Below are 144,179 nucleotides of genomic sequence, written 5' to 3' on the forward strand. Positions count from 1 at the left end.
AAGAAACCAGATTGGCTAGGAGTCAAATGTTGGACATCACCGAGACCAGTATTTAAACTTCATTTCGAAAACGATATTGAATGATTACCTAAAGAACTGCAAGAGAAGATTTACAAGGAAGTTTGGCAGGGGTTTGCCAGAGTGAAATCTCAATGGGTCACTGTAGAACTTTTGTGTCGAGAAATTCATAAGAGGAAAGTGAAAAAAGTCAACCAGTGTGTTAGATTTCTTTGGGTCAAGGGTGCATTCATCCTATTATATCGCTTTAGACCGTTTACATCAAAAGAGTTCAGTGACATTCTTGGACGTTACCCTGAATGGCACTGGTCAGAAATTACTCACTATGTGGATAACTTTTGTGAATTGTACAGACTAACCTATTCATGAGTACTTTACAAGAGAACATTCGTGCTTTGCCTGTGGAATTGAGAGAAAGGATTTACCGAGAGCTGGTGAAAATACAAGTGAAACGTAAAGAACAATTGCATCCGTTACGTCACCAGATCTTTAACCACTGGTACCTGAATGGTATAAGAGAACTGATTCGTCAGAAATTGTTTCAATGGTCAGACCTTGTTCAATACTTTCAGGCCCCGGATGATTCACGTGTTGATCATTTTGGTTACTTCGAGATTCACCTAGAGCAACCCCTTGAGGAAGACGAGGTAAAGGATTACCAATATTTGTTACGTGGAATCTACTTAGCGGAAGAGGAAACTTCTAATCGAGCTCTGACGTTTCGGTTACAGTATGCAAGATTTACATTCCCAACTGGAGAACGAAGATCACTGGCTAGAAAGTACGTGTATTCTTTTCGAAACAAAGAGACTATAAAAAACAGGCTGCTATGCCACGACTTATGTCGTATGTAATCCAACAGATTCCGTGGAAGGAACTCAATGACCATATTCAAACTGTGGATCATTACCATCGATTATTACAAGAACTGTATCCATTCAATTTGGGACGACAAGTGGTGTGTCTTAGTGACTTCTTTTCTGGAATTTCGTTTACCAGCCGATTCTTTGTGGACTCTTTACGATCAGTACTTACCACCTCAATGGCCTTAAATGGTCACGAAAAACTCCTTTTGCTCAAAGCCTTGCGGTTTCATCTGGATACTTCTCGACCTCAACAGGAAAAAAAGATTCGTCAACTTTTAGCTACCCAAGACGTGTATGACGATGTGTGTGTAGCTTGTGACTTACATCCCCATTGGACAGATGTCCGTGCCTGGAAAGAATGGGGTTTTGAGGCTTGGACCCAAGAAGTGGCCCAGTATGCACGAGAGTTGTTCAAGGAAAAAAGTTACTTTTCAACCCGTGTTAGTGACGGTGCCAGAAGAACTCATCACCCAGGACAGGACTGTCGTGGACAGGCCTGAAAGACCCTTTCGGGAGGACACTTGTGTGACCTTACCCCCTACTATAGAACTGGTTAGAACATTACCCAAAACATGTTGTTGTACAGACACTTGTGTTTATTCCACGTTCATAGTTATCATGTGCCTTTTATCCTTGTACTTAAGCCTTTGGCTTTTATGTATTTTTGTCTTTCGTATTCATGTTTGAAACATTCAATAAACGTGTTCTGAAAAAGTATATAAACTCTTGTCTTGTTTGTTTTTCGTGTCACAAGTGACATTTCTCACACCATGACTACCTCTGCTGTCTCTGCTCCCTCTTCCTGTACTGTCAAAGTCATCGACGAACACTTAGATCGTGCCAGTTGGGAGGCTTTGTATCTTCGCCATCCCTTTAACATGCTCATTGCTGGACCTAGCGGTTCAGGCAAAACCGAATTTGTCAAACGTTTGATAGAACATAAACATCATTTGATCGATCGGCCCCCTCAACGAATCGTGTGGTGTTACAAAGAGTGGCAATCGGCGTACAGCCTCTTGCGAGAAAGTCAAGGCGATTCCATCCTGTTTGTGGAAGGCATTCCTAAAGAAGACGACGGCATCGTCTCTGACTCCCGTCAAACCCATTTGGTCATTTTCGACGACATGTTAGGAGAAGACGAAGAAGAAATTAAACTGTGGTTCACGCGCAAAGGGCATCACCGTAATGCCAGTGTCGTTTACATCACCCAAAATTTGTTTCAACAAAGTAAAGCCCATCGCACCATCAGTCTCAATGCGCATTACGTAGTCTTGTTTAAAAGCCCTCGAGATAAATCGCAAGTGCAAGTCTTAGCCAAACAGTTAGGAACGCCTTGGCTGACTCAGGCGTACGACGATGCCACTCAAACGCCGCACGCCTATTTACTCGTCGATTTGAAACCTACGACTCCTGAGGATTTGCGATTTCGTACCCACTTGTTTCACCACTGGTGCCAAGACGGAGGGCCTGTCCTGTACACGTCTCCGTCCTCGACTTCATTTCACTCCCCATCAAAAAATCTATAAAAACCTCAGACCCTTTCTCGTCTGTCTCACTCTCAGTGCGAACATGACGTCCCTTCAGTCGCATCTTCCCGTCAAATTGATTCGTGCCTTGTATGGCATCAGTCGAGAAAAAAATCCACAAACACGAGCTCGTGTCTTAGAAGCTAGTCTCAAAGAAGTCTTACGATGGTTCACGGTGACGGCACGTCAAATACTCCAAGGAATCATTCAGATTCCTCGTCAAACCCAACGCTTTTTCGATCGAAACAAAGTCGCTTTGGTCCAACTGGCCGATCCCCGCATCGACACTCAAACCAAAAAACAAATCATTTTGAAACCTGGAGGGAGCGGTACTCTAGGAGGGGTCATCATTCGTTCACTCTTAAGATGGGATCCTAATGCCCCCAAAGTTATCCCCAAGACAAAAGTCCAACGAAGCCCCAAGAAGAAAAAGACCAGGTCCCCAAGAAGAATAACTTCTCCAGTGGCAGGACCCTCCTCTTACCAGACACCACCCCGGAAAAAGAAAAGAAGCCCGCAGAAAAAGAAACAGAGAAAAAGTCCTCAGAAAAAGAAAAGTCCACAGAAGAAAACTAGTCGCAAGAGAGGCACTTCGGCCAGGACGCAACCTTACACTCGCAAACCACGACCTGCCACAGCGGTAACTGCATCTCCGGCAGCCTCACGTTTATCCACTTCTCCGTTGATGTCACCAGGAACTGAAGAGTACTTGGAGACGTTGATCACACCAAGAACTTCTCCGTTGATGACCCCCAAAAGAACTTCCCCAGTGGCAGGACCTTCCAATTTAGCGGCAGTGGCTGCTGCTCACAAAGTACCTTCTCCCAAAATCAAAGTCCATGAAAGATCGGGCATGTTACAAAGTTTACTGGATTTGTCCAAGCAAGAACTGGCTCGATTTAGTCCGTTGCGTACCCCTCCACGACGTGTCATGCCTGTCCTCAAACTGATACGACGTAAAGACAATCAGTGGCGACGCGTTCCAGTATAAAAAAGGCTTGTGACCGAGTAGGGTATCAGTGTTTTTTTGGTGCTCCTGAAGACTCAAAGATGTCACCCTCCAGAAAACCTCAAGGAAAGAAAAGGAAAGGACTGCCACCACGTTTAGCCAAACATGGGGACCTGTTATCTGTCCTGTCCAAAGCTTCTCCACCCCTACGAAAAAAAACTCATTCAAACGGCCTCCAAAGAGGTCATCGATACCGTGTGCGAACGTTGTTTGAACGTTTTGAAAGGCACGATCGCTTTGTCCAAACACCAGAAACAATGCTTAAGCAAGCATCGTCACGTTCTTCGCAAAATGGTTCGAAAAAAAATTCCCATTCGTCAAAAAAAGAAGATGTTGGTCCAACGTGGAGGCATTTTACCTCTCTTGTTAGGTCCCATACTGAAAGGAGTCTTGGGAACCATGTTGGGAGGACTGGTGGGAGCAAAATAAAAAGGCCCTCGGAAGTCCTAAGATCTCAGATTCGACCCCTGACAACCCATGGAAGGACGAAAACTATCTTTAGTGCCTTACAAACGATGGCTGGAATACCATCGGTGGCAAGAACACACCCCGCATTTACCTCCCAATCCCAATTTGAGCGAGATGTCCCAGTTACAACACGAATTACAGTCCTTGATGGATCGCCAAGATTTGTCCAAAACAGAAAAATCACAAAAGTACAGTCAACTCTTGCAACGACTGCAACTCTTTCACCAGAAAGCTTTAGACGAAACAGCTCTACCCACTCTGAAAGATTTTAAGGCCTTGATGAAAAGTCCAGCACCATCACCAGTACCAGTACCAGTACCACCAGTACCCGTGACCAAGACAGAAAAAGGAGAAGAAGAGGAAGGGTTTCAAACTCCACCAGAAAAAGTACGCAAGTTAACAACACCACCTACCTCCAGAATTGGATGGATTAAAAAGATGATGGCCACCCCTTCTTCCTCACAAGAGAAAAAGAAAGTGAAGACAGAAGTGAAGACAGAAGTGAAACAAGAACCGATATCCCCCGCTCAGACATCCTTCTCCTCTTCGACACCTATTGCTGGCCGCACACGCAAAGCATTGCAATCCAAGAAAATACCCCAAGAGAAAAAGAGTAGCATCCTCCAAGAGTGGGTGTCTTATTAACACACCAACCAACACAAAAAAATGGAAAAAGTCTTAGCCAGCATTTACTACGATCCCTCACATCCTGCAGGTTACGCAGGAGTTCAAAAATTGTATCGTGCTGCCAAAACGCGACTGAAAAGTCTCCGTTTACCTCAAGTGCAACGATGGTTAAAAGAACAAGCTACCTACACTTTGCACAAACCCATTCGACGCAAGTTTGCCAGAAGTCGCACCCGAGTGGAAGGCATCGATAATCAATGGCAAGCCGATTTAGCCGATGTCTCTCATTTGGCCAGCTACAATCGTGGCTACAAATATTTGTTTTGTGTCATCGACGTCTTTTCCAAATTTGCTTGGGTCGTACCCTTGACTTCCAAATCGAGCAGCGAGTTAGTGCGAGCCCTGCAACGGGTGTTGAAACAAAGCGGTCGTCACCCTCTTCGATGGCAAACGGACAAAGGCACCGAATTTCTGAACCAAGCTTTCCAAAAAGAATTAAAGAAACGTGACATTCATTTTTTTACCACCGAGAATCCCGAAACCAAAGCCAGCATCGTGGAACGTTTTCAACGCACTTTGAAAGAACGCATGTGGAAATATTTTACGCATCACCACACTCTGAAGTACATCGACATCTTACCGCACCTGGTGCAAGCGTACAACCAATCTTACCATCGAAGCATCGGACGTGCCCCGCAAGACGTGACTCCCGACAACGAAGTGATGGTGTTCGAGCGTCTGTTCGGTACGTCCCCGACGAGGGCTGTCCCCAAGAAAAGTGGAGAGTTGACCGTAGGAGATTGGGTGCGCATTGGCAAAACCAAACGCACTTTCGACAAAGGTTACTTACCTAACTGGACGACCGAATTGTTTCGCGTCACTGGACGAGTGCATGGCCGTCATCCTACCGTCTATAAATTGGAAGACATGAACGGAGAAGTGCTCAAAGGAACGTTTTATTTGCCCGAGTTACAACGTGTCACCAAAAAAGAAGACGACGTATACGACATCGAAAGCATTCTCGAACGCAGAACCCGTAAAGTGGGCAAACGACGTGTCAAAGAAGTCAAAGTACGTTGGAAAGGATATCCACCCAGTTTCGATTCTTGGTTCGACGCATCGCAAGTCATCGACTATAAAAAGAAGAAGTGACCATCATGCCCTTTCACACAGCAGACGCAGCTACGTCGACCACTCCTTCTTCACCTAGTTCTTCTGTGCAAGATTTACAAAAACAACCCTTGTGGGTGTGGTGCGGAGAACGTGTGCCTAAAACGCAAATCGTCTTTTTCTGCCAAATCTTCGTGGTGTATTGTGTCATCGGGGCAGCCATTGCCAATTTGAGTTTGCAACAAGGAGACAAACAATTGTGGACCATTTTATTGAGCAGTTGCATCGGTTACCTGCTTCCTAATCCCTCCCTGAAATTCTCCTCGAACGGGAACGTTGTGTCCAGTGCCAGTGTCAGTCACCACTCCAACAACAACAACCACAACCAGAACCCCATTTTGGGCGGAGACACGCCTCTGACGTCCAGTAATATCCCCTCGGACAGCCACAGAACTCTGGAATTATGAGTCACCAAAACCAATTTTACTTGACCTTACCCAGTGACAGTTCCATGGAGGTGTTCCCCAACAACACGTTGTGCTGTTACACGGCTAAATTACCTCAAGCCATCCCGTTAGATCACGAAGCCCATTGGGAAGTGGCTTTAGTAGAAATGATTCACCCGACCCAAGTCCTCAATGTCCTTCCCAATCAAAATTATTTTAAGGTGGAAATTCATGACCAACCATTGCAACTTGAGTTGGATAGGATTGGCACATATACCAATAAAACCTATGATGACAAAACTAAAACGTGGACCTACAACTTGATGATTCCCGCAGGCTATTATTTCAGCGGTCAACATTTGGTCAGCACCATAGCCACCAGGTTTAATGGCGTGTTCCATAAAGCTATGGACATTGTCAATAAAAGATCACCCTGGAGTACCACAAAACAGCTCGTCGCTTTCTGATGAAATTTCCTGAGGGGTCCAAAATCATGTCTTTCTATTTTTGTGATGGATTGTTTGACATGTTGGGCGGTGACATCGAGATGAGGAAGAGAGTAGAACAAAAAAAGAAAACCCCGAATTATCACTCATTTTCGACAACGAGTCTTTTGGCACGTTCTTTCGTACCCCAGTAGAACTGAATCAAGGACTGAATTTGATGTTCGTGTATTCCGATGTGGTGGAGTACAACGTGGTGGGACACACCTCCGTGCCGTTACTGCGTGTCATTCCTTTCAAAGTGGATTCTGCCACGAACGCTGACGAGGAAGGTGGAAACACTTATCACGTCCACCGCGAATTTGTCCATCCTCACTATTTGCCGGTCAGCAAGTCGTATTTGGACAAGGTCAACATTACTATAAAAGGAGATTTGGGACAAAATATTCCATTCACCAAAGGAAAAGTCACGGTGAAACTCCATTTTCGAAAACGGTTCTCTCACGACTCGTAAGTAAGTCATGTATCCAGTGTACCGAGGGGTTGCTCGACAGCGAGGACACGGTTTAGGAGACATGTTAAAATCGGCCTTTCGTTCGGTGGCCCCGGTGTTGAAACCGATGGTGACACGCCGATTGCACGCGTTGAAAGATGCCGCACTGACGCAAGGCAAAGAATTTCTCCAAAATGTCATCATCGACAAACAAAACCCTAAAGAAGCCTTCATGAGGGCTGGCAAAAATGTCTTGCTGCAAACGGGCAAAGACATTTTGGGCCGACGAGACACACCTATAAATGCCCTGCATTCAGCAAGGACAAGGCAGAAGGAGACGACGAAGAAAACACCCTTTCACTAGACTTCAAGCGAGAAAGGCCAAGAAAAGAAGAACCGTTCGAGACTTAGACGTTTTCGATTATTGAGACACAGAAAAAAATGATGCACCGAGAGTCTTGCGCTTGTTCCAAGACGGAACTGGATCTGTTTGCCATGCCCCCCACGATGATGACGATGCAAGAATCCCAGTGGGTGGAATTTCTTCCTATCTCCTCTTTGACGGATTCCGCTCCCATCGAGTTTGAAATCAAAGGACAGCCCGAAGATTACATCGATTTGAATAGCAGTTACCTGTACTTGAAAGTCCAAGTGATTGAACCACCCAACGCTAGCCTAGAAGATGATGATGCAGTAGCTCCCGTCAATAATTTCATGCATTCCTTGTTTAGCGAGGTGGACTTGTACTTGAATAACAAACTAGTCAGCAGCAGCATGGATACTTACCCTTACCGAGCCTACCTGGAAAATCTCTTGACGTACGGAAAAGAAGCCAAGAACACTCATCTGGATGCTTGCGTGGTATGGAAACCTGACCAAGCGACTAGGTTCAACAGCGTTACAGTTGCTGGGGATGCTCAAAATTTATCGGGATTTGTAGAACGACGAAAGAAAATTGCTGGAAGTCGTAGTTTAGAACTGATGGATCGCTTGCATTTGGACATGTGGTTACAAGAAAAGTATTTGTTGAACGGGGTGGATGTCCGCCTGAGACTGAATCTCAGCAGTGCCGCTTTCCATTTGATGGCTTCTATTGTTCCTGATCCCCCTTCTTACAAAACTGTCATTTAAGACGCCAGACTCTACGTGCGTCGTGTGGAAGTGTTACCTAAAGTGGCAAACGACATCAGTCAGACGTTGAGCAGAACGACCGCCAAGTATCCGATACGACGCGTAGAAGTGAAAACCTTCACCATTCCTGCTCTACAGCGATCCATGATCCAAGATCATTTGTTCCAAGGACAGTTACCCAAACGTTTGATCGTTGGTATCGTCAAGAATACAGCCTTCAATGGAGTCTACAACGAAAATCCTTTTGAGTTTAAGCATTACAATGTGTCCAAGATCGAAGTCAGTCGCGATGGCAAGACCTTGTGTACCCGACCTTTCGAGCCTAACTTTGGTGCAGCGAAGAATTATTTGAGATCGTACTTGTCCCTGTACGAAGCCACCGGCCAGTTAGGAACCAACACCAGTCACGGCATTACGTACGACGATTATGCAGGAGGCTATGCTTTGTGGGCTTTCGATTTCACTCCAGACCAAGGCAGCGACGAAGGACATTTCTACCCTATAAAATCCGGCCAGATTCGTGTGGAAATTCAGTTTGCGAGTCCACTACCCGCAGATAACACAGTGAACGTCATCCTGTATGCCGAATTTGATAATACGATAGAAATCAATAGTTTAAGAGAAGTCATTCTAGATTATTAGAAGCTATGGAAGACTGTTATCCCTCTTTACCTAGTGGAGAAACTTCGGACATGGAATGTGAGGAGACCCTGGAAAAAGAAGAAGTGATCATGATGAAGTCGAGATGGCCAGAACAAGAAGCCCATTTAGTCTGCTGTTTTGCCAAACACTTGGTCGACAAAATGACGGAATTGATCAAGAAAAATTGCTATGGATGTCAAAACGATCATCCTAGTCAAATTCAACACGATAAATGCCTAATGTTAAGTCAAGAAGAAAAATTGGACGAGTATCTGGACGAAGCTTGGAGTCTCATCTCGGACAAAGACGTGTTGCACCAGTGGTATAAAGACTTGCGTGAACATTCTTGTCCACCGTTAACCACTCAAGAGATCCATCGTATCGAAGCTCTCCTGAATCAGAGTGAGGAAACAGAACGAATAACCGTTTATTCGTCAGACATTTTCAAGCAAAAAGTCAGGATCGAATTGACGACTTATTATTACCTGTGAAGAAGAAAAAAAACCCACACAAATGGATACCTGGGAACTTTATTACCTTTTGAACCACAGTTCGTATACGTCTTCTTGGAATCCTGTCGACTGTGCTAAAGATGAACTCCCTCATCGCAAACCTAAAGACCATCAAGCTTACGTGATCAACACGGACGACAGTCATCTCCCAGGAACCCACTGGGTAGTCGTCTACTTTCCTCAAGAAGGATGTGTGGAATATTTCGATTCGTACGGATTGCCCCCTTTGGAAGACGATATCATTGATTTTATGAGAAGAAATGCTCAAACCACCCGATTCAATAACGTGAAATTACAAGGCACAGATTCCTTGGTGTGCGGACAATATTGTGTGTATTTTCTGCATCATCGCAGCCTGGGCTATTCCTTAGAACATTTAGTGACTCATTTCGATCCTCGTTCTTCTGCTAGAAACGATGTGAAAGTAGATCGATGGTTTTGTGACCATTATGCTTATCTTTTGTCTCAAGCTAGGAAACGTAGTGTCCATCAATGGCCTAATGATTTCCAACAGTGGAAATCACAATTTCATTCACAACGTTGTCAGCCCTGTTCAAAGTAGATTGTCAATTGAGAAAAAATTGTTTGATGTTATAGTGATGGATTATTGTTTAAAAATGTTTGAGTTGTTGTTTAGTGTTAAGTGATTTTTGAATAAAAAATGTTGTGTTTTGAAAAAAAATGCCTTTGTGGTTTGTTTAGCTATAAGAATGTTGGATTGATGCTCTTTCATTTCTTACTATCCCTCTCATGACACTCACTGAACATTGCGACTCAAAAACCGTGTGGGGGATGTTTTCCTTCACGTCCGCGCTTTGACTTTAAGAACCGGGGTTGTTTCAAGTCTAACTATCCATTGTCGACTCATCCTTCTACGAAGATGTGCTCCAAACTAGCTAAACTCAACGAAGCCTACGTGAATTTGCATAGGGTCAGACACAGTCTGATACCGAAGCCAGAAGAAATAGAGAATGTGAGAATGCTAAAAATCACTGAAGACCTGATAGAAGAGCTCTTCAGAGAAGAAATGAACAGGGAGAAAGAAGAATGGACAGAGAAGTACAGACTTCAGAGACAGCAGCAACAGCAGCAACAGCAGCAACAACAGCAGCAGCAGCAACCTGAAGCTGACAGAGGCTTTGTCGATTGTCGTATCGACACCAAAGAGTTCTTCTTCTCTTTCCGAAGAAGCAGACCTATCGCCAGAAAGTCTATCCTCAGAGGACATCGCATTCTTAGAAACTAAAAAGGAATGCCATAGCAAACAAAAAAACAGCCCTTTTCAGGGCTACCCCAATACTCTAGAAAAGAAATAACGATCGATTTGCCAATGTGTATGTAGAGTAGTGTGAATATAAACACTAACTCTTTCTTAAAAAATGTGAGGGTATGTGTTTGTGAGTTTGTATTTGTAAGTGATCAAGTACGTTGGTATGGATAGTAGATTAATATGATGTCATTTTTGGTGTTCGAGGTGTATATTTGGAGTTAGATTGGATTGCTTTGCGTATGTAAATAGTCTATTGAAGTGATTTATAAAAAATTTTAAAATAGTGATGGGTAGCATAAAAAGTGAGTGAGTGTTTCTTTTAGGTCCGCGCGTTGTTGTTGTTTTTTGGTCATGATCTAGGTAAGAGACAGAGTGGAAAAAAGGAAGGCTCTGTCTACCGGAATATCGGACTGGGAAAGGCAATTGATGATATCAAAAAGGCGGGCCACTTCGTCAATGCCACAAGACCGGGTGTCCTAATGTGACGTCATCGCTGCCGACCAATCGTGGCGGGAGTCACATACTGCTTGGTTTGACACCTGGGGCATTTCAATCCAACTAAGAAACACGAGTGTGTGGTGTGACTATTCCCACTCGTGTCTATTAGCCTTTCAGTCAGGTTGTTAAGAACTAGTTAGTCCTACACCTGAGTGGCTAAATTAAAAAGTACTCTTTGAGTACATAAAAGCCTGGGGGATGAGGCTCCTTTTCCTTTCCCCAGGAGTAATTAAAAATCACGCAGTGCGTGAATAAAAAAGTGGTACATGTTCAAAAGAACGAAAACCACTATAATCCAACTAACTAACTAAAGGTAAGATCAATTTTATGTTTTTTAGGGGATGTTTTCCATCACGTCCGCGCTTTCACTATAAATTGAAACTCGCTGGGCAGTCTAGCTACCCTTGTTGATTGATCAACACAAGAATGAATAGCAGAATAGTGAAACTGTTAGAACTCCAGATGCACCTGGAATATGCCAGGCGCATAGTACACCAACTATCAGCGGAGGCTATCGTAGAAGAAGCAAGAATAAAGAAGGAAGAGGAGGAGAGAAGAGAGAGGGAAGAAGAGGAAAAGAAAAGAGAAGAGAGGATGTCGTTCAATATTTCCGAGACAGAGGATTGGGGTGCTGAAGCGAATCATCCCGCCTCTGCACTCTCAAGACAAAAAGTAAAACGAGACTGGAGTCAAAGATGCGTGTGCGGCGCCAGGCCTGGAAGGTGCAACCATTAGATAGGTGCATCTGGAGTTATAAAAAAAAACAGCCCTTTTCAGGGCTACTCAATACTCTAGAAAAGAAATAACTATTAATTTGCCAATGTGTAAGTAGAGTAGTGTGAATATAAACACTAACTCTTTTTTAAGATAGTGTGAGGGTATGTGTTGGTGTGTTTGTGTTAGTAAAAACTCAGGTATGTTTGTGTGAATAGTTGATTATGGGTTTCTTAGCGTATGTGAAGAGTATAGTTAGAGTTGTATTATATGAAATGAAAAAGTAGGGGGATGTTTTCCTTCACGTCCGTGCGTTGTTGTTTTTTGGTTATGATCTAGGTAAGATCAATTTTATGTTTTTTAGGGGGATGTTTTCCATCACGTCCGCGCTTTCACTATAAGAACCCACAGTGTTCGTCGTTCGCACCATTCTACGGAATAACGGAAAGAAAATGGTAGCTGTATCTGACCTGTTCAACAACTTGAGACACAGTTAATTTTGGATAGTTGATGGAGTATATGTTGTGGAAAGAGTAGAAAAGGAATGGAAATATCAAGTTACAAGGGATTTTGTGACCAGACAAGTGAGGAGTCTGAAACTAGCTATGGATCTCCTTGACGGTATGTTGGAAGAAGAAGTGAAGAAAATAAGAGGATTGATTAACCCTCCCTATGTAAGAGTAGGTAGCTTAAAGGAAGCTCTGGATAATACAACATTAGTAAGATGCTTCCTACAAGATATATTAGTATGGAGTGAGTGGTCTTTTGTGAAATGGGGTGTTAACCAACTTATAAAAGCCGAGGAACTTATGAAACGAGTGCTGACCCAAGAAGTAGAGAAGATAAAGAAAAGGTGGACTAAAGAAAGAAAGGAAGAACAGAATAAGAAGAAGAAATTAGAATTCGACCAACTGAATAACAACTGGATGAAAATACAGGCCAAGTTCCGAGCCATGGGTCACCCGGACTGGCTGCCGGAAACAGAAAAGAAAAAGAAGAAAGGAATGATGAACAAAATAAGAGGATGGTGGAAAAAGTTAAGAAGTTAAAAGAAGAAGAAAAAAACCCAAAGGCCCTTTTCAGGGCCAGCCATATATCTCGAAAAGAGATAGCCTTTCAATTGCCTACCCCTTTTTTAAAAAAAATTCCCATGTTCAATTCCCCTTGTACGTATATTAACCCACAATTTATTCCCATGTTAAATTCCCCTTGTACGTAGAGTGACCCACGATTTATCGCCATGTTAATTCCCCTTGTACGTAGAGTGACCCACGATTTATCGCCATGTTAATTCCCCTTGTACGTAATCTGACCCACGATTTTTCGCCATGTTAAATTTCCATTGTACGTAATCTAACCCAGGGGGGGTCTGTAATGCTAATTCCCATTGTACGTAAAGTGCCCCCCTTAACTACTCTCGGTAAACACCGATATCCATGATGCCGCCGCGAAATAATCGCTGACAAATATCAGCTGTTTCATTAATTATTTCTGGTGAATTATTTCCGGAACGTTTTCCTCCTATACGAACTTCTGACCGTGACACGTCAATGAGAATATTATCGGGACAAATAATATTACCTCCGAAACCACTACCAGTAGTAGGTGCATCATGAAATTCTTCTTCTGGAGATTGTGGTCGAGGAGGTTATTGTTTTTTCTGTCGTTGAGGAATTTGTGATTTTTTCTGTTGCTGTGGAGTGTGTGGTTTTTGCTGTGGTGGGGAAAGTTGTATTTGTGGTTGTTGTGTTCGTGCATAATATCTTTCTATTGCGTCTGATAAGTCAATAAATCTAGGGTCGAAGTTTTTAGTTTGATCAAGATCATAGTCTATACGAAATATCCATCTTCGCCAGTTATCACGACTTTTAGCATCATCAGCATACTCGGATTTTAAAAATTTTCCTCGCTGATCATAAGATCTTACGATAAACTCAGCTAATTTATTTACGTCTCCAAGTCCCTTTATAGCATTATAACTTTTTTCGGTAAATTTATCTTTTGCATCAACCCTATCCCTTGCTTGCTCTGTTTCTGTTTCTGATACACGATCTTTTATATCACCTATTTCAGCACGAATTTTACCAATACCTTCAAGTATTTCTTCATCGACGGGTGGAGGTTGAGCCGCAGCTATATCAGTTGGAAGATCTCGTAAAATCTTCTTTGTCTGTTTAGTTCTTCTTGCTATTTTTTTCAGTTTGTTCTGCGGATTGTTTTAATACTGGAAAAATACCCTTTTTCCTCTCCTTCTCGTCCTCCTTAATATCTCCCCATATAGTTTTTTTCAGCAGCCTCTGAAGCTTTTTCAGTAGCTGCAGTGACGGGTTTAAATAACTTTTTAGTGTCTTCTTCGTACTCAACTTGTGCTTCCTGCTGTGCTCGTAAGTTTTCTCTAAATGAGTCTCTAACAGGAAGAAATTTCTTAATTGCTTCTAATCGTTCTCGTGCTATTCTTGTAGTATGAGATTCAGAGTGAACCATTATTTTGATATAACAATTTTTTAATTAATAGCAGCAGAGAAGGCGCGACCTCAAGTTGACGTAATTGCGTAAAGCGCGTGTTTAATAAACTAGAAAAAGTCACCAACGACAATAAAGTAATATTAATTAGAAAAATTCCGGAGAGATTTTCTCAGTAAAGTGTCGATGCTTTTCTAAAATTTTGTCGACGCTTTTCTTTTTTTCGATCATTTGTAGGAAGGCTTATTTTCGACATTTGGACGCTCCTACAAAAAGGTGGGTTCGCCCCCCCCCCCCCCCCCCGCCCCTCCCGCTGCTCTATCTTTTTGTGTCTTTTCACATTACACCATTGTATGTATCTTACTAAAGGGTGCTTTTATACACAATGGACATTTAGGCGATACTCTGATCATATGCCGTCACACTGCCACCTCTCCTGTCAACCATGCATTATGCATGTATTTGAAACAGAGGCTTTGAATTTGTAAGGAGCCTAGTTTGGTCCAGTGCCCCCATGCTATGTCTATATTTTCTTGTTCCACCTTGCATCTGATTCTTTTTGTAATTTGTTCCTTGTATTGTTGCCGAAGCTTAGTTTTATTTTTTTGATGTTATTGTAGATATTGTTATTGTATATATATATATATATATATATATATATATATATATATATATATATATATATATATATATATATATATATATATATATTGATTCCAGTATACATATATATATTTTTTAATTCTAAATATTTGTCCATTTCACGAAAATATGTTCCCATCTCCTCTTCGTCCGCTAGTCCTTTGCGTCTTTTAATTTCTTTCCTAGTAAGTTTTTCTTTTCTCTCTTATTCTGTTCTCTTAAGTCTGGTTTTTTCTATTTCTCTCCTTTCTATTTGTGTTGATCTTATCACATGGTTGTTTTCTTCTGGTGGTTTCACTTCTTCATTGTTGATGTTTCTCTTGGTTTTTCTTGGTTGTGCCGTTGGTTTCTCGATCATCTGCAATACCGTTTTTGAATAGGATTCTCTTCTTGTTTGCGGTGTTGTCATTGTTGTTGATGTTGATAGTAGTGGTGTTTCCTACAAATCTATAATCATTTCTACTCTCGTTTTTTGGTGTTATCAGTTTTGTTATTGGTGGTGGTGAGGAGCATTTGTGAGGTGTATGACCTGTTTTCTCACATCGATTGCATTTCTCTGAAGTAAATACAGCCCTTGTTCCATGATTTGATGAGAAATCCGTGCAGGAAAAAGGCTGGTTTAATCTTCGTGATGTCGTTTTCTTTCCCATCTCTATTATCCTTATTCCGTTTTTGATGGGCGTTAGTGGGATGATATCCATTTTTGAGTTCACACCCTTTATTTTTAGCTCCTCGTCGAAGCGTTTGACAGTAGCTTCTGAGGGGATCTCCACGGGGATATCCGACATATGTACTTCTATTGTCCTTTTTTGACATTTCGTAGAATTGGTTCAGGATTTTTTTACAATCACTTTCTCTTCTCCTATATTCATTTCCCCAAACGGTAATTGTTACGTGTTTAGGCTCGAATAAACAGTAACACAGAATGAGTGAAAACAACAAGCTTTCTAAAATTTAACAAATAATTTATTTTCCTGGAAAATTCTGTAAAAATGAAAAAAGCAGAAGAACTTACGGTTTCAAGAATAAAAAAAAATAATCTAAGAATAATCCACGAATTAAATTGCAGAAGTCCTAGTAATAAATGTTCTAATAATTTCAGGTTCGAATCCTGATGGAAAATCCAAGATGGATGACGATGATGTATGCTGTAGTCAGTACTGTGCTTATCTACAGTTCCTTGTAGGAATACAAATAATGGCACTCCGGTATTGGAAATCCAAATTAAACTTGTAAACAATGTCTTTCCAAAATCTGTGTGAGCATTTTTCAAATATTTCCAGAGAATAAAGAATTAATCCTTTTGAAATCCAACTGATCTGAAGAATTATAATAGCTCAAATCTGGCTACAAGAAATTAACCTGACATCAGTATGAAAAGCCCAAAAACTGAGAAATCTCTCTCAGAACAAAGATTATATTGTATCATAAGACGCACAGTTTCGAAATTTCCCCTAGTTGCCAAATCCGGGGGGGGGGGGTCACATGATCATGTTTATATCATATACACAGAATATGGCCTTGATTAGACCAATGATTTTATTCCCAGAATACAAATTTTAAAAAAGTGTTTACTTCTTAACCCACGTAGTCCCATCATGACCTTGACAACTACCAATCATTCTAAAATAAAATAGAACTTTGTTTACTAATTCTGAATCCAGTTCAGAATTTAGATCAACACCTGTTATTTATAAACTAACAGTCAAGGGCAAACAATTTTCTGAAAAAGTATCATCTCTAGTGAATAAATTTACATTAAAATAGCATGTAAGAAAAATAAAAATTTAAAACTGACAAACAAACAATTAAATTAAAAAATATATATATTAAATCAGATATACGTAACAGTAATATAGGCTTATTCCCTTTGGGTCTTAAAGTCCATCTGTCGAAGCCTTCCCTATTCAAGGAGTCTGTTAACTGAACAAAGTCTTTGTTAAAAAGCTGAAGTGCTACCATAATGCGTGACATACTGAGACTATTTTCCATAGCAATTTGGGACACGTCTATCTCCTGTGTGCCTTTCTTATAACTATACTCTAAAAAGTGTCCTTCCTCTGTCGCTATCCGCTTGGTGATGAAATATTTCTCCAGCTCTGGTGTTTCCTTGTACGACGCCATTTTTCCTCGTGCTGCTCATTGCTCACGTACTACTCACAAATATTTTGCATTGCATGATTGTGCTTCTGTTTAAGTATTTGTGGATGATCTTTGTAGTTCTGTGTAACAATATAAATTTCCCATTCTGTTTGTGTTTCTGTCACTGGTCACGTATTTCACATCATGTGCCCGGTGGACTTCGTTGCTGTTCGCTTTGTGCGTGTCATGGATCTTACTGCTAACGACGAGCGTCCAATAAACAAAGACGTCAAATGTAGACATTTATCGCTAAGGCGTCCTAATATGGACAAAACACAAACGTGACAGGTGCGTCATAAAAAAAAAATTTGACTATATGAGCTCGGGTATGAACAACCATACAGACGAATATACAGACGAACAGACATAGTGTCGATTTTCATTTTGTCATTCAGCCACCACGCTCGCATGTATATACGTGGTGATAATCATATTTTTAAGTAAATGTTCGTAAGTACAGAGTTCGGACAACGGACTTCATAAACAGATCATTTTCAAGAACGAATCCTCAATATGATAGGAATGTAGAGAGTAAAATACAATATCTTTGATTGAGCTGTGTACCTACCGTCACACCCTGACTGCTAACAGGACCTGAATCAGTTTCTATTTATTTTATTTCATTTAACATTTATCATCACGAGAGGTAATGTTAGTGGAAATGTGTGAGTGTTGCATTATTAGTTATATATCATTAAATGTAATGCTATTCGTGTACGTTTTGTTATTTGTCTTCGTCTCTAGAGTGACTTTCGCGTGTCCCAAATATTCACCCTCCCTATCTAACGTATTTGAGTAAGTGGGGGGGGGGGGGGGTCGTAACAACAGCTGCCTTAATGATCTTCTGTGAAATTTACCCTCGTATCTCCTAACTTGTGCGTTTCTTCTCCAGTTTCCATATTTAAAAGGCATTTAAAATCTAGACCATAATGGATCCGCTGTAAACTATCCATTATTCTTCAGATGAATTTGGGGGTCGTTGTATTCACTGTTATAAATTATTTAATGGTATTTGTTTTTTGTATAAAGCAATTCCTATTATGGAATGGTACAACCCTTGTGCGTGATATGCAGTATAGGCTGAATTTTGCACAGAAATAGCGCAGGGATGAAAATTAATTTAAAAACAGAAGAATGAGGATAAAATCTCAATGGAATACAGGTAACAATCATACGAAAAATAAAAGAACGATAGAAATTTTAAAAAACAAACACTGATACAACTGGGAAGGCTGATGAGCATATTTGAATTCTACTGGGTCCAAAGACACGTGTTATAGACACAAAGTACGCATAAATTGTGGTGTTTGAATCAAATAATCAATAGATACGATGCAGCATAGTCTGGTATATCTTAAACTAGGTGTATAACTCACGATTACTTATTTGTCCCCCACCCCACCCCAAGACCATCAGTAGGTTGTGTATTCAAATTCTTCCCAGAATGCATTGTTCAGCCGCAGTAGTGAATATCTAAAAAACGGATTTTGCTCTCATTGCCTTCGGACTAAATGATCTTTCTTATCCTCAAATTCAGTTAACATAGTTTACACAAGAAACTAAGAACGTCACTACATTTCATCGTCTCTGGATTGGTCTGGTATTCTATCAAGACAACAAGACAGATCTCTCTACAACTATTTTTCTATTTAAAAAAGAACTTAAGAAAAAAAAAATAAAAAAAAAAACATTAATCAGAGTAATATAAGATTCGAGATTATTTTATTCTGAATTTGAACCAATCAGAATTTTCTACAAATGGTTCATTTCGAACCAATCAACATTTCTCTTGCATACTAACGGTTCATTTTGTGGTAAGGGAGACAAGGACTTTTCTTGTTAATAATAATAATAATAATGAGGACTTTGTATAGCGCCTAATCTTTAGAAGCTCTAAGCGCTTTACAATATTAGACAACACATATAATATAAAAACACATATATAATGGTATGATTACAAAAACAAACACCATGAAATTAGAAAACATAAAAACATGCTGAGAATATTTAAGGTAGGAAACAATATTAGATCTTTAAGTTTGTTCTTGCAGTCGAAACAAGTGAGTTTTGAGAGCACTCTTGAATGGTATCACTATGTCTTTGTGTCTAAGTTCAGTGGGCAATTAATTCCACGTTGCTGGGCTCTGGTATGCAAAAGAACGCCGTCCATATGACTTTGTTTTTATACTGGGAATAACGAGTATACGATTATCAGAAGAGGAACGTAAGTATCTTGCTGGTGTGTACACATAGGTGAGGTCAGATAGGTATGTTAGACTGAATTATTATATTTTTAACGCATGCGTGTCTTGACACGAGTACTCAGATGCTGATTTTCTTAAGAGAAAATAACAAATATTGAATGATATAATTTAGAGAAAAACTTAAACATGTACTTAGAAAAGTATAGTGAATCCATGTACTTCAAACACTAAAATTCGTTGAACGCTGTAAAACGACGGGGACCACTCTAACATCATCATGTACTTGACGTCATCAAGTGAATGTTGTGATGTTACCCTGACGACGGAACGTTAAATTTTTTTAACATTTTATTGGTTTTAAAAGTCGGTGAAATCGTAAGATGCAACGAAGAACTGTACAATTACCATGACGCTACCTCTGTACTCTGTAGTTTGATGGTTTATAATTTTCTACAATTTTATAAAATCTGAAATGAACCAACATTATCGCTACGTTAGAACTTATGCTGGAACTATAAGGGCAGTTATACTAGACTGGAGCGGCACAACGGTTGACAAGTACGTCTTAGCTCCAGCTGCTGTATTTGTAGAGGTGAGTTTGTATATAACGCAACATAAACTAAACAGGTACATTTCTAATTTACCGGACTCTAACTTATCCTGAACATTACTGGAAATATGTAAAAATGCATAGTCCGTCCCCACCTCCAATAGGATGATTTTGCACAAAGTTTTATATAAAAGTTAGAAACGAGTCCCATTTCATCCCAAGTTATATATATATATATATATATATATATATATATATATATATATATATATATATATATATATATATATATATATGTATGTATGTATGTGTGTGTATATATATGTATATGTATGAGTGTGTATATATATATGTATATGTATGTGTGTGTATATATATATATATGTATGTATGTGTGTGTATATATATGTATATGTATGAGTGTGTATATATATATGTATATGTATGTGTGTGTATATATATATATATATATATATATATATATATATATATATATATATATATATATATGTGTGTGTATATATATATATATATATATATATATATATATATATATATATATATATATATATATATATATATATATATATATATATATTGATTCTGAGAATGCACGGTATAAAGAAGACGATCCAGTTTCATGGGTTCTTTGGATAATTCACAAGATACTGAAAAAACGATTCACATTAATCTCTACAGGCATGAAATATTGTGATGTTCTGATCTACCATGAATTTCAGATATTTCTCAGCTTCTTTAAAAACCAAAATCATATTGGTGTTCTTATCATTCTTTGTCTAATACTAATAGCAAGGTTGTTTTGGCACAGAACGTGCAGAACACTGCATCTAGTGAAGCAGAAGCCAGACTGCAAATTTTTTGTCATGTCAAATGTGTCCTCTTGTATCTGCTTACTTTTTCTGACTGGATGATATGTATGTATGTATGTATGTGTGTGTGTGTGTGTGTGTGTGTGTGTGTGTGTGTGAAAGTGTAAAACACGAATAGCCAGCATCAACGTTCAGTAACTGAAAGATACTGTCAGCAAAAGAATTTAGCCAGAGAGAAAGATATAATAAAGAGCACAAACTTTAACCACCACCTACCCCTCAATTTTCCTATCAGTAGATTAACTTCACTAATGTCGAGGATAAAAACGGGGGGGGGGGGTCCATTATGCTGGCCTGTGCTACTATAAACTGGAATACTTTGTTAAGACGGATGTTGGTGGGGCGCGACTGAACTCTTTCCTCCTACTTTACATCACTCAAATATATATTACCAATCTAATTTTACAATCTAGGCAAATAATCCACAAACGTGTTCGAAATTCCTAGGATCATTGATATGAGAACTAGAAAATTGCTAAGTAGCCAAAACAGTACTAAAATATCTTAATACTATTTGCAACTGAAAATCACGTCTATGTACAAAATTGTCAACTGAAGTGGTATGGTGGGCAGAGACAAGGCTACTGAAAATCACGTCTATGTACAAAATTGTCAACTGAAGTGGTGTGGTGGGCAGAGAGAAGGCTATTGAAAATCACGTCTATGTACAAAATTCTCAACTGAAGTTTTGTGGTGGGCAGAGAGAAGGCTACTGAAAATCATGTCTATGTATAAAATTGTATATGTACAAAATTGTCAACTGAAGTGTTGTGGTGGGCAGAGAGAAGGCTACTGAAAATCACGTCTATGTACAAAATTATCAACTGAAGTGTTGTGGTGGGCAGAGAGAAGTCTACAGAAAATGACGTCTATGTACAAAATTGTAAACTGAAGTGTTGTGGTGGGCAGAGAGAAGGCTACTGAAAATCACGTCTATGTACAAAATTGTCAACTGAAGTGGTGTGGTGGGCAGAGAAACATGGGGAGTATGTTCGCGTGTTGCTTTGGCATGCTCAGACGGTATATGCACATAGAAAGGACAGTTTTTAGTTTTGGGGGGAAATGCAGAATCCTTACATGAAGCAAACATATTTTATCTCACTCCTTGTTGATCATCGAGATTATGACTCCATAATGTGCAAGGCGTAAAATTAAAGTTAGGTTAAACTACATCTAAACTGATTGTACACACATGCTTCTTCAATGGGATTAAGAGAATCTACGTTGTGGTTTACACTGAGACAAAGAAATCCCAGTCAAGGGTTTATATTTGTCTCTCCCCCCCCCCCCCCATCGATATAGCAGCGTTGGGAGACAAAGAATATAACCACGCGACTGGGATTTCCATGGCTTGATACAAAAACCGACATTGATTATTTTTCTCACCCAATATTTTCCAGTTAAATTAAAACAACCCTGCACTTTTGTAATTTATTTAGCAGATTCAAAACACGGTATTCTAAAGGTACTATTATTTGCTTCTAACTATTTAATGGTCATCAGGTCTTGTACTCTTTTACGAAAATCTGAATAATTCTCTAAATAGAAACTAGCTTTATATGCCGTTCTTAGATAAGGGAAAAATCAAGAAAAAAATAGTTACAGTTGTTAATTGTTGGAAGTATGGAGCAACGAGTGCCTCGAGCCACGTGCAATTCTTGTTCAAAATACTGCTTATTTATACGAATATGTTAATGAGGGCAATGTGGCGACCTGTCGACCCTAAGTAAATAAGTGCTACGCATGAAAAACAGAAACATAAAATCATGTTGATTTTACTACTGTATTATCACATTTAATCCATGGATGTCACATGAAAATAACAATAATCAATTAATATACTATTTACGGATAACTTTTAACTGTAATCAATTCTAATATGGAAATAGCTCATGGTAAGGAATGGTAGGATACATTATAATACTCGGTACAGACTACTGTACAGTTCTAACAAAATGTAGTGACGGAGATTTCTAATTCATGATATTCTTGGAAATGAATATTTCCTTTCGTGGAAATATGGCAAGTGTTGCTATTACCAGAGATACGCTACACGGAGAACTTCTTGTGAAATAGCGTATGGACTGACGAATGAATCATTCTGATTGGTAAGTGCAGGACTTTTCATTTGTTTACAATATTTGATGCAACTAGGGGCTGTTTGAGGGTATTGGACTAAGATTGAAGAACGCAGGTCTGACATAAATACATTTCTAGTTGTTGCCGTCTTTGTGGAGGCTCTTGACAGATCTTGGATTTTTGTAGCCAGAGAATTGTATAGTTTGTGTGCCTAGAACAGTGTTTTCTATCATAGTGCGTTCTCTGCAGCTCTGTAAACTTTTAAGTCAGCGTCATTAAATGTAGCTAACAGTTCCTAATTCGTTTCACATGAACTATTTAAAACTAATCAGGTACTTTTAGCTACATTTTGATGACACTGACCTGAAAATGTACGGAGCTGGATCTACAGATAGGATAAAATTGCTCATGTTATGTCGAATGTATTATAGTTTCTAGCATACTACCAAATCGACATATGGACTTTTTTGTTGTTGTTATATTATCTGTTGTTTTTGTTTGATTTTATAACAACTCCGTCAGACAAAGCAGAAGACAACAAAGGTTTAATTTTGAAAGTAGTTCCTATAGCGTTGACACCGTGCTTGAGACGACCCGACTGAAAAAACCAGATTGAGATAAGAAAGTAAGGTTAGCAAAACAAATCGATATCTCTGTCACATGGGTGAGAATAATTTTACTTGTGTTTACTTAAAGGTTACGAACGTGCATGCTTTATTATAATTATTGGTTTATTTAACCTTAGTAATCAACTCTTGCATTGCTGTCCAGCACCCATAAAACAAAATTTGACACAGGACTTGTTGTGGCTTTTCACCGCGAAGCAACGAAAGCCTAAGCGAGCTGGAAAGCCTTTCATCGTAAGGACTACTTTTGGCACAAGGATTATTTACATTTAAATCTGCGATGGACTGTGGGATTAAGAGAGGCTGGGGAACACGTACGCATGTATTCTCAACTAATGGTCATTTTCCAAACCCCTAATAGCTTCGAGAAAGCATTTCACTTTTAACTGCAGCATTTAAACGACTATGTCCCCTTATTATTTTTCAGGTGTTTAAGAAGCACAAAGTTCTCATCTCCATGAAGGATGCAAGACCCCCACTGGGTCTAAGAAAAGACCTTCACATAAAGGTCATCACCGATTTACCCGAAGTCCGGCAAAGATGGAAAGATGTCCATGGAAAATATCCAGATCGAAGTGACGTAGACAAAATGTTTAAAGACTTTATCCCACTGCAACGTAAATGTTTACAACAATATACTGAGCTAATCCCGGGTACGGTTAAGTCCGTGAATATCCTAAAGAAGGAATTTAAAGTCAAAATCGGTAGTACGACCGGGCTTTATAGACCCATGGTCAACATTTTACTGAAAGAGGCCAAAAAGCAAGGATATATCCCAGACGCTACTGTCGCGAGAGATGAAATAATTCACGGTACACGTCCAAAACCATTTATGATATACAAGAACATGGATATATTAGACGTACATCCGATTCAAAGTGTCATAAAAGTAGACGACACAGTATCAGGCGTCCGTGAGGCGCTTGAAGCCGGATGTTGGGGGGTTGGGGTAGCTAGGTATAGCAATTATATGGATATTGACTCATTAGAACAAGAGACGAAACTTTCTCAGAAAGAAATTCTGCAACGTGTGGAGAAGACATCTCGTCTGCTGAGGAATGCAGGTGCCCATTACGTAATTGAGAGCGTAGCTAATCTACCTGAAGTGATCCACGACATTAACAGGAGGCTATCAACCGGAGAAAGACCTTAGTTATGGATATTTGTCCAGCCAAGCGAACAGAAGGCAGTAAACGAACAAACATGATAAAAGTATTATAAAGACGATGATGGTTCTGAAGAAAAGGTTAAGCCCTTCAAAAGATGTAATTTAACAATGTTTATCGTGTTTTCGAATATTCGCCCAGCCATGTGTGGATATATACATAAAGCTCCTTTAGTGACTTGTTTCGAAAGATCAAGTTTGATGAGGCATACAGATAGGTCGAGTCCGTTAGGCTGGCGAGTGTTCATTCGCCTCATCAAACGAGTTTCTTACCTTATGCAGAGCAACCACTCGTGCGGTTTTGCATTCACGACGATACCACATTCGCGCCTTCCATATAATTTTAGATATACAGTGTGAATGTAATCTAAAAGAGCGAAAGATTTATAAATGTTCGACTCGGTCTGTTAAAGAATATCAATGCAAAGATGGAAACATCTAATTATTTACAGTTTGTGTATGCCATATGGAAATATGGATTTAACATTTGTATCAAACGACAGATCATCAGTGTAAAAATAAATGTATATTTTAATCATATATATATATATATATATATATATATATATATATATATATATATATATATATATATATATATATATATAAAGAGAGAGAGAGAGAGAGAGAGAATTAAAAATATACACCAGACAGAACGGACAGTGCTATCCCTGGATTTATATAGGAGAATGCTTGATAATATTTGGCAGAATTAAAATTTTAATACAAATAATACATTCATACAGGTTTGTGACACTTTAATTAGTACTCCACGGAGATTCGAACCCAGGTCCGCGGGTAAACGGCACCCATCGCCTTGCCTGCACACACAAGCCAATATTCCCCCAGGACTGAGCACACATCACGAATAAATGGTGGTACTCAATCGGTGTTATATACACTCGTGTGTAGCAGACACACTCGCATGACGACCTGGTAATTAATTCTCATCTATCTACACAGTCATTCCAGTTAAAGAAATCAAGGTATATAGAATTAATTATAGAAAATTATAAATATACACCAGACAGAACGGAAAGTGATATGCCTGGATTCCTATAGATGAATGCTTGATAATAGAAGGCAGAATTAATATTTTAATACAAATAATACTGTCATTATATATATATATATATATATATATATATATATATATATATATATATATATATATATATATATATATATGTGTGTGTGTGTGTGTGTGTGTGTGTGTGTGTGTTTCTCTTTAATGGGCATTTATAAATAGTTTATCACTGTACAATGCACTCAAAGGAATGCAAAGAAAATACTTATTAAAATCAATCATGGTTACCGATTTCGACACTCGTATGAAATTGGATATAAATTATATGCACCACTGAATTTAATATGGCCTGTAAATCACATAACTTCTGAGATCGAGTATGAGCCTTGGAATTTGAGTCAGCCAATCAAAAACGACTACAATTTTGTAACGTCGTGTTTTGATCAGCACAGTGAGAAATCTCAATCTCATAGCATTAATACCTCAATCTCATAGCATTAATACCTCAGTCTCATAGCATTAATACCTCAATCTCATAGCATTAATACCTCAATCTCATAGCATTAATATCTCTAGGCCTGGATTCGAAATGTGAATATAAATATCCAAACTTGTTCAAAGCATTTAATTCTCTATGGTCCAAGATTGGCTTTACCGTATTGCCTAATGTACATATGTTTATTGTACGTATTTTCTAATGCATATATTAAAACTGTATATTTCAAAATGGAGTCATGTGCGGGGAAACAAACCCCCCACCCCCCGAAATACAGTGCATACTGTTCTTTTCATGGACGTGACCGCGTACAATATCTCAAATAATGTTCTTTTCGTAGACATGATCGCGTACAATATCTCAAATAAAACCGACAATCTTTCTATGTGCTAAAACCACAGGATCGTTATTTCAAGGAAGAGACTTGACGTAATGCTACCAGTTCTATCACCGTAGCAGAGTGCCGCCATGTTTAAGAGAATATGGGTTAGTGGTACTGCTTATTCAGGTAGGTGGAGATAATAGCAGTACAACTGTCGAGAGCACACTTTGAAGTTTACGGTAAAACAGATTCTAAGAAGTAAAGCACGTACAGCTCGGCTTAAAATAACACTTCGTACGGTCTTAATTTCCAGTCTGACGCATTCCATCAGATGTTTATTATCAGTTTGTAGTAATTGAGCCCTAGTTTCAAAATGGTGTGTCTACATCTGTTCAGTGATCTAGGTCGGTCTTCTCCTCAGAATGTTCTTTCCTTGCAGCAACAAAACAGTAGTAAATGCCTATGCCGTTTAATATGACACGTTTAAGGTGCATGAATAAAAAACATTTAACAGTAGTAAATGCCTATGCCGTTTAATATGACACGTTTAAGGTGCATGAATAAAAAACATTTAACAGTAGTAAATGCCTATGCCGTTTAATATGACACGATTAAGGTGCATGAATAAAAAACATTTGACAGTAGTAAATGCCTATGCCGTTTAATATGACACGTTTAAGGTGCATGAATAAAAAACAGGTTAACATGCCCCAAGTCTTATCACATTAACATTCCAAGGTTTGCTTGTCTTGTTTTGTTTGTTTCTTTGGTTTAACTTTTGCAGCGACGCCATTTTTGACCATTTCGAACAAGACTAAATTCACCATTGTGTCTTTGACGTGTATTGTAAAAACGTTATTCATTTGTGTCCTTTGACGTGTATTGTAAAAACGTCAATCATTTGTGTACTTTGACGTGTACTGTAAAACGTCATTCGTGTCCTTTGACGTGTATTGTAAAAACGTCATTCATTTGTGATGATAACAGTGCTTGCATAATTGAACTTTATATCACCGACAAAAATAGGTCACTGTAACCCTGTTTTAGTGAAGGTTATTTATCATTTGGTGTTAATCTCGTGCCCAAAGTGTGAGAATCACACAACAACTGATAATCTCTTTCAAAAGCTGAACTCCGTCCATGCATTGCAGAAATAAATACATTATAAAGAATAAACTTTTTATTCGTGACAAACAACAAAATAGACACAGGAAGGCTAAAAAACGATGGCAATCCCCTTACAGAACATGATAATATAATTTTGCTTTTGAAATACCTGTATCAATTATATTTTAACTTCCGTTAATATAATGTGTATGAATGATAGTCCTGTGTATACGAATGACAGGTACAAAATTCGTTACTAAGGATATTTTGGTTACTCTATATCCTAATTGTAATATCACTGTATATGACATATTACGGTAGAAAATGCAATGCCCATTCTTAGAAAAATACCTATGTTGCCTTGAAGTTTGCACAGTAAAGTCGATACTTAATATCATTGGTAATTTTGAGATTAATAAAACATCACCGTTTCTGAAGGCAAATTACATCCGCATAATGTAAATCACGTTCACAATGCTGGTACTTAACACAACATAAGTAAATTGCAAAAGAAAAATAAAAGTAAATTACCCTATTGTCACATCTGCTATGTATGTATGTATGTGTATGTGTATACAAGATTTCATTCTAATAGATACAAACATATTTCTTATGTGTATAAACCTGAATAAAGATTCTGTACTTATGGGCGTATGTCCCGTATTCATTAGACTGTCTAGATTCTAGTGTTTCCTGAAACTCAAGTCAAAGGTGGTAAAATGTTATTTTTCCTTTAACAGCACATAAAAGTATGAAAGCTATATCATGCCGAAGCGTACGGGCTTACGAGCTCTGTCCAAGGTCACGCATTTGATTGCCTGGTCTGGTCTGGGCAGGGAGTCAAGCCCGTTCATTTCTGATCGCATGTCCAGCACACACGCCACAAAATCTCCCCCCCCCCCATTAATTTGGTAAATAATGAAGACATTTGTTGCTATACAGAACTCTCAGAGCAGATGTTGCAACTTAATTATTTGAAAACTTTGATTAATCTGCATGATTCAAGGTAAAAGTTGCAACTTAATTATTTGAAAACTTTGATTAATCTGCATGATTCAATGTGTAGATGTTTGTTGAGTTTTGGGTTTAAAAGGCACTTTGGGACTCTTTCATTATATAGTGACGATAAAATGAAACTAAGTGCCCTACCGCAGGATATACCAATGCAACCTAACCAATCTGAAGCAGGATATACCGATGCAACCTAAACAATCTGAAGCAGGATATACCGATACCGATGCAACCTAAGTAGTCTGAAGCAGGATATACCAATGCAACCTAACCAATAAGAAGCAGGATATACCGATGCAACCTAACCAATAAGAAGCAGGATATACCGATGCAACCTAACCAATCTGAAGCAGGATATACCGATACCGATGCAACCTAAGTAGTCTGAAGCAGGATATACCGATGCAACCTAACCAATCTGAAGCAGGATATACCAATGCAACCTAAACAATCTGAAGCAGGATATACCGATACCGATGCAACCTAAGCAGTCTGAAGCAGGATATACCAATGCAACCTAAGCAGTCTGAAGCAGGATATACCGATGCAACCTAACCAATCTGATGCAGGATATACCGATGCAACCTAAGCAGTCTGAAGCTCTATCAACTGAGCTAGGGGAGAGCAAACTGGAGTTGCGCAAAGGGGGCAAACTCCGGCTGAGGAATCGTCTGCAAGAATCTAGTTGTAAATTCTGTAAAAGACCGTCCGATAATTTGAGCAAGTCTTCTTAAAATTTTCTATGAAGAGAAGTGACGACACTGTAAAGGGTATGAACTTTCAAATTAGATTTGAAAACAAAATCTAAGTCAGTTTTTTAAAATCTGTGTCCTCTTTTGAACTTCCAGACCTATTTTTCTTTACATACGATATTATAAATACATGATTTTTGCATACATACATACATACATGCATACGTACATACATGGTATACTTTGTGACAATACAAAGATAATGCCCATGATAAACGGAAAAATGCAAGATGCTAACATGCCGACATAGTTTTATCTATGAAATGTCATGATAAGTAAACGAGTCTCATATACTATTCAAATAGTACGCTAAAGAACACTTCTTTAACAAAAATATTACTACCTTTACTTCCGTGGCTTGCAATGGTAAATCTTCAAAAATTAAATCCCCCATCCCACCGTAGGAGAAACAATCTACAACTCCATATTCCAAACTGTGGCCCATGCGTAAACCAAAATCCGTTTTATATATATGTTTTTTCTCTCATTACGAAGCTAGGTCAAACAACTGTTTAACATGTCATTGTTAATGCAATTTTTGTATATATGACCTCTGAAAACCCTCCAGGGGATCTTCTGGGAGACGCCCTCAAAATCATACGCCTCTCGCAGATGGTCACCATGTAAACAACGTATGCATCGTGTTTGGTGAATTTCCACAAAGTTTGTCAGGAGATGTGATTATCGACTGACAGCATATACATATTACCTCACTAAAGCACGTGGTTACTAATGTTGTAAATACATCTTCACTACTTGCAAATATATATCCTTTCTGAGTTATCAATAATGCGGCCTGAAAACTCTATTTTGAGCAGAAACCCACTATATGACATAGTGCTGTGAAGTACTATCGAATTTTGGTACACAAAATATGAAGCAGTTTGCATGAATCGAGTTAATTTTTTTTTACATTTGCTACTGCTGAGAATAGCGTGAGGTTTGCAAGTTTATTTGAATCAGACCAAAGGTGCCTATAGTTGATACGATTGTGGGTAACTGAGACTCATGGTTCGAGAATAGTTCCACTTCCTCTGGTAGTTTGCTTCAATACGAGCAAGATCGTGCCAAACAGTGCGACCATGTTCAGTAGCTTGCAATGACTATTAACATTCTGCAATTTTATTTTCTAGAAGTTACAAAACACGTGCGATACCAAAAAATATCGAAAACCGACTACCATTCAAGCGCATAACTGAAAGCTAAGAAGTAAAACTTTTCCTAAAGCTATAGCAATATCCTGGTCTTTAATTTAAACATATTTATATTCATGCACTAAAAAGTCTTTACACAGTTGATTTCATAGTTTTATCTTATACAGGACAGATGGGGATTCCGTGGAGTATCATCATATAAAACTATTGTTCTTACTTCGTGTTGTCTTTGACCCTTCATGCCAATGTTTAAATGGTTAAGTGAAAATTATGGACGCTCTCCACGAGAAAGCCGTTTGTTAATATCTGCGACAACTTCTGGCAATTCAACAATGCTATCGATCACGTAGTGCGCCCCCGCCTTCCTCAACACATCGCGCGATCGTTCGGTGCGCTGCGTGATTTCTTCCTTAGATAATTCATTTTCGTGTTCCTGCGAGTCAATATCCATGTAGTTGCTGTATCTAGCTACACCCACACCCCAACACCCGCCTTCTAACGCCTCCCCGACACCCGATATCGTGTCGTCAACTTTGACGACACTTTGGATCGGATGAACATCGAGCAGATCCATATTTCTATACAACATGAATGGCTTTGGGCGGGCACCATGCAAAACGTCATCCCCGGCAACGGAGGCGTCTGGAACGTATCCTTGCTTCTTGGCGTCTTCAAGCAAAACGTCAACCATGGATTTCAAAAAGCCAGTTGTGGAACCAATTTTTAACTTGAATTCTTTTCTGAGAAGATCCACAGATTTAGCAGTGCCAGGTATGAGTTCCGTATACTGTCGCAGGCAGCTTATCTGCATCGGTACAAAGTCTTTGAACATTTTGTCCACGTCGCTCTGGTCCGGGTATTTCCCATGAACGTCCCTCCATCTCTGTCTGACTTCGGGTAACTCGGTAATAGCTTTAATGTGAAGATCCTTTCGAAGACCCATAGGAAGGCGAGATTCCTTCATTGAAATTGGCACGCCATGCTTCTTGAAGACCTGAAAAATAATTACGACAATGCTAAGATCTTTCAACATGTTTTCTTGCAAAAGAACAATTTAAAAGCGGCAAAATGATAAATTAAAAGTACGAGTTGAATATTCAGGTCGCACCTTTATATGATAAGATGAATTTAGCACCTTGCCTACACATTCGATGGAATTTGAGTCAGCAGCACAGATGTAAATTCAGGGAGAGAGAGAGAGAGAGAGAGAGCAGAATAAATATGAATCTGGTACAAAATTCTTATTAGATCTTATTAATGTGTGATAGACATTAACAACAACAAAATAAAATTCACATATTTCAGCGGTTACCTATTTTGACCCCCCCCCCCCAACTATCGGATAGATCCTCTTAATAAAAAATTAAAGAGGGAAAGGAAAGGGCTTGGTTTTTAACGTCACTTACATGTGTGCATTTGCCTTTTCATGTGCAGTTATTATGCATATGTAGGTAAAATGTGGGGATGTAAATATCCCAGCTACGACTAAGGTTATGCCTCAGGGTCTGGAAAAAACACGTGGATGGAAATTATTTATCATACATATGAATATTCATGCTCTGCAACATTACCTTAGCTAGCATTAGGTGGGCGTCTCGATAAAAGATATCACTGACTGATACTATATCTAGCATTGTGTGGGTGTCTCGATGAGAAAACATAGCGTTGAGTGATACTATATATAGCACTGGGCGGGTGTCTCGATTGTTTAAAATATGCAGCCCAGTACATGTATCTAGCCAATGAATTACTTTTTAATTCCCAGTAACTGTAAGTGTATAGTGTGGATATTTCTGCCGTTTTAAAAATATTATCCTGATGTCATATACAGATGAGAAAACAGCATTGGCTGATGCTAGATAAACATTTATTTTTCCTGGGGCAGATATTATTAATGCACGCATATTCACCATTTGATGCACTGCAACTATGTAAATACACGGTTTATTTGGTGCAGGTCTCAACAGATTCGACTTCCTCAATGGTTTTATATTCACCTCTTAGCTCCGCACCCAAGCGATACAGGCCAACTCCTATTGCTGGATTAATGTACACTAACAGTACTGACACTGACCCAAGTTTTTAACCTTCTGTTTCAGTTCAAGGAAGTTTTTTATTTTTTTGCAGCAAAATGTCTTTACGTTTTCACGCATATAATTATTTTGGCCTGTGACCAATAGTGTCACAAGTAGCATCATACTATATGTTTTTTTCTTTCTTTTTGTCCCTTTTGGGCCCAGCAGCAGAGAGGGTGAACAGACCATAGAATTCCGACAAAACAAATAAAACAAACAAATAAAATCATCTCGTAGAAAGGTCAAGATTTTTACAAATAAACTTTTCCTTGAGATGTTTTATTTCTGTAATGGACGATTGTACTAATAAAACCTCAGTTCGAAATAGTATCTGAAAAAATAAAGTACTCTACGTGTTTATTTATTTCTTGTTTATTTTTTTGACGACCAACGTTGGTAGGTACCCTCTCTGCTGCTATTAATTTACCACCATACCAAGTTTGATGAATATTTTTCAACGCGTTCTCGCTGTCGTTTTTCCTCAACTGTTTCATTTTCATCTGAATCTTCGGAATTTGTTCTATGTTTCAAGTAATATTCAAGTTCTGATGGTGGTTTTTCTATTTTTGGATTTATGTTCTTTCTTTTTCTGTAATAGTTCATCAAACTTCGATATCGATCTCCACCGCAATTTTTGCAAATCTGATATAATCCTCTAACGCCGTTGTTACATCCAACACAACTTCGTGGACCAGCATGAAGGTTTTTCTTTATAAGATAATTATGTTTCTTGCAATATTCTCCACGGCATTTTTTATTACATTTATCTGTTGTTCCTTGACGCAGCCACGCACAGTTGTTCATTATCTGTTTAATTTAATTTAATTTTATCATCATCCCTGTTACCCAAATATTTTATCAAGACCCACACGATATCTTGTTCTTGGATCATGTAAATTTATTGTTATAAATCCATGTGGAGTAGCTTGCGCTCGTGAGAAGAAATTTTTGAATTTAATTATATCCATGTCACCACCACACCAAGTTTGATGAATATTTCGCAACGTGTGTGTGTCTACGCCATTAAACACAACTAAAATGTTGCAGTTGTCCCTGATCACCTTCGGAATTTGTGTATATCGTTGAGTAACATAAATCACGTCTGTATTTTTATGTCTACCTCGGGAAAATATTCTGGCTGGATTTGATTGTTTATCTAGCATCACATCGTCGTATACAACTAAATTATTAATAAATCCGTCTATGGAATCTACGGATGGTGCTTGAACGTTGACCATGTATGAGATGCACCATCCGTGTAAAATTCTTTCTTGGCGTCGTGAATTTTCGAGATCAGACTTTTATTTTTCGGATCAACCAAATCTCGCAGTGGCAAGTCAGAAAATAATCTGTCAAGGTTGAATTTATATTTAACAGGCCTAGTTTGGGATAATCTCTCAAACTCGTTCATATAATTAAAACAAATATTTAAATAAAGAAAATTATATATATATATATATATATATATATATATATATATATATATATATATATATATATATATATATATATATATATATATATATATACAATGTCTCAATGCAGATGGTTGATGATCGGCTCAGTAAATCGATGCAACAAATCCTGTAGAAAGGAATTTTGTTGGATGCACTTACAAAACATACGACGAGGAAGTCTAGGACCAATACCGTGTCTGCGGTGTGGTATTGGAGTGCGAGGAAAAACAGAATTATGTGGAAAGTGCGGCGAAAAACGGTTCAGAGAACTTAAAAGATATTATGACAAAAAAAATAATAGCGGTGAAAACGCTATAAAATCCGTGGAGGATTATATATCAAGATTTCAGACAAACAATGATTTAAACGAATAATATTATTATAATGGAGCAAAATATATTTGTCCCATATCCTGTCATAACAAACTATGAATCAAATATTAATGGTATCATCAGACACTGCAAGTTGAAGAGACAAGTTGGTTGTATTAATAATCATGGTTATCTAAGGTTTACTGCTGGAGAGAGAAAACATTATCTATGTCATAGATTTACGTATGAATGTCATAATGGGATGATCAATGACGGTCTTGTTATTGATCATATTGACGGGGATACTCAAAATAACTCCCTACACAACCTTCGTGTTGTCACTCGAAGCGTGAACTCTGCATGTGGTAATACAGGAAGATGTAAGACAATCGGAAAGAGGGCGGTAATTTCCACAAACATAGAAACTGGCGAAAAAGTTATATTTCGTTCAATATCTTCTGCTGCGAAATATTTTGATATTCACCCACAATCAGTACAAAGAGTGGCAGAAAATATATATAAAACCGCTTTCTCGAAAAAATATAAACAGAAAATTACCTTTCAGTATCAATAATTATCATCACCACATTGAATTAATTTTTTTAATTTATGTCACAGTAGGTCCTCCATATACTACTGAATTTTGATTATATAAAAGGGAGATTACTTTGTAATATATAGTTTTCTTCGTAGATTTTTGATTTTTTATGATCGTAATTAGTCAGTTTAACTAATTACATCGTAATTAATTACTCGTAGAAGTATTATTTATGGTTTTTAAATATTTCCCATCATACAACATTACGAGAAATCATGATAATGTTATTGATCCGCAAGGAAGCTGTGTAGGTACAGAACAGAAACCGTTGTCATGGTAATCGATCTGCAGGTGTGTGTTCATGCCACTGTTATTATTGATTCGCAGTCTGCTTAGGAAAAACGCTGTTTTATATTCAGAAACTGTTGTTATTCAGAAACCGCTGTTTTATATTCAGAAACTGTTATTATTCAGAAACCGCTGTTTTATATTCAGAAACTGTTATTATTCAGAAACTGTTTTATATTCAGAAACTGTTATTATTCAGAAACTGTTATTATTCAGAAACCGTTATTATTCAGAAACCGCTGTTTTAGTGTAAATATTGGTTCCTTAGCTATATAGCTTAACTATATATTAACTTCCGAAACATATGTTCGTAACAAGGTTTGATAGCTCAATCAGTATGGTATTGGACTGTGACGCTCGCGGTCCAGGATCGAACCCCCATGGCTGACAATTTGTCGGTGGTGTGCGCATAATTGCGATTTTTATAATAGTGGGGGAACCGCAAAAAAACCCCAGCTCAGCAAAATTCAACCACAATATTGACTTGTGGTTGATACATATTTTCGTATCACCCACTGGATTAATTATTGTGGGTGGGATTTTTGCTAAGCGTATATGTTTGTACTGTCCTTAGTTAGGTTATATGTTTGTGCCGTCCAATGCATAATCTGAGCTCGCTAATACACTCGATAGGGGCTCTTCATTCATAATCTGAGCTCGCTAATACACTCGATAGGGGCTCTTCATTCATTGTATATAACCATTTCATTGTATATATCCATTTCATTGTATATATCCATTTCATTGTATATATCCATTTCATTGTATATATGTTATGTGTATATCCTCTAAACTTGGTAGATTGCGGTGGCAAGCTACGAGTTTAATGAGGATTGTGCTGTCCTTAGTTAGTTATATGTTATGTGTATATCCTCTAAACTTGGTAGATTGCGGTGGCAAGCTATGAGTTTAATGAGGATTGTGCTGTCCTTGTGCCGTCCTTAGTTAGTTATATGTTATGTGTATATCCTCTAAACTTGGTAGATTGCGGTGGCAAGCTACGAGTTTAATGAGGATTGTGCCGTCCTCCCTCTTGGGCCTTCTAGACCGTTGTTTGGCGGGTTAGGGGCTCTCGTAGAGGGAATATTTGCCTAATGAACTTGGTAGATTGCGGTGGCAAGCTACGAGTTCTTGGTTGTGCTGTCCCTGAAACATCCCGACGAACTCGCTAAACACTCGATAGGGGTTCTAGGGATATTTTTTTTTTATTTTAAAGATTTATATATTATATAATGAACCATGAAAATATCAATGATGTAATTGTTGCTATTAAAAAATTGAAAAAAGATGGAATTAATATATCTGATGAACTTAATCCTGAAAAAAAAGTTTCTGACTTTGAGATTTTACAAGAACGTAAAACCCAGGGGACACACACACTATCATCTGAATACAGGCTCATGAAGCGGATTCAGGCGGCAATGTTTCAGTCGCTAGCTACCGTAGAAGATGATCATGTGAAGGAGTTCGTTCCTCTCTCTGCCGCCGTAGAAAGAATTAAATCGTTATTATCCCACGAGTATGAGGCAAAGAAAACGATTAGTACTCGCATAAGACTATTAAGAAAAATTATGTCAGAGAGTAACTTCGTTACTGGTGAAACGATCCAGAGTAACTTCGTTACTGGTGAAACGATCCAGAGTAACTTCGTTACTGGTGAAACGATCCAAAGTAACTTCGTTACTGGTGATAATGAAAATGAAAGTTGTGGTAACTGGGGTCCATGTCAACGCTGACCACGTGTAGTGTAAAATGATCAAATTTTCAGAAAAAAAAATAAATAAAAATCAGGGAAAAATAATATTTTTTCACAAATACGCGATTTTGACTACCAACTACCCCGTCAGAAATAAGAAAAAATTGATATTTATTTTACAAAATACAAGAAAAATGCACGAATTACTTGATCCTGACGGGGTAGTTGGTAGTCAAAATCAAGAAAATTCTAACTTTGTCAAATTGTTCCTAATAAATTTTATTTATTATAAATTAATTTTATTTATTAATAATATTATTTTTACTGAAGATTTTTTTTTTTACTAAAATCAAGAAAAATGCACGAATTACTTGATTCTGACGGGGTAGTTGGTAGTCAAAATCAAAGAAAAATGTACGAATTACTTGATTTCTGACGGGGTAGTTGGTAGTCAAAATCAGGAAAATTGAGCAATTTCGTTGTATTTTAGTAAAAAAAATAAAAATCTCAGTAAAAATAATATTATTAATAAATAAAATTAATTTATAATAAATAAAATTTCTTATTTCTGACGGGGTAGTTGGTAGTCAAAATCAAGTAATTCGTACATTTTTATGTTTCTGAGGGGGTAGTTGGTAGTCAAAATCAAGTAATTCGTGCATTTTTATGTTTCTGACGGGGTAGTTGGTAGTCAAAATCAAGTAATTCGTACAATTTCAGTAAAAAAATAATAAAAATCAGGAAAATTAATAAATCTTATTTTTTTTTGTGATAGAAATTTTAATTTTTACTTTCATCGACCAGCTTTTTTAGTTGCCTAGGCCGATTAATTTGTACCAAACACAAATTTGTGCCAGTAATAATAAAATATTTTTTTATTTATTTTTTTAAGTTGATCAAATTTGAGTCTGATCTCTGTTACAAATGTTCTTCTAACTGTTAAGAAATTCTCGTGTGTAAAAAACCCTCCATTACTTAAAGATCTACGATAAAGTCTTACGACTTTACATACAGATTTATCACAAGTTCTTCTCCACGTATGTCAATTAAGCGATTAAGGTGGTCTGTGAGTTTAAAATTGATTCGTGTTAACATATTATTGTGACACCGCAAATACACGGGATTAGTTGGTTCTTGCACGATTAAACTTCCAGGGGGAACTTGTGGTGTGAACGTGTACAGGATGTATCCTTGTTGAGCCTGATTTGATCTTCCGAGATCTATTTGATAGCTGCCATCGATTACGTCACAAACCAGATTGACCGCGACCGTCGGTGTTATATTAACGATTCCCGGAGATATGTGTCTTCCGCCGCCATGTGGATCATTATCATATCTAAGAACAACTGCTGGTGGAATTAATTTTCTCCATGCATCGAGTATTTTAGGAAAAAACTCATCAATGACATCACTGACAGATTTTCTTAACTCGGTTACACTATACCCGGGAAATTTAAAATTTGGTACATTGGCTTCTGTTAATTTATATTTTTCTAACCATTTACCTCCAAAAAATTTTTCAGATGGTTCTAAACTAAGCATCGCTTGAACTATTCGGTTATTAATATATTCCATATCTGATATAAGCTGATTTAATATTTCCACACGCGTGATGATTTTTTCACGCGATGACGCTGATATGTCAAAAATATGTTCGTTAAAATATTGATTTAGTTGATCTAGTTGTTTTTTACATTCTTGATTGATTTCCTGAAAATATTCAATAATATCACTCCGATAAATAGCAAAACTATTTGCTCTTTCCCCGGAATTTTTAAAAGCCCATAACTCATCAAAATCGTGAATTAAAACCTTGCTGAGCATTGATTTATTTTTAAAAATACGTAGTTTTTCCCCGTATGATGGATTAATTTCATGATATGATTGCCTATCCGTGACATAATCAGACTTTTTCGGTTCTGGTGGTATCGGTGTTATCGGTGGTGATATTTCAGGCCAACCTAGTACGGATCTTATCGTGGATTGATAAATATCAACGGCATAATCAGGCGAGTTTATTTCAATCGTCGAGGACAGGGTCGGTTCATGAACATTAATTGATATTTTTGATTCTTTTCCTGTTATTGATTTTATTCTACGCGCAAATTCCTCACTGATCTCTTCAATCTCATAACTGCCAGTTGGTATTCCAACAACAACCCAGTCAGGTGTTCCATCGGGTTTGTTGTTGTTAGCAAATATAAGCGAATTATTTGCTGGTGTACCATTAAATGATTTTGATCTGATATTTGGCCAGCTGTAATATACTCGTAATTGTGCTAGTGCTATTTCTTTTATTGGAATTGCAGTAGGAAAATTAACACTAAATTCAGGATTAATTGAACTTACCGAGATCATCGTTATCTTTGGCGGAGTTGTGTTGGTCACGATCTGCTGGAGTAATTCTGTCATTATTGATACTTGTATCTTTAATACCTTCGTCGTATATTTTGGTTATCATTGAAAATTCGAAATCAGATATAATTCCATCACTGAGACTCGCTGATAACAACGAGGATAATTTCGAGTATGCTACCGTCGCTGTATGTAATTTTATTTTGTAATCGGATAATTTTTCGTTCGCGCAAGTACATATTTTTTTTGTTATGATATTAAGCACACCTGCAATAGTTGTTGCTGCTGAAATACAAATAGTCACAGCTACTGGTGCCATCGTTGTCAACGCTGATAATATTACACCGGTTCCAGCAACAACAGCGGATACTGAATAAACAATCACATCAACGATAACCAATCGTCGTCGATATTTTTTTACTTTTACTGTATATTGATCGACTTGATCTTTTAGCGCCGCCTGCCATTCACGCGCTTGATTGTACCTGTATTGTGCACCGTCCATATATATTTTTATGCAGTAACCAATTGAGGTGTTTCAGCTACAAATTCCAAACACCACCAGAAGGATGTTGCGGTTAATTTCTTATCAGCTGCTTCCAGAATAAATATTTCCTCGGTTCCGTTATTTAATACAACAGATACAACCCCGGAAAACCTGTCGGTGGAATGACGCCATGGAAACGTTGTAAATATTTCAAATTTTGCAGCACTAAACACAGACAGCCTGTACACGCCAGTGACTGTTGCGGTATATTTGATAGTATTATTTTGCTGCGACCATGTTGCAAATCCCGATGATACCGTGCATACGATGTTTGTGATATGCCCGGGAGTTATTCCAGCTGAAATTTTAATCAAATTGGTTTTATTGATAATCTCAGGAATTCCCGCTACGATGTCTTGCTGTGTTTGTTTGATCGTGTCTAGGTCAGTTTTGATATCAGAAAGTTTCATGTTGATGACTGGAGGAGTGCCAAAGAACTTATCAATGGAATCATCGGTTTTTTGAAAATTTCTTCGAAGCCTCAAAAAACCGGTTACGTGAACATCATATTCGGCCCGTAACGTGGATAATTTACCGTCTACGGTGCCATAGTTGACGTCGACGTATTTTTTTGTTGCTGCGTCTTCGTCAGATGTTGGATCTCTTAAAACTACTATTTTGTTCCCGTTCATGCTAAGTTCACCCATCATTGTGTCACCGGTGTTTCTCACGCGATTAGCAACACTTTTTGCAATTTCATCTCTGATGGTTTTAAGTGACATACTTGAATCTCTGATTCTACCACCGTCAGTAAACACGGGAATATTATCCGTAACTGCACAAGTACTCGCCGGACTATATCATTCCATTTGATATTGCTGGTTTTTAGTTTACCATATCGATCCTGAAAAATAACAACTTCATCTGGGTCAACTCCAGCCAGGTTCATAATATCAGCGAGGTCATCCTTAGTCACATACTTCGACAGATCAACGTCGCCGTGCTTTTTCTTAACGCGTGAAGATCTTCCGTAAATGTCAACCATTATAATAAGACCCGTTGTTTAAAATGCTTTACGCGCAACAAATCGGTTGCTTGTATAATCGTGCACGACTTTATATGGCGGCCTGGATGATTTTGATATAGCGTCGAGTACATTAATTACTTCACGGCCGCATATTGGCGGATCTGTCATTGTTTGTGTGGGTAGCGTTGAATACCAAACTTTGGAACCAGAGGTTCCTGCGTGAAGTGGTGCGACATACTTGATAAATTCAACAGGTGGAGCTAACCCGTACGAATCAAAATAAACAATTCCACGTGGATCAACCGCGTATGATACCCAATGAGTACCAGGTCCAGAACGTTCATCGAGATTAATAATACCTGTTTCTAGTTTGTTTGGTTGTTTCGGTAATTGATCTCGCATAAAAACACCTCTAAAGGCAGATATTTTTAATTTTTTAGCGGCATTAAGTAAATCAAAATTTGATGCTGGAACGTCTAACGAAATGATCCTGGAAGCCTTAGGCCTCTCCCCCAACGAGATCCTGGCAATCTTAAGCCGCGTCCCTTTTTTTTGTATCCTTGCCCTGTTGCTTTCTTTAGTGCCATTCCAGCAGCTGTTCCAACAGCACCCAACGCGGCTGCTTTTGCTACGGCTGGAGCAGCTGCAGCTATTAATGCCGGAATGGCCGCGAGAAGTGGGAATATACCACCGGTTTTAAACATGTCTTTGATGGCGCTCGGGGAGAGATGGAATTGAACTCCAGTTTTTGATTCTAGGGCTTTATTGAAATGTTTAATCTGATTATTTGTCAACGATAATTTGTTTGGACCACCACTAATATGATCTCGTTTTAGTGATATTTTAGTTCCGCATTTGTTGGCGGTTTTTGATTGAAGCTTTTTTACCTGACCGGGAGTCAGAGTAACATTAACATGACTGTACGACATTTTTTATATAAATAATATTTTTTCTGAATAATTAAAGATTTTCCACCGGTGCATCAACAACTCTCATTCGACCACTACCACCTTCAAGTAACATGGCTTTGTCACTAAGTATGACCGCGATCGCTCTGTAAAAGGCACCAGCACCTGGTGGGTTAGTAACATGAGCTCGAAAGTGTATATCAACAACAGATTGTTTGGATAAATCAAGATGTTCTAGTGAAAAATAATAAATCGGATATAGACCTGTAAAATCTAATTGTGATATTTGCAAACCGGTATCTATATTTTGATCACGTCCCATGAATGACATTAAACGATGATATGCGCGCGCTACATGATTTTGATCAAAATTTAGTTGTATATTTTCTGTTGGTTCTTGATGTCCATTTATCCGTAAGGAAACTTCATTAACTCCAAGGTTATCAAATATCATATGTGAAAGTTGTTGATCATTTATCCGGTCAATATTTTGCAGTGCAATAAAAATATGTCGTGGTGCAGAAACACCCTGTTGTGATGCTATATGCCATGTAAATAAACCATTAATATTGCTTTGAACAGCATCTGTGGTTACTGTTAACCATGATAGAAATGATTTACCGCCTTGATCCATAAAAGATAGTAATTTTTGTTCCTCAGTAATAGATGGAGTTATTACTGGCATCCACAATGAAAGTTTTGATATATTTACTTTACCAGCAGCAACAACACCAGCACCTCGCCAGATTGCATCATTATCATCACCTTTTCTTACGAGCACAATTGTGTGTTTAGCTCCAAAGATGACCTTTCTAACATTTCTGCAAAATCCAAAGATGTGAGATAATGGAATTGCACACGAAAAATTTCTATTATCTCCCGACAGCGTTGCTCGGCGTGTTGCAAATCCCAGGTTGTAAGTCGGGGCAATATCTTTTATGATTTCAAAATCACCTGCTGGTCTAGTTTCACGATCGGGGTTGGCAGCTTCTGCCTGATTAGCAACATAAATATTTTGTGGTGCAAGTAACTTGATATACTGATTATGGTTGGCGTTGTCGGTGATATCCTTGGCAAACATCATTGTTGGACCAGCTGATCTTGTAAAGTCGTCAGAATATCTCGCCAGACCAATTATTGTTGTAGCAACGTCGACATCATTCTGAATTGATTCAATATTTTTTCCATCAATCATGTATGTGGCGCCACTAAATAATGCCATAATCCCGTTGTTGACAAAACCAACACGCAAATTAGCAGCATATGGCGTATTAGCTACAACATCCGTTACAAGTCTACCTTCTACTTCAATAAACGCCTCAGCGGGCAAGAAATATCTACTTGTATCATGAACCTGTAATTCGATTCTCCCTCGCTGATTTGGTAGTCTTGCGTCATAGGAATAAAATTGATAATCACGTATAGATTCATACTTAAGGACAGGTGCCTCCATATCAAATGCTGGGTCTGATTCGCGCCTGAACATTTTTATTATAGTTACCATTTTTCAAATGATGATCATCGTCGACGAAGACCGCTTCCTGCTATTAAATTTGCTGTTATATTTTTTTTCTGCTTCTTCAGATATCGCCGCTAGTTTTTGATTTGCAGCTTGATTTATTATTTTACTTACGTCTGCGGGCATCACCTCAGTACTTGCCAGTTTCACCGGTGGTTGTTGTTTTCGTCGCAATAATCGTGCTAGTCTTTCCTTGATCGCCGAGAACGCCTTACCAGCAACATTGACAATTGCACCAGGAGCTTTATCACGAACAATATCAATAGCCTTCATCGATAATTGTTTTGCAACAGGTGCTACTTTTGGAGCTATCCTTGTAAATAATCCCTGAATAACATCACCAAGTCCATTTCCGTAAATAACACTATAGATTGGTAATCGTGAGTTTACCGCTCTGACCTGTGCGGGTTTGCGATGATTATCATGCACAATCATCTTATTTTATTTACCATTTATCTAATCGCGGTGACTAATCATCAACGAGCTCATCAATAAGTTCTCGGTAAACGCCGATATCCATGATACCACCTTGAAATAGTCGCCGACAAATATCAGCTGCTTCATTGGTTATTTCTGGTGAATTATTTCCAGCTCGTTTTCCTCCTATGAGAACTTCTAACCGTGACACGTCATTGATGATATTATCAGGACATAAACCAGATCCTGTTTTAGGTTCATCTTGAGGTGTTTTAAATACTGGTGGTTACATTACCGGAGTAAGTACTTCAGTGGTGACCGGGGGTGAGTCACCTTCTCGAAATCCATCTGGTGAATCTATCGGTGCAAATGTTATATCCGGTGCAGAAATTTTACGTAAAGGTGAAGGAAGTTTCCGCTGGGGTGATTTAAGTGACTCTTTAGCCCTTTTAATTTCCGACTTCAACCTTTGCTGCGGCGAAGAAGATTGCTGTTGTTCTATTTGTTGCAGAGGTGGAGGAAGCTGATACTGGGAGGACTCTCCTTGTCCTAGTTGTTCCCGTCTCCCTCTAAGTCTATTTACTTCTTCATTAAATCTTTTAAATTCTTGACCTCTAGCTTGTTTTTTATTGTAATATACACGATATATCCATTTAATGAAATCATCATCATTTGTTTTTCCATAAAAGGGTTTTAAAAAATTAGATTCATCAGATATATTATCTAATATCATCTTAGGTAATTTCTCTCTTTCAGTTTTTCTAATTTCCTCAACAACTCCTTCGTTAAATCTTGCAATTAATTTTAAGCTTTCTCCTGCTGATTTGGATTTAGATGCAAGTTTTTTTCTCACATCGGCGACTTCAGTACGAAGTTCTCCAATACCTTCAAGTATTTCCTCACCAACAGGTGGAGGTTGAGCTGCAGCTATGTCAGTTGGAAGGTCTCGTAAAATCTTCTTTGCCTGTTTAGTTCTTCTCGCTATTTTTTCTGATACCGGAAGAAGATCTTCTTTGATGACAGTTGTAACTTTCTCAGTAGCTGCAGTGACGGGCTTAAATAGTTTTTTAGTTTTTTCTTCATACTCAACTTGTGCTTCTTGCTGCGCTTGTAGATTTTTTCTAAATGAGTCTTTGACAGGAAGAAATTTTTTAATTGCTTCTAATCGTTCTCGAGCTGTTCTTGCAGTATGAGATTCTGGATGTATCATTTTATTATAACATAATAATTTAATTAATATCAGCAGAAGAGGAGCAGCAGAGAGGGTACCTACCAACGTTGGTCGTCAAAAAAATAAACAAGAAATAAATAAACACGTAGAGTACTTTATTTTTTCAGATACTATTTCGAACTGAGGTTTTATTAGTACAATCGGTCATTACAGAAATAAAACATCTCAAGGAAAAGTTCATTTGTAAAATCTTGACCTTTCTACGAGATGATTTTATTTGTTTGTTTTATTTGTTTTGTCGGAATTCTATGGTCTGTTCACCCTCTCTGCTGCTGGCCCGGATAGTCGCCAAAGCCTTTACCCAACCCAAACCCCTTTGACTTGGCAAGCAAGCTACAATGTGCAACCCGTGGATAATCAATCCTGGAAACTAGTCAAAACACAAACACGTTTCTTAACGTTGTATAAGGCTACTAGACAGTATCTGCTGGAACGTTCGATACTTCCCAGGCTGTATAAGCTCGCTGTCTGATTATTACGCAGTTACGATCGAGGCAGATGATATCCCAGCAGTCGATGTTGAGTGCCTTAAATCGAGATCAGCTACTGTGATCTAATATGCACAGAGTTAAAACAGCTTTGCTGACATAGAAATATAACTGAAAGAACTGGTAATATCCGGTCCTGCAATTACTAGATATGCTTACCGTTACACGTGGCCGTGGATATGTATAAATAGTAATAACGTATTTTTCGATATTAGCTGAATATGGAGATGGTCATTTCCGTTTCTTCCAAATACTTCTTAACGGCAATTACGTGGCTTTTCGTTTACTTTCTCAACACAGTACTTGACCGTGAAAACTTAAATAAGTTATTGACGGACTTCCTAATTAGAGGTCTTTCAACATATATAAGCATTCATACCATGCTTCACCTAAGAAAAACCGCACAACAGCAGAAAATACAAATATGAAGTCGTACGTGAAAAGCTGAATTACTGAGACCCATAGTTGCACTGAACCAACCTGCTCCACCACCGGTTACTTATCCACCATGTGAAGTTCTATGTGACCCACTGTTATGCGTTGGGGCGGGATGCTCCCAATGTTTATTTGAATTACTGTGGAATTCTCACCCTGGCTCGTTTTGTAGGAAGTGAAATTAGTGATAGAGAGAGGTAAAGCTCCGAGCCCCCAGTCAGCAATACCGACAATTAAATTATTAAGAACACAAAGGTGAAATTCAAAAGAATAATAATTTAATACAAATTAAACGATATTAATTTCTCAACCAATCTTCTTCCTCTCGACCATGTAACAACCTATTTCATCACGTGATTATAGTGTAGATGGCTTTCCCCTGTACTTGGTTTCTATTCATCTGTGTTTACTCCGCCAATTCATTTCCTCCTTCCGGCGTTCTCCGTACTCGGATTCTTCCTATCCTCTTCCCCTTTTGTCTTCTTTTCTCCTCCTCCTTCTCTCTCTCTTTCTCCAGCAACTACTTGTTCTCGGCCTACTGCCTTGTTCTATCCTGTTTCTCTGAGACTCGGGACTTGACTACCCGGTAGTTCTGTCCCCAAAAGCTTCCTTTACGAAGCTTTCTGTCCTTGAATGTACCAAGGTTTTTCCCGCAAAATCACGAGTGGCTCCCGGAGTTATTGCTTCAACTTGTCAGCACGATGCTTCACAATGACTAACTCGTTCCCAGCCCAAATGACTGTTAAAGTCTGGTTGGAATTGATGGCCCCACCCTTCCTCAGTTCTGATTGGATATCAATTCTACCCTAGTCGGTCCAGTTTAACAGACGAGCCTCAGGCCATCTGTCAACGCGGGGAGATGTACAACAACATCGAGGGTCTTCTGTTCGAGCACAAAGCTTCTAACGTCTACATGTTAGTTTTGACACCAAACGAAGAGTACTCTTGTACAAACACGAATCGCCACGACAGTGCAGGGTCGACATACTCATGGCGCTAACCCATTCCTTTGTTCCTGACTTACGTAATCGCGGGCAGGCAAACGTGACACACCATCGGTCACTAATCCACCACCGGTCACTAGTCCAACACCGGTCACTAATCCAACACCAGTTGCCAATGCAGCAACGGTACAACTAAAACAATTTGCACCTGAACATAATATACGAATACCATGAGAAGCAGACATACTTGCCATAAGAGACGTGTTTTTTTATTATAGAAAAACGTGGTTGTAATAAAAAATTCGTTTTCGAGATGAACAAAATCGTATTTCATCTGCTATTCCTACTTAATCAGCTGAGTATGTTAGCGAAAAAGGTACAGCAACCACAATACCTGAATTCAAATTGTATTGGCGTAGTGGTGAGTTATAAATCATAAGGCAAGTATCCCACACACATACAAACCAGGTAAAGAAGCGCGACAACTATTAACACATATGATTCCTGGAATCACATTGGTATTACAAAACTTTGGCCACTTTGGAGTTAAAGTAGCATGCATCTAGTTATGCTGCTAAGTCGCGACAAAAATGGATTTAAAACTACTATAATGTGGATCCATAGTGTTGCTCGTACAATCCTGAACCGTAACGACACCAGCGCCATCTATGACGAAATTCTTGAGACGTTTAAGAAATACACCAATTTAAGATCGGGATGGACTCCTGAAAGGTGTGCCCAAATTGAAGTACATATCTCACCATATCAGTCGTTTCGTGGATACAGTTACATACCAACACAGCGTGGGTACCGCCAAGGCTAGTTATAAATAAAAAGAACTTTAACAACATATGTTTTGAACGGGCAATTTTATCGGCGTAATATCTTTCTAGTGATAACTAAAGAAAACTACCCGCAGCACCTGAGTGAATTTAATTTGGTAATAATGAATTTCCCATGCAGGTTACCAAAGTCACGCTGAACAAATCTGAAACATTTAACCCAGTCATCGTGGTTAAAGTGGTCATCTATGATAAAGGCTTTTATCAGCTTGTACTATCCCCGCTTGGACAACATGGACGAACTTAGATGGACTTGTTGCTGCTGAGTGAAATGAAAAAATCTGAATCGGCATGGCACTAAATATGGATAAAGAATCTTTCTAGGTTGCTTAAGCGACACAGCAAGAACATACGCAAGAAGTATCTTTGCAGACGTTCATGTATGTATTTAATACAGCAGAACTGCTGGCCAACTATGACTTTTATTGTGGTGGTATTAGTGAAGAACTGCAGTGGACAATAATGCCAGAACCAGGTAAAAGCATTTTTACATTTACAGCGGTGAAACAAAAGATGAAAGTTTCTATATCATCTACGCAGACTTTGAATGTCTCAATGTTCCACTGGGAGGTAAGAATGCTGCCAACAACAACGAAACAACACAAGCTGCTGAGCAAGTCACATGCTAGTTTTGTTACACAGCAGTCAGGAGTGACGGGCAAAATGAACCACCAACCTTGACATTGATTCAATAAGGATATACTTGTTCGGGTAACAGTTATCGGACACAGATAAAGTAAACAAACCGATTGAAGTTATCACAACCAACAGAAACTACAGACCACATAAACGAATGAGGAACTCTTATGAACGTCGAGTTCTAATGTCAAGAATACCAGTTGATAGAACAAGAGAGGAGATGAGAACCTGTATTAAAAAACACGCTAAAATTAAAGGGGTAGAAGTAATTGACTCTCAGATATTAAAGCATTGGCGAGTAAAAGGAGGAAAGGACACTTTTACTGTTTTAATCACGGTAGATAAGTTAGACTTTGAGAAAGTTTTAGAGGAAGGTTTTTGGCCAAATTTTGTATGGGCAAGAGAATGGTATGAGGATTATGGTGATAAGGACACCCAGCAGTACTGGCGTAAATAAATAAAGGAGTAGTAAGTAAAATACATATATTATGGTAAATTGCTATATAGTCTTTGCAATACTTGTGTTGAAAATCTATTTTTCGTTAAGTCAACTAATGTCTAGTCATACATTTCGTTTGTTGACGTGGAACGTAAAAGGAGTCATGTACGGGTCACCTTACTTGTATTCTTTGCTAAATGAGGTAGATGTTGCTGTACTTACTGAGCATTGGCTTCTTCCGGAGCAGCTCAATTTCCTAGATAATATACATCCAGATTTTAAATCATTCGCACGCTCTGACAAAAGACTAGCAGTAAATTTCGAAGAAAGGCTAAGGCATACGGGGTTCGGGGGAATAGCAATCCTTTATAGGAAATCACTCCGCGTTAATCCCTTGTCGAGCGCTGGCAGTGACAGAGTTTTAGGGATAGAGGTAAAATGTAATGATAGACTTAAATATTTTATATTCGGGGCACTTTTGCCATCAACTAATTTTCCTATTGCAAGTTACTCCGAAACAATAGAAGAACTAAAAGATCAGTTTGATATTTTCTGCAAAGAAGGCATTCCCGTACTTGCCGGAGACTTCAATGGTCAGCTAAGTTCACTGTTTAGCTCCAAAGCAAATTGTTTAACATCAAACGCTAGAGGCACTATTCTGGAAAAGTTTCTGAGCGATAGACATTTAATATCTGTTAATAGTCAATCCATTTGTGAAGGGCCAGATTTTACTTTTTTCTCAACCGATGGCAAATCAAAATCTTTGATAGACCATATACTATTGCAAAAAAGTAAATTCGATTTAGTGGTTAAGGCAGAAATAATAGATGATCATCCTTTGAACATTTCAGATCATCTTCCTGTAAAAATAGAGTTGGTCACACCTTTAGTACATAAGGCAACAATGGCTGACGAGCATATCATTCATTCCATAAATTGGAAGAAAGCCTCAGCAGAACAAATGAATAGATATAAGGAAGCAACACGCAACGAATTGTTAGCGCAAATGCATAAAGCAGAATTAGCGACGAATGTCGATATTGAAATTATTATTCAAGACACAGTAAAGATTTTACATGAAGCAGCATCTAGGTTTCTCCCCATAAAGAGGTTTTGCCCATACGCTAACCCTTATTGGAAATTATTAAACGTAAAAAAGTTTCACACGGAAATGCGGCTGAAACGCAGGGTATGGATTTCTAATGGTAGGCCAAGAGGTTGGGAATATATATCATATGCGAACTATAAGAAAGCGAAGAAATTGTTTGCAAAAGAATTATTGAAAGCTAAAGAAATATACGATAGAGAACAATTTAGTGAGCTTGAAAAGGCTGCAGAGCTCGATATTTCTACTTTCTATAAGTTTATACGGAATAAAAGAAATAAACGCGATTACATTCACGAAATCGAATCAAACGGAAAAATTGTACGCGATCACGACTCTATTAGAGAGTTATGGGCAAATCATTTCTCCAGTTTATCACTGCCTGACAATACTTATCTGTACGATGAAAATCATTACCAGATGGTCTTAGCAGAGGTCAGAAAACAAACTAAAGAAACCTATTCACACTTTGATGAACTTGTTGATAAAATCCCCACTAGAGACGAAATCAGTAGTGCAATTAGCTCTCTCAATAAAGATAAGGCATGTGGCCACGACGGTATTGTTGCTGAGCATTTACTGTTTGCGGACCCTCCAAGCAGTGTACAATTACTTGAAATTATATTCACAAAAGTGTACGAGGCCGAGAAGTACCCGTGCCACTTTAAACAAGGTTTGGTTATACCAATATTCAAAGGAGGGGGAAAGAACAAATTAGATATGAATAATTACCGCGATATAACTATAATTCCAGTGCTTCAGAAAGTTCTAGAACAAATTATATATAGTAGACTACTTATATTTTCTAAACAGATTTCTTTTCCAAATCCGTTGCAACAGGGTTTTAGAAATAATTGCGGTAGTATCACTGCAGCGTTCTGTATCAAAGAATCTATATGCTACTATTTGGATAAAAATACTCCTGTCTATGCTACATTTCTTGATAATGCTAAAGCCTTCAACACAGTTTGGCATAACGGGTTATTCTACAAGTTGTACAGACTTGGCATCAAAGGGAAGACTTGGCGCATCATTAAAGATTCGTTTGAGAGAGTAACAAGCTCTGTTTTATATGCGGGCAAGCTGCCCAAACGCTTCGATATTATGCAGGGTGTAGGACAGGGCCGTATCTTGTCTGCCTGGTTCTTTCTTGTAATGATAGATGATTTGATCACGGAATTAGATCACACTTTGCGAGGTCTAAATCTTGTTGATCTCCACCTGCCTTGTGTCTTATTAGCAGATGACACAACTGTAATGTCTAACTCGCGTCATTCAATGCAACAGCTGCTAGATACAATTTCCGACTATGCGAAAAGGTGGAGATTAAGATATAATGCAGATAAAAGTTGCACCATCTTGTTTACTAACAAAAGAACGACTGGTATACCTTCTTTTATGCTCGACAAATCTCCAATTCCGGCAGTCAAAAGTAAGAAGTATGCCGGCATACCTCTAAAATACAACTTAAAACCAAACGACGCGATAAAAGAAGCATGTGATAAAGGCAAACACTTGTTAAACTCTTTATATTTTATTGGTATCAGAGATGGAGGAATGAACCCTCTAACAAGTCTGAAGATTTGGAAAAGAATTATTCTACCCTCGGTCCTATATGGATGTGAACTATGGTCAGGTATCACAAACTCAAATATAGAAGAACTTGAGTTATGCCAGAGATATGCAGCTCGACGTATGCAAGCTTTCGATAAATATTCGCCTACGGAGGCAACAAGTAGTACCTTAGGACTCTGGTCAATGGAAGCATACATAGATAGGATGAAATTGCTCCTTTTCAACCGATTATGTAAGGGCGATTGGACTTTTATCTGGAAAAAGATTTTCATTATGCGCCTATGTCAGTATCTGAACAACCCGCTAAAACAGACGGGATTTATACCTGATATTGACAAAATAACTAAGAAATATGGTATGGGAAATGTTCTTTTAGACTATGCAGAAAGTATACAAACTGAAGAAAAACTCATCTGGAATCGACATATTACTGATATTATCCAAAACCATGAAGAAACTACCTGGAGAGCAAATATGGAACTAAGGGATGATTTAATTCACTTCAGAAACATTCATTTGGACTTAAAACCAAGTAATATATGGTTTCTTGGGCGTAAATATCCATCCATGTTATGGCCTCTCTCTGAAGTAATGAAACTATATATCATGCCTGTTGGTAAAGTTATGGTATGCAAACTCTGTGGAAAAGAGACTGACGACAGAGCGAAACATCTTATTTTAGGCTGCGAAATGCTGCTTGAGGAACGAAATGTTTTCTTTGAGAGAGTGATTGACTCTTTAGAAGTGAGAGACGGGGTTAACTTATTCAATCAAGAAGACGATATATTGTTGGAGACACTTCTTGGAAGCAGGGTTGACTGCATGTCGTCTATTGACGATGACGTATCAGATAGGCTAATGTTGGTGACCGCAAACAGCATAGCTTCATTCTACAATAAAATGTGTGCCCTACTATCAACTAACATGCCCTAACATGATATTAAAAGTAAGTAGTAAATTAACATTAAATATAAACAATTAAAGGCCAAAGTCTTCTTGTCAAATCCGCAAATTTTGTTGTCTGACAGCTGTTTGTGTGTGCGTTTATGTATTTGTTTATGTAGTTGTTTATGTTTATTTCCAAGAGATTTCTATATGGTTTTCTGTATTTATATATCTCATTTTGTAAACGCATTAGTTGACGATGTATATATCATGCTTGCGTTCTCGTCTATGATGTGTCTCATAATTCTATGATATGTATAATATGTATCTTAGCAACCTGATATACTCTTTGTTGTAGAGGTTACTAAGTCATTTAGACAGTCAGTCATAGATAAATGCATGCACGCACGCATACGCGCAAACAAGTATATATATGCATAAATACATGCGTCATATGAAGAAAAAAAAACTACATATAGAATTACACTGTTATAAGTTTTCCATTTCATTTTCGTTACTATCTCGAACTTAATGTTAAGCACATAACACTATAGACGTATTAACTTTTCGAAATATTATCATCATCAAGCAACTGTTAAAAGATTAGTGCCTTGCTCCGCCAAATGACTGCAGATTTGCATAATTGCAGGCATTGAGATATTTCGTTTTGTCAATACGGTAGCTGACACAGTATTACTATTGTATTTTTGTCAATTTTCTGTTTTATTTTATGATCTTGTATTATCATGAATTTGTTTATTCTGATGTAATCTCTTTTTAAAGAGGAAATAAAGTCAGTCAGTCAGTCAGTCAGTCAGTCCAAATGACTGTTAAAGTCTGGTTGGAATTGATGGCCCCACCCTTCCTCAGTTCTGATTGGATATCAATTCTACCCTAGTCGGTCCAGTTTAACAGACGAGCCTCAGGCCATCTGTCAACGCGGGGAGATGTACAACAACATCGAGGGTCTTCTGTTCGAGCACAAAGCTTCTAACGTCTACATGTTAGTTTTGACACCAAACGAAGAGTACTCTTGTACAAACACGAATCGCCACGACAGTGCAGGGTCGACATACTCATGGCGCTAACCCATTCCTTTGTTCCTGACTTACGTAATCGCGGGCAGGCAAACGTGACACACCATCGGTCACTAATCCACCACCGGTCACTAATCCAACACCGGTCACTAATCCAACACCAGTTGCCAATGCAGCAACGGTACAACTAAAACAATTTGCACCTGAACATAATATACGAATACCATGAGAAGCAGACATACTTGCCATAAGAGACGTGTTTTTTTATTATAGAAAAACGTGGTTGTAATAAAAAATTCGTTTTCGAGATGAACAAAATCGTATTTCATCTGCTATTCCTACTTAATCAGCTGAGTATGTTAGCGAAAAAGGTACAGCAACCACAATACCTGAATTCAAATTGTATTGGCGTAGTGGTGAGTTATAAATCATAAGGCAAGTATCCCACACACATACAAACCAGGTAAAGAAGCGCGACAACTATTAACACATATGATTCCTGGAATCACATTGGTATTACAAAACTTTGGCCACTTTGGAGTTAAAGTAGCATGCATCTAGTTATGCTGCTAAGTCGCGACAAAAATGGATTTAAAACTACTATAATGTGGATCCATAGTGTTGCTCGTACAATCCTGAACCGTAACGACACCAGCGCCATCTATGACGAAATTCTTGAGACGTTTAAGAAATACACCAATTTAAGATCGGGATGGACTCCTGAAAGGTGTGCCCAAATTGAAGTACATATCTCACCATATCAGTCGTTTCGTGGATACAGTTACATACCAACACAGCGTGGGTACCGCCAAGGCTAGTTATAAATAAAAAGAACTTTAACAACATATGTTTTGAACGGGCAATTTTATCGGCGTAATATCTTTCTAGTGATAACTAAAGAAAACTACCCGCAGCACCTGAGTGAATTTAATTTGGTAATAATGAATTTCCCATGCAGGTTACCAAAGTCACGCTGAACAAATCTGAAACATTTAACCCAGTCATCGTGGTTAAAGTGGTCATCTATGATAAAGGCTTTTATCAGCTTGTACTATCCCCGCTTGGACAACATGGACGAACTTAGATGGACTTGTTGCTGCTGAGTGAAATGAAAAAATCTGAATCGGCATGGCACTAAATATGGATAAAGAATCTTTCTAGGTTGCTTAAGCGACACAGCAAGAACATACGCAAGAAGTATCTTTGCAGACGTTCATGTATGTATTTAATACAGCAGAACTGCTGGCCAACTATGACTTTTATTGTGGTGGTATTAGTGAAGAACTGCAGTGGACAATAATGCCAGAACCAGGTAAAAGCATTTTTACATTTACAGCGGTGAAACAAAAGATGAAAGTTTCTATATCATCTACGCAGACTTTGAATGTCTCAATGTTCCACTGGGAGGTAAGAATGCTGCCAACAACAACGAAACAACACAAGCTGCTGAGCAAGTCACATGCTAGTTTTGTTACACAGCAGTCAGGAGTGACGGGCAAAATGAACCACCAACCTTGACATTGATTCAATAAGGATATACTTGTTCGGGTAACAGTTATCGGACACAGGCGATCGATAGATGCAAACGATTCTGGCTTAATCGATGTGTTTTAAATAAAATGGGTGCTAAACCACCAGAACTACAATTGCAGTAAATTTAAAAACTCCTGAGGCAGGGGTTTCCTGTGACACTTGTGCCAGTAAAAAAGGGTAATTAGTTAGAAGTGCGCGTGCGTATTGTACCTGGACTTGATGAGTCCAGACAGGGAGTGCTTGTCGTGCAATCCTCCTGAGCAACTGTATTATTAATAGAATAACTATGATGAACCCTCAATGTTACCGAGGTGAAAAGATAATTGAAGCGGAAAAACAACTGCGAGATGCAATCATCAAGAGAACCACGCTAATTGTGAAATAAAAACGCACGTGTTTGATAGTGAATACTGTTTGCGGTCTTTCTGAGACAACAACTGTTGGTCTTGGTGTGGCAGAAATTGCAACCATAACAACCATCGCTGGTGCACCAATCCGAATTATTGTCGGGGCAATATCGATGGTAACCGGTATCTCTGGTGGAGCTAGCAATTAATTTCGATACGATTGCATTATTCTGGGCTGCTTGCAACGGCAGTCTGAACACGATCAGTAAACTGTATTCGGTGGCAATAATTACCACGGAGAAATCAATCCACTGCTGGCGGAAATTGAAAATCACCGACAACTCCGAGCACAAATAAGGAACCGTACGGTTGCGGATTTAGAGGCAATAGAATTCGAGCAATCGTGGAGTAATCATTCATGGGCTGAAGACAGTATATAGCTTTGCTTTCCAAATCATGGGGAATAGAGGTAGTGGTGACCCTGAAGAGACCGTCTCAGTAAGGAAGTCGATTTTTTCCCGTAAGTTTGACCAGTTTTCAGTAAGACGTAACAAAATAACAAACTGTTATTGTAAAGCTGGAAAACGTATTTAAAAGTTCGGTATTCGAAATATGAAGCGATGGTAAACATTGTGTTCTACTGACAAGTTTGTCAGGTACACGTAGACCTTTTTTTACCACTAGTACAGTTGCACAACGTCATTTCCAAATTATATGCAGCTCAATTGCTTGTTGCTATCTCACAAAGTTACGTAGTTCTTGGATTTGTTTTCCATTTCACATGACGACGGTAATCATATCTTCGGCCACAAGTCATACTCAAATTGACACGTGATGTCCAGTAAACGTAACTGTGTCACTTCCTGTTTTTATTCTCAAGAATCTGAACATTCCTTTTTAATTTTATGTGCTGATTATTAACACTTTTTAAAAGGCTTTTTCTTTGTCTTTGTCTTCAACATTCATGGCTTACTGGACGCCATTTTAAAAAAAATTATATAATCAATAGTTTGATCTTGCAGACACTTTGCATTCAAAAGTAAATGCAGTTTAGAGGGTCTGATGTACTGCTGTTAAGTCAGTCTGGTTCCTTAACTAATTCCACTAATTCTAATATGAAACCCGGTCCCAATCAAACATGGGCTCTATTATCCGGATTTGTTTTGGCAGCGGTCATTTTTCCGTAGCTTTTGCTGTTATTTTTTAAGTCCGTATTTTAAGAGTCATTTTCGTAAGACTTACAGCAAAATCGTAGGGGTTATACGGTCTGCGACTAATCAGGATCCAAAAGGGCAAAAAGGAAAAACAAACAGTATGACACAACTCAACACGACAAATTCTTGAAGACTGAAGATCACTGAAAAGGTGGCAAGAATTTCAGTATTTGCCGAGACTATAAATTTTGTTTCCAACCGTATGGTTTTTGAAACGTGTTACAATTAAAATGTGTGTAGATGTTCACATTCAGTAAACTGTCATTTTAAAAGAAGTATCAAAGTTGATGAAAAGCCATGGAGAAAAATGAGAGTGTATGCACTCACCTTCACAAAGACCACGGCTGGAGCCAGGACGTACTTGTCTGCCGTTGTTCCGCTCCAATCCAATATAACAGCTTTAACCGGTCCAACGTACTTTCTTACGAAACGGAAGGCTTGACTCATCTTCAGTAACCTGGAGCAAACGGCAATAAATTCATTCATAAAGAAACGACAATCACGTTTGAACTAAAATGTTGATATAAGTAGGTCATTGTTTAAAAAATCATAGCAAGACAATATTTTTCAAACTTTTGGGGACTGGAATTTGTTTAGGATCATCCCTACCCCACCACCCCAAACGCGACCCTCTAAATATATTTGCACACTTACAACAGGAGTTTTACACACAGTCAGCTCAATGCTTTGTTCAGCTGAAGCTCCAAGTGGGATATACCTGCTATTAACAAAGAACCTGGAGTTCAAGTACATGAGAGACATGGTCTGATGCTTTCCATTTATGTACGGGTGTGTATGTGGGTAACCCATACACATGGTCACGAGTCAGAGCTAAGAAATTTAACTCCAAAAAGTTGAGTGACACCTGTTACATCATAAATCTTGTTTATTTTTTTATTTTTTGTAAATATTTTTTTTATAAACAAGTGATGACCATCATTATCCTTATCCATCTCATCGTCTTTGTTAGTACGGCTGTAGACGTTGTAATGAAGTTATAGTAATTCTAGTAGTTTCCATTACTTCTCCAACTCACACGGTTGTAGACGATAATCTTACAAGTGCAATAATATCCATTAACAGAGGGGCACTGCCCTTACATACTTCAACCTCGTCTCATTGCCCTTATATCCATTAATACTGTCTCAGTGTCCTTATGTACTTTATCACTTTCTCAGTGCCCTTATGTACTTTATCACTTTCTCAGTGCCCTTATGTACTTTATCACTTTCTCAGTGCCCTTATGTACTTTATCACTTTCTCAGTGCCCTTATGTACTTTATCACTGTCTCAATGCCCTTATGTACTTTATCACTGTCTCAATGCCCTTACATATTTGATCAATGTCTCAGTGTCCTTATGTACTTTATCACTGTCTCAATGCCCTTGTGTACTTTATCACTGTCTCAATGCCCTTACATATTTGATCAATGTCTCAGTGTCCTTATGTACTTTATCACTGTCTCAATGCCCTTGTGTACTTTATCACTGTCTCAATGCCCTTACATATTTTATCACTGTCTCAGTGCCCTTGTGTACTTTATCACTGTCTCAATGCCCTTATGTACTTTATCACTGTCTCAATGCCCTTACATATTTTATCACTGTCTCAGTGTCCTTATGTACTTTATCACTGTCTCAATGCCCTTATGTACTTTATCACTGTCTCAATGCCCTTACATATTTTATCAATGTCTCAGTGTCCTTATGTACTTTATCACTGTCTCAATGCCCTTACATATGTTATCAATGTCTCAGTGGCCTTATGTACTTTATCACTGTCTCGATGCCCTTACATATTTTATCAATGTCTCAGTGTCCATATATATGTTATCACTGTCTCAATGCCCTTACATATGTTATCAATGTCTCAGTGGCCTTATGTACTTTATCACTGTCTCAATGCCCTTACATATGTTATCAATGTCCCAGTGGCCTTATGTACTTTATCACTGTCTCAATGCCCTTATGTACTTTATCACTGTCTCAATGCCCTTACATATTTTATCACTGTCTCAGTGTCCTTATGTACTTTATCACTGTCTCAATGCCCTTATGTACTTTATCACTGTCTCAATGCCCTTACATATTTTATCAATGTCTCAGTGTCCTTATGTACTTTATCACTGTCTCAATGCCCTTACATATGTTATCAATGTCTCAGTGGCCTTATGTACTTTATCACTGTCTCGATGCCCTTACATATTTTATCAATGTCTCAGTGTCCATATATATATGTTATCACTGTCTCAATGCCCTTATATATTTTATCAATGTCTCAATGTCCTTATGTACCGTATCAGTGTCTCGATGCCCTTACATATTTTATCAATATCTCAATGGCCTTATGTACTTTATCACTGTCTCAATACCCTTACATATTTTATCAATGTCTCAGTGGCCTTATGTACTTTATCACTGTCTCAGTGCCCTTATGTACTTTATCACTGTCTCGATGCCCTTACATATTTTATCAATGTCTCAGTGTCCATATATATGTTTTCACTGTCTCAATACCCTTACATATTTTTTCAATATCTCAGTGGCCTTATGTACTTTATCACTGTCTCAGTGCCCTTATGTACTTTATCACTGTCTCAGTGCCCTTATGTACTTTATCACTGTCTCAATTCCCTTACATATTTTATCAATGTCTCAATGCCTTTATGTACTTTATGAGTGTCTCAGTGCCCATGTATACTTTTATCATTAAGTGCCTTTACAAACTTGTATCGTGTTTAAATGCCCTTACATACTTTAATACGGTTTGGCTACCCAACGCGTACTTTAGTATTCCATCAATGCTCTTACGTACTTGAATACTTTCTCACTGCCCTTGGGTACGTTAGTGCTGTCTCACTGCTCTTGCGCACTTTGATAATCTCTCAATGCCCTTGCGTACGTCAATACCGTCCCTCTGCCTTTGCGTACTTTAATACTGTATTGGTGCCCTTATGTACTTTAATAATGTCTCACTGCCCTTACGTATTTTAATACTTTCTGAGTGTCCTTGAGTACTTTAATACTTTCTCACAGTCCATATGTATTTTAATACTGTCTCACTGTCCATACGTACTTCAATACTTTCTCAATGCCCTTATATATTTTAATCTGTCATAAGGATGTTTTCTGACGTTAATAATCTGAAATATGGTTAGGCCTAAATCAACACTCATGTTTTGGTGACCAAAACGTCAGCTGAATTCAAAAAGATAAATCTATTTCTTTTAATTACAACCAAGCTCAGTATAACGCAACACCAAAACACACACCACACACAACCAGACTTATTTGAGAATGGCTTGACTTGATGTTTTTGACAATACTTTTAACACGTTATTGTCTATATCATGCCAAGGAAATGGGAGCTAAGCGTCTTTCCCAAGGTCATACCAAGGCAGCCGATGCCCGGACTAGCCTGGACGGGAATCGAACTCGCGACCCTTGGATTAAGAGCCTAACGCTCAACCCTGACCTTTTTTGTTGGCAGTGGGGTCTCTATAGTGACCATAAGAATAATATATCCAAAACAGGTGTATTTCAAACTGACGCAATTACAATATTGCCACACCGATTGCCTCTAATATATTGATGAAAGTGTATCGTAACGTAACAAGTCTGGGCAAATTATGTGCAGGGAAATAATGAAATTAGCACAAACGGTCCTAACTACGTATATGTAATGTGTTGAAATTAATATCAGTTCCAGTAAATGTGTCCCCTCGACCAATATAATATGTCTAACAGCAAATTAGGAGCTGCACTCTTTAAACCACCATCAATACCAACACACACGCGTTCACAGACAGACAGAACAGAAGGACAAACACACCGATGATGCAACCAACCTTTTTCGGAGAAATGGAGAATCTCCCGCCTACTCATCAGCATTAGGAATCTAACAGAAATTTCAACAACAATAATAAGTAAACCTTTATGGCGATTTGCACGATATTTTAAAGTAAATCGAGAAATGTTTAAGATGTTGTTAAAGGGTTTAAAGCCACTTCTCAGCACAATGTTTATGAGTATGACACACTAAGAAACCCGCAAATGGTAGTATGGTCGGACTGAAAACCATAACATATAGTCACAGTATAGTCGGAATGAAAACCATAACATATAGGTCCCAGTCACAGTATGGTCGGACTGAAAACCATAACATATAGGTCCCAGTGACAGTATAGTCGGACTGAAAACCATAACATATAGGTCCCAGTGACAGTATGGTCGGACTGAAAACCATAACATATAGGTCCCAGTCACATATAGTCGGAATGAAAACTATAACATATAGGTCCCAGTGACAGTATGGTCGGACTGAAAACCATAACATACAGGTCCCAGTGACAGTATGGTCGGACTGAAAACCATAACATATAGGTCCCAGTGACAGTATAGTCGGACTGAAAACCATAACATATAGGTCCCAGTCACATATAGTCGGAATGAAAACTATAACATATAGGTCCCAGTGACAGTATGGTCGGACTGAAAACCATAACATACAGGTCCCAGTGACAGTATGGTCGGACTGAAAACCATAACATATAGGTCCCAGTGACAGTATAGTCGGAATGAAACCATAACATATAGGTCCCAGTGACAGTATGGTCGGACTGAAAACCATAACATAAATGTTTCCTAATGCACCGGTGTTAACATTAGGGTAGGTAGGTATTTTTGGTTTCAACATTATATATATCTTACAATGATTAGTGTAATAAGCGCTTCAAGTACTGGACAAAACCGGCTCAGATGGATGCACAAATTACGACCGGATATAAATAATGTTTTTGGCCTCTGCCGAATCTGCTTTACAATCTGGTCAAACGTACTTCAGGTGGCCAGGGCTAGTTTCGTAAATTGGCCCCTGGCAAATTTCTTAAGGATATGGGGTGACTTTTTCGCTATTATTGTTTACTACTAAAGATGTGGATCTATTTGTGAACTAGGTGTTTCGGCCTTGTGTTGTTCTTGAAACTGATGTCAGGCACGTACATCCCCCATAGTTACTCTGCAGTATGTAGACAGTGAAATACCAGTAGTCGGCTAGGAAGAAGAGCCAGCCACCCATTGCAGTAAACACGTGGGTTTGGGGGAAGTAGAATATCTCAAAAAACGGCGTGGATGACAACTATTTTCAATTGCATCAGCCTGTTTAGTGCACACTTTTGCAGAATTATCATCCAGGAAAGGGGCTTGTGTTTGCATTGTAAGCATCACATGGTGTCAAATATGACCTTCGGACGTGAAAATTGCAGACATGAATTTGGGATTGGGGTGCATAAACGTCTTTTGCTATAAACTGTCATTGACTTCTCTGGTCAAGTGGATAATATTCTTATGCTTTGTTTTAATATAGGTATCCAAAAATATGGACCTTGTTGACCTCATTTGTGTATTTTATTTGTTATGAATTAAATTTTTAAACTAGGCCGGTGATTGCGGCATTAAATTTGTGCATAAAAACTGGCCCCTGCCCCCTTAGCTATGAAGATCTGAAACTGTATAAACATAACAGTGAAAACAACATAGGTGACCCATTTTATAACCATTCAAACACTTCTAGCCCTGATGCAATTTCGTTATGTTTCACACAGCGGTCAATTGGACAAATCAATGGATCGTTTCTAATATCTTTTATACGAAAGGCGATGAAAATATGTCATCCATAACTGAATGATTATTGCTATACATGTAAATCAGTTCAGTTTACATCTCACAGGCTGAAGCATCGATGTCGAACGTTGTTGGAGTGCAACATGACGCACGCATTAACCAACTCACTCGCTGTTAAGAAAATACAGAGAAAGCAAACACAGCCGGAACCAGGGCCGGCCTTCGACCGATTGGATTGATTTCGCGATGTTGATACTTTAAAATAAATATAACTAGAGAAAACGCAATTTTAAAGAGATGGGAGAACAAATCAAGTTCAATATCATATAAAACTTGTTTAAAAGTTTATTTCTAAATGCAGTGTTCACAAGGGGCCCTGCGCGTAAATCCAGTGGGCCCACCAAAATTATTCAAATCGGTCCCCGCGTTTGCTAAGGCCGTTACTGGGTGGAACGCACGGTTCCTACGTTTTTAAACCAGGGATATTTTAACAGTTGTTTCCCTACTTGATTTGATATATTAAAACAATCATGGCGGTATAAGCTATTCTTGCGCGTACAAACACAAACTTGTAATGCGTCTTCTCGATTGTACTACTTTTTTTAAAGAAGAAAAATGACGATCCACCTAGTTCAAACAATGAAAAACTACTTCTAATTGGTTCATACCAGGAATTACGAGTTTTTAAATATTTTGTTATCCGAACTTAAAGTAGTTTCAGAATGTTAGAAAAACAGGATATATGTCACGATTTCAATACTAGTGGCTTACATATATATACGAATTACATACATACATACAGACAGACAGACAGACAAAGAAAACTACTCACACCACTGTAAGATCCTCTCGCGAATAACCACAAACTGCGTAATGAAATTGATTATCAAGTCCCCTCATACGGGTGTGCTGCTTAGTGAGACAAGTAATCAGTCATGAGTGACCTAAATTCTCGTGAGCTGTAATCTCGCGTGCTGTTACTCAGTACTATTACACAGTCAAGGCCAGTACAGAATTGGTGGAAATATATAATTAAACAGATTCAGTTTCGACCATTTTTACCTGAAACACTTTCTCAAATGCAATTACAAACATATCATTTTGGGGAGTCAGTAGAAAGCATAGACTTACTAGCACTGTTAAATAGTTTTCGAGGGGTAATCACAAAGATACAATGGACCCGAGTTTTTCACACCTTATAAGATTCTATTATTTTCGGACTTCAGGACGTGCCATGCGTGAAAAAATACGATGACAGTCTTGTTTCATTGATCGATTTGTTCAAATAATGTTGTCTTTTATGGATAGGTCTCTTTAGTCGATTGCCGGGTCTGTGATGTACTTGGGTCTGAAGGCACTGAACCATGTTTGTTTTAGACTTGAGGCTATTTTGAAAAATAGCCTTGTTTTTTTTTCTTCTCCAAGTTATTATGTGGAGAAATGCATCAATCATTGATTTATCAGTAGTGTATGGACAATGAACAAAAACAGATGAGCGAGCCATTAATTGCATTTTCCTAATTAACACAGTACATATAACAGTGACCATCAGATGCCAGTTGTTTAAAAGATGGCTAAAATTTACTCAGGGATTATGGTTTTAAAACTTATCCCCGAGTTACTGTTGGAATTAAGCGTTAAAATAATTGGATCAATTAACCAAAGGTTAAATTTCGGATTTCTTTAAGTTTAACCCACCTGTATAGAAATTAGCCGATTCAATATTGCTACTGTTTATTTTTTAATAATCAGGCGTCAGGAGACATTTAAGCGTATAAACGCACTCACAATGAAATGAGAAGGCGTTATGAAATTAAAGAAGTCACGAGGTTACAAATACAAGTAATGCGCAACTGTAAACTGACTCCTAAGGGTTAATTATTAATTACGTTACGGTATTAGCCGTCGTCATCTTTTACAATTTCGTCTACAAGTAATTAGAAAAACCTTTAGCATGGATAAGGATCTAGCACCATGAGCAATATATGAATAAAACGACGCACTGTTCCATCACAAAGACAAAGTCTCACATTACTTACGAACGTCTGGTCAGAAAGCGAAAATAACGAGGAATCGTCTAGCGTAAATGACAGTTTAAGATTACATTGAACCAAATAAACATGGACATAATGAAATAACGTGTGTGTGTGTGCGTGTGTGTGTGTGTGTTTTGGATTTTCAACATATTTTTCAGTCATATCGCTGCAGTGTGGCAGTTTATAGTGATGTCTAGCACTGGTGCATCATGCCGCAGATATGTAGCATCATGTCTCACCCAGTCAATTTTCCTGATACCAGGCCGACCAGTCCTAACACTAGACAGCTGTTAGCACCATTTTTATAAGCCTTTAGTATGACTCGGCCGGGGTTCGAACTTGCAACCACCCGCATCCGAGGTGGACGCTCTAACTACTAAGACCACCAATAAGTAGTAGTCGTAGTAGCAGTAGTAGTGGCAGAAGCAACGGCGGCAGTGTTGGAAGCAGCAGATGTAGTAGTAATTATATCGGTAGTGACTTTATTGACATGATAAATTTTGATATTATGCAAGAATGTCGGTAAACATAATTTTCCTTATTTCTTTTAATTCTCCTCATTTCTTTCTTACAATTCGAGATCCTTAGATGTGAACTTGAATGGATTGCTGAGCCAAAGCAATCGAAGAGAGACAATGACCAAAACAAATCAAAGAGATAACAACATATCTTTGCTCTGTATGCACTTGTAATGTACGTAAATGATCAACCGAGTAGGTCACTAAGATAATATGTAATGCATAACATATATACATGTACATCAATATCTGTATCACCCAGACATATTTAATACAGTTTTAACAAATGTTCATAGTAATTTTATGAACAACTTTTAGTCCCTGACAATTGTTTTAGAAATTAAACATAATAACGAAATACATGTAAAGGGGTGTATACAATCTCATTTTTGAGGGATCGTTTGGAACAGCGGTTATAAACTGGAACAACAGCTTCAATTTTGAGCTGTCCCACGTTACAGTAATCAATGTGTCCTTGACTCAACTGCGATGACAGCCCAATTTCACGTGTTGATGTGCACGAGAAAAGAGCATCCGAGAGTCGCAGGGCCAAGATTTCGGCGGTACATAGGGGGAAAAAAAATGCCTAACGTGAGCAACATTTCCGTCAGCCTACGGTACTCTCAGTACATTGTCGAACTTTCACCTCCACCACCAAGAATCACTACCAACATCGAATTAGTCACGGAAGACTTCGGAAGTGCATATATGCATGAATACATATGTGCATGTTTGTGCACTTTTGATTGTCTCATGACTGCTAATGCATGTAGGTATTTCTGCTTAATAATGTCGCTTGCGTTTTTGATGTTTTGAGACTCGATATAACAAACTTTACAAATAAATACCAGTGGAAATGATAGCTAAATATCGTTCCCAATGACAATTCGAGGCAACCGACCTGGTCGGTACTAGTATCGAGCCTGCGATCCTTGGATTACGGGTCAGACGCTCTACCAACGGAGCTGTAAAATGTACATCTCGAAATAAATGACATATTTTTCTCTCTTAGAGGTATTTTGCAAACTATGCAAGTGTGTCGTGCATATTCTTTCCAACTACCGTCAAAACTGAGGAGTTTAATTTTTGGGGGGTGGAGTGTGGGGGTGCAACGTTCCCTCTAAGCGAATGGTAGAAGTGTGCGCTGTGCGCGCTGCATTGTGCAAGCATTACGGTGACTTGAGCAGAAGTTTTAGATCATCATAAAACATCTGTACAAATTGCAAAAAATAATGCACGGAGAACAATTCAGCTGCGCGGGGATGTCTGAGCTTAGAGGGAACGTTGGGTGGGTGGGGTCTTCAAGAAATCAGAGAGAAGGGAAAACGAAAACAAATGCAAAAGGAAGAGGGAAGGAACGGAGCTTTCCTGATCATGGAATCGTTCCAGTCATATCTCTCTCTCTCTCTCTCTCTCTCTCTCTCTCTCTCTCTCTCTCTCTCTCTCTCTCTCTCTGTGTTTTACAGATTTATTCCAGGTGCAAAGTACTGAGTGACCCCACTCTCCAAAGCTGCTGCTGCGTGAAAATAAAATCCATGACTGCGGTGTAGCTCATAGCATAGGGGCTCGTTACAAAGAAAATTAGGGTTTCCGTCAATGAAGCGAGGGCTGGGGTTCATTGACGGAAACTCCTAATTGTCTTTGTAACGAGCCCCTGTGGCTCATGGTCACGTTTACCGACAACACTACTTCCGCCAATATTCAAGGTCAACAGGGTCGATGTCGCAACTAGCGCACTGTGTCAGATTATACCCTCCTCCTCCCCCCCGCCTCCAATCCGTTCCTGTATATAAAGGGCCGCTTTTGTTCAAATAGATTATATTTCATGAATTACGTTTGCATAATAGCATTCATCGTTTCTTCTTTTCTTTTTTTTTTCTTTCTTTTATTTCCCCCATTTCAATTAATGTCCAGTAAATATCCATTCAAGAATGATTTCCGATAGATTTAATATTTCAAAATAAATATATCTTTACACGTATGTGACCACCATTACACCACCATGTACAAAACCATACTGTCACACATACCTTTAGTGGTCACAGTTCGCCTCTTTTCTCGTCCGCTTTTCTGAAATCAAGTCAAGCTCGCAACCAAACTGAATAGGATACCCGGCTAAAACATCGAGAACAACGGATAGAATCGACTCGCCACGCCAGTACTGGCTGGAACTAGTTCGACAGAACAATGACTTCTTTCAGTGTAAACAAGATTCACTAGAACTCGATTGTAAACAATTGAGTTGACGACGAGTAACCTCTCGTAATTTCATACGTGGTATTGTTTGAGGAGTTAGTTCCCTTTAAGTAATTGGCTATAGGACGCACGGTACTAATTCAGTTCCAATTGTAAACGTATGCAAACAACATGATATAACAAATTCTATAACTTACAATTTCTCAGTGCTAATGATCAAACCTATATTTATCAGTATAGTGGAAACCTGGATGTCAGCTTCTGTGTAGAGAAAAGGATATGAACCGCGACATTTTCCGGACCTACACGTGTTTCAAACATGTGCTTTCAATTCCGCATCAAAGAGTCAGGTGCTAATTTTAGTACTTAGTGTTCTAAACTCAAGACTGTTAAAGGACTGAAATTCTATCAGTAAAATGATGTATCTGTTTTTTTTTTCCCTCCACTTACAACTAAGATAAACTCTCAAAAATTATTTTTCCTAAAACATAGCTTACATTATTATTCAATCCTAGCCAGCCAAACCCATATATACTCTATTTTAGGTTCACCCATTTCCAGGCTGGTTCCCATTTATCCATACAATTAGTACCGTGTGTCCTTTAGCTATTCATTGATTTTTCCGAAAATCGGAAATAGGAGAATAACCAATCGTCGATTGATAATTAGCTGCAGAGGAATTAAAATGCATACAAAAGTTTCCTTTATCTGAATTAGATTTTATTTTACATGATAAATGGCTTTCTTCAGGATATGAAAAGTTGTTTTTTTTTTTTTTGTTTTCTTTTATAAAATGAAATTTCAGCAAATATAGACATTATTTGATGGCGTTCAACCAAGTGAAATTAGTACAGTGACTGGAGTACTAGAATATAGTGATAATGTCAAATTAGCAGAGAGATTAGAGTACTGTGATATTTTGAAATTAGCACAGGCTAGAGTACTAGAGTAATGTGATATTTTGAAATTAACACGGACTAGAGTATTAGAGTACGGTGATATTTTGATATTAACACAGAGACTATATTACTATAGAGTACGGTAATATTTTGATAGTAACACAGAGACTAGAGTACTATAGAGTACTGGGATATTTTGATATTAACACAGAGAATATAGTACTAGAGTACAGTGATATTTTGAAACTAACCCAGACTAGAGTAGTAGAGTACGGTGATATTTTTATATTAACACAGAGACTAGAGTACTAGAGTACGGTGATATTTTGATATTAACACAGAGACTAGAGTACTGTGATATTTTGACATTAGCACAAACTAGAGTACTAGAGTAATGTGATCTTTGGAAATTAGCACAGACCAGAGTATTAGAGTACGGTGATATTTTGAAATTAACAGAGAATAGAGTACTAGAGTACGGTAATATTTTGATATTAACACAGAGACTAGAGTACTAGAGTACGGTGATATTTTGAAATTAACACAGACTAGAGTACTAGAGTACGGTGATATTTTGATATTAACACAGAGACTAGAGTACGATGATATTTTGAAATTAACACAGACTAGAGTACTATAGAGCACTGCGATTATATAAATGTACAAGAAATGAGACATCTTTGTCAAAATTTCAATGACATTGTGACGGATTCTTGCTGAAAATAATAGATAGGAGAATATGTAATCCTTAACTGTGAACGGTTGGCATTTTTAAAGTGTGGAAGCGTGAGTGGTAATAGTGAATTCATGTTTGAGTGCATTACCATTATTTTGGCTCAGTAGCATCTTGTTCCATCCCAGTCAGGTTATCCTGACGCCAGGCCGACCAGTCCTTACGTTAACCTCTTAATGCTGAGCGCCAAACGAGGCAGCTGCTAGCATCATTTTATAAGTTTTCGGTATGACTCTGGAGGGGTTCAAACCAGCGATCTCCCGCATCCGAGGCAGACACTCTAATCCACTGAGACCGCCGGAGCGGAACTTATAATGTGGAACTGTCCCATGACCCTAAAGTTACAGTGATCGAAGTACCGTTGACTTAACTGTGGTGAGTAGTAAGAGGGGTCACATTACGTACAATGGGAATTAGCATTACAGGGACCCTTGGGTCACTTTACGTACAATGGAAATTTAACATGGCGAAAAATCGTGGGTCACTTTACGTACAAGGGGAATTGAATATGGCGAAAAGTCGTGGGTCACTCTACGTACAAGTGGAATTTAACATGGGGAATAGAGTTTGGGCTTGTTTAGGGACAAGGGGAATTGAACATGGGATTTAAAAAAAAAAAAAAAAAAAAAGGGGGGGTAGGCAATTGAAAGGCTATCTCTTTTCGAGACATATGGCTGGCCCTGAAAAGGGCCTTTGGGTTTATGTTAATGTATTCATTAACATAAAGGGCACCGCATTGGTCTTCTTCTTGTCCTTAGGCTGCGTCTCACTGTTGGTCCGTAAATCAGCACTCTTTTCAGGCATCCTTGTCTTTCAACGTAGATCCTACGTATCCACAGACTGGTGTTTGTCCTGTGGACAACGGTCCACTTGGATCGGACATACATGAGCATGTCCGTCCTGAACATCATGGAAGACACAAGCGTAGAAGATTGCACATAGGTCCACATCTTGAAGCGACGAGAACAGGTGAATCAATGCAGTGAACAGCGCTTATTTATAGGTAGAGGTAGGATTGAAACGGATTGAGTTCATTCACCAATCCGAACACGCGTTACAAAATTCAGTCAGCCCGCATCCAATCCGAAGAGAGCAGTCTGTGACGTCACGTAGTCTATATAGATTCGTTAGCGCTTGTGTGCAGTCAATCTATGCGACAGTGATTCAACATGACGGAAATTCAGAAAACGATCCATTGGGGTGCACCAACAGGGGAGACTGCCCAAGGGAACTCGGACTTACTTTCAGAAGAGGTGAATTGGGATTTTGTGGATTTTCTCTCCTCGCAAGAATTTGTTCCGGAACCTTCGTTACCTTCTTCATTACCGCAAGTGGAGAATTTTAGACAGAGACAGAATGAAGAATTGGAGAAATTTATACAACGACAAAAGGAAGCGGAACAAGCTTTTCTCCTACAGCAACAGCAGCAAGAAGAAGAGGTAAGAAAAAAAACAACAGCAACAACAGCAAGAAGAAGTAGCAGCAAAGAAACAAGAGGGTGAAAATCAAACGGTCACGGTACTGTTAGACATTTTAGCGGAGTTAAGAAGTCTGAAACAAATGTATCAGACTTCTTTATGACGACCAAAGAGAATACGACCTTCCCGAGCTAAACACGTCAACCCTGTGACTAAGCCTACCGTACCACCCTTAGTGATTTCAACCCAATCATCATCATCATCAGCATTACGCAGTCCAGAAGTAGGCCTTGGCCGTGGCAAAGGCTTAAGGCAGTTAAAGTTGATTGCTTAAACTCACCCCTACACCATGAAGAACAAAAGGCCCTTTTCAGGGCCACCCACATTTCTCGAAAAGAAATACAATTTCAATTTGCCAATAACTCAAAAAAAAACCCACCCATTTTACCCTTATAGTACGTTTCTGTGTATGAGTGCGTGAGTGTAGCTTCTTATTTTAAAATCAAAACTCAAAGACACTTACCTTGTATCATTAATTTATTCTTTTCTCCATTTTTTACAATCCAATTCACAATTCACAACACAACACTTTAATTAAAAGTTCATTGACTTCTTCTTTCTCCTTGTTTAGTCTCTCTGTTTTTTGAATTTCTTCACCGTCTTTTCCTCTTCTTTCTCCTCATTTTCTTCCCTTCTTCTTTTATTCTCCTGTTTCTTTGCCTCTTGTAAATAGAATTGTCTTCTTTCTTCCTCTTCTTCCTCTGAAGAATCCCTCTCTTCCTCTGAAGAATCCCACTCTTCTTCTGAAGAATTCCTCTTTTCTTCTGATTCCTCTTGTTTCTTTTTTGGGCAATCTGGAGACCAATGTCCTTTTTCTTTACAATAACAACAGGTATCTTTACTTTTGTCTTTTTTAGCCCCTGTTTTTTTTTCTTTTTTGACGGTCTGGACACTCTGAAGACCAATGCCCTTTCTTCTGACAGATATAGCAAGTATCTTGACTTTTATCTCGAAAGGAAGGAGAGTAGTCCGTGGGCTGGTCTGAAGAGAATTTTCTAATGACCCCTCGCAAAGCTCTGACGAAACGTTCGATTTGGTTAGTCTCTTCCATCGTTGTGCTCGGCTTGAGAGTGAAATGAATAGTGAAAGGACAAGACACGCACCCTTTTATATACGCTGGTCTGCCATGACTATAAATTAGTTTATGGTGTTTACACTTGAGTCATTTGACGTTTTGCACTCAAGATGAAACGATCCCATTCATTCGAGAAGAAAGAAGAACAAGAAGAAGAAAGTAAGAGGCAGAAACGTGATCTATCGCCTCGTACCAGAGCTGAAATCTTGGCACAAATTCATGCCAGTGATTTTGAAGAGGACATGAGTGAACCAGAATTTGAAACCTCTAAACCAAGTTCGTCAACCTTAGTCAACCCTGAAAAATACTATTCCATTCGAGAGACGGAAAAGCGCTCCTCTAGAAAATTTAGAACCACGGCTTACACCTACACGGTGAAGTTTAAAGATTTCAAGGCCGACGTACCCTTGGAGAAAGCAGAAGGGTTTATGACCGAGATGTGGGATTCTTTGCTCACCGCACTCAAGCGACAATGTCAACCCAAAGAAGACGATCGCTTGACACTATCCATAGATCACGACGGTTTGAAATCCCCTGTTTGGATCGAGGTTAGCAGACCCGCAGAACTAACCCCTTCCAAAATCATGGACAAGATTCAACACGTACAACAATCTAATGACCAGTTTGACATCACCGATGGTAAAGCCACACTGAAAATGGCTCAGGTCTCTCTTCCTCAAGGGACAGGACGCAAAAAGATGTTATTGGTGGACGACCTTCGCAACACCAAAAAGAGTCTCGTCCGAATTAACAACCCTCAAGACCAGATGTGTTTAGCCCGAGCCATCGTGGTGGGACGAACCTATGCCAACAAGAACGACACGGTAGAATGGAAAAGAACCTGGAACACTATTCAACGTTCCCATCGAGCCAAACAACGAAACGAAGCAGAACTCCTGTTGCAACAAGCCGGACTGTCCAAAGACACACCCTGTGGCATTCCTGAGATGCAAAAATTGCAAGATGCCCTAGCTCCACGCTACACCTTGAAAGTGCACCCTCAAGAAATGCGTGGGTCTCTGTTGTTTCGAGGCCAAGATTTTAAGGACGGAAAATACATTCACCTTTATCATCACGATGAACATTTCGATACCATTACCAGTATCACTGGATTCCTGGGATATGTTTATTACTGTGAGAAATGTGATCATGGTTATAACAATCGAGAGCAACACAAGCATTGTGGATGGAAATGCCCAGGATGTTTGGCCTCTCCACCCTGTCTGAGCGAAGAACCAGTGCCTTGTTCAACTTGTCAGCGCACGTTTGTCAGTCCTACCTGTTACCAACAACATCTGAAAACACAAGGTTCACAGAAGAAATGTGCTTGTCAACTGCTGAGATTGTGCCCTACGTGTGGACAAGGCATACTTACCAATAAGGCCAAGGCACACGTATGTCGAGGAAAGAAAAAATGTCACATTTGTCACCACATCGTGGACTTGGAACACCAATGCTACGTGCAAAAAAACCAACCCCCACCAGAGAAAGAGGACGGCCACAAGAAGAAAGGCAATTTCATCTTTTTCGATTTCGAATGCATGCAAGAGACTAGCATTCACATTCCTAATTTCTGCGTGGCTCATCGAGCGTGCGAGAAGTGCATTCAAGAACCTATCTTCAGTCACTGCCCTCACTGCAGCAAGATTCCTGGAGGGCGTGAAAAAATCTTTCGGGGACCGAACACGTTAGCCGATTTTGCCCAATGGGTTTTAGATCCCATCGACAAGACGTGGAGCCAAGAGGACATCGAACGTTACGGAGATTGTCATCGTCATGCCACGGTGATGGCTCACAATTTCTCCGGATACGATGGACAGTTTCTTTTGAGGTACTATACGGAACAAGGCACCGAACGTCCTAAAGTGACTTTGAACGGAGCCAAAATCATTTTCATGCAAGTGGGAGAAGTGCAGTTTAAAGATTCGATGAGCTATTTGGCCATGCCTTTGAGTCGAATGCCTAAAACGTTTGGAATGACAGAAATGGCTAAAGGGTACTTTCCTCACTTTTTCAATACGGAAGCCAATCAACATGCCGTTCTACCCCATTTGCCTGAGGCTCACTATTACGACCCCGACAACATGCGTACCGAACAACGAGAAGCTTTCTACGTTTGGTACCAGGCTCACGCCTCGGACCTTTCGACTTTCAGGAAGAAATGTTAAAGTATTGTCGTTCCGACGTGGACATTTTACGACGTTGCTGTGGAAAATTTCGAGAACTGTTCATGGAACACGGAGGGGTCGATCCTTTGAAAGAAGCTTGCACCATTGCCAAAGCGTGTTCCTTAGTGTATCGACAACGATTCATGCCTGAAAACACCGTGGCTGTCATCAGCCCTCAAACGACCCACTATGTCAAACGTCAATACTCGGTCAAAGCCCTACGTTGGTTACATTACTTGTGCGACAAGGAAGACAAATGGATTCAGCATGCCCGCAACGGAGGAGGAGAAAAGACCATCGGAACGTATTCGGTCGATGGCTGGGACTTAGAAAACCCCAAGATCGTGTACGAGTTTAACGGTTGCTTATTTCACGGATCTCCCGTCTCTTACCCTGACCGTGACACTTAAAATCAGTTTTTGCAACGGACCATGGAAGACCTGTACCAGGACACTTGTCAGCGGCGCCTAAAGTTAGAACAGGAAGGATACCAAGTGGTGGAAATGTGGGAACACGAATACGATCATCGTATGAAAACCGATCCCGAGTTTAAACGCCTCGTGGAAAGTTACCAGTTCATGGACCCGCTGAACCCGAGGGATAGTTTGTACGGAGGAAGGACCAATGCCACCTGTTTGCTGTACCAAGCCGACGAAGAGAAAGGAGATTGTTGTTGTTGTCGTGGGGCTTAACGCCATTTTTCAGCACACGATAAGCTATACATGGCGGCCAGTATTAATGGTGGAGGAAGAACCCGAGAAAAACCCGGAAAGAACCACCGACCCTCGAGAAGCTACTGGCAAGCTTTCTCACATACCCATATTGGCTGAATCTTGGATTCGAACCGCCGCAGACAGAGGTGAGATGGCAGTGATCCGTAACGAAGAGCGCTTTAGACCACTCGGCCACTCGGGGCCCCGAGAGAAAGGAGAAGAAATCAAATACTTGGACGTGTGTTCGCTGTATCCCTACGTGTGCAAATATTGTCGCTTTCCTGTAGGGCACCCGCAATTGTTAACGGAACACATCGACCTGAAAAACATTCGACAATACGAAGGCTTGATCAAGTGTAAAGTTTTGCCTCCCACGAACCTATACCATCCCGTCTTACCTCACCATTGTCAAGGCAAACTGATGTTTCCCTTGTGCCATACTTGTGCCGAAACGTGCAACCAAGACCAACCTTGTCAGCACAGCCAGGAAGAACGGGCCTTGACGGGAACCTGGGTCAGCGTAGAATTGTTCAAAGCTCTGGACATGGGATACCAACTGTTAGAAGTGTACGAAATTTGCCACTTTCCCAAGACACAACAATACCACAAGGGTGACCCTACTCAGAAAGGCATTTTCGCCGACTACGTGGATGACTTTTTGAAACTGAAGCAAGAAGCCAGCGGCTATCCTTCCTGGTGTCACACTCCCGAAGACCAAATACAATTCAAAGAGAAATACTACGAACAAGAAGGCATCACTTTAGACCACATCGAGAAAAACGAAGGCAGGCGATCGTTTGCCAAAGTGATGTTAAATTGCTTGTGGGGTAAAATGGCACAACGACCGTGTTTACCCAAGACGGAATATTTGACAGAACCTTCCCGCTACTTCCAGATGATTCACGACAAAACCAAATACATGAAACACGTGGACGTCGTTCGAGAGGATTTGATCTTGGTCAATTACGAAGAAGATCTGGACTTTGTACAAGACGACCCTTTTGGAAATGTCATCATTGCGGCTTACGTGACAGCCCATGCTCGCTTAAAATTGTACGAAGCTTTAGAACTGTTAGAAGAACGCGTCCTGTACTTTGACACGGACAGTTGCATTTACATCCATCACCCGATTCAACATCACCCTGACATCGAAGGAGACCGTTTAGGAGCCTGGACAGACGAGCATCCCGACGACAAGATTCTAAGTTTCGTCAGTGGTGGTCCCAAAAATTACGGCTACGAATACCGTGACAAACAAGGAGAAGTGCACACGACGTGCAAAGTGAAAGGACTGACTCTGAATCATCGTACCAGTCGAGTGGTCAACTTTGGGGTATTGAAAGAAGCCTTGAAATCGGGAGAGGATGCAAACTTTAAAGTGACCACCTATCAACCGAACAAGATTGTACGTTTACCCCCTCACCACATCGTCAGTCGGCCCTTGGAAAAAGTCTATCAAATCGTATACCAGAAGCGAGTGCGACTTCCCAATCATTTCACCTTACCGTATGGACACGTCGGTATTGGTCTGTATATAAAAAAGGAACCCTAGGCAAGATCGATAGTTCATTGGGACTACCAAGACCGAGCGAACAAGATGAATACTTTCAGAGAAACACAGAACAAGTTGTTTAGAAAGGCACAATTCAAGTGTGAGGCTTCTGAAGTGGAATGCGATTGTGAGCCTTGCGATGGGTACGATGCTGTACCTTGTGACCTGAGCGATGCCGTAAAGCATCATGGGAACTTTAGTGTCCCTACCCCTATCATGGAAAGGGATGCTGTGCGTGTCAAACCTGAGGGATGCGAAAGCGATGCCGCTCGTCCTCTTGGACATTTTACTGGGTTTCGTTTCAAAGGTGAATGTTCACCTTTATGTCTACCCCCCTTACGGATGTCATCCAGCCCTGAGCAAACTCCTACCCATGTCACTCAACCCTCATCGAAACGAACCTGTGAAAGACGAATATTCGTTCCCTGTGCGTTTGTCGGAATACTGCGACTTTGAAAATCGTCTTCAATCGTTCAAAGGAAAATGGCCTAAGTATCTGGGAGGCCCGACCCCCGAAGAATTAGGCAGAGCCGGATTTTTCTACTTGGGCGAAGGAGATAAAGTCAAGTGCTTCAGTTGCGGTGTGTCACTTCACCACTGGGAACCGCAAGATTCGGCCTACGTAGAACATGCTCGATGGTCACCGAATTGTCATTACTTACCCTTAGTGGGACCGAGACATTGAAGTAACTTCTTACCATAATAATCTGTTCATGGATACTTTACAAGAGAACATTCGTGCTTTGCCTGTGGAGTTGAGAGAACGCATTTATCGAGAGCTGGTCAAAATACAAGTGAAACGTAAAGAACAATTGCATCCGTTACGTCACCGGTGTTTGAACCACTGGTACCTGAAGGCTATACAAGGATTGATTCAATTGAAAGTGTTCCATCGGACAGACATTGATCAACGATCCTCTAGTTTTAAAAAGGATTGGTTTGGTATGGGCGATTCTACCTACATCATTGTAAACGTACTGCATCGAATTCCAGAGGAAGAGTTAACGAATTACCAACATCTTGAACACAATGTCAACTTGGTGAAAGAGGAAACTTCTGAACGAATTGTAATGTGCAAATTACTGACTGAACGATTTAAATTCGACACTGAAGTAAAACCATGTTTGTGCAAACAGTACATTTCTTGTGTCAGACCAAAGAGAATTTAGTATGACCTATTCATGGATACTTTGCTAGAGAACATTCGTGCTTTGCCTGTGGAGTTGAGAGAACGCATTTACCGAGAACTGATCAAAATACAAGTGAAACGCAAACTCAAAGTGATTCGTCCGTTTTTAAATTATGCTATGTTCCAAAGTACAAGAAGACTGATTATGAGTGGATATTACATCAGGCACAAAGTTAAACGAGGCTATTGGCCACCACCCAACGATTCCAAAAACAGTGTATATACTTATGGATACTTTACAAGAGAACATTTTGAGCTTGCCTGAGGAGTTGAGAGAAAGGATTTACCGAGAGCTGGTCAAAATACAAGTGAAACGTAAAGAAAAATTGCATCCGTTACGTCACCAGATCTTTAACCACTGGTACCTGAATGGTATAAGAGGACTGATTCGTCAGAATTTTTTTCAGTGGTCAGACCTTGTTGAACACTTTCAGTGTATGAATGATGATGATGATGGACTAGACGTTCGTAATTTTGGTTACTTCGAGATTCACTTACTGCAACGTATTGAGGAAGACGAGTTAAAGGATTACCAACATTTGTTACATGGAATCTGCTTAGAAAAATACGAAACATCTAGACAAACTCTGACGTTTCAGTTACAGTATGTAACATTTAAATTCCCTACTGGAGAACGAACATGTTTGGTTAGAAATTACCTTTATTGCTTCCGAAACAAAGACACTATAAAATCAAGTTGCCATGCCACGGATTATGTCACATATCATTCAACCGATTCCGTGGAAGGTACTCAATGACCATATTCAAACCGTGGATCATTACCATCAATTATTACAAGAATTTTATCCATTCAATTTGGGACGACAAGTGGTGTGTGTCTTAGTGACTTGTTTTCTGGGATTTCGTTTACCAGCCGATTCTTTGTGGACTCTTTACGATCAGTACTTACCACCTCAATGGCCTTAAATGGTCACGAAAAACTCCTTTTGCTCAAAGCCTTGCGTTTTCATCTGGATACTTCTCGACCTCAACAGGAAAAAAAGATTCGTCAACTTTTAGCTACCCAAGACGTGTATGACGATGTGTGTGTAGCTTGTGACTTACATCCCCATTAGACAGATGTCCGTGCCTGGAAAGAATGGGGTTTTGAGGCTTGGACCCAAGAAGTGGCCCAGTATGCACGAGAGTTGTTCAAGGAAAAAAGTTACTTTTCAACCCGTGTTAGTGACGGTGCCAGAAGAACCCGTCACCCAGGACGGGACTGTCGTGGACAGACCTGAAAGACCCTTTCGGGAGGACACTTATATGTGACCTTACCCCCTACTATAGAACTGGTTAGAACATTACCCAAAACATGTGGTTGTTGTACAGACACTTGTGTTTATTCCACGTTCATAGTTATCATGTGCCTTTTATTCTTGTACTTAAGCCTTTGGCTTTTATGTATTTTTGTCTTTCGTATTCATGTTTGAAACATTCAATAAACGTGTTCTGAAAAAAGTATATAAACTCTTGTCTTGTTTGTTTTCGTCTCACAAGTGACATTTCTCACACAATGGCTACCTCTGCTGTCTCTGCTCCCTCTTCCTCTACTGTCAAAGTCATCGACGAACACTTAGATCGTGCCTGTTGGGAGGATTTGTATCTTCGCCATCCCTTTAACATGCTCATTGCTGGACCTAGCGGTTCAGGCAAAACCGAATTCGTCAAACGTTTGATCGAACATAAACATCATTTGATCGATCGACCCCCTCAACGGATCGTGTGGTGTTACAAAGAGTGGCAATCGGCGTACAACCTCTTGCGAGAAAGTCAAGGCGATTCCATCGTGTTTGTGGAAGGCATTCCTAAAGAAGACGACGGCATCGTCTCTGACTCCCGTCAAACCCATTTGGTCATTTTCGACGACATTTTAGGAGAAGACGAAGAAGAAATTAAATTGTGGTTCACGCGCAAAGGGCATCACCGTAATGCCAGTGTCGTTTACATCACCCAAAATTTGTTTCAACAAAGTAAAGCCCATCGCACCATCAGTCTCAATGCGCATTACGTGGTCTTGTTTAAAAGCCCTCGAGATAAATCGCAAGTGCAAGTCTTAGCCAAACAGTTAGGAACGCCTTGGCTGACTCAGGTGTACGACGATGCCACTCAAACGCCACACGCCTATTTACTCGTCGATTTGAAACCTACCACCCCCGAGGGTTTGCGATTTCGTACCCACTTGTTTCACCACTGGTGCCAAGACGGAGGGCCTGTCCTGTACACGTCTCCGTCCTCGACTTCATTTCACTCCCCATCAAAAAATCTATAAAAACCTCAGACCCTTTTTCGTCTGTCTCACACAGTGTGAACATGACGTCCCTTCAGTCGCATCTTCCCGTCAAATTGATTCGTGCCTTGTATGGCATCAGTCGAGAAAAAAATCCACAAACACGAGCTCGTGTCTTAGAAGCTAGTCTCAAAGAAGTCTTACGATGGTTCACGGTGACGGCACGTCAATTACTCCAAGGAATCGTTCAGATTCCTCATCAAACCAAACGCTTTTTCGATCGAAACAAAGTCGCTTTGGTCCAACAGGCCGATCCCCGCATCGACACTCAAACCAAAAAACAAATCATTTTGAAACCTGGAGGGAGCGGTACTCTAGGAGGGGTCATCATTCGCTCACTCTTAAGATGGGATCCTAATGCCCCCAAAGTTGTACCCAAGACAAAAGTCCAACGAAGCCCCAAAAAGAAGAAGAAAAAGACCAGGTCCCCAAGGAGAACTTCTGCAGTGGCAGAGCCCTCCTCTGACCAGACACCACCCCGGAAAAAGAAAAGAAGCCCCCAGAAAAAGAAACAGAGAAAAAGTCCCCAGAAAAAGAAAAGTCCACAGAAGAAAACTAGTCGCAAGAGAGGCACTTCGGCCAGGACGCAACCTTACACTCGCAAACCACGACCTGCCACGACAGTGACTACGTCTCCAGCATCCTCACGTTTGTCCACTTCTCCGTTGATGACACCAGGAACTGAAGAGTACTTGGAGACGTTAATCACACCAAGAACTTCTCCGTTGATGACCCCCAAAAGAACTTCCCCAGTAGCAGGACCCTCCAATTTAGTGGCAGTGGCTGCTGCTCACAAAGTACCTTCTCCCAAAATCAAAGTCCATGAAAGATCGGGCATGTTACAAAGTTTACTGGATTTGTCCAAGCAAGAACTGGCTCGATTTAGTCCGTTGCGTACCCCTGCACGACGTGTCATGCCTGTCCTCAAACTGATACGACGTAAAGACAATCAGTGGCGACGCGTTCCAGTATAAAAAAGGCCTGTGACCAAGTAGGGTATCAGTGTTTTTTTGGTGCTCCTAACGACTCAAAGATGTCACCCTCCAGAAAACCCCAAGGAAAGAAAAGGAAAGGACTGCCACCACGTTTAGCCAAACATGGGGACCTGTTATCTGTCCTGTCCAAAGCTTCTCCACCCCTACGAAAAAAACTCATTCAAACGGCCTCCAAAGAGGTCATCGATACCGTGTGCGAATGTTGTTTGAACGTTTTGAAAGGCACGATTCCTTTGTCCAAACACCAGAAACAATGCTTAAGCAGGCATCGTCACGTTCTTCGCCAAATGGTTGGAAAGAAAATTCCCATTCGTCAAAAAAAGAAGATGTTGCTGCAACGTGGAGGCATTTTGCCTCTCTTGTTAGGCCCCATACTGAAAGGAGTCTTGGGAACCATGTTGGGAGGACTGATGGGAGCAAGATAAAAAGGCCTTCGGAAGTCCCAAGATCTCAGAATCGACCCCTGACAACCCCATGGAAGGACGAAAACTAGCTTTAGTGCCTTACAAACGATGGATGGAATACCATCGGTGGCAAGAACAACGCACCCCGCATTTACCTCCCAATCCCAATTTGAGCGAGATGTCCCAGTTACAACACGAATTGCAGTCCATGATGGATCGCCAAGATTTGTCCGAAACAGAAAAATCGCAAAAGTACGGTCAACTCTTGCAACGACTGCAACTCTTTCACCAGAAAGCTTTAGACGAAACAGCTTTACCCACTTTGATAGATTTTAAGACCTTGATGAAAAGTCCAGCACCATCACCAGTACCAGTACCAGTACCGGTGGTCAAGACAGAAAAAGGAAAAGAAGAAGAAGAAGAAGAAGGGTTTCAAACTCCACCAGAAAAAGTACGCAAGTTAACAACACCACCTACCTCCAGAATTGGATGGATTAAAAAGATGATGGCCACCCCTTCTTCATCACAAGAGAAAAAGAAAGTGAAGACAGAAGTGAAACAACAACCGATATCCCCCGCTCAGACATCCTCCTCCTCTTCAACACCTATTGCCGGTCGCACACGCAAAGCATTGCAATCCAAGAAAATACCCCAAGAGAAAAAGAGTAGCCTCTTCCAAGAGTGGGTGCCTTATTAAGACACCAATCAACACAAAAAATGGAAAAAGTCTTAGCCAGCATTTACTACGATCCCTCGCATCCTGCAGGTTACGCAGGAGTTCAAAAATTGTATCGTGCTGCCAAAACGCGACTGAAAAGTCTCCGTTTACCTCAAGTGCAACGATGGTTACAAGAACAAGCTACCTACACTTTACACAAACCCATTCGACGCAAGTTTGCCAGAAGTCGCACCCGAGTGGAAGGCATCGATCATCAATGGCAAGCCGATTTAGCCGATGTCTCTCATTTGGCCAGCTACAATCGCGGCTACAAATATTTGTTTTGTGTCATCGACGTCTTTTCCAAATTTGCCTGGGTCGTATCCTTGACTTCCAAATCGAGCAGCGAGTTAGTGCGAGCCCTGCAACGAGTGTTGAAACAAAGTGGCCGTCACCCACTTCGATGGCAAACGGACAAAGGCACCGAATTTCTGAACCAAGCTTTCCAAAAAGAATTAAAGAAACGTGACATTCATTTTTTTACCACCGAGAATCCCGAAACCAAAGCCAGCATCGTGGAACGTTTTCAACGCACTTTGAAAGAACGCATGTGGAAATATTTTACGCATCACCACACTCTGAAGTACATCGACATCTTACCTCACCTGGTGCAAGCGTACAACCAATCTTACCATCGAAGCATCGGACGTGCCCCGCAAGACGTGACTCCCGACAACGAAGTGTTGGTGTTTGAGCGTCTGTTTGGTACGTCCCCGACGAGGGCTGTCCCCAAGAAAAGTGGTGAGTTGGCCGTAGGAGATTGGGTGCGCATTGGCAAAACCAAACGCACTTTCGACAAAGGTTACTTACCTAACTGGACGACCGAATTGTTTCGCGTCACTGGACGAGTGCATGGCCGTCATCCTGCCGTCTATAAATTGGAAGACATGAACGGAGAAGTGTTCAAAGGAACGTTTTATTTGCCCGAGTTACAACGTGTCACCAAAAAAGAAGACGACGTGTACGACATCGAAAGCATTCTCGAACGCAGAACCCGTAAAGTGGGCAAACGACGTGTCAAAGAAGTCAAAGTACGTTGGAAAGGATATCCACCCAGTTTCGATTCTTGGATCGACGCTTCGCAAGTCATCGACTATAAAAAGAAGAAGTGACCATCATGCCCTTTCACACAGCAGACGCAACTACGTCGACCACTCCTTCTTCACCTAGTTCTTCTGTGCAAGATTTACAAAAACAACCCTTGTGGGTGTGGTGTGGAGAACGTGTGCCTAAAACGCAAATCGTCTTTTTCTGCCAAATCTTCGTGGTGTATTGTGTCATCGGGGCAGCCATTGCCAATTTGAGTTTGCAACAAGGAGACAAACAATTGTGGACCATTTTATTGAGCAGTTGCATCGGTTACCTGCTTCCCAATCTCTCCCTGAAATTCTCCTCGAACGGGAACCTTGTGTCCAGTGCCAGTGTCAGTCACCACTCCAACAACAACCAGAACCCCATTTTGGGCGGAGACACGCCTCTGACGTCCAGTAATATCCCCTCGGACAGCCACAGAACTCTAGAATTATGAGTCACGAAAACCAATTTTACTTAACCTTACCCAGTGACAGTTCCATGGAGGTGTTTCCCAACAACACGTTGTGCTGTTACACGGCTAAATTACCTCAAGCCATCCCCTTAGATCACGAAGCCCATTGGGAAGTGGCTTTAGTAGAAATGATTCACCCGACCCAAGTCCTCAATGTCCTTCCCAATCAAAATTTTTTTGATGTGGAAGTTCATGACGAGCAAATGCAACAGTGGATGGATAGCAATGTCAAATATGACAAGAAAACCCGTACACAAAAGTACACCACCTATCACTTGTTCATTCCCCCAGGCTATTATTTTAGTGGTCAACATTTGGTCAGCACCATAACCTCCAGGTTTAATGTCGTGTTTCTGAAAGCTTTGGAGCATGTCAACAAAAATGTCACCATGGAGTACCACAAAGCAGCTCGTCGCTTCTTGATGAAATTTGAACGGAGTAAAATCATGTCCATTTTATTTTGTCCTGAATTGTTTGACATGTTGGGCGGAGACATGGACATGAGAAAGGCCATGATCAAGAAAAACGAATTACCCATCGTTTACGACAACGAGTCTTTTAGCAAGTTATTTCGTGCCCCGGTAGAACTGAACCAAGGACTGAATTTGATGTTCGTGTATTCCGATGTGGTGGAGTACAACGTGGTGGGACACACCTCCGTACCGTTACTGCGTGTCATTCCTTTCAAAGTAGATTCTGCCACGGGCGCTGACGAGGAAGGTGGAAACACTTACCACGTCCACCGCGAATTTCTCCATCCTCACTATTTGCCGGTCAGCAAGTCGTATTTGGACACGGTCAACATTGCTATAAAAGGAGATCTGGGACAAAATATTCCATTCACCAAAGGAAAAGTCACGGTGAAACTCCATTTTCGAAAACGGTTCTCTTACGACTCTTAAGTCATGTATCCAGTGTACCGAGGGGTTGCTCGACAGCGAGGACACGGCTTAGGAGATATGTTAAAATCGGCCTTTCGTTCGGTGGCCCCGGTGTTGAAACCGATGGTGACACGCGGATTGCACGCCTTGAAAGATGCGGGACTGACGCAAGGCAAAGAATTTCTCCAAAATGTCATCATCGACAAACAAAACCATAAAGAAGCCTTCATGAGGGCAGGCAAAAATGTCTTGCTGCAAACGGGCAAAGACATTTTGGGCCGACGAGACACACCTATAAATGCCCTGCACGCTACCGAGTCAGGCATTCAGCAAGGACAAGGCAGAAAGAGACGACGAAGAAAACACCCTTTCACCAGACTTCAAGCTAGAAAGGCCAAGAAAAGAAGAACCGTTCGAGACTTAGACGTTTTCGATTATTGAGAAAGAACAGAACAAAATGATGTACCGAGAGTCTTGTGCTTGTTCCAAGACGGAACTGGATATGTTTGCCATGCCCCCCACCATGATGACGATGCAAGAATCCCAGTGGGTGGAATTTCACCCGGTCTCCTCATTGACCGATTCCGCTCCCATTGAATTTGAAATCAAAGGACAGCCCGAAGATTACATCGATCTGAATAGCAGTTACTTGTACTTGAAAGTGCAAGTGAAGGAAGGAACACCCCCCGCTAACATAGACGCTGATGAAACTGTAGCTCCCGTCAATAATTTCATGCATTCCTTGTTTAGCGAAGTGGACTTGTACTTGAATAACAAACTGGTCAGCATCAGCATGGATACTTACCCTTATCGAGCGTACCTGGAAAATCTCTTGACGTACGGAAAAGAAGCCAAGAACACTCATCTGGATGCTTGCGTGGTATGGAAACCTGACCAAGCGACTAAGTTCAACGGCATTACACTTGCTGAGGATGCTTCAAATCCAACGGGATTTGTAGAACGACAAAAGAAAATTGCTGGAAGTCGTAGTTTAGAACTGATGGATCGTTTGCATTTGGACATGTGGTTACAAGAAAAGTATTTGCTGAACGGGGTGGATGTCCGCCTGAGACTGAATCGCAGTAGTGCTGCTTTCCATTTGATGGCTGCTGCTGATGCCACTTACAAAGTCATCATCCAAGAAGCCAGACTCTACGTGCATCGTGTGGAAGTGTTACCTAAAGTAGGTAACGACATCAGTCAGACGTTGAGCAGAACAACCGCGAAGTATCCGATACGACGCGTAGAAGTGAAAACCTTCACCATTCCTGCTGGACAGCGATCCATGATCGAAGATCATCTGTTCCAAGGACAGTTACCCAAACGTTTGATTGTTGGTATCGTCAAGAATTCAGCTTTCAATGGAGTCTACAACGAAAATCCTTTCTACTTTAATCATTACAATGTGTCCAAGATTGAAGTCATTCGCGATGGCAAGACCTTGTGTACCCGACCTTTTGAGCCTAACTTTGGTGCCGCGAAGAATTATTTGAGATCGTACTTGTCCCTGTACGAAGCCACCGGACAGTTAGGAACCAACACCAGTCACGACATTACGTACGACGATTATGCAGGAGGCTACGCTTTGTGGGCTTTCGATTTCACTCCAGACCAAGGCAGCGACGAGGGACATTTCCACCCTATAAAATCCGGCCGGATTCGTGTGGAAATTCAGTTTGCGAGTCCACTGGAAGCAGGGAACACAGTGAACGTCATCCTGTATGCAGAATTCGATAATACCATAGAAATCAACAGTTTGAGAGAAGTCATTCTAGATTACTAGAAGCCATGGAGGACTGTTATCCCTCTTTACCTAGTGGAGAAACTTTGGACATGAAATGTGAGGAGACTGTGAAAGAAGAAGTGATCATGATGAAGTCAAGATGGCCAGAACAAGAAGCCCATTTAGTCTCCTGTTTTGCCAAACACTTGGTCGACAAAATGACGGAATTGATCAAGAAAAATTGCTATGGATGTCAAAACGATCATCCCAGTCAAATTCAACACGATAAATGCCTGATGTTGAGTCAAGAAGAAAATTGGACGAGTATCTGGACGAAGGTTGGAGTCTCATCTCGGACGAAGACGTGTTGCATCAGTGTATAAAGACTTGCGTGAACATTCTTGTCCACCATTAACCACTCAAGAGATCCATCGTATCGAAGCTCTTCTGAATCAGAGTGAGGAAACAGAACGAATAACCGTTTATTCGTCAGACATTTTCAAGCAAAAAGTCAGGATCGAATTGACGACTTATTATTACCTGTGAAGAAGAAGAAAAAAAAAACACAAATGGATACCTGGGAACTTTATTACCTTTTGAACCACAGTTCGTATACGGCTTCTTGGAATCCTGTCGTCTGTGCTAAAGATGAACTCCCTCATCGCAAACCTCAAGACCATCAAGCTTACGTGATCAACACGGACGACAGTCATCTCCCAGGAACCCACTGGGTAGCCGTCTACTTTCCTCAAGAAGGAAGTGTGGAATATTTCGATTCATATGGATTGCCCCCTTTGGAAGACGATATCATTGACTTTATGAGAAGAAATGCTCAGACCACCCGATTCAATAATGTGAAATTACAAGGCACAGATTCCTTGGTGTGTGGACAGTACTGTGTGTATTTTCTGCATCATCGCAGTTTGGGCTATTCCTTAGAACATTTAGTGACTCATTTTGATCATCGTTCTTCTTCTAGAAATGATGTGAAAGTAGATCGATGGTTTTGTGACCATTATGCTTATCTTTTGTCTCAAGCTAGGAAACGTAGTGTCCATCAATGGCCTAATGATTTCCAACAGTGGAAATCACAATTTCATTCACAACGTTGTCAGCCCTGTTTAAAGTAGATTGTAAATTGAGAAAAAATGTTTGTGATTTGAAAAAATGTTTAATGTTATAGTGTTGGTATAATGTTAAAAATGTTAGAGTTGTTGTTTAGTGTTAAGTGATTTTTGAATAAAAAATGTTGTGTTTTGAAAAAAAATGCCTTTGTCTTTTGTTTAGCTATAAAGAATGTTGGATTGATGCTATTTCATTTCTTACTATCCCTATCATGACACTCATTGAACGTTGCGGCTCGAAAACCGTGTGGGGGATGTTTTCCTTCACGTCCGCGCTTTGACTTTAAGAACCGGGGTTGTTTCCAGTCTAACCATCCATTGTCGACTCATCCTCCTAAGAAGATGTGCTCCAAACTAGCTAAACTCAACGAAGCCTACGTGAATTTGCATAGGGTCAGACACAGTCTGATACCGAAGCCAGAAGAGATAGAGAATGTGAGAATGTTAAAAATCACTGAAGACCTGATAGAAGAGCTCTTCAGAGAAGAAATGAACAGGGAAAAAGAAGAATGGACAGAGAAGTACAGACTTCAGAGACAGCAGCAACAGCAGCAACAGCAGCAACAACAACAACAGCAGCAGCAACCTGAAGCTGACAGAGGCTTTGTCGATTGTCGTATCGACACCAAAGAGTTCTTCTTCTCTTTCCGAAGAAGCAGACCTATCGCCAGAAAGTCTATCCTCAGAGGACATCGCATTCTAAGAAACTAAAAAAAAGAATGCCATAGCAAACAAAAAAAAAACAGCCCTTTTCAGGGCTACCCAATACTCTAGAAAAGAAATAACTATCACTTTGCCAAAGTGTGTAGGTAGAGTAGTGTGAATATAAACACTAACTCTTTTTTCAAGAAAATATGAAGGTATGTATATAGGATTGTATGTTTGTAAGTGCTCAAGTACGTTGGTGTGGATAGTAGATTAAAATAATGTTTTTTTTGGTGTTTGAGGTGTAGATTCGGGGTTAGATTGAATTGCTTTGCGTATGTAAATAGTCTATTGAAGTGATTAATAAATAATTTTACAATAATGATGGGTAGCATAAAAAAGTGAGTGAGTGTTTCTTTTAGGTCCGCGCGTTGTTATTTGGTCATGATCTAGGTAAGATCAATTTTATGTTTTTTAGGGGAGGGGGATGTTTTCCTTCACGTCCGCGCTTTCAGTATAAATTGAAACTCGCTGGACAGTTTAGCTACCCTTGTTGATTGTTCAACAGTAAAAAAAGGAGTAGAATGAGCAGCAGACTGAGTAAATTGATAGAACTTCAGATGCATCTGGAGTATACCAGATGCCTCCTGAATGAGCTGGCTGCAGAGGCCCTTGTGGAAGAAGCCAGGATAGAACAAGAGGAAGAAGAAAGAAAACTGAAAGAAGAGGAAGAAAAAAAGAGGGGGATAAGGTCTCACGTGTTTATGATAGAGAAATGTGAGGTGAAGCCCTGGGTGATGGAACCTCCACAGGCAATGACTGCACCACAGTTACAACCACAAGAAGAGGTAAGGAGACCAATTGTTCATCCTCGAATGAGGAATAGAAGACAAAGAAGACAAAGGGAAGAAGAAGTGTTCACTATTCCACAAACGGAGGAGTGGGATAGTGAAGCCACTCGCCCCCCGTCAGCTCTTCCAACAACTTCAGTCAATTGGACCAATGATTGGAGTAGGCGTTGTGTCTGTGGTGCCAGACCCGGAAGGTGCCACCATTAACGAGGGCCTCTGAAGTTAAAAACAAACAGCCCTTTTCAGGGCTACCCGAATACTCTAGAAAAGAAATAACCATCAATTTGCCAATGTGTGTAGGTAGAGTAGTGTGAATATAAACACTAACTCTTTATTGATAGTGGGAGTGTATGTGTTTGTGTGTTTGTGTTTGTAACAGTTGACGTAAGTTTGTGTGAATAGTAGTTTCTTTATTGTTTCTTAGCGTATGTGGAGAGTATAGTTTTGGTTTTATTATATGAAATGAGAAAGTAGGGGATGTTTTCCTTCACGTCCGCGCGTTGTTCGGTCATGATCTAGGTAAGATCAACTTTTATGTCTTAGGGGGATGTTTTCCATCACGTCCGCGCTTTTCGTATAAGAACCCACAGTATTCGTCGTTCAAACCATTCTGCAAAGAATAAAAAAGAAGATGGCTTCAAACCACCTTAACAAAATGATAAAATTGCAAAACGTCCTGGACAATTTAGGAATGTTTGAGCAAATGTTGGTTAACCTAAACGAGGATCACTACTCTTATAGTCCCCATCGAGTGAAGATGGAGATAAACAATTTACGAAAAATGAAGGTAATCATCAGTGATCTGTTGAAAGAAATAAAGGAGGAGAAGGAGGATGAAGAGGAAAGGATAAGGATGAGAGCATGGAATGACAAAAATTGAAAAAGAAGAAGAAAATGAGAAGAGGAAGAAAGAAGAGGAGGAGGAAGAGAAGAAAGAAGAGGAGGAGAAAATAAAGAAGAAAAAGAGTGTAGGTGAGACAATAAGAAGTTGGTGGAGGAAAAGAAGAAATTAGAAGCAGAAGAAGAAGAAGAAAACCCAAAGGCCCTTTTCAGGGCCAGCCATATTTCTCGAAAAGAGATAGCCTTTCAATTGCCTACCCCCCTTTTTTTTTTTTTTTTTTTTTTTAAAAAAAAAAATCCTATGTTCAATTCCCTTTGTCCCTAAACAAGCCCAAACTCTATTCCCCATGTTAAATTCCCCTTGTACGTAGAGTGACCCACGATTTTTCGCTATATTCAATTCCCCTTGTACGCAAAGTGACCCACGATTTTTCGCCATGTTAAATTTCCATTGTACGTAAAGTGACCCAGGGGTCCCTGTAATGCTAATTCCCATTGTACGTAATGTGACCCCCCTTACTACTGTGGTGACCTCAGTCCAGTTTCACGAACTGATGCGCTATCGCTTTATCTAACGTGGAAGCGGTTGAATCACAAATACAAAGTATGGCCGCGGCGAAAGTACATGAAATGAAGTAGGTGGCGATAGCCTAGATTATGCAAAGTTGCAATTAGGATCACAAAGACAGAGGACACAGTCCCTCCCACTCCAGACTGGTGGGGGAACACACGACATATAAATGGGGAAAGATGAAAATAATAATACAAAAAGCAATAATGGTGCTATAAAATGAGATAATCTAGTCCCCCCCCCCCAGTTTGCCACATTACTTTATAGTCAGTACTATACTATTATATTTTCCTGGATACTTACATTACTGCAGTAAACATTTTATTGTGTGCTCAAGTAATGCATGCAAACATTAACCTGTTTGAATATGACATTAACCTGAAATGACCTGTACTTTTGGAAGTTTCCGTTTTGGATAATGCTCTTATTCAGCTTTAGTATACTCTCATTATCTACAAGCATTTATTGTAATAAATACCAATGTTCTGTGAATTATTTTTCTTTTAAAACTAACAAATAATATATAAAAAAATTGTATATTTGCATAAATTTAGACACTTTAATTATAAATAAATATTCCATGCCTTGGTAGGATTTTAACATCAAAACTACTTCACACTAATGGCCGTCGCTTGACATTGCAACTCGACTGACTTTGAATGTTTTCATTTCCAGATACAATGTTTTAAAATAGATATTAAATTGCCATCCACGTGCTATTTTGGCAATTGCTAGCGCCAACAGTGACATTCGCTAAAGAAAAAGGTGTAAGCGTATTATTCGATTTTTTTAATCGCTAAAAAACACACAGGGGTCGCTAGGTCAAGATTTGAGGGACACATAGGAAACATTGCGGGAAACCGGCGTGCAACAGCGCGGGGGGGGGGGGGGGGAGGGGGGGCGAGGGGCCGAGTGGTCTAAAGCGCTCTCCGTTACGGATCACTGCCATCTCACCTCTGTCTGCGTGGGTTCGAAAGCTTGCCAGTAGCTTCTCGTGGGTCGGTGGTTCTTTCCGAGGTTTTCCCAGGTTCTTCCTCCACCATTAATACTGGCCGCCATGTATATATAGCCTATAGTGTGCTGAAAAATGGCGTTAAACCCTACAACAACAACAACACAAGCAACACCGGGCTATGTGAGCAACATTTCTGTCAACCCACGGCCCTCTCTGTACATTTCCGAACTCAGTTACTTTAACCTCCGCCGCCGAGAATCATGACCCACATCAATTTCTTCATGAAAGTATATATATGCATGTTTGTGCACTTGTGTATCTGTTTTATGACTTCTAATGCATGTCGTTATTTCTTCCTAATAAAGTCGTCTGTGTTTGGATTGCCTCAATGTTATACATACATGTGTTCAGAGACTCAATATAACAAACTTTACAAATAAATACCAGCTAGATAGAAATGTGTTATTTTGATGATGGGGTTGTTTTAACTGTACTTTTAACACATTACTGGCTATATCACGCAGCGGAAATGATATTGACTGTCGCTCCCATTGACACACGGAGGCAGCCAACCTGGTCTGGACTGGTATCGAACATGCGACCCTTGGATTACGGGTCAGACACTCCACCAGTGGAGCTATAAAATGTACACGTCGAAATAAATGACTTTTTTTATCTGAGATTTTTGTAATATAGACACGTGCATCTTCCAACAACCTGATCAGTTTAAATTTATTTTCTACTGAGTGCGGGATGGTCTTAAAAGAAATGAGCGAGAAGGGAAAAAATGCTAAAGGAAGAGGAAAGGAACGGAACTTGATTGATGAACATTGGTTGAAATACTTTCACATGCTGGACAGAACAATACTTGTTGTTGTTGTTGTTGTTGTTGTTGTTATTATTATTATTATTATTATTATTATTATTATTATTATTATTATTATTATTTGTAGTAGTAGTAGTAGCAACATTATTTTTATTATTATTATTATTAGTAGTAGTAGTAGTAGTAGTAGTAGTAGTAGTAGTAGTAGTAGCAGCAGCAGTGAGTAGTGGGGGGAGGGATGATGATCGGGGTGGTTGCCCAGGGTGCCAGAGGTATTGGGGCGTCAAAACCGTGTGGGCCTTCAACGTCGCCATGGGCGCCATTTACCCTTAATACACCACTACCACTAATAATAGTCATTCAGAAAATGGTATCCATTAGAAATGCAAATTAACAAATTATAAATTATCGTCCTGATTAGTATGTGGCCTCCCTGACCTACACTCCATCATAATCGTCCAAATACCTAAAACGAATTGGAAACCTCTCTCTCCCCCTCTCTCTCTCTCTCTCTCTCTCTCTCTCTCTCTCAGCTTTACAAATTTATTCCAATTTATTCTGCTGAAATTACCCCACTCAGCAAAGCTGCCGCTGCGTGGCTGAAGTCCATGACTGAAGTCTATATCATAGGGTCACGTTTACCGAGTAAACTACCTCCGCCAATATTCAAGGTTAACAAGGTCGATGTCGCAACTAGTGCGCATTGTCTGATTATATCCTCCGCCCCACATCCCGAGCTTCTTTCGTTCATATAGATTAGATTTTTTTCATGAAAAATGTTTGTTCATTTACGTTAAGAAATTGCATTCATCGTATTCTCACCGTTTCAATTAAAGTCCAGTAAATATACAGTACTAAAATGTTTTCCGCTAGATTTAATATTTCAAAGTAAATATATCTGTGAACACTATTACACCACGATGTTGAGACCTATAGTAAATGTCATTTGGTCATGTACGCGTATTTACTAACCTTAAATTGAATATAAACTGTTGTTTTAAAATTTAATACCAATTTTATCCAACTAAAGTCTGTTCAATCCTGATTATTGAATGTTCCGCACCTTAACTGTCATCAGTAAACTTCCAGACGAAAAGTATGATCCCTGTGGACTTTTATAACGGTGGTCAGGTACTAAAATGGGTCAGAAAAGACATATTGCATAATATCGTCACTACGATTTGTTAACCAACATACGTAGCTTTTCATCGTGACATCACAGCCCGCGACATTCAATCCGGATTGTAATGGATCACACTTGCAGTTAGATCTCGTTCTGCTTCTCGTGGGTCGGTGGTTCTTTCTGGGGTTTTCCGAGGTTCTTCCTCCACCATTAATACTGGCCGCTATGTATAGCCTATTGTGTGCTGAAAAATGGCTTTAAACCCTATAACAACAACAACAATAGTTATATATTATACACAAGAAATTAATAAATTGCCATCTCACCTCTATCTGCGTGGGTTCGAGTCTCGGATTCGGCCAATGTGGGTATGTGAGAAAGCTTGCCAGTAGCTTCTCGTGGGTCGGTGGTACTTTCCGGGGTTTTCCCGGGTTCTTCCTCCACCATTAATACTGGCCACCATGTATAGCCTATCGTGTGCTGAAAAATGGCGTTAAACCCTATAACAACAACAACAACAAGATCTCGTCCTAAAATGTCCATGTACTTTAATATTGATTTTGCTATAGTTAATTCTCGAGCCGTGTAAATAATAGCCTTCCATAGGAATATGGATGTACAAGGATCCAATTAAAGTGAATAATCGTCATTTAAAGGTATGCAGAATCAAATTTAAAAAAGAAAGCGACACCAATAACTGATATAATCGATGTTTAACACATAATGACCTGTATTAATTTTACTGTATTATGTATAGTCTCACTTACCTTTTATGGTCACAGTTCGCCTCTGTTGTCGTCAACTTTTCTGCAATCCAGTCGAGCTCTGGAACCAAACTGAATGAGATATCAGGCTAAAAGCTTTACAAATAAGGACGCAATGGACTCACCAAGTCAGTGCTGGCTAGAACTGGCTTGACGGAAAGCATGTATATTCTGCGGAAACAAGATTCACTGAAAGTGTGATGAAAACAATGGAGTTGAGGACGAGTAACCTCTCTTAATCGATTTTGTTTGAAGAGTCATTTCCCTTGAATAATAGACCGGTAAGAAATGAATGGTTCAATTCAAAGTCATTTGTATTAATTATTTGTTTGTTCAAACAAATATCATCATAATCAGATAACGCGAAATTCGGAAATGAGGAGAATAACGCTTTGTCAGTTTATAATGCTCTGTAGATGAATTGACAGGCATAACAAATTTCTTTTTCTGAAATAGATTTTATTTTTCCTGACACCTAGACATTATTTGAAAGAGTTCACCCAAGTTAAATTAGCACAGAGTTGATTACTAGAGTATGACAATAATTTGAAATTAGCATAGAGACTTGAGTATTAGAGTAAGGTGATAATTTATCACCATGGAGACCAGAGTACTAGAGTGTGCTGATAATGTGAAATTAGTACAGATACATGATTACTAAGGTATGGTGATAACGTATAATGATAACTGGAAATTAGCACCGAGACTAGAGCACTAGATTATGGTAATAATCTGAAATTAGCACGGAGACTAGAAAGTACTCATCTTCACTAGCCAAGGTTCTGATAACTCTATCTACACCTTGGCGGATCGAACAGCTATATTGGTGCATTGTCCTAGAGACATCTATTGGATTTCATGTGTTGCCTCACTTAGTATATAATGCCAACTATCCAATAGCATTGTACATCCGCCGAAACGTTAATTGCAATTGATCTAAAAAAGGATACTTTGTAGGTTTAACATCGAAAGTATGACTATGTACCAGAGGGAAGCCGTTACAGGTGTATTTGAGTGAACTGTATTTGTGTAAACACAGACCGACACTGAATAATTGCTTATTTATCAGTCCATTCAGGTTGTTTAATCTACCTGGCTCGATCACGTACGAACAGTGTTCAGATTTGAACAATTTCATTTTGATTGGATGCGCGGGCTTGCAATTCATAGTCCCGATGCACAGAAATATCTGCTCGATATGCCAAGGTGTAGATAGGATTATCGGAACCTTAGCTAGCACAGATGGAAAGTACTGGTGTGTACTGATAATTTGAAATAAGAAGATACATGAAATGATGCAGCTTTTTCAAATTTTAATGACATTACGACGGATTCCAGCTTTAAAGAAATTCAGCTGTCAATCGGTCATTGTTAAACTGAATTACTGATTTATTTATGCGCAGAGCAAAGCAGGCGCAGCTCCACTGGCTCGGCCGAATGGCATTTGACTTTAATACAATTTTCCCTATAAGCATTAATACCAAGTTCAATTATTACATGTAAATTCTATGATCTTGTTTGAAAATGATTAAGTGAATCTTGATACGATACTGAGTGAAAATTACCCAGGCGCTCAATCACCATTCTTTGAATGTACCAACAAACATTATACCTTTGATTCTGCATTACTAAAACATAAGGTCAATGTTATTGGTCAGCGGCCATAGGAAGATGCGCTTAGAGTTAATAAAGTTTAGGACTCACATTCAAAAACACCCTTTCAAAAGCAGTAATTGAAATAATTGGTGGAAGAAGATATAATCAGTGTGAAAAGGGCGACAAGTGAGACAAATTTCATTAATTCTTCATTAACCCAAAAATGTACAAAGAACGAAACAATCTTCTAAAACAGATTTATTTCCAAAAGGTGTTTATTGCAAATTTTCAAAAATTATTTTCCACCAATAACTGCAAAATCTTGCCAAATTTGGTGCTTCTATAATGAATACAATATTATATACTGAATGATTTTTTGAATTGGAAGTTTCTCGTACTTAACAAGGATATAATCTTTCATCACTTTCTTAACTTTTATACACTCCAGGATAGTAACCACATCCGGTCATTAAACATATCATTGCATAATGTCTCTAAAGCATGTATTATTATGTCTCTTTAAATGTCCCCAAATTTTCTCCGAGTTGTTTATACTCCTGCTCTGGTTGTAGAGACTTACAACTGATGCCATGCGTTTCACCAAAGTTTTGCATTGTCGTTTGTTTTAATTGTATCATTTGTGACAGTCTAATATGCATCCTGTGTGTATCCAGGTAGTTTTGTTATGCTCCGTAGAAAAATCAATCCGAATAAAATTGTTATCTAATGATAACACGTAGAGTTGGTAGGTACTGATAAAGGTTATTACGTTTGAATGTCAGGTCCATTTTGAGTCGCTGATAATATAAAGCGTTGCATTTCATGTTAGGTCCGGTTTGTATAGTAATTAGGCGTCTTTCATTTTCAGTACAATGACGTTGTATTTCATGTTAGGTCGGGTTTGTTATAGTAATTAGGCGTCTTTCACTTTCAGTACAATGACGTTGTATTTCATGTTAGGTCGGGTTTGTTATAGTAATTAGGCGTCTTTCACTTTCAGTACAATGACGTTGTATTTCATGTTAGGTCGGGTTTGTTATAGTAATTAGGCGTCTTTCACTTTCAGTAAAATGACGTTGTATTTCATGTTAGGTCGGGTTTGTTATAGTAATTAGGCGTCTTTCACTTTCAGTAAAATGACGTTGTATTTCATGTTAGGTCGGGTTTGTTATAGTAATTAGGCGTCTTTCACTTTCAGTACAATGACGTTGTATTTCATGTTAGGTCGGGTTTGTTATAGTAATTAGGCGTCTTTCACTTTCAGTACAATGACGTATTTCATGTTAGGTCGGGTTTGTTATAGTAATTAGGCGTCTTTCACTTTCAGTACAATAACGTTGTATTTCATGTTAGGTCGGGTTTGTTATAGTAATTAGGTGTCTTTCACTTTCAGTACAATGACGTTGTATTTCATGTTAGGTCGGGTTTGTTATAGTAATTAGGCTTCTTACACTTTCAGTACAATGACGTTGTATTTCATGTTAGGTCGGGTTTGTTATAGTAATTATTATAGTAATTAGGCGTCTTTCACTTTCAGTACAATGACGTTGTATTTCATGTTAGGTCGGGTTTGTTATAGTAATTAGGCGTCTTTCACTTTCAATAAAATGACGTTGTATTTCATGTTAGGTCGGGTTTGTTATAGTAATTAGGCGTCTTTCGCTTTCAGTACAATGACGTATTTCATGTTAGGTCGGGTTTATTATAGTAATTAGGCGTCTTTCACTTTCAGTAAAATGACGTATTTCATGTTAGGTCGGGTTTGTTATAGTAATTAGCCGTCTTTCACTTTCAGTACAATGACGTTGTATTTCATGATAGGTCGGGTTTGTTATAGTAATTAGTCGTCTTTCACTTTCAGTAAAATGACGTTGTATTTCATGTTAGGTCGGGTTTGTTATAGTAATTAGGCGTCTTTCACTTTCAGTAAAATGACGTTGTATTTCATGTTAGGTCGGGTTTGTTATAGTAATTAGGCGTCTTTCACTTTCAGTACAATGACGTTGTATTTCATGTTAGGTCGGGTTTGTTATAGTAATTGTTATAGTAATTAGGCGTCTTTCACTTTCAGTACAATGACGTTGTATTTCATGTTAGGTCGGGTTTGTTATAGTAATTAGGCGTCTTTCACTTTCAGTAAAATGACGTTGTATTTCATGTTAGGTCGGGTTTGTTATAGTAATTAGGCGTCTTTCACTTTCAGTACAATAACGTTGTATTTCATGTTAGGTCGGGTTTGTTATAGTAATTAGGGGTATTTCACTTTCAGTACAATGACGTTGTATTTCATGTTAGGTCGGGTTTGTTATAGTAATTAGGCGTCATTCATTTTCAGTACAATGACGTTGTATTTCATGTTAGGCCGGGTTTGTTATAGTAATTAGACGTCTTTCACTTTCAGTACAATGACGTTGTATTTCATGTTAGGTCGGGTTTGTTATAGTAATTAGGCGTCTTTCACTTTCAGTACAATGACGTTGTATTTCATGTTAGGTCGGGTTTGTTATAGTAATAAGGCGTATTTCACTTTCAGTAAAATGATGGTGCGAATTTTACTGCTGAATCAAAATGTTGAAAGAAAACAACAACAAAAACGTGACATTATATCGTAGCCCATCTGATTTCTGTTATGACGTAGAAAATGCCGGTTTATATAGGAACGGTTTACATACATTTTTCTATGAGGCGCCGTAGTGGACAAAAGCTGGTCCAATTAGAACGTTGTCGTTGAAAATTTAATGTCATATGTCTAAAATTTCAATTTCACATGTTGTATCCAAAATACTTATCCTTAAAATTCCATTTTCTAGGTCGAGGTTTTAGATTGCATCTGTTTAATTAAATCGTAGTGGTCAAACGTTATATATTTTATGTCGAGGTTTCAGATTGTGTCGTTTAAATTGCACGGCGGCGGTTGAAATGTCAATGTCATACGTCGAGAATTCCTATTTACGTATTGGTTGAAAGAGTTTATGTAGAGTATTTAAATTTCATCTGTTGAATTACGGCACTGGTTAAAAATTCTGTCCAATGTCGAGGTTTTAGATTGTATCTCCTGAATTACACGGCTGTTGTAGAAATTTGAATGTCATATGTCGAGAGTTTCAATTTAACATGTTGAATCACATTGATTGTGCTGAAAGTTCCATTTCGTGTGTTGAGTTTTTAGACTATATCTGTTGAATTACACAGAGGTGATTTGACATTTTATTGTGCTAGTCAGAATTGTTATATTTATATGGTGAAATGATGTGTTGGTGTTAAAAGTAACATTACACAATGTCCACTTTAACAATTCAAAATAATATCCAGTATTAAGATACATCATTCATGTATTCAATTATGAGGCGCCATTACATTTCATGCATTTAAAGTTTGAAAGTTACCATTCACAGGTTGAGAATTACTATGAATTTCTTCGCTAGAGGTCGCTCTAGCGAACGGACAGCATTATTTTTAAACAAGGAGGCTGCTTCTCGTTGCTGTGAAATTCAACAGATGAAAAATAAATACTCGCCATATGAAATGGAACTTTCATCACAAACAGTTACAGACAACGTGTGAATTAGTGATTCTCGACATATGATATTGAAATTTCAACCACCGCTGTGTAATTAAAAATATACACTGTAAAACGTCGACATAGGAAATAGAACTTTAAACCACCAACGTATAAATTCAACATATAAAATCTAACATCTCGATATAGAAAATGTAACTTTAAGGATACGCAGTTTGATTCAACGCTTGATATTGGATTTCTCGACATACGACACCGAAATTTCAACTGCAACTTTCTCATTGGATCAGCTTTTGTCCGCTACGGCGCCTCATATTTTGCTGTATTTGCCTGAGCCATAGTATTGTATTTTAGCTATTTGCTTGAGTCCTAGTATTGTATTTTAGTTAAAATTTTAACCGACCACCAGCTATTAATCAGTCGTTGTTAACTTGAATTACTTATCTATCTATGTGAAGGGCAGGAGCAGTTCCTCTGACTCAGCCGAATATCACCTGACTTAAATATAATTCTACCTACAAGCATTAAAACCATCTTAAATTATTAAATGTACATCTCCTGATTTGTTTTTGAAAATGTTGACGTTATGATTACTAGGATCTGTATATAATATTGAATGAAACTCGCCCAGGTGTGTGTGTGTGTGTGTGTGTGTGTGTGTGTGTGTGATTTGGATTTTTAACGTAGCTTTAACAATTTTTAATCATATTGCTACGATGTCTACAGAGCAGCGGGGGGGGGGGGGCGAATCGGACATTTTGTCCAATCGTCATTTGTCTTAATTAATACTTTCTGCACTCAGCGGATCCGGTGTCGTCAGCGCCCGGTAAAAAAAAAAACGACGTCGTCTTCGGGGGGGGGTCGTCCAATCGTCATTTGGTTTAATTAATACTTTCTGCGCGCCGATCCCAGCGTCGTCAGCGTCCGGTAAAAAAGCGCGACGACCGCGTCGATGTCATTACCCCCCCCCCCCCCCGCTGCTAAGGGGCTATTTACAATGAAAATTATTTACAACTAACCGAATATTTGGTCAAGTCCGATACGATATCGTGTCCGAGGATCATGTAAATTTATCGTTACAAATCCATGTGGGGTCGACTGAGCATGACTAAAAAAGTTTCGAAAACCATTAAAGTCCATGTCACCGCCGCACCATGTCTGCCAAATATTTCGTAGCGTGTGTGTATCAACGCCGTTGAATACAGCAAGAATATTACAGTTGTCTCTGATTACTTTTGGAATCTGAGTGTATCGTTGAGTGACATATATCACGTCGGTGTTTTTATGCCTGCCTCTGGAAAATATCCTAGCTGGGTTTTTTTGATTGTCTAACATAACATCATCGTACACGACTAGATTGTTAAGGTCGCCATCAATATCATCAATACCTGGTGCATCATTGATATCTGTAATAAACTCAATAACATTTTTTTCAGCGATCGCTGATGCATTCTCGTTAAAATCTTTCAACACCTCGTAGCATCGTTGATCATCTACGCTAGGGGCGATTAAATACAACTTATCCCACTTCATCCATCTCATTATTAAATTGAGTAACAATTGCGTCTTGCCGGATCCAGATGGTCCGATGATAATCATCCGGATCGAGTTTGGTAACGCTGCAACATGCTTAACTGGTTCTCTTGTTTTAGTCGCCGAAAAATCAATTATATTCATATCTCTATACATAAATTATGGATTTATATTGTGTGAAGTGTAGAGTGCGTACTGGCACAAATGATATGACAACCGTTACAACAAGAAATAACAGATCGGCACTTACTGGTAAGTGTGCACGATGCGGTACAAAGAAATTTAGATTTATTTCTATTAGACCCGGGGATGCTTTAAAAAAAAGCGAGGAGGTGATATTGCAGCCAAGTTATCAAAACTCCCCGGAACACCGTGGGCAAAGTATCCAGGAGAAAAGTACCTCCCAGGATATAGCTACTGTGGCCCCGGAACACGATTAGATATCAGACTCGATGATCAAAATCAGCCCAAACCCGGTGAGTATCCAATAAACGCTGTCGATAAGGCGTGTCATGCTCATGATGTTGCTTACTACAAAAGTAGCGATCTGCAACAGCGTCATATCGCGGATGTAAAATTAATTCACGCGTTAAATGCTATTCCTGATAAATCCCTCAAAGAAAAGTTGGCTTCATGGTTGGTAAAATCGGCTATGAAAGGTAAATTAATGATTGGAAGCGGAGCTTCTCGCGCTGGTAATTGAAAACGCTAGCGTTTATAATAACAACATGGAATCCATCTATTATTCTCCGAGAGGATACTGGAAGGGGAAGGCCGCAATTGGTAAACTCGCAAGCGCTGCAAAGGTAACAAAGGCCGTTGCGGCTAATTGGTTATCCAAACAGGCTATATGGCAAATCTATCTACCGCCACCTAAACAAATCAACTTCTCGCGCTTTGATGTTACCGTACCCAATGAAGTTCATCAGGCTGATATACTATTTCTGCCGCATGACAACGGTTACAAATACGCGCTAACCGTAGTTGATGTTGAGAGTCGATGCAAACAAGCGGAGCCGTTAAAAACAAAGTCAGCAACTGAAGTAGCCGATGCGTTTGAGCGGATTTACCGAAGGGGTCCTCTGCGCTGGCCAAATCTATTACAAGTTGATCCTGGCAATGAATTTCGCGGCGCTGTTTTATCAACGCTGAAACATCATAGCGTCGCGATACGACGAGGTCATACTGCGCTACGTCGTGATCAGGCAATTGTTGAACGATTCAATCGGACTCTTGCTGAACGGTTATTTGGATATCAATACGCGAAAGAATTCATCCAGGAAAAACGATCTCGTGAATGGGTTAAAAGGTTACCAGGCGTAATTGCAGCGTTAAATAACGAGATTACCCGAGCAATCAACATGAAGCCCAGCGACGCGATTAAAAAAAAGTATATACCCGGAAGATCAAAAATAGATAGCGTTTCCAAGCCGATTCTCGGCGATGTCACTGTTAGATATCTGTATGAACCAGGAGAGCTTGAAGGCGGTAAAAAAAGAGCTACTGATCCTATTTGGAGTGTTACCACACATAACATATCAACGATAACACGATCAACTGGTAGACCACCGATCTATAGACTGGATTCAACTGCCCCACAGCGCGGATTTACTCGCGAGCAACTACAAGTGATACCTGACGATACTCAATTGCCCCCGCGTGGTCTTAACTAGCGCCGTTGCGTCTATTGCACTCAAGACAGGTCAACCTCACATTGTTTTTGACATGACCGAGACTGTTATCGATCCTGTCCACGGTAAATTGGCGAGCGTCTTTATCCGAATAACGTCAGCGCATTACACAATTGCAACTCGCGCAGTGATTATTCTGTTGTTGTCGTAACGCAGTTATTAATTCGGCATCAATATCAAAACGCCGCTGTTTTTTTTTATCCTGTTGGCGGTAACCCGAGAGTTTTCTATCAATGACGCTAGCATCAATAATGTCATCGTTGTCACTGGCTTCGTCAATAACAATTCTTCGAAGCTGATTCATTCTCCGTACTCTGGACACTGCAAGATAGACTAGATTTGACCATTCGATGCGATTATCAACCATCCAAACAATTGTATCCGTGATAGTCAATCCCTGCGAGGAATGTATTGTTGTTGCGTATCCTAGCGTCCACGGGGATTTATCAGCACGTAGCGCGTCCTCGACGACGCTGATATCAACGAGCACAATATCATTCAGCACAAGAATTTGTTTTTTTGTTCCTGACGCTGTCGGGCCCGGGATTTCAACTTCAATGTTCTGCCGCCGTGTGTCCGCGGGTCTATAACATAACGGCACTGGGCGCGTTGGAAACTTTTCCTTATGCAACGTAAACAACTTCCGCTGAAGTGTGTCTCTGACTATCTTTCTACTCGCTACAATCAAATCGTTTGGTCTCCATGTTTCCCAGAATTCATTTAACGGCGTTTCCGGAATCACCTCGCGGATTATTTCACATTGAACTCTATCCGGCTGTAATCTGATTAATTTTTTAACCTCGCGCAGTTGTTCATCAAGTGCTCGGTAATCAGTATCGGTTTCTTCATAATAGTCCACAAAACCCTTTAACCAATCATGTGGACCCTCGCCGACAAATGGTGGTGGTTGGCCATGATCTCCGCACATTATCACCGCTGTATTCGCGCGCAGCAACCACTCAAGAAACATTTGTAAAACATCTAACGAAACAGTACATATCTCATCCCAGATGATAACCTCAGGAATAAATTTTTCCCCCATTCGATCAGGAGTCCACTCACCGCCGCTGTATCGAAAAAAGCTGTGATAAGTAACGGCGTCAACATTTCGTTGTTTTATCTCTCGCGCTAGTCTATGGGTCGGTGTAAGCACGATTATACTTGCCCGCGTTCGAAATAATTCAATTGCCCGAGTCGTCTTTCCTGACCCGCCACAGCCGTTTAAATAAACTGTTTTATATCTACAAATTGGATCAGAACACGGTGGTGCATTAGACCATTCTGATAGATTATCACCGCGTAAGTAATTATTTTCAACGGTGACATCTGCTGACGGGGAATAATCGCGTCGTATTTCATTTTTAATTCTCCATATACCCCAACTCTCGTCCGGACTAGTAAACTCGGCTATGTTTCCCTTATACTTTACGTCTATGTAAAATGAATCAATCGCAACTCTAACCGCGGTGTCGGGAAATCTATTTATCATCGAGAATAAATTGATAGCGGCGTAACCCAGCATAGACGCCCTCAAATGTGGATATGCCGGGCTGTCTCCATCGCTGTAGGTAACAACTGTACCCAACTTTGTTCCATTGGACAAGAAAGCTGTTTTGCAGTTCACGTATCTATTTTTTGCTACTGCGTCCTTGATTACGAAATCATATTCTGCGTCATCTATAATCAGCCGTGAGCAATATCGTTTGTAGTCGCAGTTTTTTCCACCTTGTGTGAACTTACCGATTATTCTTCTACCGAGATCTTTTGCCTCGCGGTTTCGTTGGTTGAATATCTTTTTGGACCATTCGATGATATATTCCTCGTCGGCATCAACGTGTTTTCTGGATTCGTCAATTATGCTATCTAGACGCTCTGGTTCTGGTAACCAGACTTCAGTCTGCGCCCGGTATGATATAATCGCGTCACTGACAATCAACGATACAAGCATGCTACAATCAATCATATACCGTAGCAGCGCTATTGGCAGCCACTTCTTTTCAGCCATGTGTCTACCGATCCAAATATAACAACAGCGATGAAGTCCTGCCGCGAATTCAAATGATACTATGCGAGCGAATCCGGTTAAATCAAAATCAGGAAGTGGTCCATTAATAGCAACACGAGTCATTTCATGTCTGGGGTGTCCAAATCGTTTAAAGTACTCAGCGGCGGATCCATACCCGAGAAAACTCGCTGGATAACAGGCAACCATATCAACGGAAATCATAGCGTCGCGGTTGTATTCAGTGTTCCATAGTCCACCGTGATAGTATTCCAAACAACTGGATTGTACATCCGGTAGAAATTCCTTGCGCGTTGGTCTCCACGCATTTTTCCTTGCTGCAACATGAGCCGCAACCGATGGAATCGTAAAACAATTTGTTAGCAGTTGTTCATCATGCTCTTCAAATTCCATGGCGGTTTTTTTCATCTTGTTGTGAAACGCTTCAGTGCGATATAATTCACCGTTTGGTCTTACAAACTGATCAAAGGTATCCACATCGTTTTCAGCGCTGCGAAGTAACCACACTGACACAGGGTCGTTTTTACACAAACAAGCAATAGCATTAAATAGTTTCCTCTCCGCAAGAAAACCATCCTCTCCCAGGAATTCCCCCGGGATATACTTTACTGTTCTATCCCGTGGAAATATTGTGACCGCGGGCGTCCACGCGTGTTCGTTATGATCAATAATTTTGATTGGGGCTCCCTTTGATTTATACTTTGATTCGTATAATACTTCACCGGTTATTGTTGTAACGGTTATTGGAAATCTCAACGACGTTTCTAATTTCGCTATGTCGCTGATGGTTGCTCCTCGCTCGTGCACTGTCTCCTCCCATTGGTTTATTTTGCTACGTCGTAAATCGGTCAGTTTATTTCCTCGACACGCATTTGTAAAATGCTCTATTACTCGTTCTGCTACACAATTTATCCCCGTTGACTGTTTCATCGGCGCTAGTTTTCCGATATCAGGTTTCTTATTTAACGGGTATATTCCATAAACAACTGCTGTTTCAGGATACGCTCGTTCATAGTATGGTCTGTCAATTCCGGTTAACAACCCCGGCTTGGAGTCGCGGCTAACAATAACTGTTTTCTTGTCACTGAGAACCGGTTCAAATTTATCACGTATGATCCAATTACCTGATTCCACCCGGACAATGAATTTTACTCTGAAGAAATACTTTTTACCGTCAAGTTGTGATATTATCGTTGCTGCGCGGTTGTCGTTCATGGTAGCATCAACAACACCATCAATTCGAAATGTTGACCAACTATGAGATGCACCATCACGCTTGAATTCATTGATACAATGGCGTATTTTATTCAACAGGGTTCTATCGTTTATTAACGCTTTTGGTGCGTCCTTGAGGACTCTATCAAGATTGAACTTAATATTTTTCCAGGGCTTAATTGCTGCTAGCTTCTTGAACTCCTCCTCCATATAATTAAAACAAGTATTTAAATAAAAGAATATAGTATAATGAATCACTGCAAATGGTTGATGATTGGGTCGACAACCCCGTGCAATAAATCATGTAGAGGTGAATTCTGCGGGTATCATTTACAAAGCGTTCGTAATGGTTCAAATGGCCCCCTCCCGTGCTTGGTTTGCCACGTTGGTGTAAGAGGAAAATCACAGTTGTGTATCAATTGTGGCGGCAAACGATACAGGGAACTAAAACGCTATTATGACAAGCGAATAAAAAACGCCGTCATTGACCCCACCGCTGACTCCGTCAAGGACAAAATCATCAAAACTCCTCAGGACTACATTGAAAGGTTTATAATTAAACCAAATAATGAATTAGACAAGTAGTATTATTATACAAATGAACCAAGAATTTCAGCCGCATCCCGTGCTTGTTAATTACGAGGCATCTCGCGACGGCGTTGTTAGAAATTGTAGACTGAAGAAGCCGGTTGGTACCGTAAATAATCAGGGGTATTTGATATTTGGTGCCGGGGGGAAAACTTATCTTGTTCACAGGGTGGTATATGAAGCGTTTAAGGGGCTAATCGAGGATGGTTTCGTTATTGATCATATTGATGGATGTCCTCAAAATAACAGGCTGTGTAATCTGCAAGCCATCTCTCAGAGTGAAAATAGTAAAAAAGGCCAAACTGGTAAATGCTCAAAGCAAGCAAGGGGTGTCAAATCGTTTGATACATCAACGCACGAGGAAAAAATATTTCAGTCGATGAATGAGGCAGGAAAATATTTCGACATTTGTAGTGCCTCAGTACGAAAAGTAGCAGAACGAGTATATCAAACAGCTTTATCGGGTAAAAATGGACACAGAATTCGATTTTCGTATATAAATAAATCCTTGTCACCGTGACGAAGTCGCCATGACGAATTGTCTGTTTAATACTTAACACACCTCGGGATTGATACGCAGGGTTCATTTTGTAAAATAATTTTTTTTTATTTAGAAATAAGATGTTTTATAAGAATATGAATATCGAAGACATCAATAATATATTAACCGAGATTTCAAAATTAAAAAATCAAGGAATTGTATTATCTGATAAGCTTGATAACCAAAAAATATTGTCCGATTATGAAATTATTAACGAGCAATCAAAGAAAGGTCGATATACCCTGCCACGTGAGTATTCTTTTATAAAGCGATTACAATATACGATCATTGAAAACCTGTATAGCAATGACGTAAATGCATTTATTGGACTATTTACTGCCGTTGAAAAAATACGAAAAAAAACTCGGACAGGCTTTTGAACGTCGTCGAGAAATCTCTAATAAAATTAAAAACATTAGAAGGATTATAGACGAAGACGCTGTGGAGGAGAGAACTCTCAATTGAAATCACCGATTATACTCGTGTGTACAAATAAAACGTTAAAACAATATATTTTTTTTTTGCCATATACGTATGCAGGTATATTTTCTCCTCCAAGAATTCTTATCAATCTGGATTTTCCTATACAACTATGTGCGTACTGATTACTGCGACACCGCCGTTGCTGTGGTGTTATCATCTAACCACTAGTTTAACCCCCCCCCCCGTGATTTCCCGGATTGCGTCGTATACTTTGACCTGGTAATTGCAATGACGTGTTGGGGTTTTGTATTATAAAATTAGAAGAATTTTATTTATAATAAATGGTACGTGAATCACTTACAACGAGATTAACACGTGAAAGACTAGCAGCGCTTAAAAAGTTTATACCGTTACGAGACAGAGTGAGAGAGAAACTTCAAACGCGGCAACAAATGCAAACTGATTTTGCTGTTGGAAGCGAACAGTTATTTGCCCCGGTAACTAAAGCGACCAAAGATGTTACGGCGGCAACTGTGCCCGTCCTCGGTGCGCTTGAAAAGATAGCGGCTCAGACCGAGCAAACAAAAGAGTCTCTGAAAACACTTCCTGCGAAAATAGCGGTTGCTACAACACGACCGCCACCACTCGCTATAACGGAACAACAAGAACCCTATGTTACAATAGCCGATGAAGAAGAACTAGGCGCCACCGCAAGAGAACCAGAAGAAGAAATACCGGAAGAAATACCGGAAGAAATACAGAAAGAGGGGAATATACCCCGTAATGTACTTAAAAAGAGCACAATAGACACAATCAGAAATCTTGACGATGAAGAATTAGTTAATTTTACTGCCATAAATTTTGATAAGGATTCACGAGAGATGTATATCAATAGCGATTACGAAAAAAATATAAAGTCGTTAAAGGATTGGACAAGAATAGTGTATTTGGCAAGTAAATATAAAAATGTATTACCACCGCGTGATAATAATTATATAATATTCCACGAGAAAGTAAAAAGTAAAAGACCAAAGCACGGAAAAGGATACTCCGTTGGTAAAGACGTTACTTGTCCTGGTAATGTTCTCAGTGATATATCACGGTTAGAAGTACTAATCGGAGGAAAACGAGCCGGAAATAATTCCAGTGAAATTATTAATGAGGCCGCTGATATTTGCAGGCGGTTATTTGCCGGTGGTATCATGGACATAAATGTATATCGAACGCTCATAGACGAACTCGTGGACCACGGTCATTACAGCGATTGACCAACCACTAATTGGAAAACACTGGTGTTTTTATAATAAAGATGATTATACACTACAACCATGATAAACCAGTCGGCGTCTACGTGGTAAACTCACGATTGCCTGTATACCGCGCGTGGTACGGAGACGGTCTCGGTAGCACCATTGCGGGGTTATTTACAAGAATGGCTCCAAAAGTGGCGCCGTTAGCCAAACAATTAGGAATGAAGGCTATTGATGTTATTCGTGATAGGGGTATTAGTGCTATTGGAGATGTCGCCGGAAGGGCGTTTTCTGCCGCACGAGATAAACTAATGTCGTTGGTGAGAAGAAAAAAACAGAAACCACCGGTGATGCCATCAACGACAGTGATGCCTGCAAATGTCAGTAAAGTAATAAATAACGCCGTGGAAGAAAAACTAGAGTCGTTGGCGGCTCTGGCAAAGCCATCCACCGATGCAACAACCAACGCGCTCATGAACGCGATAGCGGGAAGTGGCTTAAAGAATTTACGACGAAAACGACGTTGATGAATTTCAATTGAAAACACTCACATGATAAATAATAAAATGTTTGCGCGAACCGCTGATCCCGCGTTTGATATGGACGCCCCAGTGCGCAGGGATGATTCTGTCCGTGATTATCAATTTTATTCCTATCAACCACCACAAGCCAACCTACGATCGCGAATTGAACTTCAAGTCCAAGATACCAGTAAATACTTTTTGCCGTTTGAAGCGTTTATCGAAATTGAGGGAGAACTTGTAACAAATGCTGCCGATAATGCACCATACGCAAATAACCCTCGTGTTCGAGTTGGCTTTGTCAACAACGGCATCATGGCGTTATTTGAGAGTGCTAGATATCTCATTGACGGGCGAGAAATTGAATCAATAGAAAACGATGTTGATGTTGCAACAACGATAATCGGGCTAGCAAGATACTCAGATGATTATACAAGATCGGCGGGCCCATCTATGATGTTCGCGAAGGATACCACTAATAACGCTGATCATATTCAGTACATTAACGTGCTGACGGGAAGAGATAACGCAGTTGACCCACAGGCTGAAGCAGCCAATCCAGACCGCAGGGCAAGACCAGGCGCTGATTTTACTATTATAAAAAGTACTAACGATAATTTTAATCTAGGGTTTGCAACACGATTAGGGATGTTGCAAGGACAACGCCGACAGTTTTCATGCGCGATTCCACTCCATCACATATTCGGATTTTGTAGAAATGTCAGAAAAGTTATCTATGGGGCTAAGCATACAATTGCGCTAGCGCGAAGGAGCGATGATAACAATGCAATATGGCGTGCTGCTGGCGTCGATAACGGTAAAGTCATTTTAACTAAAATAGCATTGTGGATGCCGGTGTTAACTCCATCAGTTACCACGGAAGCACGATTGTTATCATTTATGGAACAGGGGGGAAAATCGTTGTTGAGTTGGCTAGCGGTAACAACTGATGTCAAAGAGGATAATGTCGGTGAGACATTTACATGGCACTTGGCATCCAAACAAGGCGTTTCGGCTCCACGTCATATATTTGTTCCGTTACAGGATATAAGACGATTGAATAATCAAGAACACAGTCATATGATATTTGATAAATTAGGAGTCAGGGAGGTTTCGCTGAGAATAAACGGACAACAGGAACCATCCGAGGATATACAGCTTAATTACGACAACAACCATATTGCTCGCGTGTACCATCGGATGCTGTCATATATGGGTCGTGATCAAAACGTTGACACCGGTTTGCAAATATCACAACTTGATTTTAAAAACCTGTATCCGATTTATTACTTTTCGCTGGAACATCTTGATTTAACGAGACAGTCCGTCGTTGATATACACTTCCGAGCTCGTATAGCCCCGGGTGATGTTAATTATAGAGCGGTTGCTGTCATTCTCAGCGATAAATCAATGCTGTTGGAAGGTGTTGGTGGACGAATGAGAATCGTAGATGCACCAGTGGAAAACATGTAATTGAAAACATAAACGCGTTTACAATAAAAATGTCGTATAGTGTTGTCGGTGTAGAGTTGACCGATGGTCAAGTCAAGAAATTACGATCAAAGTCGGCTAAACAATGTGGAACCACAATAACGTTAAGGCCGTCACAGATGGCAGGTGGTAATCATAAGATATCGTTGACGGCGCGTCAAATAAAACATTTCAATGATGCGATGAGGAATAAAAAGGGTGTTCAAATAGATTTTTCGGCCGCAGCGATTAAAAACATGGAAAAGACCGGTGGGATATTTCCGCTGTTAGCTGCGATTCCAGCGTTGATTGCCGCGGCGGCCTCAGCAGTGGCGAAGGCGGCGGCGTTAGGAGCCGTTGGTACCGCGGCGGGAATGGCATTGAAGAAGGCAACCGGGAAAGGCTATAAAAAAAGAAACGAGGACGACCCGTAGCCGGAAAGGGTCTAAGACTACCGGGAACCCCGTATTCATGGTACTCGGGGAAGGGTCTAAGACTACCGGGAACCGTTTAATGACTCCTATGTCTAATTTTGATTTAATAGATGCCGCAAACGCGTTAGCGATAAAAAACTTCAGAGGTGTTTTTATGAGGGATCAATTACCGACAAAACCAAGGAATATTGAAACCGGTATAATTAACCTCGATAAATCCTCCGGAGCGGGAACTCATTGGGTTGCATACGCAATTGATCCGCGTGCGATCGTCTATTTTGATTCATACGGGTTAGCCCCGCCAAACGAGTTCATGCGGTATATCCGGGCGTGTTCAGCCCCGGTTTTTTATTCCACGCTGCCAACACAACAATTAAGTGACCCACCGATATGCGGCCGTGAGGTATTGAACGTACTCGCGGAGATTTCATCATCGCGGAAACCACCTCATGTGGTTGTAAACGAATACACTAGTGGGGTCGTAGAGGCCCGGCGGGTTAATTAAAAACACTGTTTTTTTTACAATAATAATGATTGATATCTGGGGACCACCGGTTTCGGCGCTGAAAGAATCCATAACGTCCGCCACCGATGACATAAAAAAACTAATCGAGGATGAAATCGCTGATACGTTAAATCTAACCAGTGTTGACCCGGGCGAAATAGTTGTATTTCAAGACCGCCAGGGTAAATTAAAATCCAGTAATGTGTCGCTGGATGACGTTTTAATACGACAACGTAATGCCGCCGAGAACACTATCGCGTTGTATACCGGCGACGGACGACTTAAATCAGGTGAATCCATCTTGACGATAAATGAAAAAATAAATACACTGGGCGACAATTATATATCCATGTCGGATTCGTTAAAAAATTTGTATGATAAATTTAACGCGCAAGCAAATCAGTTCGAGGGGATACAAAAGTCTGTCACCGGTATACAACTCACTACTGCTAGTTTTTTTGGGACCCCGACGGTAACCGAACCAAATCTTGAAAGGATAAAAAGTACTATTTCGGAGTTTACAACGCTGTCGGGCCAATTTACCTAGTTACAAAAAAATGTTAACAGGATCGATGACAACTTTGATAAATTCTTTGGTAAAAAAAATACCAAGCTGGATGAAATTACAACAACTATAAATGATATCACTGCGTATGGACAGGAAATAGAAACAATCAAAACTGATGTTGCAACGAACAAAAGGAGTGTAGACGTGCATGAACGGGAAATAGAAATAATCGGCGCTAATGTTGCAACGATCATAAATAATGTAGACTCGCATGGACGGAGAATAGAAACAATCAAAACTGATGTTACAACAATCATAAATAATGTAGACGCGCATACACAGGACATAGAAACAATCAAAACTAATGTTGCAGCGATTAAGGGGAATATAGACGTGCATACACAGGAAATAGGAACAATCAAAACTGATACTGAAGCGAACAAAAAAAATGTAGACGCGTATTGGCGGGGAATAGGAATAATCAAAACTGATGTTGCAGCGAACAAAAAGGGTATAGACGTGCATACATATGAAATAGGAACAATCAAACTTGATGTTGCAGCGAACAAAAAAAGTATGACCGAAAATACACAGGAAATAGAAACAATCAAAACTAATGTTGCAGCGATTAAGGGGAATATAGACGCGCATACACAGGAAATAGGAACAATCAGAGCTGATGTTACAGATATCAAAGACAGAATACCGGAAATGACAAAAATAAAAATCCCTCACGAGAACACCATCAACACAGTATACACGATTCGGCATGGATCATTCACTTGGACTCTTACACAGAATATAGTAAATATTACCGCAACTGTTAAGGGTATTTATCGATTGACACTGGTTTCAATGATGCAGTTTAATATATTATCGTCGAGTTCATCCGGGTTTAACAATACAATATCAACAATTATAGACAAGGACGCAACTGAACCGTTTACAATTTATGCCGTTGATAGAAATTTAACCAGGGCAAACATTACATGGTATGTGGAATTTGTAGCGGATCTAAGTAATTAAAAACACTAGCTCTTTTAAAATAAAAATGACCACCAAGATAATTGAATCAGAGGTATCACCGACGTCACATCAATATCGATTCAATACCGTAAAAGAATTCTCCGCGAATTTGAAAACGCTTTCCGAACAATACCGTGTAAAAATAAAAAAATACCGTCGAAAAATAACCACCATCGACGCGGTCGTGTACTCGGTGTCAGGTATAGTAGCCGGTACCGGTGTTATTTTATCCACGGTGACCATGATGGCCCCGATCGCTGTTCCAATCGCTATCTCCGCGGCGACAACAATTGCTGGAGTCGCCAACGCAATCACTAGAAAGATATCATCGTGTTCTCAGAAAAAACTCAACGAGTATACAGTAAAACATCAAATAGTATCCGACGCGTACTCGAAATTATCCGGGTTGATCTCGTTGGCGATAGATAATTCGTTTATATCCGATGTTGAATTCTCCACGATGGTCCAGTTGTATGACTCCGCGATGTCAAAAATCGAGGATTTTCAACTGGAAGCTGGAAACCACGTCGCTGAAACCACTTCAATGGGCTCAAAACATTCTCCTGAAAACAAGCAGGTTGTTAATATTCGGTGTTGAAATTAAACACTAGAAACAGCGAATAATAATAATGTCGCTGAACCCCGAAGGGTTTCAATTACTTCAACGGATCGCGGAGAACACCACTCCGGTACAAACAAGTATGATATCGATAACATCAACGAAGCCAGAATTCAGTGTAAACTTCCCTTCTCCGATTCCAGTGAAGGAAATAGCGCTGGCAAAATTGCGAGTATATCACAGTTGGCCTAATATCCGAGCGGAAGCATTTAACGGACAACAACCTAATAACTCGCTGGTTTTTGCATGGACAAATAAACCCAATGGGACCCCAGACTGGAAGGAGGTTACAATACCAACTGGGTCATACCAAATAGAACAAATCAATAAAGAATTTCAACGCAGGATAAAATCGATCACAGGAAAAGAATCAAAAATCGCTATTACGGTTCATGAACCGACGTTATCGTCGACGATTGAAATAAGCACACCGGGGTATATGGTTGATATTTATAACAGTTCAATAAGAACCATACTAGGTTGGCCCAAGAATCCACCTCATGAAAGTCCGCGGGAATTTCACACGAATGCGCAATCGTATCATGAGATTAATCCCAGTTATCGAGATGATTTGTCTATTATGAAAAACACGTTATTACCCAGTAGGTTTATATTTCAAGACAGGAATACCATGCAATGGTATTTTCATTATAATAAAACTCCTGAATCGTTCGTCACATTCACAGTTAATTTAAATGATATCGATAGTATTTTTATCGAGATTAATCGTAATTACCGATTGCAACTAGAACAACTACGGAAAACAAAAGCACAAAAACACGTTGAGGTGTTAAATCAACTTATATCAGACATGGAATATATCAATGAACGAATCGTTAAAATAATATCCGATAGCAGCGATGATAATAAACAAAAATTCCTAACCGAGTATAATATCACAGAAGCCGATTTACCCGATTTCAAGTTTCCAGGATACAACGCGCCAGAACTAAGAAAGTTTCTTAATGATTTTTTCGGTCCATCAACTATCCTCAAACACGATAACGGAGATGGTGGTAGGCATATTGCTCCATACAACGTAAATATCGCATCGGTGATAGCAATCAATCTAGTGTGCGATGTTATCGAAGGGAGTTACCAGGTAGATACCAAGCAATCAAATCAAGCTCAACAGGGGTATATCCTTTATTCATTTTCACCAACAGCCTCTCCCGGATTCTTAATCGTTGAGAGCCCAATTAATCCGGTCTATATGCGATGCCATAATCGGTTTTTAACGAGAATTAATTTTAGACTTACCGATCAGTCAAATAACCTAATTGATCTACAAGAGGAGGAGTTAGTGATCACTCTGTTTGTAAGATCATTGTAAATAGCCCCTTAGCAGCAGGGGGGGTAATGACATCGACGCGGTCGTCGCGCTTTTTTACCGGACGCTGACGACGCTGGGATCGGCGCGCAGAAAGTATTAATTAAACCAAATGACGATTGGACGACCCCCCCCGAAGACGACGTCGTTTTTTTTTTTACCGGGCGCTGACGACACCGGATCCGCTGAGTGCAGAAAGTATTAATTAAGACAAATGACGATTGGACAAAATGTCCGATTCGCCCCCCCCCCCTGCTGCTTACAGTGTGGCAGTTTACAGTGATGTTTAGCACTGGGGCGTCATGCCGAAGACAACTATCATCATGTCCCATTTAGTCACAGTATCCTGATACCAGGCCGACCAGTCCTAACATTAACCTCTTAATGCTGAGCGCAAAGCGAGGCAGCTGTTAGTACCATTTTTGTAAGTCTTTGTTATGACCCGGCCGGGATCGAACCACGCTCTAACCACTAGGCCACCGGAGCAGTACCGCACAGGTACTGGAGCATCTTTCTTTTTAACCTTCCGTTAAAACATGTAACTTGGATTGGCAATACCATACCTTTGAGGCAATGGTACTTTGTTGGAGGTCCATATATTTACACGTGTTACAATTAGGTTGATATGTTGCGAATGATTGTGTGATGGTTGACCAATTTCAACCCAGACTATGGATGAAGTAGAACGTAACCGTACCCAGCTTCTCTTATTGCAAGGTTACGTGTTTCACTGACAATCAAACACTTATGCATTGTTTTATTAACTTCAAATTGTTATGACTTCTGTAGTATTTAACAGTGTTTTGAAAATGTTATCACTTTCAAGCGATAATTTGTCAGGCGTTAGCGCAAAGTTCTCGCGACGAGAGTAAGTGCGGGTTCTATTTATACCTAGACAAGTCGGGTATGGTCAACTTAGTGTGTCTTTGAGACAAAAAATATTTTACTCTAAGTTCCTCAAGGAGACATAACATAGTTACTGAACAATAATCAATCAATCAATCAATCAATCAATCAATCAATCATTATAATAATAGTCTTCGTTTACTATTATGTCTTCCTAGATGGAACAGTGTTTGTAAATTATAATGTATTCAGTTTCAATGAATTAATGAGGTAGTATTCATTTTCAGTGATGACAAGAATATCTAATAGTAAGAACTGTATATTGAAATCTGTTTGGAACTATGACATTCATTTAAATTCTCCAATTATTAGCAGATAGAACAAATTACTCTTTAAATGTGCCACGTAATTTCATTCTTAACAATGTAGGGCGCAGTTAATTGTATTATTGCCCACATAAAACATCGAGTATAAATCTTATCACATGTACAGGATGGGAGATTAAATTGTGTTCATCTAGTTCTCTTTTCGTAAAATAAATTTTCACATTAAATCTAAAAATACCTAAGCATTAGGCACTTAGGTACTTTGATTAGTAAGGTATGACAAGCTGTTGCAGAGAGAGAGAGAGAGAGAGAGAGAGACAGACAGACAGAGAGAGGGGGTAAGTGCATGTGTGTTGGTTTGCCTGTACAAAATAACCGGTATCTCAGTTTACTAGTATGTACATAAATTATATGAATTACTTTAAGTGTGTCCTTTAGTGACATGCAGAAGGGCACAATTTAGATCAATTATTTGTCTAAGAATTAACCAGACAGGAAAAACACTACTTTCCATCAGGTGCTACTGCGATCTGTTAATATCTGGTGTATTATTAGATGTAGCTGAATCGATCTATAGAACCTCAAAATTTGTAAATCTTTCAACTACGTGTCTTATCTATATACACTTCATAATTTGTAATTATTTGAACAATATGTACTATCTATATAACCTCACAATTTCTAAATCTTTCAACAATATGTACTATCTATATACACTTCCTAATTTGTAATTCTCCTGATTTTGTACATCTCCTAATCAGGTGTAATATTTATGTACGCTGTAATTTGTACATATCCTAATCAGGTGTAGTATTTCTGTACGCTGTAATTTGTATATCTCATAATCATGTGTACTATTTATGTGCGCTGCAATCTGTGTATATCCTAATCAGGTGTAATATTTATGTATGCTGTAATTTGTACATCTCCTAATCATATGTAATATTTATGCATGCTGTAGTTTGTACATATCCTAATCAGGTGCAATATTTATGTACACTGTAATTTGTAAATCAGGCGTAAACTTTATGTACGCTGTAATTTGTACATCTCCTAATCAGGTGTAATATTTATGTTATGCATGCTATAATTTGTACATCTCCTAATCAGGTGTAATATTTATGTATGCTGTAATATGTACATCTCCTAATGAGGTGTAATATTTATGTACGCCATAATCTGTACATCTCTTATTCAGGTGTAATATTTATGTATGCTGTAATTTGTACATCTCTTAATCAGGTGTAATATTTATATATGCGGTCATTTGTACATCTCCTAATCAGGTGTAATATTTATGTGCGCTGTAATTTGTACATATCCTAACCAGGTGTAATATTTATGTATGCTGTAATTTGTACATCTCCTAATCATATGTAATATTTATGTATGCTGTAGTTTGTACATATCCTGATCAGGTGTAATATTTATGTACACTGTAATTTGTAAATCAGGCGTAAAATTTATGTACGCTGTAATTTGTACATCTCCTAATCAGGTGTAATATTTATGTATGCTGTAATATGTACATCTCTTAATGAGGTGTAATATTTATGTACACTGTAATTTGTACATCTCCTAATCAGGTGTAATATTTATGTATGCTGTAATTTGTACATCTCCTAATTAGGTGTAATATTTATGTATGTTGTAATTTGTATATCTCATAATCAGGTGTAACATTTATGTAGACTGTAATTTGTACATCTAATCAGGCGCAATATTTATGTACGCTGTAATTTGTACATCTTCTAATCAGGCGTAACATTTATGTACGCCATAATTTGTACATCTCCTAATCAGGTGTAATATTTATGTACGCTGTAATTTGTACATCTTCTAATCAGGCGTAAGATTTATGTACGCCATAATTTGTACATCTCCTAATCAGGTGTAATATTTATGTACGCTGTAAGTTGTACATCTCCTAATGAAGTGTAATATTTATGTATGCTGCAATTTGTACAACCCCTAATCAGGTGTAATATTTATGTATGCTGTAATTTGTATATCTCATAATCAGGTGTAATATTTATGTACGCTGTAATTTGTACATCTCCTAATCAGGTGTAATATTTATGTATGCTGCAATTTGTACAACCCCTAATCAGGTGTAATATTTATGTATGCTGTAATTTGTATATCTCATAATCAGGTGTAATATTTATGTACGCTGTAATTTGTACATCTCCTAATCAGGTGTAATATTTATGTATGCTGCAATTTGTACAACCCCTAATCAGGTGTAATATTTATGTATGCTGTAATTTGTACATCTCATAATCATGTGTATTATTTATGTACGCTGTAGTTTGTACATATCCTAATCAGATGTAATATTTATGTACACTGTAATTTGTAAATTACCTAATCGGGCATAATATTTATGTACGCTATAATTTGTACATCTCCTAATCAGGTGTAATATTATGTACGCTGTAATATGTATATATCCTGATCAGGTGTAATATCTATGTACGCTGTAATTTGTACATCTCCTAATCTGGAGTAATGTTTATGTACGCTTTAATTTGTATATCTCCTAATCAGGTGTAATATTTATGTTATGTATGCTGTAATTTGTATATCTCATAATCATGTGTAGTATTTATGTACGCTGTAGTTTGTACATATCCTAATCAGATGTAATATTTATGTACGCTGTAATTTGTACATCTCCTAATCATGCGTTAAATTTACGTACGCTGTAATTTGTATATCTCCTAATCAGGTGTACTATTTGTGTATGCTGTAATTTGTACATCTCCTAATCAGGTGTAATATTTATGTATGCTGTAATTTGTACATCTCCTAATTAGGTGTAATATTTATGTATGCTGTAATATGTACATCTCCTAATCAGGTGTAATATTTATCTACACTGTAATTTGTATATCTCATAGTAAGGTGTACCATTTATGTACGCTGTAATTTGTACATCTCCTAATCAGGTGTAATATTTATGTATGATGTAATTTGTATATCTCATAATCATGTGTAGTATTTATGTACGCTGTAGTTTGTACATATCCTAATCAGATGTAATATTTATGTACACTGTAATTTGTAAATTACGTAATCGGGCGTAATATTTATGTACGCTATAATTTGTACATCTCCTAATCAGGTGTAATATTATGCACGCTGTAATATGTGTCTCCTGATCAGGTGTAATATTTACGTACGCTGTAATTTGTACATCTCCTAATCAGGAGTAATATTTATGTACGCTTTAATTCGTACATCTCCTAATCAGGTGTAATATTTATGTTATGTATGCTGTAATTTGTACATCTCCTAATCAGGCGTAATATCTATGTATACTGTAATTTGTACATCTCCTAATCAGATGTAATATTTAGGTACGCTGTAATTTGTACATCTCCTAATAAGGCGTTAAATTTATGTACGCTGTAATTTGTATATCTCCTAATCAGGTGTACTATTTATGTATGCTGTAATTTGTACATCTCCTAATCAGGTGTACTATTTATGTATGCTGTAATTTGTACATCTCCTAATCAGGTGTAATATTTATGTATGCTGTAATTTGTACATCTCCTAATTAGGTGTAATATTTATGTATGCTTTAATATGTACATCTCCTAATCAGGTGTAATATTTATCGACACTGTAATTTGTATATCTCATAGTAAGGTGTAACATTTATGTTTGCCATAATTTGTACATCTCCTAATCAGGCGTAATATTTATGTATGCTGTAATTTGTACATCTCCTAAGGAAGTGTAATATTTATGTACGCTGTAATTTGTACATCTCCTAATGAGGTATAATATTTATGTACACTGTAATTTGTACATCTCCTAATCAGGTGTAATATGTATGTACGCTGTAATTTGTACATCTCCTATTGAGGTGGTTTATTTATGTACGCAGTAATTTCTATATCTCCTAATCAGGTGTAATATTTTGTACGCTGTAATTTGTTCATCTGCTAATCAGGTGTAATATTTCTGTATGCTGTAATTTGTACATCTCCTAATCAAGTGTAATATTTATGTGTGTTGTAATTTGTACATCTCCTGATCAGGTGTAATATTTATGTACGCTACATCTCCTAATCAGGCGTAATATTTATGTACGCTGTAATTTGTGCGTCTCCTAATGAGGTGCAATATTTATGTACGCATTAATTTCTACATCTCCTAATCAAGTGTAATATTTATGTATGCTGTAATTTGTACATCTCCTAATCAGGTGTAATATTTATGTATGCTGTAATTTGTACATCTCCTAATGAGGTGTAATATTTATGTACACTGTAATTTGTACTTCTCCTAACGAATGTCAATATATCAACGAATGTCAATACATCAACGAATGTCAATATATCAACGAATGTCATTAAATCGACGAATGTCAATAAATCAACGAATGTCAGTATATCAACGAATGTCAATATATCAACGAAGGATATATCAACCCCTCCAAGCAAAAAACGATCACCTTTAAATAGCCATGACTCAGATTTCCTTCCCCATAAAAGCTCACATCTTGGATGGGAAAGGCAACAAATGCGACACTGAAAGAAAACTACGTAAAGAAACCTACGATGGAAAAATGAACCATAACTAGATCTCATTCTCCATATTTTTTACAACCAAAATTGCAAGTAATGAGGACAAAATGAAGGATATGCCATTCTTAATTCATGACCGCATAGATACAAAATTACAGTCGCGAGAGACTTGATAGCAAAAGTTGTAAAACTTTTAATTAACATGCTGAAGAACATCACTGATTGGTCCAACAGTTTTCAAACACAGATGACGGTTTAAGGAACAGATATTTAAGGCAAAACAAAGAGCTTTAATTGAACAGAGATTTAAGGCAAAACAAAGAGCTTTAATTGAACAGAGATTTAAGGCAAAACAAAGAGCTTTAATTGAACAGAGATTTAAAGCAAAACAAAGAGCTTTAATTGAACCGATTGAACGTGAAATACAGGAAGTACTGAATGAGAACAAAATGATTCCAAACAAAGCAGCACCATGGAAAGAAAGTTGAAATATCAAGTGCAAAAGGACACCTCGAAATAGAAATATTGAAACCAATCGCTGAACGACAAAAGTCTTTAAACAATTATGAAAGGCTTAGCAAGAAAGTTTCATAGGTAAACTAATAGGAATGGAAAAAGAGCCTGAACATGACACAAATGGACGTCAGGATAGCATAACCAATGAACATGACACAAATGGACGTCAGGATAGCAGAACCAATGAACATGACACAAATGGACGTCAGAATAGCATAGCCAATGCAAAGACAGAAGGCTTGTTAGTGGCAACGACATACATCTTCAGTCTCGACAAACTCCACACAATCACTCTTGCGTATTTCCAGCAGTAAATTCCGCTCGCCTTTAGAGTAAGGCTCAGGAAACGCAAACTCAGCACAGATAGGCTTGAAGCAAATCAGGAAGATAAATCACCACTCAGGACACATGTCTATGATAAACAAAACTGCAATCGTCGCTGAATTCGCTCATGGTACAATTGAAACAAGTGAATGGCTTTTTTGTATAGACTTAAAGCGTGTTACCTTAAGATATATATATATATATATATATATATATATATATATATATATATATATATATATATATCGCCTTTGGATGCAAATTCAAAACATCGAGGGAGCTTTTCGTTGATGTATAACTGAACTAACTGATTAAATAATGTGGGGTTATACTGAGTATAAAATTCAAAATCAGTCAAATTTAGTATGCCCTTTAATGCCAGGACTGCACTGTGTCACAATAACTATACGATTTCGTCAACGTGCACCCATCAGTAGGTGAAATATGTGGTATCATACCTATGGAGGAAAGATTTACAATATTCAAATAGAAAATAACCTACTTTGAAAACCGTCTGGATTTTTCTTTTTTAAGTATTTTCTCCATAATAATCTTATTAGGTGGAATATATACACGCAGAGCACACATTTCGTTAATAAGGTAATCCGTTTGCCCCTCGAATCGTCATCTGAGATAAGTATTATCAAATGTACATAAGGCAGCAAGGTTTATAACACCCATTATGTGCGATTAAGTCAATGTATCACTTGTTAAGTCGTTCTGATAATTTTATCGGGAGAAATTGCTATCATCTTTGAGTAGTTAAGTGGGCCACCATAGGGACAATGGGACTTAGCATTAAAAAGACCCCTGGGCAACTCTAGGGACAATGGAAATTTAACATGGAGAAAAATCGTGGGCAACTCTAGGGACAATGGGAATTTAACATAGAGTTTGGGCTTGTCTAGGGACAAGGGAAATTGAACATGGGGGGAATAGAGTTTGGGCTTGTCTAGGGACAAGGGGAATTTAACATGGGAATAAATCGTGGGACTGTCTAGCGTCAAGGGGAATTGAATATGGAGAAAAATCGTGGGACTGTCTAGCGTCAAGGGAAATTGAACATGGTGGGATTGTCTAGGGACAATGATGGTAGAGGGTCAAACACAACAGAGACAGAGACATACATACACTAGTACAAGCGTGAGATTTATATATAAAGCATTACCAAGACCTGAAATCTTGCTGGGGTGTTCAAAAATTTGCATAATTGTAATGATGCTATAAATAGCTATAATCAAGGAAATGCTCAACGACAAAATGGATGTGACTAAAAGTAACGCTAAAATGACGAAATTGTCTCAGAATTTAAAGGAAAATAAACATATCCCCGAAAATTAAGTTACAATGGTTTAGACTAAAATGGATAAAATTAGTAACTACTTACAATATCAACTTCTGTGACGATCGTGAATAAATACCTATGTATCTATAATCAGCTGAAATTCCTATGAAATCCCACTATCTATTTATAGTTCCAACTTGTGGGTTTTTCCTTTGGAAAATCCCACTATCTTTTTATAGCCTCAGCTTGAGTGACGTTCCTGTTTATGAATTCTAGTATATATGTATAGCTACAAAATGTGGAAATCCCCAAGTCGATATTTATAGTCTCAAAATTTCCAGCGTCAGTGACGTCACTGTACTGAACACTAGGGAATAAATGTCAACAGTGTTGCAAGTGGCTGACCTGAATACACGCTACTGCAGGTAGGTAGGTGGAGTGTATCTGATAGGGATAAAGTGAGATTTTATAGGGACAAACAGAGACCAATACACACACACACACACACACACACACACACACACAACGTACGCGCGCAGACATACGCACACACACACACACACACACACACACACAGAGGGAAGAGGAAAAAACAAACCCCAAATATACTATCAATACAGAAGGGAGATAACACAAACCCCAAATAAACTATCAACACAAACGTACGCGAACGCATACAAACCCCAAATATACTATTCACACAACGTCGCTAACGCATACAAACCCCAAATATGCTATCCACACTCGGAAGGAAGAAGAAAAAACAACCAAATATACGATCTACACAACGTACGCGAACACACACACACACACACACACACACACACACACACACACACACACAGAGAGAGGGAAGAGGAAAAAACAAACCCCAAATATACTATCAACACAGAAGGGAGATAATACAAACCCCAAATAAACTATCCACACAAACGTACGCGAACGCATACAAACCACAAATATACTATCAACACAGAAGGGAGATAATACAAACCCCAAATAAACTATCCACACAAACGTACGCGAACGCATACAAACCCCAAATATACTATCAACACAGAAGAGAGATAATACAAACCCCAAATAAACTATCCACACAAACGTACGCGAACGCATACAAACCCCAAATATGCTATCCACACTCGGGAAGAAGAAGAAAAAAACAACCAAATATACGATCTACACAACGTACGCGAACACACACACACACACACACTCACACACAGCGGGAAGAGGAAAAAACAAACCCCAAATATACTATCAACACAGAAGGGAGATAATACAAACCCCAAATAAACTATCCACACAAACGTACGCGAACGCATACAAACCACAAATATACTATCAACACAGAAGGGAGATAATACAAACCCCAAATAAACTATCCACACAAACGTACGCGAACGCATACAAACCCCAAATATACTATCAACACAGAAGGGAGATAATACAAACCCCAAATAAACTATCCACACAAACGTACGCGAACGCATACAAACCCCAAAGATGCTATCCACATTCGGGAGGAAGAAGAAAAAAACAACCAAATATACGATCTACACAACGTACGCGAACAAACACACACACACATGCACACACACACAGAGGGAAGAGTCAAAAACAAACCCCAAATATACTATCAACACAGAAGGGAGATAATACAAACCCCAAATAAACTATCAACACAAACGTACGCGAACGCATACAAACCCCAAATATACTATTCACACAACGTCGCTAACGCATACAAACCCCAAATATGCTATCCACACTCGGGAGGAAGAAGAAAAAACAACCAAATATACGATCTACACAACGTACGCGAACACACACACACACACACACACACACACACACACACACACACACACTCACACACAGAGGGAAGAGGAAAAAACAAACCCCAAATATACTATCAACACAGAAGGGAGATAATACAAACCCCAAATAAACTATCCACACAAACGTACGCGAACGCATACAAACCACAAATATACTATCAACACAGAAGGGAGATAATACAAACCCTAAATAAACTATCCACACAAACGTACGCGAACGCATACAAACCCCAAATATACTATCAACACCGAAGGGAGATAATACAAACCCCAAATAAACTATCCACACAAACGTACGCGAACGCATACAAACCCCAAATATGCTATCCACACTCGGGAGGAAGAAGAAAAAACAACCAAATATACGATCTACACAACGTACGCGAACAAACACACACACACACACACACACACACACACACACAGAGGGAAGAGGAGAAAACAAACCCCAAATATACTATCAACACAGAAGGGAGATAATACAAACCCCAAATAAACTATCCACACAAACGTACGCGAACGCATACAAACCCCAAATATACTATTCACACAACGTTGCTAACGCATACAAACCCCAAATATGCTATCCACACTCGGCAGGAAGAAGAAAAAAAACAACCAAATATACGATCTACACAACGTACGCGAACAAACACACACACACACATACACACACACAGAGGGAAGAGGCAAAGAAAACCCCAAATATACTATCAACACAGAAGGGAGATAATACAAACCCCAAATAAACTATCCACACAAACGTACGCGAACGCATACAAACCCCAAATATACTATCAACACAGAGTGAAGAAGAAAAAGTTTTTTGAAAGCACCTAAGCCCTCACCTGCAATGACCAACTCTGCCAAACACCTACACCCCACCCCCACTCCCAACACTACAAAACCCATTTAACCCGTTATTTTATGGCATCAGTGTGTGATTTAGGAAACATCAAGACACAAAATGATGGATGAATAGACTGACTATTGTTTACCGACTTGCATGCCTAAACAGCGTGCGTGAAGGAAAACATCCTTCCATTTCAATTCTAACTAAAACATGATCCAGAGGGATAGAGAGAGGTGAAAGAGCACAATTTCATAAAGTGTGAGTAAAAACAAAACACGCCATCCTTATTATACAATGTCAAGACCAAGAGACACTTACGTTTTCTTTCTGGTCTATTCTCTTTTAGAAGGTAGTATGAAATTTCACATCAGTGCCAACGCATCGGCTCACATTGTCAATTTTTCCATTTCCATGTCTTTACTGGCACAAGTTCTTCATCATCTTCAATTTCTTCTTCTTCTGAATCCCTCTTCTCTGTTTCGTCTTGTTTTTGTTTCTTCTCTTTTCTCGTAGGGCACTCTGAATTCCAGTGTCCTTTCTCCTGACAACGATATTAGGTATCTTGACTTTTGTCTCTCTTTCTTAGACGAAGCAGGTATTCTGGAGACAAATACCCATTTACCTTTGCAGATATAGCAAACTTCATTAGCACTTACACACTTTCGTATGACTCTCATCAAATCAACGATCAAAAGAGTAAGTTTTGTTGCCACTTTCGCATGTGAATTATGCTTTCGTATGACTTTTAGCAAATATTTGACCAGCAGGTCGATCTGTGCTGACTCTTCCATCTTCTTGATCGTTTGAGAGCGGAATGAATACTCTGACGCTAAGACACTCTCCTTATATACAGAGACCTGCTGCGTATGAAACCTAGTCAAATGTAATTTTGCAATAAGATGAAACGATTTCATTGAGGAAGTAAAAAGCAATGATGTACCGTATCGCCTCACACAAAACCTGAAGTGTTAGTTCAAATCCGTGTCAGCGATTTCGAAGACGACATAACTGAGCTTTAATCAATGCTCTCCAATTATGCCATAAAACCACGAGTCCTGATTCACGCCAAAAGAAATTTCGTTCGGTCCATAAAAAATAGTATCATGTCTGAGAAACGCAAAAAGGAACTTCCAGAAAACTGAGAAAGACGGCTTACACCTACAACGTAAATGTATGAGTTCAAGTAGTGTGTAAAACTTAGTCAAATTAAATTTTTATAGTCAAGACGAAACGATCTCTTTTCGAACAAGAAAGCAGACACCAAGCGACAATGGCGATCCGTGTCACACAACACTTTTCAAAATGTATATTATCAGAGGTTTGTTCTAGCGATCTGCACGGTTAAATTAAATGTTGATGTATTTTGCAATAAGACGGACACAATTTCCATGGGATCGCCCATGGTACGAATGTTCGTGCATTAGTTTAATTTTTAAAAATATTTTTTTATATAAATCGCCTATAGGATAGACCCAGTAAAGCATGGCCATTCTCGTCACTGTCTGAATATCTACTCAAGTCAATTCGAAGCGAACGCGGTAAGAAAATAAGTATAGCAAATGAAATGGCTTACAACGGGTGAAGCATTGTTTTGTTCTAGGACTGTGTGGCATAATAATCCCTATGTTCTTGCGTTGTTACCATTACAGTGCAGACAGACTGAAATGTGAACTTACAAGCCCTCTTTGTGTGTGTTGTACCATTTCCTCTTACCACATCAAAATACTGAGCGTCACAGTATTGGTTCGCGTTTTCAAACTGACCATTTTTTTTATATCTCACTTAAACATTTCGACATAAACACTCACACTCACATCGGTAGAGTCAGAACAGACGTGTTACAGTATTGAGGGGCATGTTATCTTTTCGTTTTCAAAGTAATACATTTGGGGCTTGTATGAAGTAAAGAACCGAAAGTACAGTGAAACTCAAGGATGATGACCCAATCTGTCTGTCTGTTGATGCGTGTATTTACTTAAGAAGAAATATGACGTCTAAAACACAAAGAGATACGGCAAGCATGATTAGATCAAACAGAACGATGTTTTCCTTCACGCCCGTGTAATTTAGAGTTTCAATCGTCTTTGAAGACAAACTTGGTCTCGTTACAACAATAGAAAGCCTTAAATCTTCTATCAAAAAGAAATGCATGAAAAAAATTAAAGATTAACGATAACTAACCAATGAAACCGAATTTAACAAAGGCAATGACATGTGAAGAAATGCCTCTCACTTTGGAAAGGTAGGCGAATGTACTCTGTCATGCACCATCAACTTGAAAAAAATTATAAACAGAGAGAAACCTGAATTCAAAATTCAGTTGTTTCTTTTTCTTCAAAATTGTTTCGTTTCTTTTTTCTTTTTTTTTTGGAACAAATCTAAGCACTAATATAGAGTGGAAAAGGGAAAATGCACATACAAGCTTTGATATTTCTGAAAAAATGAGGGGATATTCCTAACGTTCATAACCACCTATATATGCTTGGACTTGTCTGTGACTTATCCTCAAAACAAGATGTACATATTTCTGGTCAAGCTGCAAGTGTGTGCGTGTTTTTGAAAATGGTAAAAATGGGATATACAATTTTCTCGTGACACTTATAAAGTGAAGAGTCTGTGCAAGTGTCAAAAGCCAAAGTCATATAAGTTTTGTATTTTGTACGGCTTGTAAAGATTTCCACTTTAGAAAATGTGAAGTATCACAAGTTATTATCACAAACAGAAGTGGAACATAGGGGCTTGCAAGAAAGAAAATAACCCAGACAGTTGGTGTCATCAAGAGTGCTAGAGACGGTACCCGAACTTGCTTGCTTGCTTACTTGAATTAAAGTGATTTTCGCTCTAATGGAGCATGTATCACTGGTTTAATAACGCACCGCGTGATTTTTAATTACTCCTGGGAAGGAAAGAGAGCCTCATCCCCCCAGGCTTTTATGTACTCACAGACTACTTTTAAATTTAGCCACTCAGGTGTAGGACTAACTAGTCCTTAACAACGTGACTGAAAGGCTTTAAACATGAGTGGGAATTGTCTCACCACACACTCATTTTTCTGTCCGAGCGTGGTAAAGGAGGAAAAAGGTGCTCAGCAAGACAGCCATGGATGTTAAGTACTCACCAAAACGCTAGCCCGTACTTATTTCAAATCAAGTCGTGTCACCAAAAAAGACGACGTGTACGACATCAAAGGCATTGTCAAACGCAGAATGCCTCAGTGCTAACTGGCTAGGTCTGCATTTCTTGCTCCCGCTGCTGTTGCGTATATTTCTTCCCTCCACACCGAGTTCTGGGCCTAATTCTTTAAATTTCGTTGTACCCGAACTTACATTAACCATATTATCACCAACAAAAAAAAACAAAAAAAAACACGCACAGACCTAAAAGAAACACTCACTCACTTTTTACAGAACATTACTATTTTTAAAATTTTGATAAGCGACGGAAACGAACAACTTAGAGTCACACTTTCTAACCAAGATAAAGAAATCATGTGCTGATAGACTCACTTCTATATTTTTTCTTCTAACTGACTAACATATCATAGGCAATGGAATGTTATTTCTTTTCGAGAGTATGGGGTAGCCCTGAAATTTTTTGGGGGAACTTGAGGCGATCGCCATAGCTTCAAGTTCCCCAAATTTTTTTTAAAATTCCCCCCAAAAATTTGGGGAACTTGAAGCTATGGCGATCGCTTCAAGTTCCCCCAAAAAATTTCAGGGCTACCCCATACTCTCGAAAAGAAATAACATTCCATTGCCTATGATATGTTAGTCAGTTAGAAGAAAAAATACAGAAGTGAGTCTATCAGCACATGATTTCTTTATCTTGGTTAGAAAGTGTGACTCTAAGTTGTTCGTTTCCGTCGATTATCAAAATTTTAAAAATAGCAATGTTCTGTAAAAAGTGAGTGAGTGTTTCTTTTAGGTCTGTGCGTTTTTTTTTTTTTTGTTTTTTTTTTTGTTGGTGATAATATGGTTAATGTAAGTTCGGGTACAACGAAATTTAAAGAATTAGGCCCAGAACTCGGTGTGGAGGGAAGAAATATACGCAACAGCAGCGGGAGCAAGAAATGCAGACCTAGCCAGTTAGCACTGAGGCATTCTGCGTTTGACAATGCCTTTGATGTCGTACACGTCGTCTTTTTTGGTGACACGACTTGATTTGAAATAAGTACGGGCTAGCGTTTTGGTGAGTACTTAACATCCATGGCTGTCTTGCTGAGCACCTTTTTCCTCCTTTACCACGCTCGGACAGAAAAATGAGTGTGTGGTGAGACAATTCCCACTCATGTTTAAAGCCTTTCAGTCACGTTGTTAAGGACTAGTTAGTCCTACACCTGAGTGGCTAAATTTAAAAGTAGTCTGTGAGTACATAAAAGCCTGGGGGGATGAGGCTCTCTTTCCTTCCCAGGAGTAATTAAAAATCACGCGGTGCGTTATTAAACCAGTGATACATGCTCCATTAGAGCGAAAATCACTTTAATTCAAGTAAGCAAGCAAGCAAGTTCGGGTACCGTCTCTAGCACTCTTGATGACACCAACTGTCTGGGTTATTTTCTTTCTTGCAAGCCCCTATGTTCCACTTCTGTTTGTGATAATAACTTGTGATACTTCACATTTTCTAAAGTGGAAATCTTTACAAGCCGTACAAAATACAAAACTTATATGACTTTGGCTTTTGACACTTGCACAGACTCTTCACTTTATAAGTGTCACGAGAAAATTGTATATCCCATTTTTACCATTTTCAAAAACACGCACACACTTGCAGCTTGACCAGAAATATGTACATCTTGTTTTGAGGATAAGTCACAGACAAGTCCAAGCATATATAGGTGGTTATGAACGTTAGGAATATCCCCTCATTTTTTCAGAAATATCAAAGCTTGTATGTGCATTTTCCCTTTTCCACTCTATATTAGTGCTTAGATTTGTTCCAAAAAAAAAAGAAAAAAGAAACGAAACAATTTTGAAGAAAAAGAAACAACTGAATTTTGAATTCAGGTTTCTCTCTGTTTATAATTTTTTTCAAGTTGATGGTGCATGACAGAGTACATTCGCCTACCTTTCCAAAGTGAGAGGCATTTCTTCACATGTCATTGCCTTTGTTAAATTCGGTTTCATTGGTTAGTTATCGTTAATCTTTAATTTTTTTCATGCATTTCTTTTTGATAGAAGATTTAAGGCTTTCTATTGTTGTAACGAGACCAAGTTTGTCTTCAAAGACGATTGAAACTCTAAATTACACGGGCGTGAAGGAAAACATCGTTCTGTTTGATCTAATCATGCTTGCCGTATCTCTTTGTGTTTTAGACGTCATATTTCTTCTTAAGTAAATACACGCATCAATAGACAGACAGATTGGGTCATCATCCTTGAGTTTCACTGTACTTTCGGTTCTTTACTTCATACAAGCCCCAAATGTATTACTTTGAAAACGAAAAGATAACATGCCCCTCAATACTGTAACACGTCTGTTCTGACTCTACCGATGTGAGTGTGAGTGTTTATGTCAAAATGTTTAAGTGAGATATAAAAGAAATGGTCAGTTTGAAAACGCGAACCAATACTGTGACGCTCAGTATTTTGATGTGGTAAGAGGAAATGGTACAACACACACAAAGAGGGCTTGTAAGTTCACATTTCAGTCTGTCTGCACTGTAATGGTAACAACGCAAGAACATAGGGATTATTATGCCACACAGTCCTAGAACAAAACAATGCTTCACCCGTTGTAAGCCATTCAATTGGCTATACTTATTTTCTTACCGCGTTCGCTTCGAATTGACTTGAGTAGCTATTCAGACAGTGACGAGAATGGCCATGCTTTACTGGGTCTATCCTATAGGCGATTTATATAAAAAAATATTTTTAAAAATTAAACTAATGCACGAACATTCGTACCATGGGCGATCCCATGGAAATTGTGTCCGTCTTATTGCAAAATACATCAACATTTAATTTAACCGTGCAGATCGCTAGAACAAACCTCTGATAATATACATTTTGAAAAGTGTTGTGTGACACGGATCGCCATTGTCGCTTGGTGTCTGCTTTCTTGTTCGAAAAGAGATCGTTTCGTCTTGACTATAAAAATTTAATTTGACTAAGTTTTACACACTACTTGAACTCATACATTTACGTTGTAGGTGTAAGCCGTCTTTCTCAGTTTTCTGGAAGTTCCTTTTTGCGTTTCTCAGACATGATACTATTTTTTATGGACCGAACGAAATTTCTTTTGGCGTGAATCAGGACTCGTGGTTTTATGGCATAATTGGAGAGCATTGATTAAAGCTCAGTTATGTCGTCTTCGAAATCGCTGACACGGATTTGAACTAACACTTCAGGTTTTGTGTGAGGCGATACGGTACATCATTGCTTTTTACTTCCTCAATGAAATCGTTTCATCTTATTGCAAAATTACATTTGACTAGGTTTCATACGCAGCAGGTCTCTGTATATAAGGAGAGTGTCTTAGCGTCAGAGTATTCATTCCGCTCTCAAACGATCAAGAAGATGGAAGAGTCAGCACAGATCGACCTGCTGGTCAAATATTTGCTAAAAGTCATACGAAAGCATAATTCACATGCGAAAGTGGCAACAAAACTTACTCTTTTGATCGTTGATTTGATGAGAGTCATACGAAAGTGTGTAAGTGCTAATGAAGTTTGCTATATCTGCAAAGGTAAATGGGTATTTGTCTCCAGAATACCTGCTTCGTCTAAGAAAGAGAGACAAAAGTCAAGATACCTAATATCGTTGTCAGGAGAAAGGACACTGGAATTCAGAGTGCCTTACGAGAAAAGAGAAGAAACAAAAACAAGACGAAACAGAGAAGAGGGATTCAGAAGAAGAAGAAATTGAAGATGATGAAGAACTTGTGCCAGTAAAGACATGGAAATGGAAAAATTGACAATGTGAGCCGATGCGTTGGCACTGATGTGAAATTTCATACTACCTTCTAAAAGAGAATAGACCAGAAAGAAAACGGAAGTGTCTCTTGGTCTTGACATTGTATAATAAGGATGGCGTGTTTTGTTTTTACTCACACTTTATGAAATTGTGCTCTTTCACCTCTCTCTATCCCTCTGGATCATGTTTTAGTTAGAATTGAAATGGAAGGATGTTTTCCTTCACGCACGCTGTTTAGGCATGCAAGTCGGTAAACAATAGTCAGTCTATTCATCCATCATTTTGTGTCTTGATGTTTCCTAAATCACACACTGATGCCATAAAATAACGGGTTAAATGGGTTTTGTAGTGTTGGGAGTGGGGGTGGGGTGTAGGTGTTTGGCAGAGTTGGTCATTGCAGGTGAGGGCTTAGGTGCTTTCAAAAAACTTTTTCTTCTTCACTCTGTGTTGATAGTATATTTGGGGTTTGTATGCGTTCGCGTACGTTTGTGTGGATAGTTTATTTGGGGTTTGTATTATCTCCCTTCTGTGTTGATAGTATATTTTGGTTTGTTTTTGCCTCTTCCCTCTGTGTGTGTGTATGTGTGTGTGTGTGTTTGTTCGCGTACGTTGTGTAGATCGTATATTTGGTTGTTTTTTTTCTTCTTCCTGCCGAGTGTGGATAGCATATTTGGGGTTTGTATGCGTTAGCAACGTTGTGTGAATAGTATATTTGGGGTTTGTATGCGTTCGCGTACGTTTGTGTGGATAGTTTATCTGGGGTTGTATTATCTCCCTTCTGTGTTGATAGTATATTTGGGGTTTGTTTTTTCCTCTTCCCTCTGTGTGTGTGTGTGTGTGTGTGTGTGTGTGTGTGTGTGTGTTTGTTCGCGTACGTTGTGTAGGTCGTATATTTGGTTGTTTTTTTCTTCTTCCTCCCGAGTGTGGATAGCATATTTGGGGTTTGTATGAGTTCGCGTACGTTTGTGTGGATAGTTTATTTGGGGTTTGTATTATCTCCCTTCTGTGTTGATAGTATATTTGGGGTTTGTATGCGTTCGCGTACGTTTGTGTGGATAGTTTATTTGGGGTTTGTATTATCTCCCTTCTGTGTTGATAGTATATTTGTGGTTTGTATGCGTTCGCCTACGTTTGTGTGGATAGTTTATTTGGGGTTTGTATTATCTCCCTTCTGTGTTGATAGTATATTTGGGGTTTGTTTTTTCCTCTTCCCTCTGTGTGTGAGTGTGTGTGTGTGTGTGTGTGTGTGTGTGTGTGTGTGTGTGTGTGTGTTCGCGTACGTTGTGTAGATCGTATATTTGGTTGTTTTTTCTTCTTCCTCCCGAGTGTGGATAGCATATTTGGGGTTTGTATGCGTTAGCGACGTTGTGTGAATAGTATATTTGGGGTTTGTATGCGTTCGCGTACGTTTGTGTTGATAGTTTATTTGGGGTTTGTATTATCTCCCTTCTGTGTTGATAGTATATTTGGGGTTTGTTTTTGACTCTTCCCTCTGTGTGTGTGTGTGTATGTGTGTGTGTGTTTGTTCGCGTACGTTGTGTAGATCGTATATTTGGTTGTTTTTTTCTTCTTCCTCCCGAGTGTGTTTAGCATCTTTGGGGTTTGTATGCGTTCGCGTACGTTTGTGTGGATAGTTTATTTGGGGTTTGTATTATCTCCCTTCTGTGTTGATAGTATATTTGTGGTTTGTATGCGTTCGCGTACGTTTGTGTGGATAGTTTATTTGGGGTTTGTATTATCTCCCTTCCATGTTGATAGTATATTTGGGGTTTGTTTTTTCCTCTTCCCTCTGTGTGTGAGTGTGTGTGTGTGTGTGTGTGTGTGTGTGTGTGTGTGTGTGTGTGTTCGCGTACGTTGTGTAGATCGTATATTTGGTTGTTTTTTCTTCTTCCTTCCGAGTGTGGATAGCATATTTGGGGTTTGTATGCGTTAGCGACGTTGTGTGAATAGTATATTTGGGGTTTGTATGCGTTCGCGTACGTTTGTGTTGATAGTTTATTTGGGGTTTGTGTTATCTCCCTTCTGTATTGATAGTATATTTGGGGTTTGTTTTTCCTCTTCCCTCTGTGTGTGTGTGTGTGTGTGTGTGTGTGTATGTCTGCGCGCGTACGTTGTGTGTGTGTGTGTGTGTGTGTGTGTATTGGTCTCTGTTTGTCCCTATAAAAACTCACTTTATCCCTATCAGATACACTCTACCTACCTACCTGCAGTAGCGTGTATTCAGGTCAGCCACTTGGAACACTGTTGACATTTATCCCCTAGTGTTCAGTACAGTGACGTCACTGACGCTGGAAATTTTGAGACTATAAATATCGACTTGGGGATTTCCACATTTTGTAGCTATACATATATACTAGAATTCATAAACAGGAACGTCACTCAAGCTGAGGCTATAATAAGATAGTGGGATTTTCCAAAGGAAAAACCCACAAGTTGGAGCTATAAATAGATAGTGGGATTTCATAGGAATTTCAGCTGATTATAGATACATAGGTATTTATTCACGATCGTCACAGAAGTTGATATTGTAAGTAGTTACTAATTTTATCCATTTTAGTCTAAACCATTGTAACTTAATTTTCGGGGATATGTTTATTTTCCTTTAAATTCTGAGACAATTTCGTCATTTTAGCGTTACTTTTAGTCACATCCATTTTGTCGTTGAGCATTTCCTTGATTATAGCTATTTATAGCATCATTACAATTATGCAAATTTTTGAACACCCCAGCAAGATTTCAGGTCTTGGTAATGCTTTATATATAAATCTCACGCTTGTACTAGTGTATGTATGTCTCTGTCTCTGTTGTGTTTGACCCTCTACCATCGTTGTCCCTAGACAATCCCACCATGTTCAATTTCCCTTGACGCTAGACAGTCCCACGATTTTTCTCCATATTCAATTCCCCTTGACGCTAGACAGTCCCACGATTTATTCCCATGTTAAATTCCCCTTGTCCCTAGACAAGCCCAAACTCTATTCCCCCCATGTTCAATTTCCCTTGTCCCTAGACAAGCCCAAACTCTATGTTAAATTCCCATTGTCCCTAGAGTTGCCCACGATTTTTCTCCATGTTAAATTTCCATTGTCCCTAGAGTTGCCCAGGGGTCTTTTTAATGCTAAGTCCCATTGTCCCTATGGTGGCCCACTTAACTACTTCTTTGTCATCGGGAATAGTCAGTGAACGAAGTTTGTCCAGAAAGTTTAAATGACCAACCGTCATCATACATCTATATGCCCATCAGACTTTTGCGAATATGCAAGGGAAAATTACTTTTTATCAATTCATTCTTCACAAAATTGTTATTTTTAAAAAATTTTGTTGACATAGTCCTGCAAAATAGAACAAAAAAACTTCAAAACTATTGCAATAACTTACTTGTTTGTATTACTAGAAGACAATCTTTTAGTACTAGTAAATAGTAGTAGCAAACAATACTGAAAAAGTCGGCATGCAAACGATGAGTGTAATCTATGTGGTTAGGCTGAGTACTATATGCATCTCAGATGTAATGGAAATTTTTAGTTTGAAAAGAACAATTTTTTTGTTATACTATATTATTTTGGAAACAATGTATGTATTTATGGATGGATGGATGGATGTTTGTATTATTATTACAGGCCGAGGGATTTTCAAGCGAAGGTACACCACATAGTATCGATGTTTCCGTCAATTAGTAATCCATCGATCCATCTGTTCTTCCGTCATATTATCATTTCCGTTGTGTAAAAATAAAACCACGTAAGACTTAGAGAAAAAACTGGTATACCTATATATGTGTCATATATCACTTTCCGTTCAGCAGAGATGAAGGGATAAAAACTGACATACGTTTGCATCATCACTAGAAGGAATAACCTTGGAAGTGCTATCTTCAATAACGAGGTCACGGCTCAAACGTTTACGTTTTCCATCACAGTCTACACTCTACCGTATAAATTAAATCTATTTCAGAATGAGGGATGACATTTGTTATACATACACACCATCACTGGAATGTGTGTCAGGTCCACGTTCGCGGAGCTGATTTCAAGGACAAAATTACAGCTCAGTATTTTACCTTTTCAGCGCACCTTTATTTCCGCTTTGTAATTTTAAAGATCATTTTGAGATTAAGCGTTGACTCCATATGTGTTTGCCCATTATTACTAGAAGGTTCGTTTGTTGCCGTTATTTAGGTACTATCTTGAAGGTCATGGCTGAATATTTCGCGTTCCTAATCGCAGTTTCTCTTCCAATGTATAACTTTAAAGCGGTCTGAGATTAACCATGATGTACTTATACTTCATTGCTAGATGGCGTGTCCCATACAAGATAGGATGTGCTATCTTTAAGGTCAAGGTCAAGGTTTTATGGCTTACTTTTTCATCACATTCTTTCTTCCGCTTTAGAACATTAATGTTGTTTGAGATTAAATTATGAAAGTTGGTACAATCATTCATTTTTGAATATCATTCTCGCGGCTCAATGTTTTACTTTTCTATCACAGATTCTCTCCTACTCAATAATTTTAAAGCTGAAATATACAGATATGCAAATCGGTAAACGTATAAATCATCACCAGAAGGTGTGCTCCGTACCACATTCAGGATACTACCTTCAACGTCAAGGTCACGATTCACTATTCTACTTTTTTCATATATCTTGGTCTTCCAGTATAATTTCGAATCCCATTTGAGATTATTGGATGGAACTTGTTATATTTATATATCATGAGTTGAAGGCATTTCGCTTACCGCATTCCGAGTGCAACATTAAAAGTAAAGATAACGGCCTAATATTTCGACGTTTCATGTGATACTTTATTTTCCAGTAATCTGAGAGCTGTTTAAGATTAAAGTATGCAGCTTGGTGTACATATGACTCACGATGTTTGCTCCATTGATTATAATACCTTCGATGTTAATGTCCTAATGCTATTTATCACTTACTCGGTACACTTTACGTTATTTATCACTTACACGGTACACTTTACGTTATTTATCACTTACACGATACACTTTACGTTATTTATCACTTACACGATACACTTTACGTTATTTATCACTTACACGGTACACTTTACGTTATTTATCACTTACACGGTACACTTTACGTTATTTATCACTTACACGGTACACTTTACGTTATTTATCACTTACACTGTACACTTTACGTTATTTATCACTTACACGATACACTTTACGTTATTTATCACTTACACGATACACTTTACGTTATTTATCACTTACACGGTACACTTTACGTTATTTATCACTTACACGATACACTTTACGTTATTTATCACTTACACGGTACACTTTACGTTATTTATCACTTACACGGTACACTTTACGTTATTAATTTTATTGACATGATAAAATGTTAACATATCACTTTATATGATACTGATTGGTATAAATAAACCCATGAAATTATTGCGCTATATTCTCTTTGCTGGTGGTCGGGATCGTGGGAATTGCTTTTAACACCGCCTTCTGAAATGTTTTGTTTTTACGAATTCTATCTACATTTTGGCGGTTATTTTGGGAATCACAAAATATAGTCACGTCTGGCTGAATATGGCTAATGTATACCACAGTGGCTTCTTACGCCTTGAATAACATATCAGGACGTAAAATCTCAAAACAAGAATATCAACAAATAACTCTAAGGGTATTAGTCTACTGATAGGGGGTTAGGAGGGAGGGGTGGGTAGTATACCTTTAATATGTAATCCACCATACATATAAGCATGGTTAAAATGTTAACTTAAAGAAGTAATTAAACTCATCTCTATCCACAGAAAGATGACAAAAAGGTTTCCAACCATATAAAATAGCTCGAACGAGCTAATGTTTCTCCGACTATAAATAAAATTTATCTATGTCTAATGTAGTCTACTGTTCCAAATCCATTAATGCAAATATCTGATATCACAAATGCATTACGATAAATCTTGAATTTATGCATCCAGTGATCATAACTTCACACGAATGTCCCAACAACTTTAATCCTCATTAATGAAAGCGACAAACATTTTTTAAACAGGTAATGATTGCATTCAGTATTGACTATTTCACAATCGGGTGTCTTTTTGTATTAAATTTGATTACACATAACTTTAAATGGCGATTCTTCACTTTATTTGGATCCTCATACACGTCTTGAGAAACTCACAAAGCGAAGTTCATTGTGAAAGTACGTTGATATTTTTGGACGAGGTCATCCTAAAGGTATGATAAGGTAGAAACCGGATTGAATGTCGAGCGCTGTGATCTCACAATGCTAAGAATGTTGCAAATTCTAACTACGCTATATTGTGATGACTAGACCCTTCATGATACTTTCTTAATCCACTTTAGTACCTGCCTACCATTGTAAAAGTCCATACTGATCGAAAAATTTTCGTAATTAAAGTTAGTTTAATATTCGATACCGACCGTTGGGTGGTCACTCCGCAAATAACTTGCTAGTGCTTTTAGGGGAAACTGGCTCAACCTGGAATGCACATACGACAGTGAGATGAGATCCGACGGATACTGCATTGGCAACTGACCGGTACGGTGGTTTAAGTGGTTAGAGCATCCGCCACTGATGGTGGGAGGTCGCGGGTTCGAACCACGACCGAATCATACCAAAGACGTTTAAAAATGGTACTAGCAGCTACCTCGCTTGGCGCTCAGCATTCAAAGGTTAGTGTTAAAACAGGTCCGCCTTGTGTCAAGACACTGTAACTGGACGGTACATGATGCTACATGTATGCGGCATGATGCCCAAGTGCTATACAGCAATATAAACTGCCACACGGCAGACACTAAACATCCAAATTACATTAACACACATACACACACTGGTGACCGGCAACTATTCTGAGATCTGCATACGTGTTAACAAGCCTGCACTCTGCTCCATCACCTTAATCGAATATCCACGGTATATAGTTGACATCAGTCACCGCCAAGAAAGCTCACGGTTGGCCTTAAGAATTTTCCCTAGAATACATTATTCTTATGCAAGGGATACAATCTGGAGCATGGATTATTCGTATCAGCAGCACGACGATACAGGTTATTCTAACGTGTTACGCTATCAGTGGCAATTTCGAATGTAAAGCTTCCACAAGTATTGCTTCCCAAGGTTATAGTTTGTTTGGATTCTCCCCAAATGCTCTGCCATGATTTCTGATATCGATTATTCGCGAGCCTGTGCGTTTTCCCCGCTGTAATCCTCGGTTGACACACCTTTATTTTACTCTTGTGGGCCAGGACTTACACATGTTGAACCTGCACAGGGAAACCTTTACAACACAACTGTACATGAGGCATTACCTGTTTACTCAGTATATTGCGGATATTGCCTTGTTGTTCGTGGATTATTCACAGGATCTCCAACGTTTTTGGGGTCAAACTTAACGTGCTTCACCAATAGCTAAACATGTTGCAATTAAAGTCGTCAATAGCATCAAAAACGTTACTTCGGATCCATTGAAAACTATACCATTACAAACAGACAGCTAATTGGACTGTTGACTTTAATCACATCATCTTCCTCTAGATCGAGTATTAGTGACTCGTTAATGTCTATTCAAACCTTCAAAATGTGACTCGCTCAATGAATACGCAGTCGGAATATGAACCATGTGATACAAACAATAAAATTCTCCAACTTACCCTAAAGATCGCGTATTTGAAGTATTTGCATTCATGCTATATCGAATATATGGCCATTCACGTATTTGAACCTCGAATACATTCATGCTAAGTCGAACAGATGGACATTCGCGTATTCGAACGTCGAATACATTCACGCTAGGTCGTTGTTGTTGTTGTTGTTGTGGGGTTTAACGCCATTTTTCAGCACACGATAGGTTATATATGGCGGCCAGTATTAATGATGGAGGAAGAAACCAGGAAAACCCCAGAATGAACCACCGACCCACGAGAAGCTACTGGCAAGCTTTCTCACGTACCCACATTGGCTGAATCTTAGACTCGAACCGCCACAGACAGAGGTGAGATGGCAGTGATCCGTAACGAAGAGCGCTTTAGACCACTCGGCCACTCGGGGCCCCCTCACGCTAGGTCGAATAAGTGGTTATTCCCGTATTCGAACCTCGAATACATTCAGTCTAACTTTAATAACCAGTCATGTTTTCATGTTATGGTTCTTTGGTTTACTAGCTAGTTCGACTCAGGTACGTCATTTCAACTTTTTATTAGCGGGGTTACAAAACTTGATTGGGGGGAACTTGACTGGGAGGGGGGGGCAAAAGTTGATGGGCTTGTTCATTTTCGTATATAGGCAACAGCAATTTTACATTTTACAGCACATGCAAATTCGGGTGGGGGTGTCCCCTTCCCCACCCCCCAAATGTCGTCCCTGGTTCGACTGCGTGAAGTAGACCTTCTGATTTCGCGTAATGAACAGCTCGATTGTATTTGAAGTTCTTTTTGAATAATCATTTCCTTAATCTATATGGGCTTTTGTTTCTTCGCCTGTTTTCCTGTATATTTTCCTCAATAAACACATTTCGCATCTTTATTACTATTATATTCTTTTAAAACGCATCATGACAACACTATTTATGTGCCTTAATACGAATTTCCTATTGCCTATGCATGTCCTATCGTTTCATATCCGTCTTTACAACCCACTTTCAGTCTTTTATATTACATGTAATAAGCAGCTCAAACCGCGTCAGTCAAGCATTTCCTTTTATCTTTGCCTACGGTCAATTACAAGGCAACCAGCTGTTACCTGCATGGTGTAAAATACAGCACATAAAATACAAAATATTGACAAACAAGTGGCATCAATACTATGAAATAGAAGAAAAGTTATAAAATTCAATTTGCTTCATAATTCCAGCAGTATTAGTTTGATTAGTTTGTATTTTAATTGGGCATAGTATTCTGCCCGTTGTATATTTAATTTCGAAATACCACCGAAAGGGTCATGCCGTCTGTATTTTGTCCGTTCAGCATGTACATCTGACTCGTTTGTAACACCAGTTCGGGCTCAAAATCGCTCACTGGTGTCTCCGTTAACACTTTCCCAGGTCACCACTATCATCAGCAAGTATTTGCAGAACGAAATCGTATTGAACCACGCTGAGATTCAGACATTTTGGGATTTTCTAGTTCAACACGCATTTGTAAAACTTTCTTCATGAATGGTTAAACTACGCCACGATTTTGATTCATGGCCATGTTGTTCTAATCAAATTTAGCTTCACAACCATTCATGTCGTTCTTAAAGATCCCAGATGTGGAACAGTTGCTACCCGAAAAATCGGATGTCTCGACAAGAACGGTTAAATATTTTATCCTTCGCCAAGCGCATTTTCATATGTGGGATTTTCAACGAATGTACGGGAGTTCTCGCTTTTCACTGTTCTCAAAGCGCGCGAATTCATACAAATTTTGCCCGATTCGCGCAATGGCACACCCTGACAGCACCTGACATATCTAATGACTTTACCGCGAAGTCTCTCTGTGGCTTTGCCAATACTTCCTGTTTGTGACGCAGAGAATGAGCTACTTTTCTTTATGATTGGTGGTTATTGTTTAACCCGGAGCGGAACAAGCAATAATCACAAAAGAGAATTCATTAAAACATATTCAACGCTCAACACACCGGTAGCGTAGCTTTCAAATCGACCAAAGGAGTCAAGATACAATTCAAAGTAGAAACTTCGCGTAACAAAGGTTATTAAATGATGAGTAAAGTATTTCATTAAACACGTGGAACGCATTTGGAATGTATGGTATATGCTGAACATACTTCTGAGTTAAGATATTTAGCATGGGTGGATGGGTGGGTACAGTACGAACCATGTCATTCTGTATTAACTTGTAGACGGCGAGTGGGTATTCTCAAATAATCTTTTTCGTTTTTACTAATAAACATAAATGCCTGTGTCTGTAAAAGCTGTTTCAGATGGATTATAATTGTATAGAATAACAAGGCAACTAATAATAATTCATGAATGTTGAAGACTAAAGTAACGTGCATACGTTAAGTATCGTTTTTTATCGATTCTCCGTCTCTTGTATCGATATGCGTATCGTTTCAGCAAAAGTATCGAATCATCGATATATCGATGAATCGTTTCACCCTACACTCAATGCATTACCTGTCATTCAGCCAATTCGTTTTGGGGCTTTGAAACTTTGGACATAAAAGCTTCATAGAAATCTTTAGAGCTGTCAACCACACGCTTTACGTTACGTTGTTTTAGCGAATTATAGGCATTAGTCATGTAAGAACGTATTATTTCAGCTGAATGTCTATCTAACCAGGGCATACTAAATCTCAAGGAATAAGATTAATCTTTCTGATAGGAAAAGTGGTTCTTTTTGTAAATAAGAAATGTTCCTTGTGGGTGGACTCTGCATTAGTATCATTAAGTACAGAGAGAGAGATGATGATATTCTTTTATTCCTCCATTTTCTGAAGATTTTAAGACAAAAAAGAAATGCATTTAAATACATAGAATCACAGAAATAGTGGATTCGTTACTTATTGAATTATTTCCAATAGCAAACGAATAAATAAATTAAAATCATTACTAAACTAGATAGATAGATATATTGTTGTTGTTGTTGTTGTGGGGTTTAACGCCATTTTTCAGCACGATAGGCTATACATGGCGGCCAGTATTAATGGTGGAGGAAGAACCCGGAAAACCCCGGAAAGAACCACCGACCCACGAGAAGCTACTGGCAAGCTTTCTCACATGCCCACATTGGCTGAATCTTAGACTCGAACCGCCGCAGACAGAGGTGAGATGGCAGTGATCCGTAACGAAGAGCGCTTTAGACCACTCGGCCACTCGGGGCCCCTATAGATATATACGATAGAACATTTGAAAATGTATCCTCACAACAAAACTAGTTAGTTTCCTAATCGCTTTGCAATCCAGTACAAGTATTTCTTTCCTATATTCTGAGTGAGTTCTCTATTGAATCGAATATATAATATCCTTTATCTTAATGAAATACTTGGTAGATAGTCTGATCATATTTATCCATGACTCAAATTCTAAACGTTATCATTTAAACCACCAAGTAGTATAATCAGTATAACATCATCGATCTGATCACAGAAATCACGGTAAATCACTGGAGGCATATACGAAAATAGACTTTCCATCAAGTGGTTTCTGTCGTCTGAGGTTAAGGAACAATTCATCGAAATGTGCAAAATACAGTCATGACTCATTTTGCCACATAGGGGACACAATCCAGGTCTTGCTTGCATTCCTCCAATACGAATTAATGTCCCATATTCCATTTTTCTGCTTGAGTCAGTGTAAGCTATTTTCCATAGATGATGCATTTTTAGTCCTGGATTAATTTTTAAAAATCTACCGAATCCCTCTGATGGATTTCTGATACTCATTTAATGTTTTCTCTCCTCAAATATCTGTATTCTTGTCCCAATTAAGTTTTTCCATGTTATTTTGTTTGGAAATTTTCCAGTGAAAATAAAGTCGTTGAGATAGTCTTCTAAATCATACTTTTTGAGCACAGTATTTACATCGTATATAAAAGAGTTATAGCTATGTTGTGGGTCAAAAATCAAATTTACAACAGCCCAGAGGAAAACCTTTTTAGCAGTTAAGTTTGCTGATGTTCTACACATGCAACCAAGGAATACGAGTTTTTGCTTATCTATGCGAGCTTCCATTGATATCATCCCCCAGCATGATGTCGTAGATCCAATAGGTGATCTTTGAGGGAAACCTTGTACTCTCCGGGCGAAATATCGTTGTATTTTCTCCATTGATTCAATGCCCTGATATGACATATTAAACCAGAGTTCTGAGCCATACAAAGCAGACGGCAATATAACTCTTTCCCAGACTTTCACAGAAACTATAGGATTCATCCCATTTGCATTTAATCCAGTTGAGTATAGTGAGTTTGTTACACGTTAAGCTTTATCGTAGGAATAGACTATACGATCATTAGTTTTCATTGATTGTGAAAAGGTAACTCCTGCATATTTCACTTTTTTTGCTCTAGGAATATTCTGTGATCCCAGAGTAATTCCATTTGATGAGTACACTTCCTTTTTTTATACTAAATATCATCCAATTATTCTTGTTAGAGTTATATTTCAATTTCCACTTCTGTGCATACTGATAAGCTGTATTCACGAGTATTTCCAATCCATTCAGCGTAGAGCTTAGTAGAGTAGTGTCGTCTGTCAAAAGCATGCCAGGTATGTTCACGAGATTCACTGTTATCCCGTAATTAGTCATTACTAGTTCATCCAATAGGTCATTTAAGTACACGAGAAATAAAAAAGCCGACATTACACGCCCTTGACCAACGCCTCTCCGTAATGGAAATGTGTTCGATATACATCCTCTACACGCTACACAGGCACTTGACTGTGTGTAGGAATGGGCGATTATTCTCCATATTTTTGCATTAATTCCTAATATTTTTAGTTTTTTTAGTAGTCCACAATGCCACAGTCTATCGAATGCCTTTTCGTTATCCAGAAAAACAGCATATACATTAGAGTTATGATTATTAAAGTACACCAGACATTCTTGAAGAGTACATGCAGCGGAAGTAGCTCCAGCCTCCTTACGAAATCCAAATTGATAAGGATGTGGAAAGCTTATTTTGTCTTCTTTTGAATTCTGGTCATCAATATTTTTTTCAAACAATTTTCCCAGACAAGATGTCAATGTTATACCACGATAATTCACCGGATCCTTTTTATCTTTACCATTTTGTTTGTATATCGGTATAATCATCCCACATCTATATACATTAGGTAAATACTCAAACTGGATCATGTAATTAAAAAGGGCAGTTAAATGTCTGATTAAATATTTTCCACCATACTTTAAGTGTTCATTCGATACGCAATCAATGCCTGGTGATGTTTTTTTGTGTTTAGAGACTTGATATGCTGCAACACTTCTTCCTCTGTAATATTATTACATTTTATGTTATCAGTCTCTAGTTTGCTTTCTTCGTACATATTCTTCATTTTGACACAATCATTATGTTCCTCATCTGTTGTACCACTTAATTCAGAAAAATATAGTTTCCATAGATTGACACATTCATCCAAAGTATTAGATTCTACTCCTCGAAATGCAATATTACCAATGTCCGATTTATCTTTTCTATTTTCCGGTATGACTGCATAGAATTCGTCTATTCCCATTTCTGCACTCTTTTCTATCTCTTCAAATATGCACTCTTTATATACCTTTTACTCTAGCCTATGCTTCTTTCTAAACT

General features: G+C 39.0%; 2 protein-coding genes across 6 annotated transcripts; one reads left to right on the forward strand and one right to left on the reverse strand.

The window, feature by feature from the left end:
• The first annotated feature begins 19,565 nt into the window (after positions 1 to 19,565).
• On the forward strand, positions 19,566 to 25,019 carry LOC149790777 (uncharacterized). The gene is made up of 2 exons (XM_089971443.1): positions 19,566 to 19,816; positions 23,797 to 25,019. The coding sequence occupies exons 1-2, from the start codon at positions 19,697 to 19,699 to the stop codon at positions 24,520 to 24,522; spliced, it is 846 nt and encodes a 281-aa protein (XP_089827569.1). The 5' UTR covers positions 19,566 to 19,696; the 3' UTR covers positions 24,523 to 25,019.
• A 2,522-nt stretch (positions 25,020 to 27,541) lies between these two features.
• Positions 27,542 to 92,838, reverse strand: LOC149790778 (uncharacterized). Of its 5 annotated transcripts, none has more exons than XR_016423903.1 (4): positions 66,462 to 66,684; positions 56,583 to 56,712; positions 28,981 to 31,397; positions 27,542 to 28,906 (listed from the first exon to the last, which is right to left on the reverse strand). XR_016423903.1 is itself a non-coding variant. In XM_089972839.1 (3 exons), exons 2-3 carry the CDS (start codon positions 56,700 to 56,702, stop codon positions 30,672 to 30,674), a joined length of 846 nt encoding a protein of 281 aa, XP_089828965.1. In that variant the 5' UTR covers positions 56,703 to 56,712; positions 92,694 to 92,838; the 3' UTR covers positions 27,542 to 30,671. The 5 variants fall into 5 exon arrangements, 2 of the variants coding, with proteins under 2 accessions (XP_089828965.1, XP_089828964.1); XR_016423902.1 differs by having other exon boundaries at positions 27,542 to 28,764; positions 28,941 to 31,397; XR_016423901.1 differs by having other exon boundaries at positions 27,542 to 28,764; positions 28,833 to 31,397.
• Positions 92,839 to 144,179: the final 51,341 nt, after the last annotated feature.

The sequence above is a fragment of the Sinohyriopsis cumingii genome, chromosome 10 (assembly GCF_028554795.1).
Source record: "Sinohyriopsis cumingii isolate HCF-2022 chromosome 10, ASM2855479v2, whole genome shotgun sequence".
NCBI classification, from domain to species: Eukaryota; Metazoa; Mollusca; class Bivalvia; order Unionida; family Unionidae; genus Sinohyriopsis; species Sinohyriopsis cumingii.

What these genes read in the sequence shown, in the direction of transcription:
- LOC149790778 (XM_089972839.1), bottom strand. Translation starts at nt 56,702, where the DNA reads ATGAGTCAAGCCTTCCGTTTCGTAAGAAAGTACGTTGGACCGGTTAAA. An exon ending in CAGCCGTGGTCTTTGTGAAG is followed by an intron (nt 31,398 to 56,582) that starts GTGAGTGCATAC and finishes ATTATTTTTCAG; the next exon opens with GTCTTCAAGAAGCATGGCGT.
- LOC149790777 (XM_089971443.1), top strand. Translation starts at nt 19,697, where the DNA reads ATGAACCAACATTATCGCTACGTTAGAACTTATGCTGGAACTATAAGG. An exon ending in CAGCTGCTGTATTTGTAGAG is followed by an intron (nt 19,817 to 23,796) that starts GTGAGTTTGTAT and finishes ATTATTTTTCAG; the next exon opens with GTGTTTAAGAAGCACAAAGT.